The 114,711-nt window shown below is 45.0% G+C and overlaps 6 protein-coding genes across 13 annotated transcripts; 3 read left to right on the top strand and 3 right to left on the bottom strand.

Moving 5' to 3' along the window:
• Positions 1-8,670: 8,670 nt before the first annotated feature.
• CCDC17 (coiled-coil domain containing 17) lies at positions 8,671-13,451 on the top strand. Its single transcript, XM_084874758.1, is given in 14 exon segments — positions 8,671-9,149; positions 9,233-9,307; positions 9,411-9,618; positions 9,707-9,869; positions 10,095-10,184; positions 10,273-10,391; positions 10,671-10,787; positions 11,065-11,213; positions 11,314-11,411; positions 11,556-11,759; positions 11,902-12,122; positions 12,125-12,150; positions 12,154-12,291; positions 12,641-13,451. Coding segments are annotated over 14 exon segments (1,941 nt in total). The 5' UTR covers positions 8,671-8,975; the 3' UTR covers positions 12,800-13,451.
• Positions 13,452-14,769: 1,318 nt separating this feature from the next.
• NASP (nuclear autoantigenic sperm protein) lies at positions 14,770-42,403 on the bottom strand. Of its 2 annotated transcripts, XM_084874518.1 has the most exons (15): positions 42,199-42,403; positions 35,147-35,197; positions 33,780-33,890; positions 28,143-28,223; positions 27,029-27,138; positions 25,434-26,426; positions 21,262-21,341; positions 20,880-20,965; positions 20,693-20,766; positions 19,439-19,627; positions 19,166-19,332; positions 16,954-17,010; positions 16,767-16,844; positions 15,431-15,559; positions 14,770-14,956 (listed from the first exon to the last, which is right to left on the bottom strand). In XM_084874518.1, the coding sequence occupies exons 1-15, from the start codon at positions 42,255-42,257 to the stop codon at positions 14,876-14,878; spliced, it is 2,346 nt and encodes a 781-aa protein (XP_084730644.1). In that variant the 5' UTR covers positions 42,258-42,403; the 3' UTR covers positions 14,770-14,875. The 2 variants fall into 2 exon arrangements, with proteins under 2 accessions (XP_084730644.1, XP_084730645.1); XM_084874519.1 differs by lacking the exon at positions 25,434-26,426.
• A 6,571-nt stretch (positions 42,404-48,974) lies between these two features.
• On the bottom strand, positions 48,975-62,194 carry AKR1A1 (aldo-keto reductase family 1 member A1). 4 transcript variants are annotated; one of them, XM_084874694.1, is made up of 10 exons: positions 61,835-62,194; positions 59,196-59,267; positions 55,255-55,344; positions 52,472-52,591; positions 52,137-52,288; positions 51,082-51,277; positions 50,291-50,490; positions 49,961-50,033; positions 49,735-49,821; positions 48,975-49,119 (listed from the first exon to the last, which is right to left on the bottom strand). In XM_084874694.1, exons 3-10 carry the CDS (start codon positions 55,336-55,338, stop codon positions 49,054-49,056), a joined length of 978 nt encoding a protein of 325 aa, XP_084730820.1. In that variant the 5' UTR covers positions 55,339-55,344; positions 59,196-59,267; positions 61,835-62,194; the 3' UTR covers positions 48,975-49,053. The 4 variants fall into 4 exon arrangements, with proteins under 4 accessions (XP_084730820.1, XP_084730821.1, XP_084730822.1 ...); XM_084874695.1 differs by having other exon boundaries at positions 61,572-62,183; XM_084874696.1 differs by having other exon boundaries at positions 61,657-62,183.
• A 26,712-nt stretch (positions 62,195-88,906) lies between these two features.
• Positions 88,907-102,274, top strand: PRDX1 (peroxiredoxin 1). The gene is made up of 6 exons (XM_084874734.1): positions 88,907-89,207; positions 93,792-93,908; positions 97,440-97,593; positions 97,971-98,093; positions 99,073-99,203; positions 101,964-102,274. Exons 2-6 carry the CDS (start codon positions 93,803-93,805, stop codon positions 102,047-102,049), a joined length of 600 nt encoding a protein of 199 aa, XP_084730860.1. The 5' UTR covers positions 88,907-89,207; positions 93,792-93,802; the 3' UTR covers positions 102,050-102,274.
• A 1,419-nt stretch (positions 102,275-103,693) lies between these two features.
• MMACHC (metabolism of cobalamin associated C) lies at positions 103,694-109,220 on the bottom strand. Its single transcript, XM_084874715.1, has 4 exons — positions 109,074-109,220; positions 106,430-106,624; positions 105,209-105,361; positions 103,694-104,542 (listed from the first exon to the last, which is right to left on the bottom strand). Exons 1-4 carry the CDS (start codon positions 109,152-109,154, stop codon positions 104,126-104,128), a joined length of 846 nt encoding a protein of 281 aa, XP_084730841.1. The 5' UTR covers positions 109,155-109,220; the 3' UTR covers positions 103,694-104,125.
• Positions 109,221-109,405: 185 nt separating this feature from the next.
• CCDC163 (CCDC163 homolog) lies at positions 109,406-113,508 on the top strand. Of its 4 annotated transcripts, none has more exons than XM_084874680.1 (10): positions 109,406-109,929; positions 110,048-110,081; positions 110,324-110,511; positions 110,621-110,702; positions 110,882-111,068; positions 111,180-111,247; positions 111,705-111,772; positions 112,014-112,102; positions 112,845-112,972; positions 113,221-113,508. In XM_084874680.1, the coding sequence occupies exons 1-10, from the start codon at positions 109,858-109,860 to the stop codon at positions 113,337-113,339; spliced, it is 1,035 nt and encodes a 344-aa protein (XP_084730806.1). In that variant the 5' UTR covers positions 109,406-109,857; the 3' UTR covers positions 113,340-113,508. The 4 variants fall into 4 exon arrangements, with proteins under 4 accessions (XP_084730806.1, XP_084730805.1, XP_084730807.1 ...); XM_084874679.1 differs by having other exon boundaries at positions 109,407-109,929; positions 110,321-110,511; XM_084874681.1 differs by lacking the exon at positions 110,324-110,511 and having other exon boundaries at positions 109,407-109,929.
• Positions 113,509-114,711: the final 1,203 nt, after the last annotated feature.

Raw genomic sequence — 114,711 nt, 5'->3', positions numbered from 1 at the left:
CACGCTCTCTAAAAATCAATACAAGTATTTTTTAATTCAACCAGTGAATGCAGAAATAAGTAGAACAACAAATCAATGTTTCTCTCTACCTCCCTTTCAGTCAATAGAATATCCCTGGCTGGTGGTGTCAATGTGTCAGCCCACTCACTGACTCAATTCTGGTCAAGGGCACACATCTGGGTTAGATTCAATCCCTGCCCTGGTTGGGGCCCATATGGGAGGCAACCAATGCGTCTCTCACATTGGGGGTGTGTGTGTGTTGCTCCAATGCCTACCCTCCCACTCTAAAAACCAATGGAAAAAATATCCTCAATGAGGTTTAACAAAAGTAAATATATCTTCTTTTTCATGTGTGTATATACATATATATTTTTTTTTAATATATTTTATTGATTTTTTACAGAGAGGAGGAGAGAGGAATAGAGAGCCAGAAATGTCGATGAGAGAGAAACATCGACCAGCTGCCTCCTGCACACCCCCTACCGGGGATGTGCCAGCAACCAATGTACATGCCCCTGACCGGAATCGAACCCGGGACCCTTCAGTCCACAGACTGATGCTCTATCCACTGAGCCAAATCGGTTTCTGCTTTCATGTATATTTTTATTGCCCCAGCTGGTTTGGCTAAGTGGATAGAGCATCAGCCTGTGGACCAAAGGGTCACAGGTACCATTCTGGTCAAGGGCACGTACCTTGGTTGCAGGCTTCTCCCCTGCCCGGGGCATGGTCAGGGCTCACGCAGGAGGCAACCAATCAATGTATTTCTATCTTGTGGATATTTTTCTGTCTGTCCCACTCTCCCTAAAAGTCAATGGAAAAATATCATCGGGTGAGTATTAACAAAAAAAAAAGTAAATATTTTTTATTATATCATAGAGGAAAGGAGAGGGAGAGAATGGATGACAACAGAAGAGGAACAGGCCTGATTTCATGTTAGAAGGATGACTAACAAAGTGTGGGCTCCAGGTGGGGTTTAAGTTAGAGACAGATCAGAGTGACATTTGTTAGATTCTAAGGTTGGGAATGCAGAGACCATATCTGCCTTTCTGTACTTGTCTCTTCTGCTACTAGTATAAACAGTCCATGTGCAAGTTATGTAAATAGTGGCTGAGATAGAGCAGAAAGAATTATATTGTATTTCATGGAATCTATATTCTTTGAGTTTTTACAGAGAGGAATAGAAAACTAGAAACATCCATGAGAGAGAAACATTGATCCCTACTGGGGATGTGCCTCAACCAAGGTACATGACCTTGACCAGAATCGAACCCAGGACCTTTCAGTCCACAGGCTGATGCTCTATCCACTGAGCAAACTGGTTTCGGCTGATCCCAATGTTTAAAAATGTGCATCTTAGAATCAGTGAAATTCATTCATGCACCACAAATGATGTTCCTGTTAACAGAGCAAATATACAACAGTGGTTCCATCTATATATAAAAGGCTAAGTGTCCATCTGACCAGTAGCTATGATGTATAGTGACCACCAAGGGCAGACACTCAATGCAGGAGCTGCCATCATGCACACTGGCCATTGAAAAAAGACCATTGACCTGGTGCCGAGTAACCATCACTCACCCCCCAAGTGGAAGGCCCCACTACCCTGGAGCTACACCCCACTAAATCACAGCCAACACTGCCAAGACCCCGTGTCACAAAATGGGGTCCACAGCCCAGCCCAGAAACGGTCACTGTGGGCACCCGGTAATGATGTTATGTAACAACAGCCAGCTTCCTCTCCCCAGTAACTTACCCTTCTTGGAGTTTCTTCAGCCTAGGAACACAACTTGCTTTATAGCCAGGTGCAAACATTTTACAGTTTAACCAAATGTTTGTGAAGCTTTTCCCCATGCCTCATCTCATTTGATCCTCACAGAAGTCCTGGAGTAGGTAGATAGGAGACTTTCATTAACAGGAAAACAGATTTAGAAACTTATCCAAACTGGAAAGAACTGGTGGAACTTGAAAATGACTTCAGGTTTCTCACTGCACAGAATATAGTCAAACACTGCTGCAGTTAGTATTTTACCCTTTGCCGGTTTGGCTCAGTGGATAGAGCATCGGTCTGCAGACTGAAGGGTCCTTGGTTCGATTCCGGACAAGGGCATGTACCTTGGTTGCGGGCACATCCCCGGTAGGGGGTGTGCAAGAGGCAGCTAGTTGATGATTCTCTCTCATCGATGTTTCTAGCTCTCTATCTCTCTCCCTTCCTCTCTGTAAGAAAATAAAATATATTTTTTAAAAAAATAAAATATATTTTAAATTAAAAAATAAAAAGCTAAGTTGACTTGCACATTCGAGATACTTAAAAAGCTTTTGCTGGCGCCAATTATATACGTGTTTTGATCTGTCGTGGGTCATAAAGGGCAAATAACAATATTAAAATGTTTCTTACAATTTCCTGTTATCGGGAAGGTTAGGGAGAGGTGGGGGAGATAAGAGATCAACCGAAGGACTTATATGCCTGCATATAAGAATAACCAATGGGTCGAAACCAGTTTGGCTCAGTGGATAGAGTGTCAGTCTGCGGTCTGAAAGGTCCCAGGTTCGATTCTGGTCAAGGGCATGTACATTGGTTACGAGCACATCCCCAGTAGGGGGTGTGCAGAAGGCAGCTGGTTGATGATTCTCTCTCATCAATTTCTAGCTCTCTATCCTTTTCCCTTCCTCTCTGTGAAAAATCAACAAATTATATTAAAACAATTTATTTAAAAAAAAAAAAGAAAAACCAACGGATGCAAAACATTGGGGGTGAGGGCATGTCTGGGAGTAGGGTGGGGGAGCAATGGTAAGATATGTATACATATACCACCTTAATAAAAAAAACTAATTTCCTTTCAATGTGCACAAATCTGTGCACCAGGCAACTAGTAAAATTACAATAGAGCTAAAAAAAATCCTATCACCTAGTGACATAGCCATCATAAGCACAATGCATTACTTACAAGTTTGTGGTGGTGCTGGTGTAAACAAACCTGCCCTGCCACTTGTATAAAAGTATATTACATACCATTATACCCTACATAATGCTTGATAATACTTACTGGTTTATGTATTTATTTTTATTGTTTTAGAGTGTGCTCTTTCTACGTACAAGTTTGCTGTGTGCACTATGCTGTGTTATGCGGGCAGCAGCCTCATATATCTCATGCTTACTACATCTCTTGAATATTTTCTTGGCTTGATTTAATCTCATGTTTTGGACATACTGTGCAGTAGGGGTGGGGAACTTTTTTTTCTGCCAAGGGCCATTTGGATATTTATAACATCATTCACTTAATATAAATTTATGTCTCTATGAAAAAAGCTAGATTTTTAAAATTATCTCAATATCTCTCTCTCACATTAATGTTTCTCTGTCTCTCATCCCTTCCACTCTTTAAAAAAAATCAGTAAAGCCCAGCCAGCGAGCGTGGCTCAGTGATTGAGTGTAGACCTATGAACCAGGAGGGCATGGTTCAGTTCCCTGTTAGAGCACATGCCGGGTTTTCAGGCTCAATCCCCAGTGTGAGGCGTGCAGGAGGCAGCCAATTAATGATTCTCTCTCCCTTCCTCTCTGACATTAATTTTAAAATCTTTTTCAATCAATGGGAAAGTATCCTTGGGTGAGGATTAACAAAAAAGAACAAGCGAGCCAAGAACAGTTTGGCTCAGTGGATGGAGTCCAGGGTTCGATTCCTGTCAAGGGCATGTACCTTGGTTGCGAGCACATCCCTGGGGAGGTGTGCAGGAGGCGGCTGATCGATGTCTCTCTCTCATCGATGTTTCTAACTCTCTATCCCTCTACCTTCCTCTCTGTAAAAAATCAATTAAATATATTTTTTTTAAAAAAAAAAAAAGTGAGAGGATCCAAGATGGCTGCTCGGGTATACACCTAGCCGCAGCAGCTCACAACAATTTCAAAGGAATACAACTAAAATGTAGAGTGGACATTGCCCAGAGCTACAGGTAGTCGACTGACTGAAAACTCTACAATAGGAAGGAGGGAGAAAACCAGAAGGAAAATCAGAGGAGCTGAAAAAAAGCCTAAGGTACGGAGACATGCTGCGCGCTCGCACGCACGCGCGCGCGGAGAGGTCGCAGCCGGAGAGGAGGAGAGGGCTGGGTGCTGCCTGGCGTTCCCTAGCAGGAAGGAAATAGAACCCCCAGCCTGGGCTGAACTCCCGAACCGGCAGCGCTGAGCCCCAAGTTATGTGCCAGACCCTGGGGACCCAGGCTCCGGCAGGGGGAGACAATCCCGGGGGACGGCGAAATGCGGGGCCCCCGGAATCGCGCGCACATGGCGCAGAGGACTGAATGTTGACTCTGATGCTGGATTACCCTAGCCGGAAGAAACAAAGCCTCCAACGGCAGCTCTGAGCCTCAGTCCAGACCTCCCCGAACTCCAGGTCTGGGCCAGTCCCTGGGGACCCAGGCTCGGGCAGGGGGAGACGGGGCTGTGAGGTGGAGTCCTGGGAGCGCGGCGAAAGGCCGAGCCCCCGGAGTCGCGCACACTGTGCGCAGAGGACAGTCTGTTGACTCTGATCCTGGACTCCCCTAGTGGGAGGGAGAAAGAAAGCTCCAGACTGGAGGAACGCCACGAGGAGCAGGAGCCCCTGCCGGACACCGGCCAGCTGGGCGCCAGCAAGGAGCCGGGCGACGGGGCCCCCAGTGGGGGGGGTGCCCCTGAGCCTTCTACTGCTGAGCGCTGGCAACGGAGCCAAGGACGGGGGCTGCTTCCTGGGCGGCGCCAACCCCGGCAACAGGCTGGAGCAGCGCGGGAGCCCGCGGAGAACAAAGGGGTGCCACAGGCCAACCTGCTGAGCTCCCAGGACAAGGAGGAAGAAACCAAAGAAGTTCTCAATGTGAAGAAATCAAGTGAGAGCAAATGATAGTAAAATTACTTAAGAAAGAATACAAAGAAGATCTTGAAAAATCAAAGACTAAGTCAGAACTCAACGCACCAGCCAACATTGCAACATAAATGCGTTTTGTTGTTTTTTTTAAAAAAAGAAAAAAAAAAGAAGAGAAAAAAGGGACAGAATGTTGGAACAGCGGCGACCAGGCCTAGAGTGGCCAGGCACAAGGCAGTGGCAGCTGGGCCCGGAGCAGCAGTGGCCAGGCCCCAGAACAGCAGCAGCCAGAACAAGAGCATCAACGGCCAGCACTGGAGCAGCCAGACCTGGGGCAGTGGCAGCCAGGCCTGAGGCAGAGGCGGCCAAGCCCAGGGTGGCCAGTCCAGGAACACCCAGACACGGAGTGGCTGGGCCCGGAGAAGCCCGGCCCAGAGCAGCCGGGTTGGGAGCAGCCAGGCCCAGAACAGCAGTAGACAACCACGAAGAATCCAGGCTGGGAGCGGCCAGGCTCGGAGCAGCCGGGTCGGGTGCGGCCAGGCCCGGAGCAGCGGCGGCCAGGCTGGGAGCGGCCAGGCCCGGAGCAGCTGGGTCTGGTGTGGCCAGGCCTGGAGCAGCGGCTGCCAGGCTAGGAGCGGCCAGGCCCGGAGCAGCAGCTGCCAGGCTGGGAGCAGCCAGGTCCGGAGCAGCCGGGTCTGGTGTGGCCAGGCCCGGAGCAGCGGCTGCCAGGCTGGGAGCGGCCAGGCCCGGAGCAGCGGCTGCCAGGCTGGGAGCGGCCAGGCCCGGAGCAGCCGGGTCTGGTGCGGCCAGGCCCGGAGCAGCGGCTGCCAGGCTGGGAGCGGCCAGGCCCGGAGCAGCCGGGTCTGGTGCGGCCAGGCCCGGAGCAGCGGCTGCCAGGCTGGGAGCGGCCAGGCCCGGAGCAGCCGGGTCTGGTGCGGCCAGGCCCGGAGCAGCGGCTGCCAGGCTGGGAGCGGCCAGGCCCGGAGCAGCCGGGTCTGGTGCGGCCAGGCCCGGAGCAGCGGCTGCCAGGCTGGGAGCGGCCAGGCCCGGAGCAGCCGGGTCTGGTGCGGCCAGGCCCGGAGCAGCGGCTGCCAGGCTGGGAGTGGCCAGGCCCCTAGCAGCAGCTGCCAGGCTGGGAGCGTCCAGGCCCGGAGCAGCCGGGTCTGGTGCGGCCAGGCCCGGAGCAGCGACTGCCAGGCTGGGAGCGGCCAGGCCCAGAGCAGCCGGGTCTTGTGCGTCCAGGCCTGGAGCAGCGGCTGCCAGGCTGGGAGCGGCCAGGCCCGGAGCAGCCGGGTCTGGTGCGGCCAGGCCAGGAGCAGCGGCTGCCAGGCTGGGAGCGGCCAGGCCCGGAGCAGCCGGGTCTGGTGCGGCCAGGCCAGGAGCAGCGGCTGCCAGGCTGGGAGCGGCCAGGCCCGGAGCAGCCGGGTCTGGTGCAGCCAGGCCAGGAGCAGCGGCTGCCAGGCTGGGAGCGGCCAGGCCCGAAGCAGCCGGGTCTGGTGCGGCCAGGCCAGGAGCAATGGCTGCCAGGCTGGGAGCAGCCAGGCCTGGAGCAGCGGCTGTCAGGCTGGGAGCGGCCAGGCCCGGAGCGGCCGGGACCGGAGCAACCGGTCCCAGAGCAGCCGGGTCGGGTGCGGCCAGGCCTGTAGCAGCAACAGCCAAGTCCAGAGCAACTAGGTCGGGAGCGGCAGTGACCAGACCCGGAGCAGCTGGTTGTGGAACGAACCAGAGCAACAGAGGCCAGGCCCGGAGCGGCCAGGCCCGAAACAGCTCGCTCCTCGCCTGTACCTGCCCACGGCTGCCTCTCAGACATGGCTGGAAACTTTTGCGGGAACTTGAGGGTCTGCTGAATCAAGTGATGAAGGCTTAGATCTGGATGTGTTGAGTTAGTATAGCGCTGGGGTGTTGATCTGTAAGTGCCTTGGGTGGGGCCTGGATGAGGCTGGTTGACCTATTTGGAAATGTCTTTTGTGTGAAGTGTATCATTGGGCATGTGGAGGTATTATTGATATGAGATAATGCTAAGTAACAGATTTACTATCTGAAAAGGGATTTACTATCGGGGAAAGGGAGGGAGGAAGAGACTGAACATAAACTGTGCACCTATGGATGAGGACAATGGGGGATGGGGAGGGGGCGGAGGGTGGGGTGGGAACCTGGTGGAGGGGGGAAGAAATGAGGAACCTTTGTAATAATATGAACAATAAAGATTGATTTGGAAAAAAAAAAAAAATAAAAAAAAAAAAATAAAAAAATAAAAAAATAAAAAAAAAAAAGTGAGGCAGCTGTACCCTCTTCCAAGACATACAAAAGTCTATCCAAGATGAGTAGGGTAAAACTCAGGATGCCATAAATAAAACCCTTGTCATGAAGAACCTGAACCTGGCTCTTTTGTATCTACATACCCTATCAGCCAACAAAAACTCCCTTTCTTTGTTTAATGTCTTTTTTTTTTTTTTTTTTTTTTTTTTGAGGGAGAGGAAGAGAAGAGAGAAACATTGATGATAGAGAAACATTGGTTAGCTGCATCCTGCACACTTCCAAGGTGAAGCCCGGGCAGGTGTCCTGACCAGGAATCAACCAGCGACCTCTTGATGCATTGGAAGACACTCAATTCATTGAGCCATGCTGGCCAGGCAAGACTATTTCTTAACTTCCTGGAGAACCACTTCCAAATGAGATGAAATTCATCAAGATGGTTGACCACGTGACTAACAGGCCAACGGGGCTGGACAATATCTGTTTAAAGGCTTCACCCTCAAACATAACTAAAAGCCTTTGGAGACCAGAGACCTCTGAGGGGCCCCTCTGTGGCCCCTGGAATCAGGCTTCTCTGCCTGAGCCTCTCCCTGCAGCCACCCGGCAGCCTTCTAACCACCATGGTGCCCTCTCCAATGTCCTGAACCAAATGGAAACAACGCTTTTGGCAGAAGAAAAAAAGACATGGTTTCCTGGCAGAATGCTCATAAAGGCAGACTGCCTACTCTCCAAGAATGGAGAATGACACTAACTTGGGTTACATCCAGTTAGACAAACAAAAATGAATAAGATGCCGGGACCTGTTTGGCTCAGTGGATAGATCGTTGGCCTGCAGACTGAAAGGTCCCGGGTTCGATTCCGGTCAAGGACATGTACCTTGGTTGCGGGCACATCCCCTGTGGGGGGTGTGCAAGAGGCGGCTGGTCGATGTTTCTCTCTCATCGACGTTTCTAACTCTCTGTCCCTCTCAATTCCTCTCTGTGTAAAATCAATAAAATATATTTTTTTTAAATTTTTTTAAAAATGAATAAGATAACACTTCCCTGCCAGAGGTCATTAGATAACCAATGATGGAATGTGTTAAAAGGGCTCAGCAAGCCCTAGCCGCTTTGGCTCAGTGAATAGAGTGCTCCTGCAGACCAGTCAAGGGCCCATGCCCTGGTTGTGAGTGTGATCCCCAGTGGCGGGGTGGGCAGGATGCAGCCAATCAATGATTCTCATCATTGATGTTTTTATCTCCCTCTCTCTGAAATTATATATATATATATATATATTGCTCTAACTGGTTTGGCTCAATGGATAGAGCTTTGGACTGAAGGGTCCCAGGTTCGATTCCAAATAAGAGCATGTACCTTGGTGCAGACACATCCCCAGTAGTGAGTGTGCAGGAAGCAGCTGATCGATGTCTCTAACTATCCCTCTCCCTTCCTCTCTGTAAAAAATCAATAAAATATATATTTTATATATATATATATATATATATATATATATATATATATATATATATATATATAAATTTTTTTCCTTTTAAAAGGGCTCAGAGAGTCCAGGAGGCAGCTGTTCATGCCCCTTCATTAATATAGGCAGAAAAACCAAGGTGTAGTATTAGAGACTTGCTCGTCTCATCTCAGGCAATGAGGTGGAACAGACTTTGTGACATTTTTTCAAGCCAGGGCCTCCTCCCAAAGATGACCAAGCCTCCCACACCCATCCAGACCTGCCCAGGCCTGCCGCTGCTGCCCAGGGAGCTAAGGCTCCTCCCCAAACAAACGTGATCCTGTGGACCCAATAAACCTGGCTTTTCCTCTGTGCTCTCCTCCCTTCCCCCTGCTCTCTGTCCTGCCTTCTGCAGGTCTTGGCTTGGTATCAGGAAAGGGGTTCCATCCCATGGCCTCCCACTCTGGGGAGCCAGGGCTCCTGCCCTGTGGATCCTGTGACATGGTTTTCCGCTCCTGGGCCCTGCTGGCCACGCACACTCAGCGCTTCTGCATTGGCCGTTTGACACGGGACGTGACACTTGGAGCACGGCCCTCGAAAGCCTCGGAAGCACCAGGTCCCATGGTAAGGGCCTCCTCCATGGCCATGGCTGGGTACTCAAGCCACCCTGACCCTCAGGATTCCTCCTCCCCACATGCTGTATCCAGGTTGGGTCACAAGGACACCAGGACTTCCCAGAGCAGGAAGCCGGCAAATCAGCTTTAAGGAAGCTAACAGAAGAGGTGTCCTGGGCGCTGCCCGCCCGGCTCAAAACTCAGCACCCTCCCCAAACCCGTAGATCGAGGGTCAGATTGCATGGGGGTCGCGGGTTGCTGCTATCTCTAGGTGCAGGGCCTGCGGCCGTACTTGGAGGAAATGCAATCCTGGATGACAGCAATTCCCAGGCAGTCCGCGGAGAACGCCCCCACCCAGGGCCCCAGCTCCGCGGCTGCCGGGAGCCCCAGCGAGCGGCTGCGGGCCCTGCAACGGACTCACACGGTGCGCGTGGCAGAGACAGAGGCCCAGAGCCTGGCCCTGCAGCTCCGCGGGGAAGGTGAGGGGAAAGGGACTGCAGGGAGGGGGACCAAGGACTCGCCCCTCGGTCTGAGGTTGCTTGAGCCCATTCTCACTCGGTCCCTTAGAACTGAACCGGCGCCTCCAAGGTCTGGCCCGCAACCGGGGCGATAGATCGCGCCTGTTGGGCCTGGAGCGGGAGCTGGCAGAGCTGCGGGCGGAGGCCGGGAGAGCCAGGGGAGCTCTGCAGGTGCTGGGGACGCGCGTCCAGCAGCTGCAGACTGAGCCCGGGTGAGATGGGCCGCACGGGTCAGCTGCAGGCCGGGTTTGGGAAGTCGAGGGGAGGAGGAGAGGGAACAAGGGGAGAGAAGAGGGGAAGGGGGCACGCAGACAAGATGCAGGCTGGGAAGCAGGGGGAAGAAAGCCGGTGTGAGGTCGGGATGGGGCGATGGGGCGATGGGGCGATGGGCCGCAGGGGAGGGTCATTAACAAGGTCTCCCCGTGGGTCGCCCCCAGCTCCAGGACTGGGCCGAACTCCTTGCAAGGGGCAGAACTCTGCTGGCCGGTGCTACAGTCCACCCCAGGGACTCTGGCTGCTGAGATTGGGTGAGGGCCAGGCCGGGGGCCGGGCATTGGGCGAAGCCCTGGGAAGTCTGGAAAAGACGGTGTTGCCTTCTTGTCCCCTTTCCACTAGGGCCCTGCGTGAGGCCTATCTCCGAGCTGGGGGTCGGGACCCCGGCCTTCTGGGCCAGATATGGCAGCTGCAAGTGGAGACATATGCCCTGGAGCTTCGACGGTCTCGTCCCCACAGGGGTGAAGAGGAGGGGCCAGCCAGGAGGGTCTTCCGGAAGGGGAGGGGGTGTCTTAGTCTTGGAAGGGGAAAAGGGCGGTGAGGGCGGGAGGATGTGGCATGGGAACCCCCCAAGCAAAAGCTCTGAGATAGAAAACCTGCGTGGCCTTTGTGGCAGTGACTAGGATGTTAGGGAAGAAGTCTACCCTCTCCGGGGAGTCCTAAGGGCTGAGAGGTGCTCAGAACTGGATTAAGCTGGTCACCAGAGGTCAAAAGTGACAGGTCAGACTTGTTCATCACAGGAAGGCGGGCAGGTTCCACATCCGGGAAACTTCTAGCAGTGGAGACCGAAAACCGGCGTCTGGAGGCAGAAATTCTGGCTCTGCAGATGCAGAGGGGTGCAGGCCGGGCACCCTGGGGTCAGTGAGCACCCCAATCCCACGCCAGGCTTAGAGGAAGGCGTTAGGCTATGCATGGGGAATGCAGTGTGTCTGTGCTCCATCTGTCTGTGTCTGTGTGTGTGTCTGTGTGTGTGTGTGTGCCTGTGTGCGTGTGTGTGTCTGTGTGTGTGTGTGTGTGTGTGTGTCTGTGTGTGTCTGTGTGTGTGGGGGGGTGTTGGCTCTCAGGCAGGGGTGTCTCAGTCCAGTTACTTGTTGCTTCCTGCTCAGGAACTCCCTACTCTTCCTCTGCACGTAGGGTCCAGAGAACCACAGTTTGTGGCCAATCCCAGCACACGCCTGAGAAGGGAGGAGCCGCCATGCCTCCCACCCCCGGTGGCTCCCCCGCTGCCGCCACCGCTTCCACACTCCACAGGCGTCCTCTTCCTGGGAGGCACAGAAAAGACTGTGAGGACCCAGGGGCCGGGTGGGGGCAGCTCTGCTCCGTGTAGTTGGGGAAGCACAAGTACCCAGGAAGCTTCCTAGAGTGCTCGACTCCTCCCCACAGCCACAGCTTCCCGGAGCCACGACCAGGAACCTGGGCCTGGGCCCACACTTTGTCCTGTCCGCACCTGACGTTCTGGGCCCTGCGCCCTACGACCCTGGGTGAGGCCTGTCCCTTCCTCTGACATTCTGTGACTTGGTCACCACTGCTGGTTACGGTCCAGCTAGTGTTGGGGAACTGACGAGGGGGTGGCGGGGGGGTGGTGGAGGAGTGTGTGTGGAGGCTCACTGAGACCGTGTTCCCAGGGCTGGCCTGGTCATTTTCTATGACTTCCTGCGGGGCCTTGAGGCTTCTTGGACATGGGTGCAACTAATGACTGTCTTGGCCCGAGATGGACAGGATACAGGAGGGACCACAGCTTTGCCCCCAGCCCTTTGTTTGCCCCCTCCTCCAGCTCCTGGGCCCACGGGCAACTGTGCCATCCTGGCCAGCAGGCAGCCTGTACCCAGGTCAGTAGGTGGGAATTATGACTTTGGTGCTCCTTGCCATAATTTTTTTCATTTGTATACAGGGCTACTGGCTCTGAAGGCCAAGTTCTAGGGAGTAGAACTAGTTCTGGCTTCTGACACCTTTTTCATTTCATTGTTTTAGACTATTACCCTCACCATCACTATCCCTGCTCTGTGAGTTACAAGCCTGGCAGGGGCTGGCAGGGGCTAGGGCACCACGCCCAAAGGCCTGGGCCTCACTGGTGCTCTTTGACCGGGACCAGAGGGTACTGAGTGGCCGTTGGCGTCTCCCACTCCGGGTCCTTCCTCGGGATCCCAGCCTGAGCCTTGGGCAGCTGAATGGAATTCCCCAGGTGAGTGTGCAAATGGAGCCTGGGTCAGCTCGAAGGTATGAATACAGAATCATTTCACCTCTCCACAGGTAGGTCAGGCTGAGCTCTTTCTGCGGCTGGTGAATGCAAGAGATGCAGATGTCCAAACACTGGCCGAGATCAATCCAGCCAGTGCCCACGAGTACCAGTATCCACCCCTGGTGAGGGCTCCACTAGAGCGAGGGTCACCGTGGGTGTGGTTGGTGGGATAACAGCCAGTCTTTGTTAACCTCTATGTGCCAAATGCTTTCTGTAGCTTGTGACCCTCACACATCCAATAGGTAAGTAGTATAAAACAGGTAAGGAGCCAGGACCGGTTTGGCTCAGTGGATAAAGCGTTGGCCTGCGGACTGAAGGGTCCCAGGTACGATTCGGTCAAGGGCATGTACATTGGTTGCGGGCACATCCCCAGTGTTGGGTGTGCAAGAGGCAGCTGATTGATGTTCCAACTCCAGACCTGTACTAACTTCTACATAAACCGGCTAAAGATCTGTCTTCTCCATTCTACAGGTGCCCAGCTCAGCTTCATTGAAAGCCAACTCCCTTGCACCAACAACTGGCTTTGTTGACCCCCCTCCTCCTGCAGAAGAGCCCCTTGACAGCAGAGTCAAGAGTAGAGATGAAGGATTGGGCCCCACTGGCTTAGACGCATCCCCTCGGGCTTTCTGAGTCCAGAATGTGGGTATGAATAAGCTTAAAATGCACAGAAACAGGTCCTAATTGAGGCCTATTCCCAGGTCTGCAGCTTTACTGTTTTGAGGGTCTAGAAGCAAAATGCAGATGAGCACAAAATGAACGTCCAACCATAGCTTTACCACCTCAAAGATAAACTATTTGGCCTTTCTTTACCTGTTTTTCCCTTTGTAAAACAGATTGATGAGAGGATTAAATATTGTCAGATATTTGCAATATCATTTGGTATATGGAAGGAGACCACTTTAATCACAGCTATTTTGCTAAAAATCAGTTTTACCGGCACACTTCATTCAAATACAAGTTTTGCAGGACATCCCCCAGGAATGTTGCAGTCTCAACAGATCTTGTAGCCATATATATACTTACAGGGTCATGGGCATGGCCCAAACACAATATTCCTCCCAAGTAGGGTGTGTCAAGTAAGAAATCTAGCTGCAATTTGATAATAAACCTGGCCCAGACCTGTGTCCACCAGATAAAGACCTGGGAGTAAAGTACACCATGCCTGTGCCCCACACCCACAAAGCTTCAGGACTTGCAATAGAAAGGCATCTTCAGGATAGAGGTTCATGGCTGAATTCTCAGCCACAGGTTACTATAAACAGCCCAGAGAAACTCTCCAGCCATTTTATTACTTATTTAGAGAAAATAAAAACTGGGAGGGGAGGGCAATGTTAAAATATGTACACAGATAATAACTTAATAAAAAGAAAAAAGAAAAACTGGATTACTTGAGAGTCAGCAGAGCTCCCTCTGCCTCCAACATTAAGCAACCAAGTAGTCGGTTGTAATCTACTGTACCCAGTGCAAAATCTACTGTACCCCGTGCAAAGCAGGTTCTTAAACTAAGAGTCAAATGCAGCTCTGCCAGTCTCATACTAGCACTGTGCCTTGGGCAAAACTGAGGACCTTAGCTGGAACCGGTTTGGCTCAGTGGATAGAGCGTCGGCCTGCGGACCAAAAGGTCCAGGTTCGATTCAGGTCAAGGGCATGTACATTGGTTGCGGGCATATTCCCAGTGAGGGATGTGCAGGAGACAGCTGGTTGATGTGTCTCTCTCATCGATGTTTCTAGCTATCTCTCTCTCTCTCTCCCTTCCTCTCTGTGAAAAATCAATATATTAAAAAACAAAAAACTGAGGACCCTAAATGGGATGGCTTAGTACTAGATCCCCAAGCAGAGTTCCTGCCTTTCAACCATAATGCCACAGAAATGGTCCAGGAAGCCCAGGATCCCACTCCAAGATCTTAAAAAAATAAGTCCAGACCAGGAGTAATATCTTTTTCTATCATCTTTATTTTAAAAGTCAAAACTGAAGATGGGTAACAATTCCAAATGTTGATATAGTTCAAACTTTCTGTACAGAAAATAATATAACTCAACCAGCCAGCCTCCCCACATTCTTCCAACCACACCCAAAGTGTCCATCATGGTCAGTCCCTTAGCCATTTTCAGTTCAGAGAGCTCAGTTTTCTACAAGCAACATACCAGTTTTCCTCAATAGCATGCCCCCAAGTTTTCACCAAAGTTTTTCCCCCCAGGACAGGATTATGGCCCTCGGAGTAGGGGAATAAAAGACAGGTGCCAGGTACTATACAAGGCCTGGCATAGAGGCTGATATCAGCTCAGAGTTCATCACACAGTGTCAGCACCAAAGAGGAAGATTGTCACCAAGTTCTGTTTTTGTAGCCCCCATCCAGGGACAGCACCACCGAAAGTTTGCAGGACAGCTGCGTGCTGTCAAGTATTTAATATGGAAAAAATATAGCACCACTGGGCCAGCAGCCACACATGATTTGATCAAATTTACATTAAATAGATAGAAATTTGGATTAAAACATTCAACAGAAAGGGGGGGGAGTACTTTTAGTCACTATATAAAACCAATGTGCTTCAAGGCACAGATTCAGTTAAGTATGTAAGAAAAAAGCCATCAAAGCCTCAACCTTTGCATACAATCTTTATTGAAGTTATACAAAATCCCCCAAAAGTGAAAAAATACATTATATACAAAAACACTTTCCCTTGGGAGGAAGGCTCCTTTCCCTCTTAACATGCAGTGCTTTCAACTGTAGCTGCAGCCTCCACTGTCCCCTCCATTGCTGCCCGGCTGTCAGCCTGATTCTCAGCCTGCAAGATAAACAGGGAGCCTGGGCATAAGTGACCCTCGTTCAAGCCATTCCATCTTATACAACCGACTAGGCCTCAGTCAAAACAAGTCCCTAAACTCTACCTTACTCCCCCACTAAAAGGGCAATGAACAAATAATAAACCCAACTTCTTAAACTCTCTGTAACGGGGCTGACAGAGCCAATGTTCATACGTTACATGGAAAGAAGCAAGCAGAAATGACCGAGGTCTTGACAATTAAGCCTTCGCATACATTCATAGTGGTGTGTGTGTGTATAGGTTCCGTTGCCAGTGAGATGTCCTATAGTCCATACCAAACTGCTTCTGAATAACCTCATTGTTTTTATGGAGGTTACACTCAAGCAATCCAAACAGGCTCAAGGTGGGGAGCATGCACTGGGAGGACTGGTTTCCCCAGGCCCTGAGCACAAGGGGAAATGAGGCAAGAGTCCAAGCCCTTCTTTAACTGCCCACCTCCTCCTCCATGTCTTCAGAAACTTCATTTCCACTGGAGACTGCATCTCCACTGCCTCCATTCACCTCCGGCTCTTGCTTGGCTTTCTTTGAATCATCTTTCCGGGGACTCTCTTCCTCTGGTTTCCGCTAAAGATATAATTGTGAAGTCTTCAACAAACGTGTTTAATGTTTTTAAAAGGACATTTTTTTTTTTTTTAATACCCCCCTCCTTTCTGAGTGCAAAGATCCCAAACAGGAGTCATAGTTCTTAGGGTCTTTCTCAACCCACAGGAAGTAAAGCAGAATAAACTGGTCTGCCCCAACATACCACAGCCTCTCTAATGGAAGGGTTGGGCGGGTGTGAGTAGTAGATCTGAACAGTAACCAAACCACAAGTTTAATATACTAAATTTGAATCAGAAAATAAAGGCGTTAAGACTTTCTCACAAGAGAAAACTATTGCAACCAAAGGCAAAAGGCAGACTCACGAAGGTCTGCTACTAAATAACTTGAAAGAAAACCTGCTAGCTTCCTAACAGGAGCCAACCTGACCACTGCTCCTCAACAGCCTTCCTGCGGAGTCCGTGGGCAGGTGAGGTCTGCTCTAAGGGGTACACAAGGGAAAATAGCTCTTCAAATTTGACTTTATTTAGAGAGAAGGAAAGAGAGAAACATTGATTTGTATTGACCTATTTATCATTCTTTGGTTGATACTTGTAAGTGCCCTGACTGAGGACTGAATTACCCTGTTTCCCCGAAAATAAGACAGTGTCTTATATTAATTTTTGCTCCCAAAGATGTGCTAGGTCTTATTTTCAGGGGATGTCTTATTTTTCCATGAAGAATACAGTACACATTTATTGTTAAATGAAAATAAAGGAAATTTATTACCTGTATAGGGTACGGTTTTATGGTAGTTGTCAACACAAACCAGACAAACTGTGAATCCTACAGTATCAAGAATTTACTCATTTATTCGACAATCATGTCATCATCATCATAACAATCCAATTCCTGAATTTCCTGGTGAATTTCTTGTGACTCCATTTCTTTCAGAATCAGTGGACCAAATCTCTCATGTTTAGCCTAGGGGGGCCTTATTTTTCGGGGGGGTGCCTTATATTTCACTCAGAAGGAAACCTGAAGTAGGTCTTATTTTCGGGGAAACACGGTAGCAATCCTGGCACAGTGGGATGACACTTTAACCAACTGAGCTACGTGGATAGGGATGAAAACTATTTTTATTTGCAAATCCTTACCACCTTTGCAATATCTTTGCAGCAGGAAAGGTATTCCTTGTGTATTTGGGAGGGGAAAAAAAGAAAAAAAGAAAAATGATCACATGTAAATTTACCTTCTTTCTGACAAGATGGGAAATATCAGTCACACAATTTGACGAGGAAGCACCATCTGCTGACTTTCTACTGGCAATCTGACAAAAAGGAAGCCTTGGTTAGCAATGAATACCCACATGAGACAAAGAGTGAGGTCTAATATTAAAAAGACAAGCAAAACAAAAAACAACAAACCTGAATACTCACCATGGAGACTGAAGAGCCTCCTACACTAGGAGTGAAACCGGAAGTAGCGCTCTCTACCTGTGAAGATGACAAACTGCAGTGGGTCCCAGGATAGAAGCCATCGGGTCACCCACAGTCCTACAACAGGTTCCCACCATCAAAGCAACCGATTAAAACCTCAAATAATAGTGGCCTCCATATAGCAGCTACGTTGTCTACCCCCTCTACCTATGCCTGCCGGACCCAACCTGGGGTACACAGGCAGAGTGTTGAAATTAAACCAAGCCCTGGCAGGCTTGGCACACTGATTCCTTTTAACACACATTCTAACCATTAAAGCAAATGTCATGACTACATATGATGAGAAAAAGGACTCCCCCGTTTTCCTGTTGTCTACAAAATTCAAAGCCATCAAGATTACTAAGAAAATGTAAATATGTTACGACCCTGTCTTCAACAAATGTGTTCTTTTTAAACATATTTTTTATTGATTTTCTATAGAGAGGAAGGGAGAGAGAGATATAGAGCTAGAAATGCCGACGAGAGAGACATCGACCAGCCACCTCCCGCACACCCCCCGCTGGGGATGTGCCCGCAACCAATGTACATGCCCTTGACCGGAATCGAACCTGGGACCTTTCAGTCCACAGACTGACGCTCTACCACTGAGCCAAACCGGTTTCAGCGTGTTTAATGTTTTCAAAAAGACACTTCTTTAACACTCCTCTCATTGCCATGTGCAAAGATCACAAACAGAAGTCATAGGGTTTGATTCCCAGCCAAGGGTATATATCTGGGTTGCAGGGGAGTGGGCAAGAGGCAATAGATCAATGCATCTCTCTCACATCAATGTTTATCTCTCTCTAAAAATGAATGGGGAGCCAAAACCGGTTTGGCTCAGTGGATAGAACGTCAGTCTGCGGACTAAAAGGTCCCAGGTTCGATTCCAGTCAAGGGCATGTACCTTGGTTGCGGGCACATCCCCAGTGTGGGGTGTGCGGGAGGCAGCTGATGGATGTTTCTCTCTCATTGATGTTTCTAACTCTCTGTCCCTCTCCCTTCTTCTCTGTAAAAAAAAACAATAAAACATGAAAAAGAAAAAAAAATTAAACCAAATCCATATCCTATCATCATCCTGACACCCTAGCACTGAAAGGCAGAGCCAGGCAATCGGGTTAAAAGCCTTCAACACCTCACTAATCTATACATAGGAATTCTCAGAGATGGACACAATAGTTTACAGTTACTAAATAAATACTATTTGTCTTACACCATTAGAAATATTTTCACGGGCACTGTTTTCATCCCCATTTTACACATGAGACAACTAAGGCAAAGAAAAGTAAACACTCATGGTCATGTATAGTAAATGGCAAAGACAGGAGTCAAACGCAATCTGGCCCCACAGTGTACTGTCTTAAGCATTATACTATCTGATAGGAACATATAGACAAGTTCTCACGTTCCCTCCGACTTCCAGCTCCCTGGAAACCATGCTATACCCAAGATTCCTAGCCAACAGAGCTCCAGTACCACAATGTCTTCAACTATATTGAACGCTAGAGGCCCAATGTGCGAATTCGTGCGTGGGTGGGGTTTGGCCTGTTGGGAGGGGGAGTCAGCTGGAGGTTGGCCAGCCCACCCCATCAGAACTAGGCCAGCTTGGGTGATTGGCTGGCTGACCCTGCCCCTGATCAGGGTGGTGAGGGCCCTGAGGGGCTACAGGAGGTTGGTCGGCCAGCCCTGCCCTCTATTGGGATGGGGGGCCACCAGGAGTGGGCTGGTCGGGGGGAGGGGTAAAAGAGGGGTGGGAGAAAAGGCTGCAGGAGATTGGCCAGCTGGCCTCACCCTCTGATCCAGCCAGTTCAATGGCTGAAGTGGGTGTCATAGCGACTGGTAGTTCCGGTGTTCTGGTCGCTGGCTTTCTGTATATATAGATATTATCAAAACTTGAAAAGGAAACCAAACCGAGACCGGTTTGGCTCAATGGATAGAGCGTCGGCTTGGGGACTGAAGGGTCCCGGGTTCGATTCCGGTCAAGGGCATGTACCTTGGTTGCGGGCATATCCCCGGTGAGGGGTGTGCAGGAGGCAGCTGATCGATGACTCTCTCTCATCGATGTTTCTAGCTCTCTATCTCTCTCCCTTCCTCTCTGTACAAAATCAATAAAATATATATATTAAAAAAAAAAAAAAAGAAAAAAAAAAAAGAAAGAAAAGGAAACCAAACCAACCAGAGTTGCTTTCAAAGCCAATTCAGCTACATTCCCACTATGCTGGGACTCCTTTGCATCTTCTATCTTCTCTCTAATTTCAGGTAGCAGTTCCTTCAGCTCCTCAATTTCTTTCTCATATTCAGTCCGTGATCCTTCAGCCTCCTTCATCTTCTCATCTAGTACAGCTACAAAGGTTGAAGTGATCAGTAAATTACACAATAAGATTTCCTTTTACCTTGTCAATTACTGGATCCATCAAAATCATTGTGAAAACAGGTGATGCTCACTCACCCATTCTCTTCTCAATGACTTCAATAGATTTGCCGAACTGTGCCACTGCCTCGTCATACTGAGAGTTGTACCCATAGGCCAAGCCCAACTGGTAGTGGGTCTCTGCAAGGAGACGGTCATGGGCTTCCAGGTATTGCTCTTGAAGGTTTAGGCAAGCCTGGAATTCCTCCACAGCTTGGACATAATTCTCTAATGAAGAGAAAAACAACAGCAAGAAAATGAACAGTATTTAATACTATAGTACTTCTAAATTTTAGACCATTCTGAAAGAATGCCCCCCATCCCAATTTACATTTCATGACCCTTGAGTATAAAAAACATAAAAATGGCCAAAACCGGTTTGGCTCAGTGGATAGAGCGTCGGCCTGCGGACTGAAAGGTCCCGGGTTCGATTCTGGTCAAGGGCATGTACCTTGGTTGCGGGTACATCCCAGTAGGGGTTGTGCAAGAGGCAGCTGACCGATGATTCTCTCTCATCGATGTTTCTAACTCTCTATCCCTCTATCTTTCTCTCTGTAAAAAAAAAAAAAAAAAAAAAAAAAAAAAAAAAAAAAAAATCAATAAAATATATTTTAAAAAATACATAAAAAACAAAACAACAACAACAAAAAACCCCACATCAAAATGATTAAGACTTTCAGATAGTGACATTTAGGAAAGACTATTCACTGTTCTAGGGACTATAGGGAACCCAAACCTACTGTCCTTTTAAAACCAACTCCCAGCCAAAACCAGTTTGGCTCAGTGGTAGAGTGTCGATCTGCGGACTGAAAGGTCCCAGGTTCGATTCCAGTCAAGGGCATGTACACTGGTTGCAGGCACATCCCCAGTAGGGGGTGTGCAAGAGGCAACTGGTTGATGTTTCTATCTCTCTCCCTTCCTCTCTGTAAAAAAAATCAATAAAATATATTTTTTTTAAAAAAGCAACCTACAACCTACTGCCCATATATATATATTTTTAATATATTTTATTGATTTTGTACAGAGAGGAAGAGAGAGAGTGAGTTAGAGAGAGAGTCATCGGTCAGCTGCCTCTTGCACACCCCCTACTGGGGATATGCCTGCAACCAAGGTACATGCCCTTGACCGGAATCAAACCCGGGACCCTTCAGTCCCCAAGCCGACGCTCTATCCATTGAGCCAAACCAGTTTCGGCTACTGCCCATACTTTATGACCAAGCTCAATTTAAAGGAATTTGAAAAAAACTGGGTGGGAGTACATTAGGGAGAAGAGTAAAATGGAAGATGTATTACCAGATTCAACACTAACTTCTCCAAGTTTAAGATGTGCCTGTGCAGCATAAAGCTGAGCTTCTTTAGTTTCTTGCCTAAAAAAAGGAAATAGGATCAGAAACCGTAACAGCATTTGTCCAACCATAACTGGGTTCTATTTTCAATAAGTAACCTCCCAACCTGAGTCAAGAAGGACCACAAGTTTTACCTTTTAAAAATGATCTTTGCTAAATCCAGCATATCCCAGGCAAGCTCTAGGTTCCCAATCTCCTCCTCTTCATTTTCTTGAAGTGACTAAAGTATATCCAAATCATTGGTATTAGGCAGAAGCACAAAGATAAGTATCTTAGACTACAAACATACATATATATTTTAGTACAGCTTAATAAAACCTGACATAGGATTCGAAATTCAGACTTTTCCCTAAAAACCTACAATGTGGGCCTTAACAATGAGATACTGGGCCTGTCCTCATAGACAGGACCCCTTGGAATCAAAGGGATGTCTAGACATGAATACTCACACATATACTAACTAGTAAAACTACACCTCTACAGTAAGGAAGCAAAACATATCGAGCAAATGATTACCTTGTTTTCAAGAACGGAATCATTTGGTGTTTCTTCAGCCTTGTCATTTTCTTTATCCTCTTCTTCTGAGCCCTCAGTTTCTGCAAACAAAAACTCCTCAGTATTGAGAATACTACGTTATCTTTTGACTAGTCAGAGATTCCAATAAGCATCTGTGAAATAACCTATATTCTGGGATAGGACAGGCCAAATGCTAAGCCAAAGCAGCCAATGTTTGAACTGGCTGATTAAGTAAGGCCAATGGTTACAGTCTAATTCAAGTGTTATCTTATAGTCTCTACAGTTCAGACCTTCAACAATCAAATGCTAAGTGTTTATTTTCTAAAAGTGGATCTAGATCAGGGGTGAGGAAGGTCCGGCCTGTGGGACTGTATAAGGCCTCAGAAATCACTTGGTCTGGCCTTGCCACGGGAGCTGCAGGCAGGACTAGAAACTCAATAAATTAGTATTTTTTTTTATAGCAACATAAATTTATATTAAGCGAATTATATTAAGCAAATGATGTTAATAATGGCCCTTGGCAGAAAAAAAAGGTTCCCCACCCCTGATTTAGATAATCCAGAAGATGAAGACAGATTAGCTACTGCCTCTTGTTCAATAGCACAAGTCCCATCTACTCAGCCAGAAGCAGTTTGGAGGCATCTTCAGACAGTGCTCCTGGCATTTTTAAGCTCCTTTTGAGCTAATACTACTAAAAAGCTGAGAAAATACAAAAAGTTAAATTCTATAGTTCATTCAGAGTAAGAATACTGAACAGACTAGCTTTTCCACAATGGAGCTGTGGAGAGAAAAGCATAGCCTTTACCAACTCTCACCAATGAGCATGCCACAGACTCCAGCCAGCTTTAGCATGTACAGAATGAGTGAAAAGTACTACAACATTTATTTTACTCCAGGAACATGTTAAAATTTGCAGCCAAACTGACATATTTTACCTTATTGATATACACTCAAAGGTCAATAACCTATAAGGACTGCTAATAATTAGCTCTACACAGCATGTAAAGTTCACAATGCCATGTGATTAAAATGGGCTTTTTGGGGTAACAAACAATTCATAAATTATGTATAATGTGTTACCACCTCTTATATCTTTCACTAATAGTGTTAATACCAGTAAAGGAGCTCAAATATTGTCTCCTAGCAACCTACTGTGAGAATCTATACTAATAAAAAGATAGCATCTGTACAGGGCTGCGAGGGAAACCTGGGTTCTGGGTGCCAGAGGGAAGTTGGTATCCACACGGGGGAAGGAAGGCCTACTCTTGCATGAATTTGTGCACCAGGCCTCCAGTGTAAATATAGAAATGAATTGATTTTAGAGAGGAAAGGGAAACACTGATTTGTTGCTCCACTTATTTATCTATTCATTTGCTGCTTATGTACCCTAACCAGGAATTGAACCTGCAACCTCAGCATATCGGGATGATACTCTAACTGAGCTACCTGGTCAGGGCTAATTTGGTACTTCTGAAATTCAAATACCTATCATCATACAGCATATTTTTCCATACCAAATTTCCAAGTGGTTTGTGTACTTAGTTCCCTCATGTTAAACTAGATGAGTAATTTTATTGACTTGACAATGAAGTCTGTCTTCTAATAGATTATGTAATGACAGGTTATAAGTATCAATGTAGCCTCTTAAACAGCCTTTATCTTCTCAATTTGCAGGAAAAACTGACAAAACATTTGTTCTATCTGTCCTCAATAATCTGATATCTGGCCGAAATCAATTTGGCTCAGTGGATAGAGCGTCAGCCTGCAGACTAAAGGGTCCCAGGTCCGGTTTTGTCAAGGGCATGTACCTTGGTTGCGGGCACATCCCTGGTGGGGGGGGGGGGGGGGGGGGGTTGCAGGAGGCAGCTGATTTCTCATCATATTTCTGACTCTATCCCTCTCTCTTCCTCTCTGTAAAAAAAAAAATTTTTTTTAAATCAATAATATATTTAAAAAAATAATCTGGTATCTGTTTCTATTCATACCAGAATGTTAGAATAGAAGGTGACATCTAATTTGGTAGAATATATCTTATTTTTTTCCGAGTTATATATTAAATTTTAAAATTACAATTCTTACAACAGCGAGAAAAATATCGGTTTTTCCTCAAGGAATCATGGAATGATGGAGAGGAAGTTAGGTTAATAAGAAAGCCATTACTTTAAGGCACTTTCCAACCTGGTAACCAATACCCAGGTATTAATAGAAATGACCTGATGTTCATCAGAGAGCTGTTAACATATTTTCCAAGATTCTCTGAAAATGGAATCTTGTGGTATGGCTATCATCTTTCTGAGAAAAGGGAGACACTATTTTATACCATTTTTCTGCTCTTGTATCTAATGGCAAAGTAAAGGCAATCTGATTCTCTAGCTATTCTAGCATTCTCACAAGATAAAGTGAGATATCACTACAGGTTGACTAGTATAGTCCATCTGAGTGTGGCCAAGCTTCATGCCTCCTATATTAAAATTCTATTAACATAGTCCATCTGAGTGTGGCCAAGCTTCATGCCTCCTATATTAAAATTCTATTAACATACCAATCATATCTAGCATGACATTAGAAGTAACACCAGACCAATATTCTTTATGAGGGATATGCACAACTCAAGAGGTGGTAAGAAATGGAGTCTTAAGAGAAAACCACAAGATTTTTGCAATAGTGCTGTTACATAAATTTCTGATAAGAGGTGGTTAAGGGAGAAGATAAAAGTTACTTTCCTCAGAATGAGGCTGCTTGGGAAGAACAATACATACAAGTCAGATCTAGGGTTGGATTCCAGTACTATGACTTACATTGTTTGACCCTAATCAATTAATGTAACCCTAAGCCTCAATTTCCTCATCACTACAACTTAAGTAACACTTAATACATAGCATTATTTTAGAATAAGAGATATGTATGTATGGGAGAGCTCTTAACACGTTACTTATGATCCAACTGAATACTTTTTGAACAAACTGTGGAGAAATATGATATCTCTACTGTAGCTAATAACTCAAAGTCCAACTTTAAGAGCCAGCAGTGCTTTTTACTATTTTTGCTCACTACCATTAAAGATCAAGACATGGGAGTTTTTAAAAATTGAGAAATTCAGTTCTGTGCTTTTCCTTAAAGAACTTCTAAAGCCCATGAACAGTCCAATGGTGCTACCATTTAGAGCCAAATTCACTTCTGATTACCATGCTTGTGCTGGCTGAAGTGCAAGGACCTGCACATAGGTAGTTTATCAGAATGAGCTATAAATATTGTTAATGGGTCTTTAAAAATCTTAGCCTGTCAATTATATGATTAATTGGTATACATTTGTGGTTAATACCAATGTTAGATGAACCTGATAGATAGTAGAATCCTCAAATCATAGTACAACTTAATCCAGATGTGCCAATTATATAATTACTAATTAGAGGCTTATAGATGTTGGTTAAGTTGAATCAAAAGTAGACTAAATAATAGTATAAAGCACCCACTTAAATAATGTTTAAGTAACAAAAATTTCAGATGGGCACCAAAGCAAGCATGAAGGGAGAAAGTAGCAAGAAGGCCAATGAAGTTTTTGTTATCTTTTGGAAGAGTCTAATTTCGAACTAATGTGAATAGCCTTTAAGTAATTCTGAAGACTAAAATTAAATATGGTTACCAGAATTCCTTCACTCTGGTAATATAGCCTTCAAGAGTGAACTTGAATTTAAATGGCATGCCTGCTTAAGTGTACCAGTTCAGTGGATTCTACTGCTCTAATCCTGCTTCCTAAAGCAGAAAAAAGGAACCATGTAAACAGCAAGTAAAACAATTCAGAGGCATGCAAGTGAACATCCATTCAGCATTCTCTGCCAGCCTAGCCCACTATTTCCCTACTGACCCCACCCCATCCAGCTTTACTGGCTAGTATGGTACAAGTTACTTATAGCTAGCCAAGTCTCAGAAATCAAAGAAGGCCTATTTTGCAGTTAGTAAAAGCGTTAGTTTATAAGCCAGCTAAAGAAGACTTTTGATTTAACTTGCTCAACTTATCACAACCTTTATAAACTACCCCCATTTTCATTTAGCCCTTTCCTAATCCAAAGGCAGACGGAAAATCCTGAATGGAAGGCTGACTTTTACCCATGATTAGTGAGTCAAATCCAGAATGTACTCCACCCACTGCAGGTCTTGCATATCCCGGTTACCTTCACCCTCTTTCATCTGTTCTTCTCTCTCTTGTGTTTCTTCATTAGCAGTTATCTTAACTTTGTCTTCAGGGGATTTCTCAGTAGCCCCCTGGGCTACCTTGGTCTCAAACCCATTTCCAGCTGCCCCAAATTCTTCTGGAGACAGCTTAGTCTCCTCCTGGTTAGGAGCCAACTCTGCCCTGCCCTCTTCTAGTCCTGAGCCAGCTTTTATTTCTGTTAATCCTTCTGCATTAGTCTCTGATTCAGGAGTCTGATCTCCTGCAGCTGACAGTCCACTGACTGTACCATCCTTAGAGAGAACTTGGGCTTCCTGCCCAGGCTTCTCAGAGGCTTGTGACCCATCTTTTGCAGCCTCTGTTGTCAACTCTGCTGACTCTTCAGCAGGAGGCATTTCTTGCCCTACCAACTGCTCAGGAACAGCTTTACCTGGATCATTTTTAGAGGCAGCTACCTGCTCCTTTGGCTCATCCCCACCCACATCCACTGGCTTGACTGTTGAATCTATAGGCTCTGCTTCTACCTCCATTGCAGTGGCCTGATTTTCTACAGTCACAGTGGGCTGCTCTTCTGAAGCTTCTTTTGGCTTCTCCTCTAGGTTCACAATTACTTCTTCCTGTTTCTCCTCACCGCCTTTTTCTCTGTACTCTTCTTGGATTTCTGTTACAGAAACTGATTTTCCTTCCTCAACATCAGGTGTTTCGTTTTCTGGCTTCTCAGCAATGACCTTAGCTTCAATCAGTCCTTCTGATGCTGCTACTCCTTTTGCCTTTTCAGTGTTTTCAGTTAAGTGATCTGGAGTTGCTTCAACTTTTTCCTGTAGTAACTCTGCAGGCTCACTTACATCCATATCTTCTCTTTCACCCTTCTCCATCTCAGTCTCCTGTTCTTTATCAATTTCAGGCTTTACCAGAGACTTGTCTTCCTTTTTTTTTGCTTCTTTTTCTCCCATGGCGTCATAAACCTGTTCTCTCAACTCTTCCCTTGCTTCCTCTACATGGTTAAAGAACATGAAGCATAAACATGTCTTCGAGTTTAATGATAAAGGCATAAATGGAAACTAAAAACACATTCCCTTTAAACCCTTCAAACAGCCTGGCTTAAGTTTTAGCAGATGGCCTAACAAATTATCTGCCCCTTTAAGAAAAGCAAAGGTAAAGTCCCATCTAGCAGTGCGTCTAACAGTGCAACTTATTGCGAAAGAAACCCAAGCTCCCTAAATTAGCTTACTTGAGCATTCTGAATATCAATTAGGTAGAGATGCCAAGCTTTCCATTCTCCTCTAAACTTTATAGACCTCCATCTGATTGGCCAAACTCAGCATAGAAATTAACATTTAAATTTCTGATACACAAAAAAATGTAAAAGAGCTCTGAATACACTGCTATTAAAATAACTGAGTGGCACAGAGTTTTTAAAAAACAAGTTATCCTCTCAAGAAAACAAAACAAAAAACCAATAATCACTTTATATAATCAGCTACTTCCACTGAAGTCTCCACCCGATGCAGGGTATCTCCCCGCATCTTATAGATGACCCGGGACAGGGAGAGCCTATCTGTCACGTGTACAGAAACATGCTGCACCTCCACATACCGTCCACGTTATCATTATTTTCTACCAGAGATTCTTCTTCTGTTTTTTCTCCTTCCTCTTCTTCCACATGCACACCTTCCAGGGCATTTCCCAAAACACCATTCTCCATTCTAGGAGAAAATGAAAAAGTACTAAAGGTATGATGACTAGAACGTAACAATTTATGAAAGACCGAAATTGTAGTCCTATATTATAAAAGCAACAGAAGAATAAGCAAATGCAGAGAATATAAAGTAGGTGTTCCTACAAAACTTCTATACATTAAGGCTGGGAGAACAGTGAACCTTTATCCAGCTACCAAAAAGTACTGGTGACATATATTTCCCTTATATTAGGGCCACATTTCCCAAGCTTCATATCCACTGACATTTCCTTAAATGGGAAAAAACATTCTGGCAAAATGTTTATGACAAATCACCAGAATGTTCTACAAAACTAGAAAACTTACTAAAAGTGATATTCAATAGATCATAGATAATTTGCTAGTTTCATGTGCCCTCAATGTATATTATCCTGGTGAATAATTTCTAGTGGGAACTATACAACACCTTTATAACAATTAAGACTACTTTTAAGTTTTATTTGTTAGACATTCACTTGCTAGTGTTTTCTGACCCCAAAGGCAAATCTTAAGTATTAATTTTACTCTTTGCATGAAGTACCCTTCAAAACTTCCATCAATATTTCATGCGGCCCCTAATTTCTTATTTCTTAGTAAAATTAGTGTCACTTGGTTGATGTGAAATCTCAAGCTAGTAAACAATCTTAAGCAAACAAAGAAACTAAAGTGTTTAGCCGGGACTGGTTTGGCTCAGTGGATAGAGCATCGGCCTGTGGACTGAAAGGTCCTGGGTTCGATTCCGGGCAAGGGCATGTACCTTGGTTGCAGGCACATCCCCAGTAGGGGGTGTGCAAGAGGCAGCTGATCGATGATTCTCTCTCATCGATGTTTCTAACTCTCTATCTCTCTCTCTTCCTCTCTGTGAAAAATCAATAAAATATATTAAAAAAAAAAAAAAGAAAAAGAAAGAAAAAAAAAAAACTAAAGTGTTTAAATAGGCCATTGTGGTTATAAAAAACATTCTACTTATAAATTGTGGCTTCAAAGACATACCTTGCCAACTCCAGAAGAGATTTCCCATAGAAAAAGAAAGCTTCTCCACACTCATTAGCTGTCTCTCCATACTTTTTACCTCTATAAAGAGAATAAACATCAAAGATCTGAACTAACACCTACTCTGAAACATTTATTTCTAGTTCTTTAGCTATAACATTCTTCCAATAACACATTCTTACAGGAAACCAGTACTTCCCTCTCTTGCTTTCCAGTCAAGGTCAAAGAGACCTTGATCTAACAGTGCATAAAATTAATGTTGTTCGTTCTTCAGCTATATATATTATATATTCTAAATGACATCAATTTGCTACAGTTATCACATAAATTCTAAGAGCTAAACTACATTAATAGGGATTTCTTCTGCTATAAGAACGGTGTCAAAATGGACCAAAGTAGTTAGGACTAACTAGGTAGTAATCAGTGGGACCTATACGATGAGTAAAGCTCATGGAAAAGTATCAGAATATAGGTAAAAGCATTTAGAATGCCTGAGAAGTTAATCTCACAGTGCCATAGTTTTCTCAACTGTAAAATAGAAATGTTAAGAATGCTCAAAGAGCCGAAACCGGTTTGGCTCAGTGGATAGAGCATCGGTCTGCGGACTGAAAGGTCCCAGGTTTGATTCCAGTCAAGGGCATGTACATAGTTGTGGGCACATCCCGGGTAGGGGGTGTGCAGGAGGCAGCTGACAAATGTTTCTCTCTCATCGATGTTTCTAGCTCTCTATCTCTCTCCCTTCCTCTCTGTGGAAAATCAATAAAATAAAATAAAAAAGAATGCTCAAAGAGCTACTGCAGGAACTGAGTTAATGTATATAAAAGCATTTAAAATAAAGCTTAGAAATACAGATTTATAGATAAGTTTATATAAAAGCATTTAAAATAAGGCTTAGAAATACAGATTTATAGATAAGTTTTAACTATTATCTAGACAGGGAAGCAGGAAGGAGAAAAATCACTCAAGTATGACAAACAGGAAGGAGGAGGTACTTTATGTCAAGAAACCACTTTCATGTAGTAAAGGACTGGCAGAAGCCATGCAAAGTAAGGCCAACTATCAGTGTTGAGAGTCTAGTGAGAATAACTATAGAAACTAAGCAGGAAAAAAAGAAGAAAAAAGCCTAATTAGGAGGTATTGTGAAGAAAGTATAAGGTAGTCTCCTTCATGATAAGCATTCATTTTATAAGGAAGGTTTCTTCAACTCAACTGGATATAATCGATATATAAAAAAGGTTAATATGCTAAGTGTCCCTCCAACCATCTGACTGGTCACTATGACCCACACTGATTACCAGGGGGCAGACACTCAACACAGGGGCTGCCGTGAAGCACACAGGCCATTTAAAAAGAAATGGCACCGAACCTTGTGCCAACAACCAATACTTGGCTTCCCCCAACTGTGACATAGGCCCCTCCATTACCCCTGAGCAACACAACCACACCAAATTGCAGCCAATGTTGCCGAGACCTCATGGTGCAAAATGCGGCCCCCAGCCCAGAAACTGTAACTGTGGGTGCTAGGTAATGACATCATATAGCAATGTCCAGCTTCCTCTCCCTAGTGAGTAGCATCTTTGGAGTTTCTTCAGCTCAGGAACACAACTTGCTTTATAGCCAGGTGCAAATATTTCACACTTTAACCAAATATCTGAGAAGCATTTTCCCATGCCTCATCTCATTTGATCCTCACAAATGTCCTAGAGCAGGTAGATAGGAGACTCGGTAGAATCCTATTTTTTATTCATTAGTCAGAAAACAGAGATTTAGAAAGCTTAGAAACTTGACCCCACTAAAAAGAAGAAATGGTAGAACTTGAAAATAACTCCAGGTTTTCTCACTGCAGAATATAGTCCTACATTGCTGCAGTTAAATATTTTAACCCTTTGTTCTCCCTGCATGAACTACACAATAATCTGCTTTGTGTTGATATTTACTACTGTGTTGCTGACAATTACCTGAAAGAAAAGTTGGGGTGCTTCACTGGGCTGGAAAAAAGTTTAGCTACATCAGAAAGCAGGCCTAATTGAAGAAGAGAGTAGGAGAATGCTGCCCAGACATGCTCCCAGGAATAAGCTTGAATTACAACTGAAATGCAGAAAGGCTTCCTGAATAATCAATGGAAAACACACAGGAGAGAACCCTGATACCCAAGGACCAAAGGTAGAGAGAGAGACTGGTAGGAGGGGCGGCAGTCAAAAGGGCTGGCAAGGCACATAGAGTTGGCAACTGAAGTCCCAGAGAGATATCTCAGCTGTGCTTGGGGGGAGGGAGAAGGAGGTTGCCACCGAGGACTCTAATCCCTAAACTGGGCTCCCCAGCACAGAGCATCAAACTGAGGAAAGTACTCACTTAACATCAAGCTGTGATAAGCAGTAGGGTGCTATCTGCCAGGGAGTAGTGACTGAAAGTTTGGGCACCCTCTTAAAGGGTCAATGCACAGCCCTGACCAGTTTGGCTCAGTGGATAGAGCAACAGCCTGCGGACTCAGGGGTCCCATGTTCGATTGCAGTCAGGGGCATGTACCTTGGTTGCAGGCACATCCCCTGGGGCGGGGAGGCAGCTGATCCAATTAGTCAGAAACAGCCTTTAACAGTGTCCTGCACTAGAGATTGAGAGGTATAAAGGATCTACCTAAAATATAGTCACAAATTCAAACATGAGAAAACAAATGAGAAAATGAGAAAACAAATGAGAAATGAGAAAACAAATGAAAGGACCAGCGAATGAATCTCCAGAAGAGATTAATGAAACAGAGTTCAGAATAATGATGTTAAAAATGCTCAACAGCCAAAACTGGTTTGGCTCAGTGGTAGAGCATCGGTCTGCGGACTGAAAGGTCCCAGGTTCGATTCCGGTCAAGGGCATGTACATTGGTTGTGGGCACATCCCCGGAGGAGGGTGTGCAGGAGGCAGCTGGTCGATGTTTCTCTCTCATCGACATTTCGAGCTCTCTATCTCTCTCCCTTCCTCTCTGTAAAAAACTCAATTAAAAAAAAAAAAAAAGCTCAACAGTATGAAAAAAGGTATAGTAACTATGAAAAAAGAACAGTGTGAAATAAAGAATGACATAACACAAATAAAGAACACATGGGACCGGGACCAGTTTGATTCAGTGGATAGATCATCGGCCTGAGGACTGGAAGGTCCCAGATTTGGTTCCGATCAGGGGCATGTACCTTGGCTGCAGGCACATCCCCAGTAAGGGGTGCGCAGAAGGCAGCTGATGAATGTATCTCTCTCATCGATGTTTCTAGCTCTCTGTCTCCCTTCCTCTCTGTAAAAAAGTCAATAAAATATATTTTTAAAAAAGAACACATTGGAAGGAATACACAGCAGATTAGGGGAAGTTGAGGCTCAATCAGTGTATTAGAAGACAGTTGAAAATATCACTCAATTAGAGAACCAAAGAGAGAAAAAAAATTAAAAACAGGATGACAGCTTAAGGAAGCTGTTGGACAATGTGAAATGTACAATATTAAAACAGAAATGAATAGAGAAGTTTTGAAGAAATAATGGTAGAAAACTTCCCTAACCTAGTAAAGACAGTGACACAAGTCCAGAAGGAACAAGAACCCCAAACAAGAAGAACCCAAACAGACCCATGCCCAGGATGTGGAAAAGCAGAGGAGTTGTAAAAGCTTAAGAGTCCTGCCGAAGCCGGTTTGGCTCAGCGGTAGAGCGTCGGTCTGCGGACTGAAAGGTCCCAGGTTCGATTCCGGTCAAGGGCATGTACATTGGTTGCCGGCACATCCCCAGTAGGGGGTGTGCAAGAGGCAGCTGGTCAATGTTTCTCTCTCATCGACGTTTCTAGCTCTCTAGCTCTCTCCCTTCCTCTCTGTAAAAAATTAATAAAATATATTAAAAAAAACCACAAAAAAACAGAATGGAAGATCACAAGAATCAAGTCAAAGATTTGGGACATAAAGAGCCAGAAGACACTCCTCCGCAGAAGCAAGAAGACAAGAAAATCCAGAAAGTTGAAGATAATGTAAGAAACCTCTGGGACAACTTCAAGTGAATCAACAGCAGAATTATGGGGGTCCCAGAAGAAGAGAGAGGAAGATATCGAAAACATACTGAAAGAATAGTGACAGAAAACTTCCACCACCTGGTGAAAGAATTAGATTTACAAGTCCAGGAAGCGCACAGAACCCCAAACAAAAGGAATCCAAAAGACCACACCAAGACACATCATAATTAAAATTCCAAGAGCAAAAGACAAAGAGAGAAGATTAAAAGCAGTAAGAGAAAAGCAGATAGTTACCTATAAAGAAGCACCCATACAATTGTCAGTTGATTTCTCAACAGAAACCATGCAGGCCAGACAGGAATGGCAAGAAATATTCCAGGTTGCTGGGACTGGTTTGGCTCAATGGATAGAGCGTCGGCTTGGGGACTGAAGGGTCCCGGGTTTGATTCTGGTCAAGGGCATGTACCTTGGTTGCGGGCATATCCCCAGTAGGGGGTGTGCAAGAGGCAGCTGATCGATGACTCTCTCATCGATGACTCTCTCATCGATGTTTCTAACTCTCTATCTCTCTCCCTTCTTCTCTGTATAAAATCAATAAAATATATATTTAAAAAAAAAAAGAAAGAAAGAAAGAAATATTCCAGGTGATGAATAGTAAGAACCTACAGCCAAAGATAATCTATCCAGCAAAGCTATCACTCTGAATCGAAGGCCAGATAAAGAGCTTCACTAATAAAAAAAAGCTAAAGGAGTTCATCAACACCAAACCAGAATTATATGAATTGCTGAAGGGGGTTCTTTTGGAAGAGAAAGTAAATAAAGATAAAAACTATGAACAACAAATATGTAACTATCAACAAGTGAATCTAAAAACCAAGGAATTAAAAAAAATCTGATGAACAACATTAACTGGTGAATATTATAGAATCAGAGGTATGGAAGGGGCGTGAATTGACGATTCTCGGGGAAAAGGGGAGAGAGAGGTGTGGGAAGAGACTGAACATAAACTGTGCACCTATGGATGAGGACAATGGGGGTGGGAAAAGGGCAGAGGGTGGGGTGGGAACCTGGTGGAGGGGAGCAATAGAGGGGGAGAAAAAAATGAGGAACTTTTGTAATAATATGAACAATATATCAATAGATTAAAAAAAAAAAAAAGGTAAAAAAAAAAAAAAAAAAAAAAAGAGTAAGCCTGCCTCCCCCTGGCTTCCCTTCCACCTAGACTTCATCAGGAAGGATGTCTGGTCTAATTAGCATACTACCCTTTTATTATTATAGATATGATTACCTGGTGGTAATTACCAACTTCCTAACAAAATAATAAGAGTATGAAAAATCCTGTGCTAATGACAACATTAATGGTAGGGTGGCCAACCATCATGGTTTACTTGGGATTGAGGGATTGAGTTTCTCCAGATACAGAATTTCCAATGCTAAAAATGGAAAAGTCCTGGACAAGTTGGTCACCCTAATTAGCAGAAAACAGATTACTTTAGGAAAATCAAAGGCTACAATTGCTCAGTTATATGTAGGTTTTTTAGTTATAGAGCTTGTACATGAAAAATAATCTTTTTTAACTCTTACAATTAATTTTTCTCATTAAACAACTTATGACTCAAGTTTATTAGAAACATAGGATTACATTTTAGCAACACAGTACTTACAAAAGACTAGCTGCTTCCTGGAAAGCATTGACAGCTGCTGGAATATCCCCCATCACCAGATGCTTCTGTCCTAAGCCCAATAGCTTCTTAGCTTCACTATCCACATCCAAACTGCCAGAAAAATTTTTTTTCATGTGTTAAATACTTTTAAAGTCAATATTTCTTGAAAACCTGTGACATTTACACCATAATAATTCCTCTTAAAGGTTTATCTACTACTACCAACAAATAAACTTGGTTTCCATGATTGTAGAGGCATTGCAGGAGCTGCAGGAGACCCTGGAGTTGGCTTGGCTGCTGTGTTCCAGATAATGGTCCAAGTTTTGAACTAGCAGGCCCTGTCAAAGTGATTGAGGGACTCTCCACAGTGATATGGTATTGTCACAGCTACTGCAGCCACTGCCAGCATTGCTGGAGCCCCTATTCAGTAGCCACGGGTTGAGGGGACTATCCACACACTTGTGGGCTGGGCAACACCCCTCTCCAGGCATTATGGCTACTCTACCTGGTATGAGACCACCCATGGGCCCATCCATCAGGCTAGCCCCCTACTGGGGATATGCCTGCAACCAAGGCACACGCCCTCAACCAGAATGGACCCTGGGACCCTTCAGTCCACAGGCTGACACTCTATCCACTGAGCCAAACCGGTCAGGGCGGGGAAGCCCTTTTTAAACTCCTAGAAATTTTAGATGTCAAGAACATTCCCAGTGTACCTACTCAGTATTATATGGTTCATTAGTATATATTGTGGCTGGCCTTGGAAAGCCCTTGTTAACTAGAAGAATTAGAAGATGCACATATGGCCTTCGCTGGTTTGGTTCCGTGGATAGAGTGCATGCAGACTGGAAGATCCCGGGTTCAATTCCTGTCAAGGATACATGCCCCACCCAAAACAGGTTTGGCTCAGTGGAGAGAGCATCAGCCTGCGGACTGAAAGGTCCCAGGTTCGAATCCGGTCAAGGGCATGTACCTTGGTTGCGGGCACATTCCCAGTAGGGGGTGTGCAAGAGGCAGCTGATCGATGATTCTTTCTCATCGATGTTTCTAACTCTCTATCCCTCTCTCTTCCTCTCTGTAAAAAAATCAATAAAATATATATTTTTTAAAAATAGGATTTTACATGAGAATATCCACTTTAGATCCAGAAACAAATAGTAACAGCAGCAACTGAGCAGAACCTAGAGCATAAAAACCCAAGTACAACTCACTGACATCAGTGTGAACAAAGTTGAGATCAACTATGTAAAACATCATTCATACCATTATGAAAGCTTTCAAACCAGTAAAGTATGTGTAAGTTGCAAGAAAACCCACAATGAATCTAATTAGATATAAATCTAACTGTACCAGGTAAATAATCTTACCTCTCTACTTTATCTGCAGAAGTAGAAGGAGCAGGAGCATCATCTTCAATTCTGGAATGAAAAAATAAGGGAAGGGTGTTAAGATTAAATATGTAAGGCCCTAGCTGGTTTGGCTCAGTGAATAGAGCATCAGCCTGCAGACTGAGGGGTCCCAGGTTCGATTCCAGTCAAGGGCACATGCCTGGGTTTCAGGCTCAAACCCCAGTAGAAGGCATGCAGGAGGCAAACAATCAATGATTCTCTATCATCAACAATATTTCTATCTCTCCCTCCTTCTCTCTTCTTCTCTGAACACAATCCTATCAGCCCTGACCAGTTTGGCTCAGTGGACAGTGTCCGCCTGCAAACTGAATGGCCCCGGGGTTTGATTCCAGTGAAGGGCATGTACCTTGGTTGCAGGCACATCCCCAGTGGGGGGTGTACAAGAGGCAGCCGAAAGATGTTTCTAACTCTCTATCCCTCTCCCTTCCTCTCTGTAAAACAAAACAAAACAAAAAACAATAAAACATTTTTTTTTAAAAAGAAAGAAAAAAATCTTATCTAATAAAGAGGGGATATGCTAATTGACTGTCCCACCCTCACCCTCAATGACCCATGCACCAGGTTACTAGTACAGTAGTTTGATTCTTGGTCAGGGCTCATGCCTGAGGTTTGGGCTAGATACCCCCCACAGCAGGGGGACGTGCAGGAGACAGCCTAATTATGTTTTTCTCCTTCTTTCTCTAAAATAAATAAAAACATCATTTTAAAAGAAAAATCAACCAATGAATGCATAAATAGGTGGGCCAACAAATTGAAGTCTCTCTCTTTAAAGCACAGCATGATACAAAAATCTTTTTTATTTTAATATATTCTTATTGATTTTATATATATATATATATATTTTAAAGATTTCTTTTGTGTTGCTGAAGCAACATTTTAAAAAATATATATTTTATTGATTTTTTACAGATAGGAAGAGAGAGGGATAGAATTAGAAACATCAATGAGAGAGAATCATCGATCAGCTGCCTCCTGCACACCCCCTACTGGGGATGTGCCCGCAACCAAGGTACATGCCCTTGACCGGAATCGAACCCGGGATCCTTCAGTCCGCAGGCAGACGCTCTACCACTGAGCCAAACCGGTTTCAGCTATTTTTTTTTTTTAGTTCAGAGAGGGAGAGAGAGAGAGATAGAAACATCAACCATGAAAGAATTATTGATCTGCTGCCTCCTGCACACCCCACACTGGGTATTCAAGCTTGCAATCTGGGCATGTGCCCCAACTGGCAATTGAATGGTGACCTCCTGGTTCATATGTTGATGCTCAAGCACTGAGCCACCTCGGCCTATCAAATAACAAATTTAATTCTACTCATTCAAATCTCTTAAACATTTATTTGCTAGCTATGACGCATACTTTAAACAAGACAGTCACTTGGTAGCTTCGAGTTTACAATCAGATGAAAGAGAACGCAGCATTTCTGTTATAATGTGATATATGCATTCTTGGCAAACCTCACATTCTAAAAAACCGCTCACTAAAGATAATTTTTTTTTAAATAAAGGAAGAAGCAGTCTCCCAGAATATTCATTTGTTAAATATCTTAATATTATTTAATTCTTTTTTTTCTTTTTTGCAAGAGAGGGGAAAGGGGGAGAAGAAGAAGAGAAATATTTATCTGTTGCCTCCAGTACACACCCAGACACAGGATACCCACAATCTAGGCATGTATGCCCCTGACCATGAATCAAATCCACAACCTTTTAATGTAATGAACTATATACTCCAACTAACTGGGCCACCCAGCCAGACTTTCTGATTCAGCAGGTCTACTATGAGGCCCAGGATTTGGAAATTCCAACAACTTCCCAGATGATGCTATACTGCTTGGTTTTAGACCTACACTCTTAAGAATCACTGAATTAGAACAAAAATTATAAACTAAAGGCCCGGTGCATGAAATTCATGCATGGGTAGGGTCCTAGGCCTAGCTGGTGATCAGGGCTGCATCAGGGCTGGCTGGGGCCTTCCTTCATTCTATGCCACCCCCTGGTGGTCAGCACACATCATAGTGAGCAGTTGAACTCTGGAAGGGACACTTTGCATATTAGCCTTTTATTATGAAAGAAAGAGAGAGAGAGAGAGAGAGAGAGAGAGAGAAGAGAGAGAGAGAGAGAGCAAGACAGAGGGAGAGAGGGAGAGGGAAGGAAGGGAGAGAGAGAGATGTCCAATCCGGGTCAGAGACAGGTTATCCACTGTTACTTTTTATGTTTATCATAATAGTTCTATGTTTAAAACTATGAAGATATCACATAGAAATCTGATTTCTGATTCTCTTGAAAAATCATGTAAAATATAAATCCAAAAAAGTACGAGAGAAAATTATGGTTGAAATACCCTTTTAAAAAAATATATCTTTATTAATTTTTTTATAGAGGGAGAGGGATAGAGTCAGAAACATGGACCAGCTGGCCCCTGCACACCTCCCTCTGGGGATGTGCCTGCAACCAAGGTACATGCCCTTGGAATCGAACCCAGACCTTTCAGTCCGCAGGCCAACGCTCTATCCACTGAGCCAAACCAGTCAGGGAGGTTAAAACAATCTGGAGAAAGCCTTTTAAACTCAGAAACCATGAAAGATTAATTATATTCTACCGAGTTAATTTTACAAAAGATCAACTTAGCACAGCGTGGCTCAGTGGTTGAGCACCAACAGGCCACCAGTTCGATTCCTGGTCAGGGCACATGCCCTGGGTTTCTGGCTTGATCCGAATAGGCAGCTGACTGATCTCTCTCTCTCTCTCTCTCTCTCTCTCTCTCTCTCTCTCTCTCTCTCTCTCTCGGAAAAAAAAAAAGAAAAAAAATTTTTAAAAATAAAATCTATTATTTTTTAAAAATATGCTTTATTGATTTTTTTTTTTTTTTTTACAGAGAGGGAGTTAGAAACATCGATGAGAGAGAAACATTTATCAGCTACCTCCCACACAATCCCTACTAGGTATGTGCCCCCAACCAAGCAACCAAGGTGCATGCCCTTGACCAGAATAGAATCTGGGAGCCTTGAGTCCGTAGGCAGATCCTCTATCCACTGAGCCAAACCAGTTAGAGCTAAAAACTTTTTTTTTAAAAAGGTCAACTTAGCATCTATACACAGAATCTCAGCAATCAATATGGAAAAAAAGTCCAAGATTAAAGAATACAAGGCATTCACAGAAAACAGGAACAGCTCAAACATTTGAAAACATGTTTAGGCCCCTAAGAGAAACAAACAAAAGCCCAGACAATGTGGTTCAGAGGTTGACCATCAGCCTATGAACTGGGAGGTCATGGTTCAATTCCGGTTAGGGAACGTGCCTGGACTGCAGGCTCCATCCCAAGCCCCAGGTATGGCACATGTGCAACAGATGACTGTCTCTCTCACATGCTCATCTCTCTCTCCTCTCCCCGCTCCTTTCCTCTCTCTGAAAAAATCAATGGAAAAAATATCCTCAGGTGAGGATTAACAAAAAATACCCTGTAGCCGAAACCGGTTTGGCTCAGTGGTTTGGCTCAGTGGATAGAGCGTCGGTCTGCGGAACGAAAGGTCCCAGGTTTGATTCTGGTCAAGGGCATGTACATTGGTTGTGGGCACATCCCCAGTGGGGGGTGTGCAAGAGGCACCTGGTTGATGTTCCTCTCTCATCGATGTTTCTAGTTCTCTATCCCTCTCTCTTTCTCTCTGTAAAAAAATCAATAAAATATATTTTTTTAAAAATACCCTGTGGCAGGTAGCAATATTCCTATTTTACAGAGAAAGCACTTAACCAATTGACTTTGTAACCTACATCACCCTCCCTCATCACAATTCATACTGTATTCCAATTTCCTATTGACTTAGAATACAGAATTTGATTCCAAGAAAAGAAACCATGTGTATTTTATCCTAGCTGCAGCCTAGCACCAAGCACAAAGTCTGGCACTGAAATCAGTGATTTGTTAAAATAAGGAATGGTTCTGGATGGTGTGGCTAAGTTGCTTGAAGTTGATTCCTGGTAAAGCACATACCCAGGATGTAGGTTCCATGGATATTTCCTGCTCATTCTTCCCTTCTCCCCTACTCCTCACTAAAATCAATTTAAAAAATAAAGGAGCAATTGTGAATCCCTATTCTATGGTAGTACTATGGTAGGATTAGGACAAGTGATTTTTGCCAATTAGCATGTAAATGCCAGAAGTTTAGAGTTAAACTACCCCCCCGTTTTTTTTTGGGGGGGGGTGTGTCTTCTTCTAAAGCAATGGATAAGCAGCTCAGGAATTATGACTGGGAAGCCAAAATTCAATGCCCCCACATAAGACTTTTTTCTAAACTTTCTTATTTCTTCTCACCACTACTGTACAAACTCTTATATGCTTTATATTTTCTAACATTAAAGCTGTAAAAAACTAACTAAAAATATAACTATAATGAGGACTGATCTAGCATTTATACTATTACCATTAGCCATGTTGTTTAAATGGCAAGAGGAAGAAAAGCCAAATTGAAGTTCTTTACAGAAGACAAAACTGTGGCCCAACATCACTGCGTAGGCAATGAAGCTGGTATTCAAAAAATAAAATCAACCCGAATTGAGGTTTATTTCTCATTCCACCTTTCCTCTCTAGTGTTTCAGAAGTTATATTCTTATCCTTTCAATGGTTAGGCTGGAATTACAATGTGCATTCTTATTTAAGTCTAAACTCAGAAGGCATTTTCTTTACACTCCCCCTTAAGCGCCTTAGGGCTTGACCTCTGAATAGTCTCAACCAAGATTTAACTTCCGAACTCGGCCTTTTATTCTCTGATAGCTAATTAGTTTTCATGTAATTTCCTCTCAGATAAGCTTTTTTTTTAAAAAATAAATTTTTAAAAATATATATCTTATTGATTTTGTACAGAGAGGAAGGGAGATAGTTAGAAACATCAATGAGAGTCATCTATCAGCTGCCTCTTGCACACCCCCTACTGGGGATATGCCCACAACCAAGGTACATGCCCTTGACCGGAATCGAACCCGGGACCCTTCAATCCCTAAGCCAACGCTCTATCCATTGAGCCAAACCAGTCTCGGCTCAGATAAGCTTTTGATGTGGGTTTAAGGGATTCTTTTCCCCTCCCCATGTGGGAGTCTGTATTTGTTCTTCAATAAATCTCTACCTTTGCTATAAAACACACAAACACACACACACAAAACTTGGGTTTAATGCACACTCTACCATTTATTAATTTCTGCATTCTGATCTTGACTTTTCTCACCTACAGGAGAACTACTTCATAGTATACTTATGTGGACCAAATATAAATATTCAAAAAGTGATAGGTAGAGAGATAAATAAACCTCTGGTAACTGTAAGTGTACTAACACAATCAAAGTGTAAGGCTACAGAAGAAATTCATAACCTCACAGCAACCTCTCCCTGTACAGGGCACAAAGGAAAGCAAATACCATGTTTCCCCGAAAATAAGACATCCTCCGAAAATAAGACCTACTTACAGGTTTCCTTCTGAGTGAAATATAAGGCCCCCCCCCTAGGCTAAACATGAGAGATTTGGTCCACTGATTCTGAAAGAAATGGAGTCACAAGAAATTCATCAGGAAATTCAGGAATTGGATTGTTATGATGATGTTCCAGAAGATGATGACATGATTGTCATTGAATAAATGAGTAAATTCTTGATACTGTAGGATTCATAGTTTGTCTGGTTTGTGTTGACAACTACCATACCGTATACAGGTAATAAATTTCCTTTATTTTCATTTAACAATAAATGTGTACCGTATTCTTCTTCATGGAAAAATAAGACATCCCCTGAAAATAAGACCTAGCACATCTTGGGAGCAAAAATTAATATAAGACACTGTCTTATTTTCGGGGAAACAGGGTAAATAAAAAGTGCACAAAGAAAAAACAACAAAGCCCGAGATAAAGGAAAAGATTGCGAAGACGTACTAGATGGGACAGAGTACTTTTTTTCTTTAATTAAATGTTTTCACTATTGAGCGTTCTATTTCCCGACCATTGGTTCTCTCATCATTAATGTTTTTCTCTCTCTCTGAAATAAAAACCATTAAAAACTTTTTCTCACTATTCAAAAAATACCTCAGGTCTGAGTGGCACTGTGTCACTTTCGAAACAATCGTATCTCCTATCATTCCCTCGTCATTCTGTGCATGTTACTACTGCTCATTCACCCTACAACCAAACGAGCAAAGCTCCAGGCAGCTCTAGGTGAAGATGCTTCACATCCCCAAGAAGCCCCAGAAACAGCGTCCCTCGCTGAGCTGACACTCCCACAGTCCAGAGAACCACGATGCTCTCCACCACCGGCCCCAGAACCGGCTAGCTGAAGGTAGGAGGGCACGAGGTGAGCCAGGACACCGCGGGGGTCCAGCTTCGCCGTGCCCCACTGCGGAAATGCCAGGCTGCGGCCGCACAGCCCAAACAATGGGAGTTTTCCCGCCTCCTCGGGGCCCCGCCCCCCGCCCCGGCGCCGGCTGGCCAACGCGGGCGCGAGGTCCCGCCCCGAGGCCCCGCCCACCGGCCCCGCCGGTCCAGCCTCTCTGCAGGGCTTTTCTTTCTTTTTTTTTTTGGCGCCAAATCTCTATTGGTTATTTTCTCAGGTTGTTTTTGAGGATCGTCCTGGAGGCGCGCGCCAGGAGTGCGGGGGGCAGTAGGCTGTAGCTCCGATTAGGCACAAGGGTGCGCTGGGCCCCGCCTCCGCGCCGACAGCCCCGGGCCCGGGGAGGGAGGAGAGGGGCTGGCGGAGCAGACAGACGCCGCCGCCGCCGCCGCCGCCGCTGCCCCCGGCAAGATGGCGGCCGCGGAAAGCGGGGCAGGGGGCGCCAGCCAACCGGCGTAACTGCTAATGCGCGAGACTTTCTGCCAGAGGTGGACTTCTCCAGCGTCCAGGCCTCCTAAACAGCGATGGTTGCTCCCTGGGAGGCAAGCCCTCCAACCCACTGGTCTCCCCTCCCGGGGAGCCCCAGCCTGCCCGCCTCCCCCCCTCCGCGAACTGGCCAATGCCTCAAGCTTTCCGCGGTCCTGCTTACTTGTCGGCAGAAGCCAGCTCCGCAGAGATGGCGGCAGCGGCTGTGGACTCCGCGTCCATCGTTCCCCTGAGGTGGTGGTCCCGGCGGACGAAACACAGCCTGTGAGGAAACAGCGGATTTGGGACGCCGAAGACTCACACGGGCACAGAAAATGGCAGATTGGAGACCCCGCGCGGCTGGGCCCTCTCATATATCAGCGCCCTTCGCCCCGCCCATCCACTTCCGGGTCCTCCCCCTCTGGTTTAAAGGACCAGAACCCAGCCCCGCCTGGCCCAAGGACACCCCTACCTTCGCTTCTGGCTCTCGGAGTACCTTTCCTCCCCTGACCTGTTTTCGCCCCAAAAAGCTACTCCCAGCTTCTCTAGCAAATCGCATAAGAACTGGAATCTTAGTACTACAACTCCTGAGCGGGCGGCAGCCAGCGGCTTCCACGGAAAGGCAAGCTGGTGCTTCTCTGCAGGTTTGGAGCGGAGAGCGGAGGGTCTATTTCCGGCCCGGATAATGCGGAAGGGAGGTTGTCTGAGACTTTATCCTCGCACTCGTAACGGATAGGGCACGCAGGAGCCGAGCACGGGCGCAGGAGCAACGGCTAAAACTGATCTCGGCGTGAGACGCGTGGCTGTGAGCAACAACTGACCGAAGGAGATGCTGTTCTAGGATTGGCTGCCGCAGGAACTACCGCGCTCGATTCAAAGCTCTGTCCTGCCGTGGTGCTTGGCTGGCCCCGCCCCTCGTGCCCGCCCCCTCCGGCTGGACCAATAGGCTGACGCCGTCAGCTTAGGCCCGCCCCAGAATCCAAACCCACCTCGCTTAGTGGTCCCAGCTCTTTCCCCTCTGCTCCTCGCTAGGTTTTGTTTGTTTGCCTTACTACAAGCGAGGGAAATGTGTTTAGAGTCTAAACTTTAGACACTTAAAGCGATGATCAGTCATAGATACGTAATCTTAACAACACTACTCCTCAGATCGGTGTTATCCACTCCGTTTGGTAGAAATCGAAAATACGGTTCAGGAGGAAAGGTGGGACTTGCTCAGAAAGTTGCAAGCCAAGTCGGTCCTGGAAAGCAGTGCGCTTCATTTTCTGCAAACTGAGTGGAAAGATAACTGGCAAACTGAAATGGCTGCACTTACCCACGCCTGGAGCATCATGCACCTTAGCCTTGCCTACAGTGGTCAGAATGGGATATTATTTACGTCCAGGTTCAGGCACACTGGTAAAGATTCCTGGTGGGGCCGAAACAGGTTTGGCTCAGTGGTAGAGTGCCGGCCTGCGGACTGAAAGGTCCCAGGTTCCATTCCAGTCAAGGGCGTGTACTTTGGTTGTGGACACATCCCCAGTAGGGCGTGCGCAAGAGGCAGCTGGTCAATGTTTCTCTCTCATTGATGTTTCTAGCTCTCTATCCCTCTCCCTTTCTCTGTAAAAAATCAATAAAATATATATTTTTAAAAATTCCTGGTGGGTATTCTTATTTCAGTCTGCCATGGCTCAGGCAGATTGAAATCTTTTTGGGTGTAAAGCTGGATTAAAAATGTCAGTTCCTGTGGCAAAGAGACATGGGTTCTTCTGTTATTACCTGGGTGGACTGAGCCAAGTCATGTAACCTTTTAAGATTAAATGTAGTCTATGCCGGTGTGAGTCAGTTGGTTGGAACATCCATCAGGTACAGCAGAAGGTGGTGGGATCCATCCTGGTCAGGGTACATACCCGGGCTGAGGAGGGTCCAATCCCTGGCCAGGGCGTGTGCAGGGGGTCCATCCTTTCTCTCTCTCTCTCTCTCTCTCTCTCTCTCTCTCTCTCTCTCTCTCTCGGAGCATGTGCAGGGGCCAGCCAGCTGATGGTCCTCCATCCTTCTCTCTCTCTCTCTCTCTCTCTCTCTCTCTCTCTCTCTCTCTCTTTCTCTCTCTCTCCTCTCTCTTCCTCTCTCTAAAAGCCATTTTAAAAGAAAAAAATAGCCCTTCAAATAATAATTGGAAAAAAAACACGCACAAAAAGAAAAATTTTACAAAATTAGCCTTGGCCGGTGTGGTTGGTTGGATTTGGGCTAATCTTCCGAAAAGATTACCAGTTTACCAGTTCTATTCCAGATTAGGGCACATGCTCAGGTTGCAGGCTGGATCACAAGGTTGGAGTCATGTAGGAAGCAGCCCATGGATATTTTGGAAAGCAAAATATCCTTTCACATGAATACTCTTTGCCTCTCCCTTCCTCTCTCTCTAAAAATCAATAAAAAATATTTTTAAAAAGATAAAATGTGCCTGGCTGGCTGGTGTGGCTCAGTGGTTGAGTGTGGGCCTTTGAAGCAGGACATCAAGGTTCGATTCTCATCAGGGCACATGCCTGGCTACAAAAGTGGTCTTAGATTGCACTTGTGTATAAAGAATTTTGATGTAATGAACTGGAAAGTGGTGGTGCTAGCCTCTGGCTGGTGAGTACTCTCTTCATTCTGGAATGTGGTCTTATAAAGACAGGTCTCATTTTAAAATTCTGAGCCTGTGGTCTTTTATTCAAAAACAATAAAAATCCTTTTTTCAAAAATACTCTTAGTTTTCTCAAAGACCTTTCTTAATACTTGGATATTCCAAACACCTTCCTTTGAAGTCTAGCATTTTTCTCTTCCATTTTCTTAAGTTTAACTTTCAGATCCTCACTTTGCAATGGCTTTGGTGAAGTAAGTTCCCCAACATCACATTTTATTTTTTATTTTTATTTATTTTTTATTTTTTTTAAACTAAAAGTTTATTTTGGATAAAATAATGAAGACAGATTACAATGGTACATTGTACAAAAAAACTAGAAAATAATTTAGTGCTGGCATACAACAAACCCACAACCTGTATCTGCAAAGCAGGACTAACAGCCTTCTGCCCATAGCCACAAGTGGAGAGGTTTTCTTAGCAAGGAAGCACTATTTATATGCAAAGTTCCATCTTGCTGAAGAGAGTAAGACTTTTCTCCATCAAAAACAATAGTCACACCAACAAATCTTCCCAGTTCTGCAAATCTGATGCAATCAAAAGTCCATTAAAAGCAGAAACCAACCCTAGCCGGTTTTGCTCAGTGGATAGAATCTCAGCCTTCGGACTGAAGGGTCCCAGGTTCGATTCTGGTCAAGGGCACATGCCCAGGATGTGGGCTCCAAAACTTAGTAGGGGGCATGCAGGAGGCAGCTGATCAACAACATCACTTTTTTTTTTTTAAACAACATCACATTTTAATTGCTTCATAATTGCTTCTTTTTTTAAGATCTGCAATTTCACTTTGTAGTGAATGTGCACTGTACAGTCCAATGATTAGACAAAGATGTCTATAGAGCAATGCTGTTAATCAAGATGAGATATCTGAATCAAAAACCAATTTTAAGTAGTCAGTTTATTAGTGAATTTTTAAAAATCCTCATCTAAGGGTATTTTTTCATTTCTTTTTAGAAGGGAGGGAGGAAAGGAGACAAAGAAAAAACATCAATATGAGAGAGACACATCGGTCATATGCTGCACGTGCCCTGACCAGGACTGCAATTGAACTTGCAACTCGAAGTGCATGCTCTTTCCCAAAATGGAAATCTAAGATCCTTCAGTTAGATGGGTGAACAATCTAATCACTGAGCAGCACCAGCCAGGGAGAATGAATAATTTCCTATAACTTTATTAAAATATATCCTAATTGATTTTTAGAGAAAGGGAGAGGGATAGAGATAGAAACATCATTGAAAGAGAATCCTTGATCAACTGCCTCCTGCACGCCCCATACTAGTTAGTGATCAAGCCTGCAACCCAGGCATGTGCCCTGACCAGGAATCGAACTGGCGACCTCTTGGTTCCTGGGTTGACTCTCAACCACTGAGCCATACCAGTCTGGCATCATGTTATAATTTTTGCTTCCTTATATGAGCTGAATTTTCCTTCCCCTGTCAATTTATATGCTAGTCCTCAGAATGTGATTGTATTTGGAGTGGGCCCTATTCCAGTGTTCTTATCAGATGCATACACAGAGAAGACAATGTCAAGACAGGGAGAAGATGGCCATCTACAAGCGAAATAGAGAGAGGCCTAGAACATTTCCTTCCCTCATGTCCCTCAGAAGCAATCAAGTCAGCCAATAACTTATCTTCCACTTCTAGCTTCCAGAACTGTGTGAAAATAAATTTGTTGTTTAAGCCATTCTGTAGCACTGTTCCAGCAGCCCAACAAACTAACACATATCATAGTTTACCTCATAACCATGGACATGTGGATCATGAGAGTGTGAGGGAGCCATGGTGTCACACAGTAAGCTATCTGGGTAGGGTGAGGTCAGGAAAGATGTCCTAGAGAAGTGACAGCTAAACTGAACATTTAAGTAATAGGTGTTAGCCCATAGAATGGGCCAAGGAGTACAACATTGTAGATAGAAAGGTCCAGAGACAAAAGACTAACTTCTTTTTTTTTTTATTTTTTTTATTTTTTTATTTATTTTTTTTTCAAATCAATCTTTATTGTTCATATTATTACAAAGGTTCCTCATTTCTTCCCCCCTCCACCAGGTTCCCACCCCACCCTCCGCCCCCTCCCCATCCCCCATTGTCCTCATCCATAGGTGCACAGTTTATGTTCAGTCTCTTCCTCCCTCCCTTTCCCCGATAGTAAATCCCTTTTCAGATAGTAAATCTGTTACTTAGCATTATCTCATATCAATAATACCTCCACATGCCCAATGATACACTTCACACAAAAGACATTTCCAAATAGGTCAACCAGCCTCATCCAGGCCCCACCCAAGGCACTTACAGATCAACACCCCAGCGCTATACTAACTCAACACATCCAGATCTAAGCCTTCATCACTTGATTCAGCAGACCCTCAAGTTCCCGCAAAAGTTTCCAGCCATGTCTGAGAGGCAGCCGTGGGCAGGTACAGGCGAGGAGCGAGCTGTTTCGGGCCTGGCTGCTCCGGGCCTGGCCTCTGTTGCTCTGGTTCGTTCCACAACCAGCTGCTCCGGGCAAAAGACTAACTTCTAACGCATCTCCCTCCATTTCCTTATCCACTGCACCAGGGTTGTTTCTTTTTTTCTTTTTAAAATATATTTTATTGATTTTTTCACAGAGAGGAAGGGAGAGGGATAGAGAGCTAGAAACTGATGAGAGAGAAACATTGACCAGCTGCCTCCTACACACCCCTTACTGGGGACGTGCCCGCAACCAATGTAGGTGCCCTTGACCAGAATCGAACCTGGGACCTTTCAGTCCGCAGACCAACACTCTAGCCACTGAGCCAAACCGGTTTCAGCCCAAACACATCTTAACCCACTCTCCTATGACCTCAGTCACCAGCCTCTGCCTAATTCCAGCATTACTGTTGTGTCATTCTACCTTTGCTCACTTTCAGTTTCTTTCACACAAGCCTTCTTTAGGTTTTCCCACTTCTTCCAGTTTCAAGGCCTTTCCCTCAAGCTACCCAATTTGCACAGAACACTATTCCTACTCTCACCTCATTTAACTAATTAATCCCTATTCATCCTTCAGATCTCAGTTGATAGATAGGCTTCTCACTGTATTACTGTGCAGCACTTCTTCCAACTGTAATTAAACTAATTATGCAATTACTTTAAAGTCTTTTCTGAAGTAGACTACAGGGACCTATGTGTCTTGGTTATAGCTATATCCCTAGGGTCTAGCATTGTGCCTAAACCACATAAGTACCCAATAATTATTTATTCAGTGAAGAGCAGTGTTGTAAAAATGAGTTTTGTAAAAAGAAAAAGAAAAAAAAGAAAAACAAACAGAGTGTTGTGTGACGAGTTTATAGAGATTTTCTTTTCTTTTCTTTTTAATATATATATTTTAATTGATTTCAGAGAGGAAGGGAGAGGGAGAGAAACACCAATGATGAGAATCATTGATCAGCTGCTTCCTGCACAGCCCCTACTGGGGATCAAGTGCACAAACCAGGCATGTGCCCTTGACTGGAATCGAACCTGGGACTCTTCAGTCCACAGGCCAATGCTCTATCTACTAAGCAAAACCAGCTAGAACTTTAAATATATTTTTATTTATTTTAGAGAGGGGAAAGGAGAGGGATAGTCATAAAATCATTGATAAGAGAGAAACATCAATCATTTGCCTCCTGCATGCCCCAATTGCAGATCAAGTCTGCAACTAAGATACATGCCCTTGACTGGAATCGAACCTGGGACCCTTCAGTTCACAGGCCAAGGCTATATGCACTGAGCCAAACTAGCTAGGGCTACAGGGATTTTCACAAAAGCCTCCAAAAAATTTCAGTGCCCTTTAATGGGACTATTAAGTACGTACAATAGGACATTAGGTGCAGAGTGACAAGCTTTGGGGCTGACTCTGCCCCCTTTGATCGCCTATGCACACAGATTGTCCTGTGTGACAGAAAAAGCCCAAACCCCTTTCCATGATTTTGCAAGCTGTTAAGTTGGCTCTTCATATTCCTAAGCCTCGGCACTGGCCAAGTAGGGAATGAGGTGGGAACTCAAGACTCAGGCTCAGCAATGCACAGAACTCTCCCTGCCTTGTTACCAATACTGAGGTGATCAATTTTATGGATTCTCAGTAAGAAAGCTGGGGGCCGTGGGGTGGCAGCATGCGGTGCTCAGAGCTGCCAGTAGATGGCGGACCAGTTCAGAAAAGCACAAATTGAATTCAGCTCCATTTTGATTTCTCCAGAATGAAGAATGATAAGGAAATTTGGGCTCCGGGAAGGTAGTACCCAGTATCCCCAAGGGAAACGGTTCCATCCCAGGTCCTACCAGCCAAACAACACAATGAGCAGTGTAGATGTTTCAATGGGTTTATTAAATCTTCCTGGGGGTGGCAGTGCCTCACAGCTGGAGAGATGGAAAGGAAGCTGTGGTTTCAGTACGGGTCATTAAAGGGGTACAGAGGGTGTCCTGCGTCTCTTGGGACCTTCTTCCCATCCACCTGGAAAAGAGACAGACACATGACCTTATTAGAAGTTAATATTTCAACGACGCAGGGCATCATTTCCCAAAACTTCCTGGGCCTCACTTGTGTACAGCGTGATGCCAAATGGCAACAACAAGGCCCCAGCCTCATAGAATGCAACAGTGTCAACAGCATTCCCACTGAACCCATAGCCTGGAACATAGTCTGCCGTCTCAGCTGGGAAGGAACTACTTATTTCCTTATGTGCAGTAGGCTGTAACCCAACTTCAACCCCTCTGAGGAGGCTGAGAATGCCTTCTAGGCTCCCCTCATTTATATCGTTTACTAAGATTTTTCTATATGTCAGGATCTAGAATCATTTTAAAAATAGGAAGCTTAGGCTTGGAGAAGTTAAATAACATCTAGCTTACAAGATATAGGAAAGCAAGACTGGGACTTACTTGTTATACTTCTTATCCCTGATCCACTATTTCCTCCCTGAATAGAAAGAGCCCGTTGTGTCCAGGGCAGAAATCCTACCAACAACACCATTCTTCCTCTCTCTGATCAGCAATATGGAGGCCAGGCTTGGGTCAGAATCCTGCTCCAAAGCTAACATTCACCGACTCTGGGGGTGTGAAATATACTCACGGTAAGCATGGGCACGATGTATCGCCAATTTTTATTCAGGGAATCCAGCTGCTTCATCTCTTCTGGAGTAAAGGTGAAGTCAAAAACCTGGGGATGGGTAGGAGAGGTCAGGAAAGCCAGCTTTGTGAGTGAAAGTCGGGGTTCTAGGACACTGCCTTCTTAGCCTGGCAGAGTTGGGGCCAGAATGTGTCCCAATGGCCTAAAGACAGGACCCATCGCCAAGTACCTGGATGTTCTCAAGGATCCGGGAAGGCGTGACACTCTTAGGGATGCAGATCACTTTTCGTTGGACCTGCCACCTGCGGTGGGGGATTAAGGTAGATGAGAAAGAGGAGTCAGTACTCATAAGCATTGTCTTGTCTTCCATGCAGCCTTTTCTTTAAGCTCCTGAGCCCCCCCTGGAATGGGTAACATGATTCAGAGTGGCCTCTCCCAGATCACATGGCAAGAGTCTTAGCCTCATCCAGGCACTTGGATAAGGAACCCCTAAAACCTTACCTCCCAACCCAAGAGCCCTTTCTCTGATCTAGCCTTCTTTCCCCAATATTGCCCTCACCTGAGCAAGATCTGGGCTGGAGACCGGCCATACTTTTTAGCCAGTGCCAGGACCACTGGATCCTCAAGCAGGACAGGCTCCTTAGGATCACGCCACGCACGATCAGAGGAGCCCAGAGGGCTGTAAGCAGTCACCTCCAGGCCGCGTGCTTGGCAGTGAGCAATCAGCTCGTGCTGAGCCAGATATGGGTGGCATTCCACCTGAGCCAAGAAATAACCCATCACCATGGGGTGGCGACATCCAGCTTGCCTAGCTGTGCCATCCGGACCAACCTGCTGACCCCACCCTACTTCCCTTCAGAACTTTTCATTTTTCTTAATATACATATGTTTTTATTGATTTTAGAGAGGGGAAGGGGGGGGGAGAGAGAGAGAGAGAGAGAGAGAGAGAGAGAGAGAGAGAGAGAGAGAGAGAGAGAGAGAGAGAGAGAGAGAAACATTCATGATGAGAGTCATGGACCGGCTGCCTCCTGCATGCCCCACACTGAGAATGGAGCCCATAACCTGGGCATGTGCCTTGACCAGGAAGTGAACCATGACCTCCTGGTTCATAGGTCGATGCTCAATCACTGAGCCACGCACACCAGGCCCTTCAATCCTCTTATCACTGTTTCCCATGTCCATTTCATTCTTGCTCCACACTTCAATGTCCTTCTTTATGTGAAGGAAGTCTACACCAACATTTCTGACAACTTGCTAGCCATCTCCATGAAGTAGACCCATCATCTGCTCACTCATGCTCTTGCACATACACCTCACCCCCAAACAACTGACCTGCTATGCTGTGCTCACCTGCAGGACAGCTGGGCGCACAGAGGCCACACTGAGAAGATCATCAATCTGCCGACTGCTGAAGTTGGACAGGCCCAGCGCCCGCACCAGCCCCTTAGCCACCAGTGCCTCCAGAGCCTTCCAGGTCTCCTTGTAGTCAATGAAGTCATAGCGGACAGTGCCATCAGCATTCTTAGGGAAAGGGTCATCTCCCCGCCTGAATGAAAGACAGCCTCTCAAGAGTGGGCACAAATGCCAGGCTTCTGCCTTACCTGCCCACCCAGCCACTCTGTGTCCTATACTCCAAGGGGAAAGGTCCAAGACTGAGAAACAAGCATGGCTTTACACCCTTCCAGATCATGACCCAGATGTTTACTATATGGAATGGCCTTTTCCCCTCTTCTTCCCAGGGGCAGATTATTCCTCCTCTTCTCTGGGAAGGCTTCCTTCCTTATTGCCTTCCTCCTCAAGAGTTACATGCTCTTGCAGCCTTCTTCTGGCACAGGGCACAGAGCAGAAGGTAGGCTCCTCTCACACCCTCGGCTAGAACTTATTATTATTATTTTTAAAAAATATATATTTTATTGATTTTTTTTTACAGAGAGCTAGAAACATCGATGAGAGAGAAACATTTGTCAGCTGCCTCCTGCACACCCCCTACCGGGGATGTGCCCGCAACCAAGGTACATGCCCTTGACCGGAATCAAACCTGGGACCTTTCAGTCCGCAGGCAGAAGCCCTATCCATTGAGTCAAACTAGTTTTCGCTAGAACTTATTTACTTCAATCTGGGCCTGGTTCAGCAGAAGCTAGTAGCTTACCTGAACGAATACAGGAGCAGTAGAACCACTACGTGCATAACCTAAGATAGAACCCATGTGAAGCTGCACTTCTTTTTCTGTAGCTAAACTCCTGGCTGCTATAACAGAAAGGGCCGAGTTCCCATGCCAAGTTCCTCAGCTTGCCACACAGACAGTGTTCCTATCCTGCTCCGCTCCTGTGACTTACGGTAAGTTACTAACATGACTGACTCCCCCACCCTCTAATTCCCTGGATAAAGACACTGGCAAAGCTCACTCAAAGGCATAAGGCCAGTGTATCAGGTACAGGTCCAAATACTCCAGCTGGAGGTCGGCCAGTGTCTTCCGGAGGGCAGGCTCCACATCCTCGGGGTGGTGCTTAGTGTTCCACAGCTTGGAAGTCACAAACAGCTCCTCCCGGGACAGCGCCTGGTGCAGGGGGCAGGGCCCATAATGAGAAGAGCCAATGGGCACCCAGTCTTACCCCCCTCACCTCTGGGAGAGGAATTAGAAGGGAGCTGATGCCAGACCCCTCCAGCCAGGCCCCAATCCTCCCCCTACCCCCCACCTCTTGGATCTCTCACCCCATCCCTAGGCAGCCCCAGTCCTCACCTTGCCGGGTCCCACAGTCTCCTTCAAGGCTTCCCCGATTTCAGTCTCGTTGCCGTAGATGGCAGCACAATCAATGTGGCGGTAGCCCACACTCAGGGCATGCTTCACAGCTGCCTTTACCTGCCGGGTGACAGAGCAGAGGGATTCGGTTCTGTGGGTCTGGGCCAGAAGCTGCCCTGTGGAGGGTCACTGGTGGCGGGAGGGGGCAGGAGCATACCACTGCAGTCACCCATGCAGTGGGGGAGAGACGATGGAAGATGGTTCTAGTCTAGGGGAAGGGACCAGAAGCCACAATCCCTTTGTCCCCATCCCACTAACCTCCAAGGCTCCTTCCTACCCAACAATCTCAGCAGTGCCCAGGAGAAAACTAGCAACGTGTTCCCAGCTACATGCTCAGAAGACGAGTACATTGACTGAGGGCAGAAGTATGGAGCCAGGTTCCCTACCCTAAGGAGCTGGTTAGGAAACATGATACACAGGTAGATATGCCTTGGCCAAGGCCATTGTGAGAGAGACCCTCAGGGAGCCATATGACCAAGCACGCTCTGGGGGACCAGGCAAACAAAAGAGGTGAGGGGGCAGAAAATTAAGGAAATAGAGACGTGAGGTGGAAGCTAGGCCCAGAGCCTCCTTCCAGAAGAGAAAAAAGCAGGTATCAAGTAGGAGGCCAGGTCCAGTTAATTTGTTAAAAACTTGACTAGAGCCTAAACTGGTTTGGCTCAATGGATAGAGCGTCGGCTTGGGGCCTGAAAGGTCCCGGGTTCGATTCCGGTCAAGGGCATATACCTTGGTTGCGGGCATATCCCCAGTAGGGGGTGTGCAAGAGGCAGCTGATTGATGACTCTCTCTCATCGATGTTTCTAACTATCTCTCTCCCTTCCTCTCTGTATAAAATCAATAAAATATATTTAAAAATAAATAAATAAATAAATAAAAGTTTAAAAAAAAACTTGACTAGAAACATGGCATCAGAGGCAGAACCAGATGCCAGGCCCTTGGCATTCAGATCCCCATCTGGGTGCAGCTCTTACTACCCAGACATATTCCCCAGCCCCTGTCCCTACCCCTGCTGCTTCATTCTGCCCGCCTCCTTGTTGGCCCTGTCTCTGACCTCCACCCTTTGCCTTCATCTAGCTGCTGGACTTGTCCTGCCATGTCAGTGCCTGCCTGGAGCACAAAGACCCCAGCTCCGCAGTCCTAGGCAGCTGTAGGAAGGAAATCAAAGGGGAAAAAGGCAGAGTCATCCAACCACACTACAAACACTAGCCAAAATCCCACAGAGAAGAGGCTGTTCTCGCTGCCTGAGCCCCTCCCAAACTTAATCCACAAACTTCTCCAAACTCTGACTCAGATGCCCAAGGAACAATGGCATAGTGCTGGGGAGAAGCCCAACACTAGGTGGGTGCTGAATTTCTAGCCATCGATCCTAGGAAAGCGGGTCTCCATTCCCAGGACCCCCAGGCTGGAAGGGTTTACATCAGGGGTCAATAAACTCCAGCTCATAGCTGCCCTGAGCTATGAACTGTTTTTATATTTTTAAATGGTTACATAAGTACATAATCACCACCATTTTGCAATCTGTCCAGCAAAATCTAAATTGTTAACCATCTGCTTCATCAAGAAAAAGTTTGCCCTGATGGGGCAAGGGGAGGAGGGCTTCTTATACCGCTCAGCGAGACTCAGTGGTTGAGCATCAACCTATGAACCAGGAGGTGACAGTTCAATTCCTGGTCAGGGCACATGCCCAGGTTGCAGGCTCAGTCCCCAATGTGGGGCATGCAGGAGGCAGGTAATTGGTGATACAGTGATGTTTGTGTCTCTCTCTCCCTTTCCCTGACTCTCTGAAATCAGTAACAAATATATATATATATATATATATATATATATATATATATATATATATATATATATATTTTTTTTTTTTTTTAAAGAAAAAATTTGCACCCAGCCAGTTTAGCTCCCCAGCCTTGGTCGGGTTGCATGTAGGAGGAAACCAATTGATGTGTCTCTCTCACATTGATGTTTTTCTTTTTTCTCTACGTCTTCCCCTCCCACCTTCTCTCTAAAAATCAATGGAAAAATATCCCTAGCAGGTTTGTTTCAGTGGATAGAATGTCAGCCTGAAGACTGAAAGGTCCCAGGTTCAATTCTGGCCAAGAGCACATGCCCAGGTTGTGGGTTCAATCCCCAGTGTATGGGCATGCAGGAGGCAGCCGATTGGCAATTCTCTCTCATCATTGATGTTTCTAGCTCTCTCTCCCTCTCTGAAATCAATAAAAATATATTTTAAAAATATATATATCCTCAGGTGAGGATTAACAAAAAAAGTTTGTTAACCCTTGGTCTTGATCTAGTTATTCTTCAAACTCTGATACCTTCTGTGTGACTCTCTGGAATGAGACAGGCCCAACCCTCAACGAGCCCAGTGATGATCAGTTCACAGCACAGGGTGATGACATATTAGGGGTCAGCAATGGGTTAGATACAGAGGGATCCCACATCTGCCAAAGGATTCAGTGTTGATCCAGTTAGGTAAAGGGTTCTTTCCTATGACCTTTGCCCTGCTGACTTTCTCAGCCCCTCCTCTGAGTCAGCTGGGTAGGCTAAGGACATGTTACCAGGCCCTTTTTCCCTTGTTTTTTTCACTGCCCTCCAGCCTCATCCCACCGTAAGTGGAGTACAGGGATGGGGCTGCTAGGGAAAATGCAGGAACTCTCTCCCAAATACTGCCTTTTCCCTAGCAGCGGTATAAGAAGCCCTCCTCCCCTTGCCCCATCCCTCACCTGGCCAGGATTGCTCTTCCAGGTGCCCAGTCCAATGAGGGGCATCTTCTGCCCAGTGTGCAGGAGGAGACTGGAAGCTGCCATTGCCTCCTGAAACAGAAATGGGAAGAGAATGCTGTGGGGATCAGTGCTGCTTGGGCTTCAAGACTCCAGTCAATCATGGGTGACAAAGAAGGCACAGAGATGATGAGAACAAACTTGTAGTTGTGTGATATGCCCAGAAGCAACCAAAGTCAGTAGCTCCTGGACAAACATTAACCAGACCACCAGCCTGGCTGCCCTTCCTTTCCCCGGCTAAAGGTCTGTGTTAAAGAGCTCTAATACCTAAAAACAAAGGCAGGTGCCTCCCCAGAAGTGCCTAGTCTTGACTACATAAGGTCCCAAGCCAGTAAGACAGGCAAAGACCATTAGGAGTCAATGTGAGACAGGGCGACAGAATAGGCTCAGGAAAAGGTTACTTCTCTGAGGTTAAAATGAACATTCCCAGGAGTTTGTCAGAACTAGAGAGACTCTCTGAGTTCCTCTCAGAGGTCAGATACACTATGCTGCTAGGCCTGAGTGGGCACTCACAAGTATAATATTTTGTAGATGAAGAAACAGGCATAGAGAGATCAAGTTATTTGCCCCAAATCAACAGCTAAGCTGGCAGAGCCAAGGATCCAAGAACTAATGAAAAAAGACAGGTAAACACAGACCTATAAAATATATGTGTTGACAGTAGACAACATACGTACAATGTGCTGCAGAAAGCAAGTAACTCCTATAGAGCAAGAACCAGGGAATATTGACATTGGCTTTTAACAATGAGTTGGGATTTTCCCTGGAGTCAAGGGGAAGTCTTTCCAGTAAGGTGAATTACTGTGTAATTCAGTGTAGCCAACAGCAAGAAATTTCAAATGCAAGAAAATTTCCAGCCCTAACCCGAGGATAGAGCACTGGCCTGTGGACTGAAGGGTCCTGGGTTCGATTCCAGTCATGGAGACAGTGAGAGGTGTGCAGAGGGCAGTTGATCGATGTCTTTACCTCTCTATCCCTCTCCCTTCTTCTCTGTAAAAAGTTAATAAAATATATTTTCTTTAAAATTTCCAACTGAATAAAAGCAGGTGGGTGATTGGAGCAAACCCTTTTGAGAGCTATGAAAATTAGAAGTTTCCACATGGCTCTAGGATGAATACTCATTCAGTCAGCAAATGATGAATATTCTGGGCCTTGTGCTAGACTCAGATATTCAAATTAGAGTCCCTGCCCTCTAGCAGCTTATGGTCTGGTAGAGGGGGGAGGGCAGACGATATGGGTGCATTATATCCGAAATATGACCAAAATCTGCACAAGTACTATAAAAAAAAAAAAAGAGTACGCTGGCTAGGATGGCTTCTTGGAGGTGCTGAGTCAAGTCTTAATGAACAGGAGTTATCCAAGTGAAAGGGGAAGGAGAAAGAATGCTCACTCCCAAAGTAAGTAAGGTAGAAAGCTTCTCATTTGATCTCATCAGTACTACAAGTATCTCTCTCTCAGGATTGATTTCATTGTCAGCAATACCTTTTAAATATAACCTTCGTTTCCAAGTTCTGAAAGGACATCAAGAATGTTATCATTGCCCAGCTGGTGTGGCTTGGAGGTTAAGTGTTGACCATGAACCAAGAGTTCCCTAGTTCAATTTTTGTTCAGGGCACGTGCCCAGGTTGCAGGCTGGTAGGGGGCGTGCAGGAGGCAGCAAATCGATTATTCTCTCATCATTGATGTTTCTATCTCTCTCTCTTTCTCCCTTCCTCTCTGATATCAATAAAAATTTTAAAAAGCAAGAAAAAAAATTAAAATATAGGCACTTCTCTATAAGTGTAAAATTTTTTCTTTGTTTAAGCTTCTATCAGTTAACTTTTAAGATTCTTGTTTACAATATTTTAAATTGAAATGTGTCAACTTAAGTGGTCATTTTAAACTATATTTTTATTGATTTCAGAGAGGAAGGAAAAGGGGAGAGAGATAGAAACATCAATGAGAAAGAATCATTGAATGGCTGCCTCCTGCACATCCCCTACTGGGGATTGAGCCCACAACCCCGGCATGCACCCTTGACCAGAATCAAACCCTTTAGTCCACAGGCTGACGCTCTATCCACTGAGCCAAACCAGCAAGGGCAATGAAAACATTTGTTTTTAAAAAAGATTACGGTAAAGCAGGTAATAAGGGAAGTTGTGTGTACAACCTACACACCAAAATTGTCTTTCCTAATACTTCTGCCTCGGGAAGAATTTTACAGACCGTCTAGCACAACCAGTTTTGGAGACCACTATTTTTTTTAACAGCAATGAATAATTCCTTTTATAGGTTCATCAGTATACTCAACATAGTTGAATAAAGAATCAGGGAGTCTTAATAGAAAATGCCTTAAGATAAATAAATATATACTAAAAATTAAAAAAAAAAAACCTCCACTAAAGCCATATTAACATATCCATTATTGAAGGTATCTAATTATTCAAAAACATAAAAAAAATTTTCATCTTTTTTTTTTTTAATAAATATATTTCATTGATTTTGTACAGAGAGGAAGGGAGAGAAATGAGAGTTAGAAACATCAATCATTGATCAGCTGCCTCTTGCACACCCCCGACGCTCTATCCATTGAGCCAAACCGGTCTTGGCAAAAAATTTTCATCTTTCATTTAAGGCTCTATATAACTCAGAAATTGACACTAAAATCTGTTAACTTCAAACAGTAAATATCTTTCAGTGGAGAGTTTATCACACTCAAAGACAATTTTCAGTAAGAACAACACTAAGGTTCAAATTTTAAGTCAATGGGAATGAAGTCAGATTTAGACCACAGTCACTATGAAGACTTAGATAACTAATGTGTCACTATACATTAAAAAAATGATGACTGAGGATGGGGTCAAGTGGGGAGGCAGACAGTGGCGACCTCTGGAAGATGGAATCTCTTCTCTCTGCTGGCCCTGCCGCCACTGCTCCGAAAGGCCCCGAACGAGAGCCCGGCCGCTCCCAGCGCCCCCATTTGGCCCAGGCGACCGGGGAGCAGGACGCGGGCGGACAGAGCCATGACCGCTAACCCCGGGCTTCCGGACGGAGTTCACCCCAGCCGCTCCGGCCTCCCGCAGCTGCTGGACGGGGTCCGCCCCCACAGGGGTCCGCCCCCACAGGGCCCGGCGGGGGAGCAGCTCCCACCACCACCGGTTCCGGGGAGCAGTCTGGAGACCAGCACTTCTTTCTGCTAAAACAAAAACGGTCCATCTGGGAAGCAAACCAAAGATTGCTGAGAGCAATTCTCTGATACCAAACTTTCCAGGGATCAGGCAAGTACATGTCTGGAGTCCACAGGAGGAACTATCTTTCCATTTAACATCAGAGTCTGTGGCTGATTTCCTGGGCTTGATCCCCAAACAAATGACCTGGTGGCCTCGCTAAGATTTCCCAGCACACAGGGGAGGGCTCTGAAATTACAACTGGGCTGAGAGCTTGAACAAAATCCATGCATAAGGGTAAGAGGAAGAAGAAACTTGATGCTTGTTTCTCCCTTTCTTTTGTTGGTGAAACTGAAAACCAAAAGGCCTGAGGCTTGGGAGTGTAGTGGGGGGAGACTGTGGAGGTAGGAAGACCTAACAAAGATCTGCAAAGAACAAGAGCTACAAAGAAGTAAGCGGAGGGGCGCCAGCAGAAGGCAGATGTTCTTCTCTAGGACCAGATGTCATCCTCTTCCAGTTCTTGACTTCCTCATCTTCTGCCTGAGGCAATAGCTTTCCAGCCTAGCCCTGTATTAATAGGCTCTGAGCTTGTCAGGAATTGCCTCACTGGACCTGGCAGCACTCAGAAACCCTCCTGTTATATTGGGAGAGGTTCTAAATGTAAGAGAGAGAAGCTGTGAATGCATGAGGAGATGTGGAAGAGGGTAGCATCGGGAGTCAGGTTTCATTGGAACTTACGTTCTTTCACACTGGGGTTCAGCCTTCTCTTCTCAAAGGAGGGCTCTACAGTTGCTGGCTGGATGTGGGGACCTAGAAAACACAGGGAAAAGAGGAAGCAGCATTTGGATGAGCGTTCCATTTATGGGCCTTTCCTCAGCCTCCCATCAATGTTGGTGTACCTCGAGATTCTGTCCTCAATCTTCTTCTCATGTCTTCACCTATCACCTTAAGTACTCATTTTCCCCACCCCAGTTCTGTATATTCAATTCCCTCTGTTCATCGCCACAGGTGTGTCCTACAGGTATCTGAGACTCAACATGCCCAAACTGTACTTGTCACATCCAGCAGCAGAGCACAGAGGAAGCAATTCAAAGTCTGGGGTTTCACAGACCTGGGTTTGAATTTCAGCCCCATCTTGTGAAGAGATACTATATCTAAAGCACTTTACCTATGATCTTTCTGTGTATTTTTTTCTCAACAGGGACTCAGGGCCCTAGTGAGAAAACAAACCAGAAAACATGCTACTTTTGAGAAGCATGTCTACAATTTCATAGAAAGGCTAGATCTCCTGGAAAAAATCGTGTTAGTGAGCAAACAAAATGGAAGATGGCAACTAAAACTTACTGAGCATCTAATATGTACACCAAACTCTTTTTTTTTTAAATATATATTTTATTGATTTTTTTACAGAGAGGAAGGGAGAGGGATAGAGTAAGAAACATCGATGAGAGAGAAACATCGACCAGCGGCCTCCTGCACACCCCCACTGGGGATGTGCCCGCAACCAAGGCACATGCCCTTGACTGGAATCGAACCTGGGACCCTTGAATCCACAGGCTGATGCTCTATCCACTGAGCCAAACTGGTTAGGGCGTATACCAAACTCTTTAAAACCTTTATCTCATTTAATTCACTGGGTCTTTAAAAGCCATCTAAATAAAGTATTTCAGTTCATTTGAAGTATTTTTAGTATTACCAGATTGTGATTTTGATAGGTGACAGGGAAGAGAGTATATCATCTCCTGTACTTCTAAGAAGCAAGCATATAGATGTAATGGTGACCAAGATTTGGTCTATTTGGCTGGGTTAAAAAAACCCTATTAGTATTTGTATAGTATATAAAGAAAGATATTATTTGCTCTAAACTGTTATGTAAAACCAAAAACTACAACACTCCACATACTTCTTGATGTGGGAAAAAAAACAAACCTTTAAAAAATACATTTTTTAAATCTTTCTCCAGTCTATCCATAGTTACCACTACTGCCACTGCTCTAGTTCTGACCACCCCTACCTGAACCAGGGATCTCTCTGCTTCCATTGTGGTCCCTCTCCCCACAATCCACTCACTTCATCTGACCATGTGACTCCCGGGTTCAAACTCTCCCAGCAGCTCTCTCCTACCCAGGACAAAGTCCAGCCAGACTCCTTAGAATACCCTTCATAACCTGGCTCCCACAGCCCTCATCGTTCCTCCTCTTTTCGGACTCCCTGTTTCTGAGTTTGCAGAGTGAGCCACCAGTTACTTGATTCCAGGCCTCTGCACACTTCCCTTCCCCAAGGCCCAATCTTACCTGGCTAATTGCTGCTCATCCTGCGGCTAGCACTTTAAACTTCTGGCTCCTTCCATGTACTGACAGCTGGTGCACACAGCTGCAGTTGTCTGTTTATATAAGTTTCTTCCCACAAACCTGGGTACTCCTTGAGGTCAGAGCCTGTCATCTGTCTGATCCCCTCACTCCTAGACTGCCCGCCCCATACATACATATATATACACACACTAAACACATACACACAGAGGCAAAGGGGAGACAACTTGACAGCTGGGTATTTGAGAAAGTCACTGCCTTTTTCCTTTCCCTTCTTGGGTAACCTGGAAAGAATCATCTCTGGAAAATATCAAAGAACTTTACTATCTCTGCCCCTCACTTCCCAATAAAATCCCAAATGGCTCCAGAGAGAATGCTATTGAGATTACTCCTGTACCACACACACAAAAAACACACAAAACAAGCAAACAAACAAAACCACACACACACACACACACACACAAAACAAAAACAAAAACAAAAAAACTGAGACCTTGGGGAAAATAACAGGCGCCTGATCAGAACCATAAAGACTCAGCCTAGGTAGGTCCTGCAGCCCTGTGTCTGGTCAAACTGAAGGGAAGAGTTAATAACAGCCCCATCTGGTGAAGGTTCAGATTCTTCGAGGCCACCAAAAAGCATGCCCTGGCTTTCCCAAACTCCAAGCAGGTGCCAGCAAGCAAACTGTAACCGCTCCTGCTCCTTTTGAGAAGCATATCTACAATTCCATAGAAAGGCCAGATCTCCCGGGGGGGAAAATCGTGTTAGTAAGCAAACAGAATGGAAGATGGCAACTAAAACTTACTGAGCATCTACTATGTGCTGAACTCTTTAAAAAGCTTTATCTCATTTCATTCTCCCTACAGTTCTGATGTAGGAACTCATTTTACCGCTGTGGAAAATGGAGAGGTCCAGAGAAACAGAACTTATTCAGGATCACACAGCGAGCAAGAGGAAGAGTTCACCTCTGAAACCAAGGCTGGCCCCTCCAGAACCTCTCCACTCCGGAGTGAAGGGTCAAGGCCAACTCCTCCGTTAGAAAGATGGGGCCTCCGCAGGAGAACTCACCCTCGCACCAGCGCTGAGCGTGAAGAAGGCGGTAAATCGCGGCTCAGCCCTGGCACAGCCAGCGATCCCAGGAGCCTCGGCTTCCGGGATTGGCGGGCTGCAGGGGAAGTCCGCCTCAGGGGAAGGCAGGAGCCGGGTCCCAGTCCGACCCAGCTCCGCCCAGAAGGGGGCGAGGGCTGGGCGCTCGGCCTTTGGATCAGGGATGGGCCCCGCCCCAGCCCCCCGCGGGGGGCCTTGGGGGTGGAGCGCTGGGAGGCCGCACCATCGGCTCCTCCGGGTGCGGAGGGTCGGACGGGCCGAAGCTGGAACACAATTGGCCGCGCGGGTTTGGAGAAGGCGCCGCGGCGGAGGGAAGCCTGCGCGGTGGCCACGTGGGAGGCGGGGGCGGGGCCAGGCGCCTCTGCCGGCCCAGGATGCACCGCGCGCCGCGGCGACGCCCTCCCACTCCTGCCGGAGGAAGGAGTGTCCAGAGTGCCGCTTCCCTCTGGTGTCAGGTCACCTTCCCTGATTCATTAATCCAGCGCGCTCCATTCTCCATTGCAGTCTGGTTGGCCGGGTTCCCAGAATGTACTAAGCTGAGCCTGGTCCTTGGTCGGGCAAACTGAGACTCCAGGAGCTGGAGAGCCCGTGGTTCCTGCTGGCCTGGGCACCCCAACCACGCATTTATGTGCCATGCACTGTGCTAGACTTTATAAACGTGATTTTATCGAATCTTTATAACAACCCTGGAAGGCGAATGTTCTTAATTTTACTTTCTTAAAAATATATATTTTATTGATTTTTTTACAGAGAGGAAGGTAGAGGTACAGAGAGTTAGAAACATCAACCAGCTGCCTCCTGCTCACCCCCTACTGGGGATGTGCCTGCAACCAAGGTACATGCCCTTGATCGGAATCAAACCTGGGACCCTTCAGTCTGCAGGCCAACGCCCTAGCCACTGAGCCAAACTGGTTAGGGCTTAATTTTACTTCTTTTTTAAAATAATATATTTTATTGGTTTTTTACAGAGAGGAAGGGAGAGAGAGAGAGAAACATGGATCAGCTGCCTCCTGCACACCCCCTACTGGATACATGCCCTTGACCAGAATCAAACCTGGAGTGCTCTATCCACTGAGCCAAACCGGTTTCAGCTAATTTTACTTCTTGTCTTTATTGATGTATATGGTGTCGCATACATGCCAAAAAAAAGTACAAATCTTAAATTTGCAGCTCTAATTATTTTTTTAAAATATATGTTTATTGATTTTTTTACAGAGAGGAAGGGAGAGGGATAGAGAGTTAGAAACATCAATGAGAAAGAAATATCGACCAGCTGCCTCCAGCACACCTCCTACCAGGGATGCGCCCGCAACCAAGGTACATGCCTGCCCTTGACTGGAATCGAACCTGGGACCTCTCAGTCTGAAGGCTGATGCTCTATCCACTGAGCCAAACCGGTCCTGGCACAGCTCTAATTTTGGGGTGAATGTAATTATCCAGGTGAGGCTAACTGATATTACCAGAATACTTAAAGCCTTTGAGAAGAATTCGCTATTTAATAGATTGGACAGATTCAGCAAGAAAAAATAGCTTGCCCAAAGTCACACAGCTGTTAAGTTACAGATTTGAAATTTGAAATAGAGCCTGCTTTTTAGGTTGAGAGGTGTCTTACATTTATATGTGTCAATGTAAGAAACTTTCAAACCTGTAAAGATTTTTTTGTGAGTTATATGAGTCAACCTGTAGGAAGCATCACATTGAGATAAAACTCGCCGAGACCGGTTTGGCTCAATGGATAGAGCATGGGCTTGGGGACTGAAAGGTCCCGGGTTCGATTCCGGTCAAGGGCATGTACATTGGTTGCAGGCATATCCCCAGTAGGGGGTGTGCAAGAGACAGCTGATCGATGAATCTCTCATCGATGTTTCTCTCTATCTCTCTCCCTTCCTCTCTGTACAAAATCAATAAAATATATTTAAAAAAAAAAAAAAAAAAGCAAACTCGCTGAAACTGGTTTGGCCCAGTGGATAGAGCGTTGGTCTGCGGACTGAAAGGTTCCAGGTTCGATTCCGGTCAAGGGCATGTACATTGGTTGCAGGCACATCCCCAGTAGGGGGTGTGCAAGAGGCAGACGTTTCTAGTTCTCTATCTCTCTCCCTTCCTCTCTGTAAAAATCAATAAAATATATTAAAAAACAAAAAGAAAAAAAAAACAACTCAAGGGAATAGCAGTTTTGCACCTTGTTTTATACATTACAATCAAAAGAGAAGACATAACCCAGATGGCATGGCTTGTTGTATTGCAAATCAGTGAGCTGGACAAGACCCCTTAATCAACCAATTAGTTGATTAAATATATTTTATTGATTTTTTTACAGAGAGGAAGGGAGAAGGATAGAGAGTTAGAAACATCGATGAGAAACATCGACCAGCTGCCTCCTGCACAATCCCTACTTGGGGATGTGCCCACAACTATTGTACATGCCCTTGACCAGAATAAAACCTGGGACCTTTCAGTCTGCAGACTGACGCTATATCCACTGAACCAAATCAGTTTTGGCGACATCTTTTAAAAATATATATATTTTATTGATGAATCCTGATCTCAAGTATTTCATTTAATCCCCACAGTAGCCCAGTACATTGTTATTTTCATCCTTATTTTAAAGTGGGGTAAATTGAGTATCAAAGAGGTTTAGTGACTTCCTCAAAATGACATAGTGGTAATCCTAGGTAGTTAGTTCAGCAGATAGAGTGCCGGCCTGTGGACTGAAGGGTCCCAGGTTCGATTCCCTTCAAGGACACAAGCCTGGGGTGCAGGCTTGATGTCCAGTAGGGGGCATACATGAGGCAGCCTATTGGTGATTCTCTCTCATCGAAGTTTCTATCTCTCTCTTCCTCTCTGAAATCAATAAAAACATATATTTAAAAAAGAAAAGCTGCCACACTCCACTAAACGTAAGTCCAAAATAGCCCCTCCCAATTTCCTCTTTTCCTCTATAAAAGCAAACCCAGCTGGGATTTGGTTATGATTCCACCATAGTTTGCCTGCCCTCAGTTGAAATTCCTCTCTGTTTCAGAAAAAATACATTTTGCTGGTAAAATAACTGCCTCTTTGTCTTTTTTAAGGTCAACAGATTAAATGAAACAATGGATGTAAAGTGCCTGGCAGTACATAGTAGGACTTGGTGAATGGTAGTGATTATTATCTGTATTCAGAATAAACTGTTGCAAGCTCGGCTGGGGGAGGGAGAACTATCCCCTCCTCACCCAGTGAAGCTGCTGAAACTCTTCCCCAAATTGAGAAGAGATAGCTGGACTTCTGAATGGAGGAGGATTCTGCAGGATTGCCCTCTCTCTCCCCTTCTCTCTCACACTCCCACATGTGTTGCACACACATTTATGTAGCAGTCCAGGTGTTGGTATAAAAACTAATTATAATTAGGGCAGGAATCACAGTCACACAGAACAATACTGCAGTAAAGTGGAGGAAAGGAGGCTGCAGCCAAAGGAAACCATTAGTCTGGGGCTGGAAAGGGGAGGGGAAGAGGATGGAGTGCTATGGGCTGGGCGGGGCTGGCAAGACAAGGCAGAACCACAAGCAGGAAGCTGACAGATTAAGTCGGATGGCAGTGTGGATTTCTCCTGTGTACTTTACTTCCCAATTTTACATCCTTCCATTGCACATCACCCACAGAGGCCACTCTGTGCTAAAAGTGGGTAGAAGTGATTGATTGATTCATTTAATCAACGAACATTTAATCCTACCTACCATATGCCAGGAACTTTCTGGAAGGATGAACAGTTGGATTTATAGGTAGCTGGGAGGGGTAGTGTGGGCAGAGGAGCTAACATGTCCCAAGTGGTGGTGGAATGAAGCCGGCAGGATGTTACCTGGCAGGAACTATATGTGGCACAGCCTGCTCACTACTGTTCCCTGCCTGGATGGTGATGAACACACATATACGGCACTTGGGAGTCTTTGTGTGTGTGTGTGTGTGTGTGTGTGTGTGTGTGTGTGTGTGGTGGAATATGACTTGGGAGTCTTGAGGTAGCCATTCTCTAGGCAGGGACCCGAGAGCCATGATGCCTGGACTAGAAACAGTTAAGTTCTCCCTGCAGAGGTGTTCAGTTCCTGTCCTCTCTGGACCAGCGCCATCTTTACTGGAGCATGAGGACAAGGTTGCAGACCAGCTGGGGCAGCACGCATGGGGCAGTAACATGTCCAACAGCATGGCAGTGTGTCACTCGGCCTTATTGATTTGAGGGGGAGAGAGGGATCAATTCGTTGTTCCACTTATTTATGAGTTCATTAATTGATTCTTGTATGTTTCCTGTCTGAGGATCGAATCTGCAATCTTGGTGTATCGTGATGAGACTCTAACCAATTGAGCTACCTGGTCAGGATGAGAAAGCCTTTTTTAACTTTATAGCCAAAGTTAAAAGTTATAAAGGAAAATATTGACAGTTTTCACTATCTAAAAGTGAAAGTTGGTCAGCAAGTCAGCATAAGCAAGATTAAAAGACAAATGACAAAATAGGAAAAGACTGCAATATTTAATGGTTGAAAGGTTCAATTATTACTTTGTAAAGAACTGATAGAGTCCTAGCTAGTTTGGCTCCATGTATAGAGCATCAGCCTGTGGACTGAAGGGTCCCCAGGTTCAATTCAGGTAAAGGGCACATGCTCGGGTTGCAGGTTTGATCCCCAGTAGGGGGCGTGCAGGAGGCAGCCAATCAAAGATTCTCATCATTGATGTTTCTATCTCCCCCTTACTATCTGAAATCAATAAAAATAAAATAAAAAAGAACTGATATAAAATCAATAAGAAAAAGACAAATATTTTGGTAAAAAAGTAGTTTTTATCAGGTACTTCTCAAGAGAAGAAAATGTCTATAAATAGATTCTTGAAACACACTAATGATGAAAGAGTCATTACAAATCACTTTTTTCATTAGATTGATAAAATTAAAATATAAAACTGCAGTGTTTGGGACAGTATGATAAAAAGGATCTATATTATACACTGTGGATGGGAGTGCAAATAGTATATATTGTGTTGTGTGTGTGTTTTTTCTCAAACTATAAGATAAAGTTTATTTAGAAAGTCACAGATGTAGAAGAAATTTGGCTCAGGAAACAAGTTACAGAGGCAAAAGAAAGGCCATTGGAGCTTAGGAGAAAGAGAGAGGCAAGAAAAACATATCTGGGGGAAGGGAATAGGAAAAGGAGATAAGGGAAGGGAGTGCGGGAGGGGGTGGAGAAAAGCCAGGATGTGCTCCATAGAGAGAACTGCCTGTCCTATATAATAAAAGACTAATATGCTAATAGACCAAACAGTAGAACAACCAAACAACCGGTCTCTATGACACGTGCTAACCATCAGGGGGCATGCGCAGAACATGGCTGGCATTGGCAGCAGGTGGCAGAGTGCAGAATATGGCTGGCGTCAGCTGTGGTGAGATGATGGAGCAGGTGAGCAGGGGCACCAGACCAAGGTGGGGCGCCAGTTGCTGTCATTGGGGTAAGCCTCTGGTGGTTACTAAAAATTCTTTGTTCCCACACATCATGATCCCAGCCTGAACTCGCACCCACTGACAGCACCAGAGCCACCACTCACACCCACTGCCTTCGCCCAGCACCAGCTGTGATGGCTCGCCCCTGAGGGCTTCCCCACATCCCCCTGCTCCTGAGGAGCTATTGGGGCTGGCAGCTGCTACTTACATCTGCTGCTGGTGCTGGCCCCACTCATGCTTGCAGCTGGTGCTGGAGCTGCTGCTCATACCCACTGCTGGTGCCTGGCTCCAGTCCTGATTGCTTGGCAACGTTAGTGGGTACAAGCAGCTGCTGGCCTGATTGCCCCTGAGGGCTTCTCCACCTCCCCCTGTTCCTGAGGGGTGATCAGGGCAGCAGCCACCACTCGCACTGCTGACAGAGCTGGCCCTCTCCCACCTGCTGCTGGTGCCGGCCCCAATCGCTCCACACTGTCAGCAGGTGTGAGTGGGGCCAGTGCTATCAGCATGTGTGAGTGGTGGTGGCAAGAGTGAGGCTGCCAGCAGATAGGACTAGGGCCCACAGCGGGAGGGGCTGGGCGGGGGTGTAGAAGATGGGCCAAGACCTGCTCCTGTGCCACTGCACCCTCACGGCCCACCATTCCTTTCAAGGTGCACCAATTCATGCACTGGGCCCCAAGTAGGATATAATTTTTATATGGTAATTTGGTAATATATATTAAAATTTTAAGTGTATATTCCTTCTGATTCAGCAATTTTAAGGAATTTAGCCAAAGGAAATAATAAAAATGTAACAAAGATAGTTACTGTGTTGTTTAAAGGCAAGAAAAATTACCCAAATGCTCATAATAAATTAATTATTGTGCATCTGTAAAATAAAAACTATACAGTCACAAGATAAAGTAGATATGTAAGTGTTATAGTGGGAAAATGTCCATGATATGTTGTTAAATGGGAAAATTAAAAAAACAAACAAACAATAAAGGTTATAAAAGCAGGGTTGGTATTAGCTGTGTTCAGCTAATTCCATTTCAAAGACCAAAGTCCTAGGGCTTCACAAGGCCAGGGGGCCAGTTTCTGCCCCTGGCTCTAGGTTGTGCAATCTGAGGGAGGAGGCTGGCCATGAGCCCACAGTAGGGGTGGGGATTTCTTCTCCAACTTCTGCAATCATTACAGAGCCCAAGAGCCAGATCCCTGCAACTGGAGCCTGGATTTCCTTTTCTGGGCAGAATGTGGGTGAGGGTTAAAGTCCTGTGTAGGTATTGGTGCCCTTCCCATTTCATTACGGTAAGAAGGTGATGTCTCTGAGTTCTGCTAGTGTTGGGCTTTGGGAATCTGATTTCCTTTAACTAGGAAATCTAGCAGATAAGCCTTTGCCATAAAGCTGCTCTTTTAGTCATAGACCGACTATAGACAAGCGACTTATCTTGATCATGTTCTATTTGAGCCCATTTCTGAGAGGCAAGAGGATCATTTGATTGCAGTAGGCTCTTGATAAAGACTGATTAAGCTTCACATAAGCCTAGGCTTCCATGGAGATTCTAGGAAGCAAAATAGTTTCTTCATTTTATGAAATATTTAGAGATGTGAACATTAGAAAGACAAAGCTATTACTACTTAAATGGCCAATTAGTAGCAAATTAGAGCTCTGGGTCTCCCTGGCCAGGCCCTGTCTGGAAATATTCTTGGGACTGAGGTAGTAAATGCAGTTCATAACACTTTCTGATAAAAAACATCCTCCAGCCCTAGCTAGTTTGGCTCAGTGGATAGAACGTCAGCCTGTGGACTGAAGGGTCTCACTTTCAATTCTGGTAAAGGGCATGTACCATGGTTGCAGGCTCGATCCTCGGCCCTGGTCGGCCTTGGTAGAGGTAGTGTGGGGTAGGCAACCAATCGATGTGTCCCTCTCACATCAAAGTTTCTTTCTATGTCTCCCTCTCCCTTTCACTCTCTCTAAAAATCAATGGAAAAATATCCTTGGATGAGGATTAACAACAAAAAATACATTTTCCAGCTGGTTGGAGCAATATCCCTTACACCAAAGGTTGCAGGCTCAATTTACAGTCAGGGCACATATCTAGGTTTTGGGTTTAATCCTGGTGGGGCACATACTATGAGAGGCAACTGATTGATGTTTTTCTCTCACATCAATGATTCTCTCTCTTCCCTTCCTCTCTCTAAAAAAAAAATAATTAAAAAATAATAATGATTAAAAAATATTCTTGCCGAGACCGGTTTGGCTCAATGGATAGAGCATCGGCTTGGGGACTGAAGGGTCCCGGGTTCGATTCCAGTCAAGGGCATGTACCTTGGTTGTGGGCATATCCCCAGTAGGGGGTGTGCAAGAGGCAGCTGATCGATGACTCTCTCTCATTGATGTTTCTAACTCTCTATCTCTCTCCATTCCTCTCTGTAAAAAATCAATAAAATATATTAAAAAAAAAAAAAAAAGTTAAAAAAAAAAAATATTCTCCATTGAAAATCCCCATGCTGGCTTTTCCCAATCTAAGGTACGAATGGCCCAATTCTTAAATACTTAAATAATGCCTGCAGCACGGCTGGAGTGGCTCAGTTGGTTGGAGCGTCATTATTTGGCTCAGTGGATAGAGCGTTGGCCTGCGAACTGAAGATCCTAGGTTAGATTCCAGTCAAGGGCATGCCCTTTGGTTGTGGGCACATCCCTGTAGGAAGTGTGCAGGAGGCAGATGATCAGTGTTTCTGTAAATAGAGCAACATAGGCTGCCAGTTAGATTTCAGCTCAAAGCACATACCTGGATTGTGGATTTGATCCTTGCTTGGGGTGTGTTAAGGAAGACAACCAATCATTGTTTCTCTCTCTCTCTCTTTCTCTCCCTTCCTCTTTCTCTAAAAATCAATAAAACATATCTTCAGGTGAGGAATAAAAATATAATCACTAGAAGTGTGGCTAGTCCCCTGAGAGCAATGCCTGACGCATTCATGCATTTATTCCACATTCATTGAGCACCAACTGCCTGCAGGCCAAATGCTGGAGATGTGGAGGTGAAGATGTGGCCCTGTCCTCAAGGAATGTACAGTGTAATGCAATTGTTCTCAATCTTTTTTCTCTTCAATGCTATGAGGTACTTACTATCATCATAACTTGATCTATCAAGGAGACAGAAAAAGAATCAATGATTATAGAATGAAATGACAAATGCTATCGGTGATAGAAATAAGCATATGGTATAGAGGAAATACAGAGGAAGGACTACTACTAAAAGTCAGATTGGGAATGGGGAGATTATTAAGAAAGGTATTCCAGAATGGCGACAATTGAGCCCAGTTTTGAGAGACAAGCAAGAGTTAGGCAAAAAAAAGAGTAAGCAAATAGGATGTGGGAGATCAGTAGTATCATGATACACCAAGGGATAGTATGTAATGCTATATTATCAGAGCAACATAAGGTGTACGTGAAGGAAGAAAGACAAGGCATCACATAATGGAGGGCCTGTGTGTCAAGATAAGATCATGCTTAACATTATACTAAGCTAAATGCCATGTCAGCAAGGGGTTTGGAAATTATGTCACATAAGGAACAGTTGTGGAAATGGAGCTATACAAACAGTTGAAGAAGAGCCCTGGCTGGATAGCTCAGTTGGCTAGAGCAGTGGTCGGCAAATTAATTAGTCAACACAGCCAAATGTCAACAATACAACGATTGAAATTTCTTTTGAAAGCTGAAAACTGACTTCTGAGCATGGGTCACAAAGTTTCAATCGCACTGTACGTGCATGCCAGCACGTGGTATTTTGTGGAAGAGCCACACTCAAAGGGCCAAAGAGCCACATGTGGCTCGTGAAACACAGTTTGCCGACCACTGGGCTAGAGCATTGTCCTGTTACACCAAGGTTGCACGTTTGAACCCCAGTCAGGGCACATACAAGAATTAATCAATGACTGCATATATAATTGGAACAACAAATCAGTGTTTCTCTTTCTCTCCCTCCCTTTTTCTCTCCCCTCTCTCTTTAAAATCAATCAATAAATACAAATTTTAAAACTTTAAACAGTTGAAGAAAAGACTTCGAGGAGAAAAATCTTCTGGTTTATAACATTGCAGAGTTTGTGTGTGTGTGTGTTTTAATTTTGTGTTACTTCAGAATTAGAAAGGGTCAACTTTTATCGTAGCTTGACCAGTAGGTTAAGGACAGGTACCAGAATCTACTAACCTCTTTGATTGGGTGCCCAAACTGCAATCATATGGAATGGCTCTGGCTCCTATCCCACTCTGGTCAGAGTTTTCAAATTAGGGTCCACTTTTCAGCCCTGATGTTGCTCTGGAGAAGGTGAAAGGAGAGAATGGAGAAAAGCCTCTGGTTGCAGAACTGTGGCTTGCAGAGGGGCAAGGCAATATGACTAAGGCACCATTTACAGGCATGTTCCCAGCTTGTGGTGATAGGTGTGGTTGTGGCTAGGAATGAATCAGTGAAGCCTTTTTGCACAGAGGTAAAGCTCTCTTTTTCCATCTGTAAGCCTTCTCAGAGCCCTTTGTCCTTTGTCTCCCATTCTCTCCCATCTGTCAGTGTCAGAAGAACAAGCCAGGGTGTCATTACAATGGGTGTGATTCTTTCTAGTTCCAACATCATCACTCTCCTAATTGCCATGGTTCTGACAAGCAAAGCACTCTTTTCTGGAAGCTTTGGCCAAAATGTCTACAAATAAAGTATGAATTATGAGAGAATGAAAGGAATCACACCCTACTCCACCCCCACTTCCAGGCAGAGAAGACACTACCAGCCAGGACAAATGAAATGGCAAATGGGCCAAAACCGGTTTGGCTCAATGGATAGAGCGTCGGCTTGGGGACTGAAAGGTCCCGGGTTCGATTCCGGTCAAGGGCATGTACCTTGGTTGCGGGCACATCCCCAGTAGGGGGTGTGCAAGAGGCAGCTGATCGATGACTCTCTCTCATCGATGTTTCTAACTCTCTATCTCTCTCCCTTCCTCTCTGTACAAAATCAATAAAATATATTAAAAAAAAAAAAAAAAAAAAAAAGAAATGGCAAATGGGCCAGATGGTTAGACAGGCTACAAGTCCTTAAGTCATTTATTGGACTTTCTCTAACTCAGAGGTTCTCAATCTGGGGCAATTTTGTCCTCCCAGGGGACATTTGGCCCTATATGTGTGGGGTGCTACTGGCATCTAGAAGGTAGGATATTATTAAATGTCTTATTATGCACCATATAGCCCCCCTCCCCATACACACACACACACACACACACACACACACAGAATTATCAGGTTCAAGATGTTCATAGCAATGAGGTTGAGAAATAACTGATAAATCCTATGTTTATAAAGATTTGGTTATAGGAAGGGATATGAGCATTAGTCTTTGAGGCATCAGGTGGCTATAAGTAAAAACCAAGTTTAAATCTATAAACGTAGACTGCAAGTCCCCTGATAGTCTGGCTTATACCTATGCTATGATTAATCCAGTTTGGGCACTTCCCCTTTACTGCTCTGGTCTGGATTGTACATTTCTTTTTCTTATTGATTTGAGAGAAAGAGAAAGATTGAGAAACGTCAATTTATTGTCCATTTATTTATGCATTCACTGGTTGTTTCTTATATGCCTTGACCAGGGATTGAACCTACCATCAATTGAGCTACCTGACCAGGACCTAAATACATTTATTTTTTGATGGACTCAAATGATGGGGTGAAGTGCATTCATTCCAGCTCTCCTAAAATTGGAAAAGAAGATTACGTAAAAGAAGAGAAATCAACACTTTTATTATATTTCTAGTTAGGTGTGAGAGCATGTAAACTTGAGCCTAAAATCAAGAATTCAATGTCCTGAAAAAAGAATCCAAGATGGCTGCTCGGGTAGGCAACTAGCCGCAGCCGCACACAACAATTTTAATAAAATACAACTAAAATATAAAATGGACATTACCCAGAACTACAGGAAAGTCGACTGACTGGAAATCCTACAACAAGAAGCAAGGAGAAAACCAGAAGGAAGCACGGAGGAGCTGTAAAAGCCTAAGGTACGGAGACACGCGGCGCGTGCGCGGAGAGGACGGAGCCGGAGAGGAGGGAGGCCGAGTGCCTGGCGGGCGTTCCCAAGCGGGAAGGAGAGAAAACTCCGACTGTGCTGGGCCCCTGACTGCTCTGAACCCCAGTTCTGGGCCAGACCCCGGGGACTCAGGCTCAGCCATAGGGAGCTGGGCTGTAAGTCGGAACCCGGGGTAGCGGAGAAAGGAGGTCCCGGAGGCGCGCACACTGCCCCCAGAGAAGGGACGGTCCGCTGTGCCGCGGGATTGCCCTGGCGGGAAGGAGACTGGGGCTCCAGACTGCTGTGAACGCCACCTCCAACTCCACTTCCAACTGAACTGAACCCCAATACCGGGCTCATTGGGGGAGAGCATAGACTGATTGGCAGCAGGCGAAAATCGAGGGCACCTTTCTCTCAGAGGCGCCGGCAGCGAGCACTGAAGGACCCGCATAGGGCGGGGCTGACGGAAGCCAAAGCTGCAGGCTCCACCCTGAAACCCCGTCCCATCTGTAACTGCGAAATGCGACAACAAAATAGATCACAAACGAAAGAAATGGAGGACAAAAAGCGTCTGGATATAGAGTTCAAATCTACGCTTATAAGGTTTTTCAAGAATTTCCTAGAAAAGATGGATAAGGCCTATGAGGATATGAAAAGAGATCAACTAGAATTAATAAGGAGTCAACAAGAAATGATAAGGGATCAACAAGAAATAAAGAATACATTGTCTGAAATAAAAAATATTCTACAGAGTCCTAAAAACAGAAGGGAAGATTGCAAGAATCAAGTCAAAGATTTGGAACATAAAGAGCCAGAAGACACTCCTCCACAGAAGCTAGAAGGCAAGAGAATCCAGAAAATTGAAGATAATGTAAGAAACCTCTGGGACAACTTCAAGCGAACCAACATCAGAATTATGGGGGTTCCAGAAGATGAGAGAGAGCAAGATATCAAAAACATACTGAAAGAAATAGTGACAGAAAACTTCCCCCACCTGGTGAAAGAATTTGACTTACAAGTCCAGGAAGCGCACAGAACTCCAAACAAAAGGAATCCAAAGAGGACCACACCGAGACACATCATTATTAAAATTCCAAGAGCAAAAGATAAAGAGAGAATATTAAAAGAAGCAAGAGCAAAAAAGGTAGTAACTTATAAAGGAGCACCTATACGATTGTCAGCTGACTTCTCAACAGAAACCATGCAGGCCAGAAGGGAATGGCAAGAAATATTCAAGGTGATGAATAGCAAGAACCTACAGCCAAAAATAAGCTACCCAGCAAAGCTATCACTCAGAATCGAAGGCCAGATAAAGAGCTTCACTAATAAAAAAAGCTAAAGGAGTTCATCACCACCAAACCAGAATTATATGAATTGCTGAAAGGGGTTCTTTCAGAAGAGAAAGTAAACAAAGATAAAAATTATGAACAACAAATACGTAATTATCAACAAGTGAATCTAAAAACCAAGGAAATTAAAAAAATCTGATGAACAATATTAACTGTTGAATATAATAGAATCAGAGGTATGGAAGGGGAGTGAACTGACGATTCTTGGGGAAAAGGGGAGAGGGGGGCGTGGGAAGAGACTGAACATAAACTGTGCACCTATGGATGAGGACAATGGGGAGAGGGGAAAGGGCAGAGGGTGGGGTGGGAACCTGGTGGAGGAGAGCAATGGTGGGGGGGGGGGGGAAGGAACATTTGTAATAATATGAAAAATAAAAACTTATTAAAAAAAAAAAAAAAAAAAAGAATTCAATGTCCTAAATGTATGCCTCATTTAATTATGAACATCAGCTCAGTATAAAACAGGACAGCTCAGCTGGGTATGGCTTAGTGGTTGAACATCCACCCAGGAACCAAGAGGCCACCGGGTCAATTCTCAGTTGGGGCATATGTCTGGGTTGTGGGCTTGATCTCCAGTCTGGGCATGCAGGACACAGCCCATCAATGATTTTTTCTCATAATTGATGTTTCTATCTGTCTCTCCCTCATCCCCTCTGAAATGATTTTAAAAATATTAAAAATAAATAAATAAAACAGAATAATGACAGAAGATAACAGATACCGAATCATACTTGAATTTAAGGAAGAGGTCTGATTAAAAATGTAGAAATTTGGATGTTAGATTTGTAACAATACAAACCATAAATATGAATAGAAATAAGTTCAAATAATCCTATACAATAAAGAGCTAATATGCAAATGGTCATGATGCCCTCATGCCATAATGACCGATCAGCAGGAGGCTGTGTGCATGGCAGGCATGAGTGGATGGGGCTGTGTGCGCTGTTATTGTTTATTTATTAATAAATTTATTTTCATTTACATTTTACTAATTTTCTTTCTTTTTTTATCTTTTATTTATTTTATTTTATTTTATTTTATTTATTAATTTTCTTTCATCTATGACACTTCTATTATACAGAAAGGACAAATAAAAATATTAAAATATTTCCTCTAATGAATGCCCTTTTAATGTGCATGAGTTTCATGCACTGGGCCACTAGTGATTAAATAGAAAGCTATGTTAAGTACATTTCTTTTTCTTATTGATTTGAGAGGGAGAAAAAGATGGAGAAACATCAATTTATTGTCCATTTATTTATGCATTCACTGGTTGCTTCTTATATGTGAACCTACCATCAATTGAGCTACCTGACCAGGAACTAAATACATTTATTTTTTGATGGACTCAAATGATGGGGTGAAGTCAAACCAAAAACAACAAACACTTTTAAAATAATACTTTATTGATTTTTAGAGAGAGAGGAAGGAAGAGGGAGGGAGAAAGAAAAACCTCAATGCCAGAGCTGCATCCTCCCTAACCAGATTAGAGCATGCAACCCTGGCATCTGACCTTGACCAGGAATCAAACTGGCAACCTTTTGGTGCACGAGATGATCCCCAACCAACTGAGTCTCACCAGCAAGGACTCAAATCAACAAATTTTAACACAGATAATAATTATAAGGATGATGAAGGAAATGATCTTGTCTTAAGCACTTATACTGTGCCAAAGATAATTCGTACTGTTTTTAAAAAATATAATTAGTGTTATTTTTTTTCTTAATATTATTACTTTTAAAAAAAAGATATATATATATTTTATTTCAGAGAGGAAGGGAGGGGGGAGAGAGAGAGAAACATCAATAATGAGAGACAATCATTGATTGGCTGCCTCCTTCATGCCCCATACTGGGGATTGAGCCTGCAACCTGAGTCCGCAGACTGAAGTTCTATCCACTGAGCCAAACCAGCCAGGGTTGTCATACTGTTTTAATGAGAAAACTGAGGCTGAGGGGAATTACATGGGGTTTCAGTTATCCATGTTTGTGTAACAAATTACTTCAGAACTTGGTGGGCAGATCAAGGCAGGGAGATAGTTTCACTGTACTCTACATGGGTAATACCGAGATCCTTCTTTCCTTCTTTCCTTCCTTCCTTTCTTCCTTCCTTCCCTCTCTCTCTCTCTCTCTCATCTCTTTCTTTTCTTATTTATTATAAAGAGAGAGAGAAAAGGAGAGAGAAGTGTTGATATATTTTTTATCATTGGTTGATTCTGTATGTGCCCTGACTGGGAATCAAATTGTCAAACTGCAACCTTGGTGCATTAGGATGACACTTTAACCAGCTGAGCAACTTGCCAAGGGCTAATACTGTAATCTTAGATAACTGAATTGCTGCCCACTTTTATGAACACTTGGAGGAAGGTGATCCAGACAGAAAAGAGTTATCAGGGAAGTGTTCAAGCCAAGGCCCAGGGACGGTTAGGTCTATTAAAGAAGGGATTCTTGAAATGGGTAGAAGGTTGGATGTTAAGCTCTATGTTCAGTGGAAGGCACAAAGGGCAGGAGCTAGGATAGTACATGGTCCATAGTGGGAACTTAATTGTTAAATTAATTAACTGTGATTCCTTCTAACTCTGAGGGTCTAGGTCTTGATTTTATTTTATTTTATTAGGGCTTAATATTTTTTGAAGAGATAACAGTTCAATAAGAAAATATGTAATTGTTCAAGTAGCCAAGAGTTATATATCATTTTATGAAATGGCTAAAGACCAAAAACATCACTACAAATAGGGTTGCTGTTACCCAATTATAGGGGCACTATTCACATAGAATATAATGTGTATATAACCCCCTCAAGTTGTGTAACCCAAAGGAGGCCCTTATTATAAATACAAAGCAATCTTAATAAAACAAACTACCCTGTTTCCCCGAAAATAAGACAGTGTCTTATATTAATTTTTGCTCCCAAAGATGCGCTAGGTCTTATTTTCAGGGGATGTCTTATTTTTCCATGAAGAAGAATACGGTACACATTTATTGTTAAATGAAAATAAAGGAAATTTATTACCTGTATATGGTACAGTAGTACGGTAGTTGTCAACACCAACCAAACAAACTGTGAATCCTACAGCATCAAGAATTTACTCATTTATTCAATGACAATCATGTCATCATCTTCTGGAACATCATCATAACAATCCAATTCCTGAATTTCCTGGTGAATTTCTTGTGACTCTATTTCTTTCAGAATCAGTGGACCAAATCTCTCATGTTTAGCAATAGCACCATCTTTAAATGAGTACTTCTTGTCAAGGTAGCCTGCTCGCAGTGCATTTGCGACTGTCAGTGATTTTTTCCCATGAATTCTTCACCCAAGTCACAACTTCTTGCAGTTTAGGTTTCACAGAGTTTCTACACTGATTTCTCTCCATTCTATTTTCAACGTAGTCATTAATTTCCATGCGCAAATTGTCTTTGAATGGCTTGTTTATTGCAATATCAAGAGTCTGGAGATAGGCCGTCATTCCTGCAGGAATCATTATCTGATCTATTTTTCTTTCGTGAAGAAATGTCTTCATGTCTTTAGCGCGGTGAGTGCTGGCTGCATCCCAGAGTAGACCTATTTGGCTCCCTCGCATAACAAGCGGCAGCATTAAATCGACCCACTTCCTTATAACTGCTTGTGTGGCCCAGGCTTTTTCAGTTTCAAGAATAAAAACGCCCAAAACACGTTCAATCTTTTTCTTCTTGCCCTTAGAAATGATTAAAGGTGGGATTTTAGTGTCATCCAGACAAATTGCCAAAATACAGGAAACACATGCACTTTCGTAAGCAGTGGAGAGAATGTACACTAAGGAGGCACCCTGCTGTTCAATTGTTATTTGAGATGATTGGCCCATAGACACTGCAGTTTCATCCATAGCAATCATGTTGGAAAGATTGTATTTAGAGAAGTCAGCATCATCAATAAAGGACTTAAATGCAAGTGCTCGCTTAATAACTTGAGTATCTTCCAACCTAAACAATGTTTTAGATCTTCTTAAAGACAATTCACTTCGCTGAAGGAAATTATTCAGCCAGTGTTGTGATGCTTTGAAGTCTTCGGGGGCTATGTCAAACTGTGGTGCCATTGCAAGGGCAAATTCTTGAAGGAGCCCTATTCACAACCAAAGCCTTTGCTCTCCTGTCAACAACCCATTCACAGATCAGGTCTTCCAGCTCAGAAAATAATGGTTGCCAACCTGATCCACACTTGTGCTTTTTAGCATTTCCTTTGTCCACTTGTTCAATGAGGTTACCATACTCTGCTCACCATTTTCGGACCTATCAGATACTCAACATCTTCTCTTTGCAGAAAGCAGTAAGATTTTGGCCCCAAGAGTCTTCCACGATTCCTTTCTTGTACTCCATGGAGTAGCTTTTTCTTTTTGCGTCATTTCTAGGGGTAAAAAAAGGAATTTGGGGTATCAAGGTGGGGGGAAGGGGATCACTTAAAATGACACAGGGGGGATCTGAGGGGGGAATCAAAATGGCACAGGAGAATCAGAGGGGGGATTACCATTTTAGTAACCCCTTTTGATTCTCCTGTGTCATTTTGATTGCCCCCTCTGATCCTTCTGTGTCATTTTAAGTTATCCCCCTCCCCCCACCCCTGTGCCACTGAACACCTTCACCAGACATCCCCCCTACCCCTTTATCAGACATTTACCCGCTGGGGCCTGCCTTGGGACTGTCACTGGGCTTGCTAGGGCCTGGATCTGGGCTGGAGCAGGGTCTGCCACTGACTGAGAACCTTCAGTCATCATGAGGGTGGCCGAGAGCATCAGGTGGTGTCATCAGAGACAGACCAGCACTCACCACCTTCGGTGCATCCGGTCTGCTCTAATCCTCCTGTTCTTCTACACGCATCTACGAAAGTCTCCTCCTCTCTCCCATGCTCACTGCTCACTCCGACCTCCGCTCCACCTCCAAACAGCAGTGACATCAGGACTCCGCATAATGTCACTTGTTGTAGATGCCAGTCGAGGTGGCCCTAGCGGCCATTTTATGGTAAATTAATTTTCATTCTGAACAGAGCCTGGGGGGGCCTTATTTTTGGGGGGATGCCTTATATTTCATTCAGAAGGAAACCTGTAAGTAGGTCTTATTTTCGGAGGATGTTTTATTTTCGGGGAAATACAGTACCACCTAGAAAGTTTAGAAAAAACACACACAAAACCAGTGGTCTTTTAACATACTTTCATGCTCCCAATCAGAATCCTAAGTTTCTCCTTTCAAATTCTATCAAGGTTAATCACTCTACTTGCCTACCCAATATCCTTTACCATATTTTAACAAAATCTTAATTGTATCAGGAATGGAAGTATGCCCAACTAATATAAAAAATTTCCAGCTTTCTTTACAGCTAGAAGAAGCCATGTGACATGGTTCTGGCATATGATATGCAATCAAAAGGTTTCTGGGAATGCTTTGCTTCATCATTATAGTATCTAGTCACTTCTGGCTGCCTTTTCCTTTCTCCCTGCCTGGAATTAGGTATAAGATGGGGAGTAGAACAAACATTATATGACTATAAGTTAATTATAAGAATGAAAGTGCATATGCTAGGGTTTTGAGAACAGATGTCAAAAGAAGTCTGAATCACTGACAGCAGCATGGAATCCCCATACCAGCCTTGAACTGCCCACTTGTTAAATGGGAAAAATTAATCCCTTATTTGGTTAAGTTTGTTATTTGAGTTTAATCTGTTATTTGCAGCTGTATTAAACTAACAACCATATCATCCTTGATAACAGTATTTCTCAAAATGGTATCTGTTGTGTCCCAAAGGTAATTTTATAAATTAAATTCTTGTAAATGTAAGGACTCAAGTGTTCTTTGAGAACTGTTAAATATAATGTTTTCTTTCTGTAATAATTTTTAAGATTAGCTTGGTCAATGTGGCTCAGTGATTGAGCTCAAGCCATGCACCAAGAGGTCACAATCGCCCTAGCTGGTTTGGCACAGTGGATAGAGTGTCAGACTACTGACTGAAGAGTCTCGGGTTCAATTCCAATCAAGGGCACATGCCAGGGTTGCAGGATCGATTCTCAGCAGGAGACATGCAAGAGGCAACCAATTGATGTTGATGTTTCTCTCTCATCGATGTTTCTATCGCTCTCTCCCTTTCCCTTCTTTCTCTAAAAATCAATTAAAATATATTTTAAACATTTAACATAAACATATGAATCATCTGGATGTCCTCATAACTGTGTTCTGTCCTATAATTTTGTTGTTACAATTACAGGAAAGCATTTAGCTTTAATGGTTTATAGGTTTAACTTCAATGGTTTACAGGTTTAACTCTAATGGTTTATAAGTATACATAAGTTGTGGTTAGTAAGAACTAATGTCAAAGTGATTACTGTTTTAGGACTTCTGCTTTAAACTCATATTGAATTGCCTTACCTGTTGTATCTAGTTAGCTATCAAGAGGGGAAATGGCTGTTGATGAATCAAATTAACTATCTACCACAGCAACTCAGTGCAGTGATGTAATTACTGCTTTGTTAAGTGAAGGCCAGATGATGTCAAAGAACACTGTGTGAACAAAGGTTTCATGTAGCTTGAGCAGAGAAAAATGGTAGGAGAATTGTGTCACCATTCCAAGCCTGAGGCAGTCTAGGTATAAAGAACCCAGAAGAAGATGTACTATAGCATTAGAACTATATGTTCATGGAGGATATTGCTCACAGGAAATTCATCTTGTATATTTCACCTTACCATAAATAGTTCAGCAGCCGCAAGAGTATAGTAATTAACAAAGAAAACATTTTCATAAACAAATTTAGAGTATTATTATTATTATCAATGCTGCATCTCGGATAACCTATTAAAATATTAAATAATCTAAATAAAAAATTAAATACTGGAAACTTAAATTTAAATAATTAAAGTTAATAAAAAAACCAATTGGGGGTTTCTTAAGAATATTTTTCCTCTCACAAAGGACCTCAGGCTACTCTAAAGTTTGAGAATGTTACTTTAAGATAATAGAAGGAGGGAGCTAAATCCTCTGAAGAACTGGACAGCGCCTTACCCAGTAAAGAATCATATTTATTTGAGAAAAAAATTTAAGGACCTAACTTCTGAGAAATAGGGAAAAATATGATTCATGCAAGCATTTTCTCAGTAGCTTCTCTGACCCCAAGCAAGTCTTCTTAACAAAGTCCCAACATAAAACCCTCAGCAAGTAACTTTTTAAAAATTATTATTTAAAGGATTTTAGAGAAAATGTACTAAGTAAAAATTTCAGGGAATCTCCATGGCGGAGCAAACAGAAATGTCTGCCAGTCAGCCCTGCCCCAGGGAGGTCCCAGCATGGGAACAATGACTGCTGCGAGCACCTCTGTTTGGAAGAAAGCTGCCCCCGCGTTCCTGCCCTGATACCAGACAGTCCAGTTTCTCCCTATATGTGTCTGGGTCCCCTGAAGCCTCACCTGGCACTGAAGCTCAGAGCAAGCGGGAGCTTGTAAATTCAGTTTGCGGTGCCGGCCTTTTAAGAAGAGCAGTTGGGTCTCTAGCAGCCTGTGTGTCACTCAGTCCCAATTTGCACTGGTTTTTACAGTCCATAGTTCTTACGGCCTGTAGGGACTTCTTTCCCCAGCTCTGGGACCCTGGGATGAGGATCTGATGTGGGACTGGGACTCCTTGCTCCTCCAGGCAGCCTCCAAAGAGGTGATCTCCCTCCTGATTAAAAAAGCAGCACACCTGGGTGCCTGACCAGCCCGTTCTGTGCCCTCGCACCTTCTACCAGTCTCAATGAGCTTTCTTCACCTCTCTAGTTGTAGTACTTTCACTCAGCCAGCTTCCCGTGGTTCTGGATGATAGTGGTTCTGTATTTTAGTTGTAATTTTTATGTGGTTGTGGGAGGCAGCAAGTACAGGTGTTTACCTATGCCACCATCTTCACTAACTCCTAAATATATATATTTTGTTTCAGAGAGAAAGGGAGGGGAAGAGAGAGATAACGACATCAATGATGAGAAAGAATCATTGATCGGCTGCCTCCTGCACACCCTACACTGAGGGTTATGTCCATAACCTGGGCATGTGACCTTGACCAGAATCAAATCTGGGACTCAGTCTTTAGGCAGATTCTCTACCCACTAAGCAAAACCAGCTTGGGCTATTTTTATTTTTTGTTACCCTTTTCTAGGTACTACTAATAAACTTCAATATTGATGGTGGTGACCAAAGGAAATTATTCTTGATAGAAACAGTCCATCTTCATTAGTGACCCTTCACCCAGAAAATGCTGTTCTTTTTGAGTTGTCATTAATTGCTTTTATCTCCCCTCCTGCCCTCATAGAAATTCTCTGAGGTTCTGAGCTTAACTTATCTCTTTCCACTTTCTCAGGGATTTCATTTTTCTTGTTTCAAGTATCCTTGATATTATGAATGGTGTGAAAAAGATATAATTTATTAATTTATTTAACAAATATCTATTGTACCTATTATGTACAAGGAAACATGCTGTTAAGTGTTAGGGTTAGAATGTTACAGAAAGAGGATCTGGCCCTGAACAGGCCTGCCTAGGGCCAGCTGGTAGTGCGTGGGTTCTTGACTTCATGCAAGAAAAATTTCACAACAGGAGACCAGGTGAGTGTTAGAGGACATTTATTGAAGTTGGGGACAGTGAAACAAGAAAAGACTGGGGAAACGTGCCTAGGCTGTTCTGTTTTGGCTCACGAAGAAGTCAGAGAAAAGGGAGCCTTGAAGCCGAGCCAGTGTGTTGCTTAGTGGTTGAGTGTCGATCCATGAACCACGATGGCATGTTTTGATTCCAGGTCAGTGCACATGCTGGGGTTATGGGTTCCATCCCCAGTGGGGGGCATGTAGGAGGTAGTGGAATGATTTTCAATATTCATATTTCTACCTATTTCCTTTCTTCCTCCCTCTCTCTTCCTTTCTCTAAAATTAAAAAAAAAATTTAATATTATAAAAAACATATTTAAGAAAAGGGGGGCTTGGGGACAGGTTCAGGGGGGTTGCCTGGGACCATCTGCAGCTGTCCATTGCTGCCCTAGTTGCAAGCCTTATGGGGTCCCTTAGAGTTTAGGAGATGTATGCCTGTGAGGGAAGAAGGGAGTGGGGTGGGGGTGGTGGGAGAGAAGTAGGTGGGTCCTTTGTCTTGAGGCTTTTATCTCTCTCTTGCAGGCAGGCAGGAATCTTAGGGGAAGTCTCAGAGAAGGGTTTTAGCAGAATATTAATCAATTTTCTAAGTATGCTCCTTCAAGATTCTGGTCAGTGTCAGGGCAAGGGGTACTTAGTCATTTCAGTGGTCCTAGTGCTGCCCACCTGGTTTTGCTGCTTTTCTGGATCTGGAGCTGGAATACAACTGAGGCCTGGATGTTATTTCTAGGGAGGTGACCTTCTGTATCTGCTGTAAATTGCTCTGTCAGTTTGTTCAGTTATCTGTCTCAGTTTCTCTATTCCACTTGTCCTGGCTTTCTGGCCTGTCTCAATATCATGATGAACAAGGCAGATATCCCAAAGGCTTTCTCTCAAGTTTACACATTTCCAACTTCCTCTGAGCCATCTTCCCCTGAATCCCAAATTTGACATGCCTCAAAGCGGGCTCTTAATATATGTGCTCCAAAATCTGTTTTACTGTGTTTCTGTGAATTTCACCACTCTTCATCCAATTCACCCATTTAATGACTATTCAAAACACCTCAATAGATGTCTCATTTGTCTTGCATGTCTGGTACCTAGCAGAGTATAGACCTTCTATAAATGTAATTAATGCTGATTCTAAATCTACATCTCAAGTAGTGACCTCTGAACATCTCCAACTGGATATCTTGTGAGCATTTCAATGTTGTTTGCTTCAAACCAAACTGATTATCTTCTCCTTTAAAAGAGAATCCAATATAGGGTGGACTTCAGAGTTATACAACCTGGCCATAATACTGTAAGGTACAACTCCACTCTATGGGGCACCATTCATATTATCATATACTAGAGGCAAAGTGCACGAAATTCATGCATGGGAGCGGGTTCCCTTAGCCCAGCCTGCACCCTCTCCAACCCAGGACCCCTCAGGGGATGTTTGACTGCCAGTTTAGGCCCAATCCAAGGGATCTGGCCTAAATCGGCAGTCGGACATCCCTCTCACAATCCTGGACTGCTGGCTCCTAATTAATTGCTCACTTGCAGTCCTATCTGGTCACCCCTAACTGTTCTCACCTTCAGGCCTGATCGTCCCTAACTGCCCCCTCTGCCAGCCTGATTGCCCCTAACTGCCCCCTGCTGCCAGCCGGGTTGCCGTCAACTGCCCTTCCCGCCCCCCGCCAGCCTGGTTGTGCGCACACCCCCCCTCCCCCCACAGCCTGCTGTTCAGTCGTTTGTTCATCCTTTACTAACCCTCCTGCTGGCTTGGTTGCTCCACACAGCCTGCTGTTCAGTCATCCATCTGGTCATTGAGGTCAGGTCAGCCCTTAGCTTTTTTTTTTTTTTTTTTTAATTTATTTTATTGATTTTTTTACAGAGAGGAAGGGAGAGAGATAGAGAGCTAGAAACGTCGATGAGAGAGAAACATCGACCAGCTGCCTCTTGCACACCCCCCACCGGGGATATGCCCGCAACCAATGTACATGCCCCTGACCGGAATCGAACCTGGGACCTTTCAGTCCGCAGACCGACGCTCTACCACTGAGCCAAACCGGCTTCGGCAGCCCTTAGCTTTTTATATTAGGATAATAGAAGCCTAAGTGGAGTTGCACAAAGTTGTCACAAGATGGCCACTGTGATGTTGTCATAAGATGGCTGCCATAAGATGGCCACCACACCCTGGCCAGTTTGGATAGAGCGTCGGCCTGTGGAGTGAAGGGTCCCAGGTTCGATTCCGGACAAGGGCACATGCCTGGGTTGTGGGCTCAATCCCCAGGAGGGAGTGTGCAGGAGGCAGCTGATCAATGATTCTCTCTCATTATTGATGTTTCTCTCCCTTGCCCTCTTCCTTCCTCTCTGAAATCAATAAAGACATATATATTTAAAAAAAAAAGATGACAGGCAAGGGAGGGCAGTTAAGGGGGCGATCATGCCAGCAGGGGAAGGCAGCTGTGGTTGAACAGGCCTGCAGGGGGGCAGTTGGGGGCGACCAGGCTTGCAGAGAGGCAGTTTGGGGTGATCAAGCTGGCAGGGCAGGGCAGTTGGGGGGATTGAGCCAGTAGGGGAGCAGTTAGGCATCAATCAGGCCAGCAGGGGAATGGTTAGGGGGCGATAAGGCTGGCAGGCATAAGTGGTTAGGGCCAATCAGGCAGGCAGGCAGGCAGGCAGGCAGGCAGGCACGTGGTTAGGAGCTAGCAGTCCCAGATCGTGAGAGGATGTCTCAGATTAGAGAGGATACAGGCCGGGCTGAGGGACACTGCCCTTCCGTGCACAAATTTCATGCACTGGACCTCTAGTAGTCTCTATATCACATTAGCATATTGTGCAACATGATGGCTCTGCTGCCCTGGGTGACAAAAGGCTCCAACACCTATTAGCTCTGACCTGGGGCAATTTACTTAAATTCTTTAGTCATCAAATGCCTCAGCTATAAAATACATATTCAGCTATAAAATACGTATTCAACAAATGTTTATTATTAGCTTTAACCTCAAACCTGCTTCTCCAGTTTCCTATGCCTCTGGTTAGTGACATCACTCTGTCACCAAGAATAAAACACCAAGAAATTAGACTAAACTTCCTCTTTCTTCTTACCCTAAATCCAGTGAATTCCAAGGCCTATAGAAATATCTTTCTTTCCTTCTTCCCATCCTGCTGCCAATGTCATATGACAGTCCTGAGAATTCTCATGTCTGGACTGTTGAACTAGCCTTCCAGTTGTTTTCTTTAGGTTCTGGTACTATAAAGATAAATAAAAGAGGTGAAATCCTTCCTAGACTACTGCTGAACAAATGAGGACAAAACAATGGCATTTTTGTAAAAACGGAGCTAGAGGTTTATACCAAGCCCTACAGAAGAATAAAGGAAGAAACCCCTCATTTCTGAAATCGTTACTGCTTCCTGAGGAAAGACCCAACAATCATTTACTTATTTATTTTTTTATTTTATTTTATTTTTTTAATATATATATATATTTTATTGATTTTGTACAGAGAGGAAGGGAGAGAGATAGAGAGTTAGAAACATCGATAAGACAGAGTCATTGATCAGCTGCCTTTTGCACACCCCCTACTGGGGATATACCCGCAACCAAGGTACATGCCCTTGACCGGAATCGAACCCGGGACCCTTCAGTCCCCAAGCCGACGCTCTATCCATTGAGCCAAACCAGTCTTGGCGACCCAACAATCATTTAATTAAACAAAAAATATTTAACAGATTTCTTCTCTTTTTAAAACTCTGTTCTGCTATTTAATTTTTTAATATTCCCATGGGGATAGTTTGTTGCCATTTCCCTGGGCCATGGTAACTCTTTTGGTTCTTAAATGAAGCAAGCCCAAGTGCCCAGTCCAGGACCTGGCACAAGGGAGATACAATAAATGGTAATTTCCTTTTGGTTGAAGTAGGACAGTGTGTTGTCGGATTAATCTGCTCATACCATTAATAACCCACAGTTACACTCTGAAGTCTATGTCTCTCCTGCCTCCTCAAGAAGGAAATGAATAATGGCCAAATAACTGTTCAGCCTCAGGAAAAACAAATTTAAAAAAATCACTACTATTGCAAGGTAGGATGATAAATACTAAAAACGAATTGAGATGCTCAGTCAGCATGACAAAGCACTTCTCCATTTCCTATCTTCATATAAGGTCTAAAGGAATTGTGGAGGGTGGACAGAGCTGGGGACATAACACTATTTATTAAATGCTCCTATTTTAACATCAGGTGCTCTGTTGTCACGTGAGGGCATAGAGATGACAAAAAAATCAGCCTAGCAAGGAAAGGCAGATATGTAAACAGGTAAAATAGCTTAATTTTTTTTTTTTTTTTTTTTTTTTTTGGCTATACAGGCTATTGTTTGGAATCAAAGGCAAGAATGGCCATTACTGGGGATGAGCAAAACTCAGAACAACTTTAGAGGAATTCTGGGCACGAGCCAAGGCCAAGAATGGTTTCAAGTAAGCTTCAGCTGCATCTTTAAAGACTTTGGGCCAGCTAGGAGGGAACAGTTTCTGAGATAGCACAGGGACCTGGGCCAGGATCCCAAGGACACCAGGTAAGAAAACCACAGAGCTGACACTACTCCTCTCCCTGGCAAGGGGTCCCAAGGAGTCAAAAGGCCAGAAAAAACACACCTGGTAAGCCTACCATAAAAATGAAATCACTCCTCCTCTCCCTAGGAAAAAAGTCTTATCTTCCTTCTAAGAACTTGTTTCTCATACACTGACAAGCAAAATTCCACAAGCTGGGTCTCACCCCCCACCCTCCAAAAGCTGACCATTTCACACAAGTCTGCTCTGCCTCCAGTTTATAAAAACACCAAAACGGAGCCAGAGGACCTTCCTCTCCTCTATGCTGCCTTCCTTGTGCTCTAGCATAAGTTTAATAAAAATGTGTCCGGAAATTTCTCTGGGGGTTCCCCTTGATTTCTATCTTGGGGAACCCAAGAATCCCAACAGTGGTAATATTTCTTCATACTTGCTTGAACAAAAACTTGAAGGCTTGAAAGAGCCACACACTGTTCTGGGTGTTACAATCAAGACGCAAAAGTTATAGTAATAATGTGTAGTAAGAACTGAGTACTGTGCTCAATAAACTACATAAGTGATCTCCATTAAAAAATTAACAGCATTCCCATTTTACAAGTAAGAAAAGTGAAGCTAAAGGATTAAGACTCTTGCCTAAAGGCCACACATAATAAAATGGCAGTGAGACGCTTTACTTCAGGAAATTGCTCCAGTTTTTTTTTTTAAAACCACAAATCAGAGGAGTGACACGATCAGATTTCAAAAATATTCCCTGCAGATTTAGTGGGAGGTATGGATGGAGACGGGGAGCAGCAACCTTGTCATTAGAACAACGAAGGGGGCTGTCTAGGCACTGAGGAGGGTACTGAGGATCAACACTAAGGCAGAGGATGTGGGACCCAAGGGGAAGGAATATTTGGATAGCTCGCAGGGCTTGTTGTGCTTAAATGTGGTCCAGCAGCGAGACCCTCTATCCAGGTTTGGGTTTTGAGCGCAAGGCACGCTCCCCATTACCTCCCGTCCCCACCCCCCACCCCTGTTCCCGAAGAAATCCCGGATAACGGAGGCGTTTGGAGCCGATCCAGAGGGCGTGCCTCCCTCTGCGACCCCAGCCGCAGGCCGCAGGTACGGGGGGTTTGGTTGGTACTTCCGGCACCGGAGCCCGCCCCCAGGGCGGGAAAGCGCTGAGTCATTCCGGCTGGGAGCGTTGGATCGGGCTGGCTTCCGGCCAGGTCCCCCTCCTCGCTCCCCCTCCCGCACCGCGGACCCGCTCTCACTCTCGCGAGAACCACGCCGGCTATAAAGGCAGCGAGGCGAGCCCACGCGCGCGTTTCGGGACGCTTCTTCCTGTCTGACCGGGTTTGCCATTTCTGCCTCCGGCCCGGTGAGTGTGTGGGCCTCGCGGCCTCCGCAGGGGGAGCGCCCTGCATCCCGCTCGTCGCCTTTTCTTCCTCCTCCTCCCGGTACCCTCGCTTCCCAACTCCCGGGCTCACCTGGGGGTCCTGAGACTGTGGAGGCTCCCGGGAGCGGCCCGCCGCCCGGGAGCGGCCCGGCTGTTCGCGTTCCTTGCGGGGACACGCCTCTGGGTCCTGGGCCTTGGGTGAACCCCGAGGCTAGCGCAGGCTCGCGTCTCCTCCCTTCCACCGGTGCAGAGGGCACTGATTGACTCGCAGGAGCGGGCCGGTGGTGGTGTCCCCGCCATTAGGGCGGCTCGAGAACCTTCTGGAATGGACTCGGGAACTGACCCGAGGCCACCCCTCTCTCGTGTTTAAAAAAGCTGCCCCCCTGTCCCAGGCCGTTACTAGCTGCGAGACTTCGGGTGTCACGGTTCCCTTCCCCGCCTTTATTTTTCCACCTGCAGAATGGGGAGTGTGGTGATCCTAGATTCAGGCAATCTCTCGGTGAAGGCAATCTCTCAGGCAATCTCAAACGCCTCTTTGCTGCTGCTGCTGCTTTCCGAAGTGCTGGCGGGGAGTGATGATGGGGGAGGCATGAGGGTGCTTTATTAAATATATCTTATTGATTTTTTACAGAGAGGTATGGAGAGGGATAGAGAGTTAGAAACATCGATGAGAGAGAATCATCGATCAGCTGCCTCCTGCACACCTCCTACTGGGGATGTGCCCGCAACTCAGGTACATGCCCTTGACCGGAATCGAACCCGGGACCTTTCAGTCCGCAGGCCGACGCTATATCCACTGAGCCAAACCGGTTTCGGCGGGAGGGTGCTTTAAGTGGGGTTTGAGGGTGTGGTTTTTGGCTGGAAAGTTCTTGGGCAAAGTTCTGACGAGTCCCACTCGGTCTGGAAGTCCAAACGGGCTTTTCCCGACTGATTCGGCTTTAGTGGGGGCCGCCTGGAAAAGCAGGTTCAGACGAGGCCACTTATGTGAGGGTCACACTATATTTGGTCGTCAAGTTGCAACGTCCCTTAGTGTGTGTGTGTGTTGCAACGTCCCTTAGTGTGTGTGTGTGTGTGTTGTTGTTGTTGTTGTTGTTAAAGGTATTAAACAGTAAAAAGCTCACAACATTTGCTTTCGGTTGTGGTAGTATGACTCAAAACCGTTGGTACTAGAAAATTAGCTTCTTGAAGCTTTCAAATCGTTGGCTTACCTGCTTCTAATTCTTAACTCCCTGGAGTTGACCTGGGTGAATCCAGTGCAACATTCCTGTTTAGCAATAAATTGGCTCTTGTACTTAATTGCGCCAGGATCGTGACCCTGAGGTCAGGAACCCCCACCCCCCTTTTTTTTTTTTCTCCTTTTTTTCTTCAGAAACCCATTTTTGGAAGGACTTCTAGGGCTTAAACACAGATACCTAAAGTTATGAAATTGAGCAGATGCCAGAATTCTGGTCTTGCTTCTTAAAAGGTTGGACTAGCTTTAGGGTATGTGTTCTTGGCAAATCTACCAAGTGTGCTTGAATATGAAGTGTGCTTTCCACATCATGAATACAGTCGGAGGCGGAGCCCAGGGAAAGGGCAATATTACCGGCTTTTGGGAGTCAGGCACTCTGGCCTTATACATTTGGGTTCAGGTTTGAGAGTCTCCAACCCCCCCACTCCTCTCTGTTTCTGCATGATGAAATTATAGAGGAAAATGCCATTGCACAAATGATGGTTCAGAAAAAGTAATGGAGGTTACTTCAGTTATTAAAGAAATTGCTGTTTTTATTTTTTAAAAAATATATTTTATTGATTTTTCACAGAGAGGAAGAGAGAGGGATAGAGAGTTAGAAACATCGATGAGAGAATCATCGATCGGCTGCCTCTTGCACGCCCCCTACTGGGGATGTGCCCACAACCAAGGTACATGCCCTCAACGGGAATCGAACCCGGGACCTTTCAGTCCGCAGGCCGACGCTCTATCCATTGAGCCAAACCGGTCCCGGCAGAAATTGCAGTTTTTAAAGGAAAACAAAAGATATTCAAAGATGTATATCTGGTTTTCTTTCAAAAACTGGAAAGCTAAGCGAATGTTTCTTACTAATCTAAAAGTTAATGTAGGGAAGATTTAACTTCGAATGGTGGGCACACGGTGCAATATATAAAGATCTTGTAACAGAGACCCACACCTGAAACCTATGTGACTATGTGGACCAGTGTCACCCAGTGAAATTAATTTAAAGAAAAGTTAATGTAGCCCTAGCTGGTTTGGCTCAGTGGATAGATTATCAGCCTGTGGACTTAAGGGTCCCGGGTTCGATTCCCGCAAAGGGAACATGCCTGGGTTGCAGGCTCAATTCCCAGTAGGGGATGTGTAGGATGCAGCCGATCGATGATTCTCATAATTGATGTTTCTATTTCTCCCTCTCCCTTCCTCTCTGAAATCAGTAAATACAATAGATATTTTTTTTTTTTTTTACATTTTTATTTTTATTATTTTTTTTTTAATAAGTTTTTATTTTTCATATTATTACAAATGTTCCCTTCCCCCCCCCCACCATTGCTCTCCTCCACCAGGTTCCCACCCCACCCTCTGCCCTTTCCCCTCTCCCCATTGTCCTCATCCATAGGTGCACAGTTTATGTTCAGTCTCTTCCCACGCCCCCCTCTCCCCTTTTCCCCAAGAATCATCAGTTCACTCCCCTTCCATACCTCTGATTCTATTATATTCAACAGTTAATATTGTTCATCAGATTTTTTTAATTTCCTCGGTTTTTAGATTCACTTGTTGATAGTTATGTATTTGTTGTTCATAATTTTTATCTTTGTTTACTTTCTCTTCTGAAAGAACCCCCTTCAGCAATTCATATAATTCTGGTTTGGTGGTGATGAACTCCTTTAGCTTTTTTTTATTAGTGAAGCTCTTTATCTGGCCTTCGATTCTGAGTGATAGCTTTGCTGGGTAGCTTATTTTTGGCTGTAGGTTCTTGCTATTCATCACCTTGAATATTTCTTGCCATTCCCTTCTGGCCTGCATGGTTTCTGTTGAGAAGTCAGCTGACAATCGTATAGGTGCTCCTTTATAAGTTACTACCTTCTTTGCTCTTCTTTTAGTATTCTCTCTTTATCTTTTGCTCTTGGAATTTTAATAATGATGTGTCTCGGTGTGGTCCTCTTTGGATTCCTTTTGTTTGGAGTTCTGTGCGCTTCCTGGACTTGTAAGTCAAATTCTTTCACCAGGTGGGGGAAGTTTTCTGTCACTATTTCTTTCAGTATGTTTTCGATATCTTGCTCTCTCTCATATTCTGGAACCCCCATAATTCTGATGTTGGTTCGCTTGAAGTTGTCCCAGAGGTTTCTTACATTATCTTCAATTTTCTGGATTCTCTTGCCTTCTAGCTTCTGTGGAGGAGTGTCTTCTGGCTCTTTATGTTCCAAATCTTTGACTTGATTCTTGCGATCTTCCCTTCTGTTTTTAGGACTCTGTAGAATATTTTTTATTTCAGACAATGTATTCTTTATTTCTTGTTGATCCCTTATCATTTCTTGTTGACTCCTTATTAATTCTAGTTGATCTCTTTTCATATCCTCATAGGCCTTATCCATCTTTTCTAGGAAATTCTTGAAAAACCTTATAAGCGTAGATTTGAACTCTATATCCAGACGCTTTTTGTCCTCCATTTCTTTCGTTTGTGATCTATTTTGTTGTCGCATTTCGCACTTACAGATGGGACGGGGTTTCAGGGTGGAGCCTGCAGCTTTGGCTTCCGTCAGCCCCGCCCTATGCGGGTCCTTCAGTGCTCGCTGCCGGCGCCTCTGAGAGAAAGGTGCCCTCGATTTTCGCCTGCTGCCAAACAGTCTATGCTCTCCCACAATGAGCCCGGTATTGGGGTTCAGTTCAGTTGGAAGTGGAGTTGGAGGTGGCGTTCACAGCAGTCTGGAGCCCCAGTCTCCTTCCCGTCAGGGCAATCCCGCGGCACAGCGGACCGTCCCTTCTCTGGGGGCAGTGTGCGCGCCTCCGGGACCTCCTTTCTCCGCTACCCCGGGGTTCCGACTTACAGCCCAGCTCCCTATGGCTGAGCCTGATTCCCCCGGGGTCTGGCCCAGAACTGGGGTTCAAAGCAGTCAGGGGCCCAGCACAGTCGGAGTTTTATCTCCTTTCCGCTAGGGAACGCCCGCCAGGCACTCGGCCTCCCTCCTCTCCAGCTCAGTCCTCTCCGCGGGCGCCGCGTGTCTCCGTACCTTAGGCTTTTACAGCTCCTCCGTGCTTCCTTCTGGTTTTCTCCTTGCTTCTTGTTGTAGGATTTCCAGTCAGTCGACTTTCCTGTAGTTCTGGGTAATGTCCATTTTATATTTTAGTTGTATTTTATTAAAATTGTTGTGTGCGGCTGCGGCTAGTTGCCTACCCGAGCAGCCATCTTGGATTCTCTCTCCACAATAGATATATTTAATTTTAAAAAAAGTTAATTTATATATTCAGAGCCACCAGATAAATCCTTTATTGTTAAGTCTAAGTTGATGGAGGGTACTGGTTATCTAGAAAAAGAAGACTTGTTTTAAGTTAATTTCCTCTTTTATCCTTTCCAGCTGATAGCAAGATGTCTTCAGGAAATGCCAAAATCGGGCACCCTGCCCCCAACTTCAAAGCCACAGCTGTTTTGCCAGATGGTCAGTTCAAAGATATCAGCCTAGCTGACTACAAAGGTAAGTGTAATTACGTTAGGTCCATTGAAATGCAGTTATTTTGCTATCTGGAGATGGCTTGTTCAATTTTCGTATTTCTGTGTGTTTGATTATAATACTATAAAATGATTTATGTCTCCTAGGTCCAGGTGTTCAGGGTGGTAGGCTGTTGCCTTCAGGTTGAAGTGAAATGGTGATTATCAGTAGTTTTCACAGGGTGGTTATCCTAGTCCAGACTATTTTGGAGAAAGCACATGCTTCATTAAGCCTAAACTAATATATTAGCTCAGTTATCTTCTCACTACTCCTCAATTGTATTATTGGAGACAGTCTGATTATCTCAGTCTTACTATTTCATTATAAGAAGTCTTCAGCAGCCGAAGCTGGTTTGGCTCAGTGGTAGAGCGGTGGTCTGCGGACTGAAAGGTCCCAGGTTCGATTCCGGTCAAGGGCATGTACCTTGGTTGAGGGCACATCCCCGGTAGGGGGTGTGCAGGAGGCAGCTGGTCGATGTTTCTCTCTCATCGATGTTTCTAGCTCTCTATCTCTCTCCCTTTCTGTTAAAAATCAATAAAATATATTTAAAAAAAAAAAAGTCTTTAGCAATTTAAAATCTCAGAACTCATATGAGTTATGACACTGCTTGGAGCTATGACACTGCTTGTTCAGTTTATGAAATTGTGTCATAGCTACTGTACTGTTAGAGGGTTTAGGCACATTCACTTGACTGTTTTGCGCCCAGAGGAGAGTTGATGTCATTGTTGGAACAGCTCTCCTTTCTGTTAGAGATTCATGCAGACACTTGTCAAGTTCTAATAAGGTTCTCTTTTACCTCACAGTTGGGAGCAGCTGGGTCTTCTGGGACAATTGAACGCAAATCTCAAACTCCTGTGTCAAGTATAGATGTGGGTAGTGATTAGTTTCTGGAGTCAGCTTTTGGATAGAACATGTGACTAGGTTTCCTAACACTCTTGGTGGAATGAGAGCAGTTTAGTGGGATCCTATGGAGGGAAGCTTCTGGCAAAACATGGTAAGTATGACCATAGGGAGGTGACCCTGGCTCAAGGGTAAAGGCAGTATGTTCAGGAAGTGCTGCTTTCTGCCCACGAGGGCTTGACCTGCTGAGGCCTCAAAGAACTTGTTAGGCAAATCCCTGGAGAGAGGTTGTTTAGAGGAGTTTCTAGTGATTCTAATTTTCTTTTTCGTTTTTTTAAATATATTTTTATTGATTTTTTTTACGGAGAGGAAGAGAGAGGAATAGAGAGTTAGAAACATTGCCAAAACCGGTTTGGCTCAGTGGTAGAGCGGCAGTCTGCGGACTGAAAGGTCCCGGGTTCAATTCCAGTCAGGGGCATGTATGTTGGTTGCAGGCACATCCCCTGTAAGGAGTGTGCAAGAGGTAGCTTCGATGTTTCTCTCTCATTGATGTTTCTAGCTCTCTATCTCTCTCCCTTCCTCTCTGCAAAAAATCAATAAAATATATTTTAAAAAAAAGAAACATCGATGAGAGAGAATCATTGATCAGCTGCCTCTTGCAGAAACCCTACTGGGGATGTGCACGCAACCAAAGTACATGCCCGTGATCGGAATCGAACCCGGAACCTTTCAGTCCACAGGCCGATGCTCTATCCACTGAGCCAAACTGGTTTCGGCCTAGTGATTCTAATTTTCAAAGTGAATGTCAAAGGAGCAACTTGTTTTGACTCAAACATGGCTGCTGCCTGTTTCTATTCTAATTGAACTGTTCTAATGGTTCATTGCATTAGGTGTGAGAGGCTACCTGACCTTTGAAGATCTATTCAGTTGGTAATCTGAGTGACTTCAGTAAAAATCTAACTGGAAGCCCTGTTTACTACCAGGATTTTTGGAATGTTTAACACACAAAAATTTTTTTGTCAGGCTGGTTAGGAACATATTTGTGGTGATTCAGGTGATCACTTAAACCTTAACCATTCCATTACTGTGATTCATTGTGAAAGAAGTGCAAAGGCTCTGACTTTCTCTTGTTGGTTTCTTACTACTCTGCAACAGAGAATTCAGCTTTTGTCTTTTATTGGGCACTGATTATGAGCATTGGCATTGGGCTATCCAGTAGATAACTGCATTCTTGCTTTTGCTTTTCTTCATTGGAGAACTTGGTGTCTGCTAATTTTAACTACCCAGAGAAGATAAAAATTAGACTGAACAGCCTGGCGAGTATGGCTCAATGGTTGAGTGTCCACCTAAGGAAAGGTTCATCATACCCAGGTTGTGGACTTGATCCCCAGGAGAGGGCATGTGGGAGGGAACCAATGATTCTCTCTCTCTCCCCCTCTCCTTCCTCTCTGAAATCAGTAAAAATATATTTTTTAAAAATTTAGTTCTGCCCTAACCTGTATGGCTCAGTGAATATGGCCTCGGCCTGCAGACTCAAGGGTCCCAGGTTTGATTCTGATCAAGGGCATGTACCTTAGTTACGGGCACATCCCCAGAAGGGGGTGTGCAGGAGGCAGCTGATTGATGTTTCTCTCTCATCCATGTTTCTAACTCTCCCTCTCCCTTCCTCTGTAAAAAAAATCAATAAAATATATTTTAAAAAAATTTTAGTTCTGTATTTGGTAGCTAATATGGAGTCAGAAAAATAAAGCATGGACTAGAAGGAACATTTTTATTTTTTAAACACACTTAAAATATTTTTGTTGATTTCAGAGAGGAAGGGAGGAGAGAGAAATAGAAACATCAGTGATAAAAGAGAACCATTGCCAAAACTGGTTTGGCTCAGTGGATAGAGCGGTGGCCTGCGGACTGAAGGGTCCCGGGTTTGATTCCGGTCAAGGACATGTACCTTGGTTGGGGGCACAATCCCAGTGGGGGATGTGCAGGAGGCAGCTGATCGATGTTTCTAGCTCTCTATCCCTCTCTCTTCCTCTGTAAAATAATATCAATACAATGTATATATTTATATATATATATATTAAAAAAAGAGAGAATCATTGATCGGCTGCCTCCTGCACAACCCCTACTGGGGATCGAACCCACAACCAGGGTGTGTGTCTTTGACCAGAATCAAACCCAGGACCTCTCAGTCCGCAGGCCAACGCTTTATCCACTGAGCCAAACTGGCTAGAGCTGGAACTTCTTTCCATGTAGGTCCTCCTGCAAGAGGTTATGAAAGTAGCTGCCAGGAGACATCTATGTTTTTTGTTTGTTTTTAAAAAAATATATTTTATTAATTTTTTTTTTTTTACAGAGAGAAAGGGAGAGGATAGAGAGTTAAAAACATCCAATCAGCTGATTCCTGCACACTTCCCACTGGGGATGTGCCTGCAACCAAGGTACATGCCTTTGATTGGAATCGAACCTGGGACCTTTCAGTCCCCAGGCCGACGCTCTATCCACTGAGCCAAATCAGTTAGGGCAGAGACATCTATGTTGGAGCATCTTGACATCTAGAGGCATCAACTTAAAAAGGACTTTTTTCCCCCCCATAGGAATATATATTTTGTTGTCTATTCTCTGTAAAGCAAGGATGTCTGTTTCAAAGGCTAACTTGGGGTTCTTTTTTCCCCCCAGGAAAATATGTGGTGTTCTTCTTTTACCCTCTTGACTTTACCTTTGTGTGCCCCACGGAGATCATTGCTTTCAGTGATAGGGCAGAAGAATTTAAGAAACTCAACTGCCAAGTGATTGGTGCTTCTGTGGATTCTCACTTCTGTCACCTGGCATGGTAAGTCCGTTGGTCCATTTGGCATGGATTTTTTTAACTAAGCAGGAACTGGGATTTGGAGGTTTTGGCAGTAGACTTTCTCAAGTATTGGCTTCTAGCTCCTCATGGAAGGAGTGCAAAGGCTCTGGCTTCCTCTTGTTGCTTTCTTATTACTTGGCAGCAGAGGAGAAGCAGCTTGGGTTGCAGCTGAGTATACCCTGGTGACCTTAACTGTCCTTAGCCATTCATTTTACTGCTGGGAAAGTTTGAAATTTTGGGGAAGTAGGCTAGAAATGTTGGGGGAGCATGTGGTGATTCAGAGCATTTAGATACAGTTAATGTATTTGCTACACAGCAGTTTGTGTGGATGTGATTTATATTTGTGCCTTTTGCTGTAGGATCAACACACCCAGGAAGCAAGGAGGACTGGGACCCATGAACATTCCTTTGGTGTCAGATCCCAAGCGCACCATTGCTCAGGACTATGGGGTCTTAAAGGCTGATGAAGGCATCTCATTCAGGTATGAGATGGGTTAGGGAGTGGGGGCTGACATTTATTATGATAGATAAGATTGACTGAGGGCCTTTTATTTGGAGAAGGGTAGAGCCCTGATCTGTATAGACTCATTTCATTTTTTAATCAGTCTTATTAAGAAATAATTGATATAGCGTCCTAGCTGGTTTGGCTCAGTGGATAGAATGTTGGTCTGCAGACTGAAGGGTCTCGGGTTTGATTGCGGTCAAGGGTACCTATCTTGGTTGCAGTCTCAATCTCTGGCTCCGGTCGGGCATGTATGTTAGGCAACCAATCCATGTCACATTGATGTTTCTCGCTGTCTTTTACTCTCCTTTCCACACTCTAAAATCAGTGGAAAGAAATCCTCGGGTGAGGATTAACAAAAAAATAAAATGAAACAATTGATACACATCACTGTATTAAGTTTAAGATATACAGCATGATTGTTTCATTTAAAGTGTTTTTATTGATTTCAGAGAGAAAGGAAGAGGGAGAGAGAGATTGAAACATCAGTGATCCCACGGGGAATCAACCCCAAACCCGGGCATGTGCCCTGATTGGGAATTGAACAGTGACCTCCTGGTTCATAGTTCGACACTCAACCACTGAGTCACGCTGCTGGGGGTTGGTCTCATTCTTTATACAGGGGCATCCTCAAAAAAGGCAAGGGCTGTGCACGTCTGGGAGACCAGCCCATTTCCATTGCTTCTCTATTCTAATAAACCAGCTTTTAATTTTTAGAAATTTATTGATTAATTTTAGAGAGAAAGAGGGAAGGAGAGAGAAACATCAGTTTATTGTTCCACTTATTTATGCATTTATTGTTTGCTTCTTGTATGTGCCCTGACCAGGAATTGAACCCGTAACTTTGGTGTATTAGGACAACACTCTAACCAACTGAGCTACCCAGCCAGGGCTGCCTAACAAACCAGTTTTTAAACCTGTACTGCCTCTTTCTCAAACCTTCAATCTCTTCTTCCTAGGGGCCTCTTTATCATTGATGATAAAGGTATCCTTCGCCAGATCACTGTGAACGACCTTCCTGTTGGCCGCTCTGTGGATGAGACTCTGAGACTAGTTCAGGCTTTCCAGTTCACTGACAAACATGGGGAAGGTAATTCAGTCTGTTTGGTGACAAGACAACAGAATGGTGGGTGGATGGGGAAGATGTGGTAGGAACAAAGTCTACCAAACAAGGAGGGTGGTTATGTCTCTGAGAAATTGAAGTCTCTGGATTATAGTGGGTTGTGAAGGTGGGGTAATAGAAAAGCCTGGGGAGACTATAAAGATTATAAAGGCTTCTGCCCTGCTCAGTTAGCATTACTACTACAGAAGGAATGTAGAAGGATCTCATAGGTGGTGTATAAGGGTGAAATGAAAGGTTGAGAATCACATCAAAAGGTAAATATGCTGTTTATTGGGAGAAGAGTTAATCCCTGTAGTCCATATCTGTTGTTAATCCTCAACCAAGGATATTTTCCCACTGATTTTTAGAAAGTGGAAGTGAGTGTGGGAGAGTAACATTGATGTGAGAGACACAGCTATTGGTTGCCTCCACACGCACCTGAACCATGCTGGGGGTGAAGCCTGCAACCAAGATATGTGCCCTTGACCACATTGGAACCCAAGATCCTTTAGTCTGGGGGCTGATGCTCTATCCACTGAGCTAAACCAGCCAGGGCTTATTGTTACTATTTTAAAAATAAGTTTTTATTGATTTTAGAGAGGAAGGAAGAGCCTGCAACTTGGGCATGTGCCCTGACTGGGAACCAAATGAGCATACTCTTGTTGCATGGGACAATGCTCAACCAATTGAGCCACACCAGTTAGGACTGTTTTATTGGGGTTTTTAAACTAAAGATAATAGCCGAAGCCGGTTTGGCTCAGTGGTAGAGCGTCAGTCTGCGGACTGAAAGGTCCTAGGTTCGATTCTGGGCAAGGACATGTATATTTGTTGCGGGCACATCCCCTAAAAGGGGTGTGCAAGAGGCAGCTGTTGATGTTTCTCTCTCATCGATGTTTCTAGCTTTCTATCCCTCTCCCTCCCTCTCTGTAAAAAAACATTGACCAGCTGCCTCCTGAATATCCCCTACCGGGGATGTGCCTGCAGCCACTGTACATGCCCTTGACCAGAATTGACATTGGTTGATCCCCCCCCCCCCCATTTTTTTTTTTTAATATATTTTATTAATTTTACACAGAGAGGAATTGAGAGGGACAGAGAGTTAGAAACGTTGATGACGGAGAAACATTGACCAGCTGCCTCTTGCACACACCCCACTGGGGATGTGCTCGCAACCAAGGTACATGCCCTTGACTGGAATCGAACCTGGGACCTTTCAGTCCACAGGCTCTATCCACTGAGCCAAACCAGTTTTGGCTATTAATTCATTTTTAAAAAAATGATTTTTACATGTGGGGGGAGAGAGAAATGTTGATCTGTTGTCCCATTTGTTTATGAATTGATTGGTTGATTCTTTAAAAAAAATTTTTTTTTATATATATATTTAAAAATATTTTTAATTCAGAGAGGAGGAAGTAATGTTTTTATTGATTTCAAGAAAGGATGGATAGGAGAGAGATAGAAACATCAATGAGAATCATGTATTGGCTGCCTCCTGCACACCCCCTACTGGGGATAAAGCCCATAGCCCACACATGTACTCTGACTGGGAATAGAACTGTGACCTGGTTCGTAGGTTGACACTGAACCACTTAGCACACTGGCTGGGCCATTGATCCATTTTTGAGTTATTTTTTGTAAGTCAGGGGTCCAGTGTTATTCTTTTGCAAATCAACTGTCCCAGCACCTTTAAAAAAAAAAAAGTATATCTTTATTGATTTCAGAGAGGAAGGGAAAGGGAGAGAGAGAAACATCATTGATTGGCTGCCTCCTGCACGTCCCCTACTGGGGATCAAGCCCGCAACCCAGGCATGACCCTTGACGGAATCGAACTTGGGACCCTCAATCTGCAGGCTGACCCTCTATCCACTAAGCCAGACCAGCTAGGGTAGCACCATTTTTTTTTTTAAGAGCAGCATTTAAGCTTATTTTTAAAAGATGTATTGAAGCATACATGAAATTATAGAGAACATAAATACCCCTTTATCTACTGTTAGAATCTTGCCTTAGTGCTTTAGATTAGGGGTGTCGAACTCAATCAGAGAAGGGGCCAAAATCTAAAATCCAGCCTAAATCGCGGGCTGAATGGTTTACTGAACAGTCATAAACTGACAATGTCATAAACTGACAGCGGAGTGCAGTGATGACAGCGCGGTGCGGGCCACATTGCAAGGCCTGGCGAGCTGGATTTGGCCCGCGGGCCTTGTGTTTGACACATGTGCTTTAGATATATATTTTTTAAATATATTTTATTAATTTTCCACAGAGAGGAAGGGAGAGGGATAGAGAACTAGAAATGTCTAGGAGAGAGAAACATTGACCAGCTGCCTCTTGCACACCCCCTACTGGGGATGTGCCCGCAACTAAAGTACATGCCCTTGACCGGAATCGAACCTGGGACCTTTCAGTCCCCAGACCAATGCTCTATCCACTGAGCCAAACCGGTTTCGGCAGATGCCTTAGATATTTTTGAACAAAGCTTACTGTTGAAACGGTTGCTTTTTTAAAAATTCAGGTGCTGAATGAATAAATTACGTATAATAGTAATAGGGCTATTTTGAGGATTAAATTGCATGTGGTTAGCCTTGCACTTAAAGGCTTTGTTTTTATGATCTTAGACTGTAGGTTAGGCTTCCTGATGCTTGAGTATTACAGGCTCTTTAGGGCTCGGATTTAGTTTTGAGGAATCCATTTGTCCATGAGAGCTCACCACTGAGCAAATTAATAATTGGTGGCCACTTTCTCTTGCAGTGTGCCCAGCTGGCTGGAAACCTGGCAGTGACACCATCAAGCCTGATGTCCAGAAGAGCAAAGAATATTTCTCTAAGCAGAAGTGAGCACTGGGTCATTATAGGGTCATGTGGCAACGTACAGCCATGAGAACAGAACCTCTCTTCTATTGTCATGCTTAAAACAAGATCTTAGACTTAGCCCAGATGTGGCCTTTCCTGTAGGGCTTGGGGAGGGTCAGCCATACTTCTCTGGAGGAAATTATCTCATGTGAACAGTAGTGGGACATCACCTTTTGATCTTTTGTAGTTTCTATTAAACTTGAACTGAGACCTTGTTGTTTCTTCATTTTAGGGACATTAGTCTTTGATTTACTCTTTGCTTTCCTATGGTAAAATGAGAAATGAGAGCTGCTTCAGAAACACAAAAATTATAGAGGGGAAGTACAAGACACGGAATGGAATTGAACCAAGCTGTTAACTTCATTTAAAAAAAATGTTTTGAGCCAAGACTGGTTTGGCTCAGTGGATAGAGCATCGGCCTGCGGACCGAAAGGTCCCGGGTTCGATTCCGGTCAAGGGCATGTACCTTGGTTGCGGGCACATCCCCAATGGGGGGTGTGCAGGAAGCAGCTGATCGAAGATTCTCTCTCATCGATGTTTCTAACTCTCTATCCCTCTCTCTTCCTCTCTGTAAAAAATCAATAAAATATATATTTAAAAAAATGTTTTGATTTCAGAGGGTGGGATAGAAACATCAAAGATGAGAGAATCATTGATTGGCTGCCTCGTGCACGCCCCCTACTGGGGATTGATCTGGTAATGAGCTTGTGCCCATTGAGAATTGAACTGTGACCTGGTTGATGGGTTGATGCTCAACCACTGAGCCACACCCACACCACAACAGGTGGACAAGTGTTAACATTTTTTGTTATATCTGGGAAGAAGAGCAAGACTTGCTCTGGTGTTATCCAAGGTACTGTACTTAACATTTATATTATAGGCTGCATTGTAAGTTAAGGCACCAGTGATCCTGATTACTTGGGCATTTATCCTTACAGTATAGGGAGGGCTGCATGAGGACCTTAAGATGGCTTCCTTTTTTTGTAAGTGTTTTTGTTTTTAAATTCTTCGAGGATATGATTTTATTGGTTTTTAGAGGGGGAGGAATGGAGCGAGAGAATCATAAATATGAGAATCAGTTGTTTCCCACATATACCCTGAATGGGCATTGAACCTGTAATCTAGATGTGTGCCCTGACCGGGAATGAAACCTGCAACTTTTTGGTGTACAGGACAGCTTTTCAACAGCCACCCGGTCCAGGGAGATTTACCTCTGATGAAAATCTGCTACTGGTTTTGTAAAAGATTAGCATTAGAGGCTCTAATTTTATAACTGAAAGGGAGAAGATAAGCACAGTGTTGGTATTTGTAGGATAGAACCTTCCAAATCAAAAGCTTAAGGTTGAACACTTCTCACCTTCCCTGGGGTCTAGCCTTGATGTGAGGTAGTCCTTTTTTTGGCCCTCATTCATATCACTGTCCTGAAGGAGGTAGCTCTACGGGTTTGGGTTCCTCCTGGGCTTTTAAAGCTACAGCGGAGTCGGAACTGAGTATATATGGTGACCTTCCAGCCTATCAAACATCAAGACATGTGCAGCATTACAGAATTCCTAAGAACAGCCGATAATACTGCAGTAAGCTAGGCTGTTTCAGAAATGCTTTACATGTATTCAGTCCACACAATAACACTATGATACATTATTTATTTATACTATTATTTAGAGGATTGGTTGTCACTTATGCCCTACATCTAGCATCTTAGAGCATTGCAGATAAATGGTAACAAGCAATAAATACCCCTTTATCCTTGTAACATGCAGCACTCCAGACTAATGGTAACAGGCAATAATTCCATATGCCAAGGCAGGTGGGAATTCAGAATCTGCCTTTGTCTTTTATCCTATTGAAATGCTAATTAATATTGATTTATTACTCTTCAATTTCTTAGTGTCTCGACCAGACTTCTGAGCCTCATTATCTTCATTGAAGATCTCTACTATATAATTCTTTTATCAAAAGTAATCATCTTTTAGCTAAAATAAAACCTTTGCCTTGTCAAAGCCAGACAGGGCTTACCAAGTACCATTGGTATAAATAGGGATCCTACAGGTGAGGTGGGTATCAAGGGCCAGGGGATGCCGGTGGTGAGACCCTGGGGCTGAGCCACCCCCTGGCTCTGTTGAGATTCTGTGACTTGGGTATCAGTGTGGTAAAGAGAAGCTCGGGGGATGCAGAACTAGGCTCCCTTGAGGGTTGGGCCAAGCCCAACAAGGCCAAGCGCTGGGCAGGTGGTGTGGAAAAGTAGGCCTTCTGCTCTTCGGAGTAGCGCTCCTGGGGTGTCACAACATCCCTGTAAGTCCAGTCACGCCAATGAAAATTGAAGCTTTCAAGCAGGGCAATTCGCTCAGTTCTTGTTGGCACACAGTCGAGGGGTTTAGTGGGTGGCAAATCAGGCACTTGTATTCCTGGCAGCAGTAATACCCCACGGATGGCAAACCAGCCCCCAAATCGGGGATGTATGCACACACCTGCTATACGCTGGGGAGAGGGTAAAGAAAAGCAGGTCATGGACATCATCTTGGCACCAAGTTCAATTATCACTGCAACTAAGCTTTTTCACTTATTCACACAATGGACACCAATTTCACTGTGAGCCTCATCTACTCTTGTAGATGAGCTTACTCTGGCCATGAGGAAAGATTTTTTTTTTTCTTAAATTGATTTTTTTACAGAGGAAGGGAGAGGGGGAGACAAAGACATTGATCAGCTGCCTTCTGAACAAACCCCCCCCCCCCCCCCCCCCCGCCATGCTGGGGATGTGCCGCAACCAAGGTACATACCCTTGACCAGAATCAAACCTGGGACCGACCCCTCAGTCCGCAGGCTGATGCTCTATCCACTGAGCCAAACTGGTCAGGACAAGGAAGGGTTTCTAAAGCCGAGTCTCAATTTCAAAGTCTCACCACGGATCTAATCATTGCTCTGCCCTCTCCATTATGTAATAGTTTTATGAATAGACAGTTCCCTAACTTAATTAGGGACTCTAGAAAGCACACGGGGCTGGACTGCTGGGTAGGGAGTACCTTTATCCTGGATTGTATCTACAAACTCCTTTATCCCTGGGAGGTAGGAGAATGTGAGAACTGAATGTGATGGGCCTTCACTATTTTCTTAGTCTCTAGTCATTCATACTTGCCCTCTGACCTGGGTTCCCCAGGGGTCAGCCTCTACATCCTGTCGTTGGTAGTAGTAAGCAGCCCCTGCCACATGGGCTGCTGTCTGGGCCAGAATCTTGGGGCGCCGGTTGGGGTGTACCTCGTAGTCAGCGATAACTTCAATCTGCAGCTCTGGGAGGCTCTGGGATGGAGGACAAGGTGGAGGCATCTTTTAGCATGACAGGAATCATGACCTTGTCTTAGCCCTAATTTGTGTCAACAAGGTCCTCTCCTCAGAAGTTGTGTTTGAAAGGAAGACAACCTTAAAAGGGGTTGTGGGGAGGGGTGGGGTCCAGTGTGAAGAAAATGATACACGTTTAAAGGTCTTGCTCAGAAACCTCCATTATGAGAGGTAAGCTGGCTCTGCCCTCCAGAGTTCCAGTGTGGAGGAAGACATGGGAGACCTAGTGTATATAATAATTCTATAATATTAAAAGCATGATATGCAAATTGACCAAACCACCGAACAGCAGAACCGTCTGGATGACCACGCTATGACATGCACTGGTGCCAGGCCAGCCAAGGCGGGTGCTATGCGATTGGTGGTGGGGGTGGGGGACCACCATCACCCCATGATCACCCCACGGAGGGAGGCCCAAGCCACCTGCAGCGGGGCCATCAATTGGGGGCTCTGCAGAACCAGGGAACCAGAGGTGTGTGGCAGTGGACACGGGCAGCACCAGGCCAAGGTGGGTGTGGGCAGGTGGCAGGGCAGAGAAGCTGGCAGCCAGGGCTGCAAAGCCAGCAGCTGGGGGAAGGAAGGTCTACCCATGCAGGAATTTTGTGCATTGGGCCTCTAGTATGTAAATATGCACATGTGAGTGTGTGGCGGGGAAATATTGTTTTGTCCTTAAGTCCCCAAAGACAGCATAAAACTTCCAGGTCTAGAGCAAAGACAGGTGAGAGACACCTGGGAAACGTTGGATTATTCCTATTTCACTTGGAGGTCAAGGGAAATCTGGTCTGAGGTTCATTTAGTTGTCCATCAGCGTAGGGCGAGTGGGACTGATTTCAGACCTGGGGGGCTGCTAGGGGAAGGAGACTCAACTTGCATTGGGAATGCAGAATGGGGAGATCACAAAGTCAAGGCTGGATTTCATCCTATGGAATTGGCCCCTAACCTTAGATAGGTCTAGTTCAGCATTGAGCTTCGAGTAGCTAAAAGCAGTTGCAGGTTGAGAAGCTGGGGGAGGATATGAAAGCTGCTCACCTTTCTAACGCGGCCTAGGTGGTAGGCCACACATTGGTCCACAGGGTCAGTCAGTGGTTGGAGGTGGCCGCTCTGCAGGAAGGGCTTGAGGGCCCGGTCAAACATGGCAGGTGTGCTGAGTACCAGGAAGGCCAGGGTAGGTCCGGGCAGGGGCAGGTGGAAGGCTGAAGGCAGGACTGCATTGTACCATGCCACCTGGAACAGAAAATACATACCTTAACCTGGCATTCAAGGTCTCATATATTGTGTCCCAGCCTCCATCTCATTCATTCAATCATTGAATTTCTACTGATGCTCTGTGATGTGTGTTTAGGGGGCATTTGTCTGAATTTGACAGGAAGTTTAGACTAGAGAGGGGATTAATGAACAACTAAGAACAAAACAGTTGACTGGTACAACGACAGGGCCAGGTGACAGTCCTCTGAAATTAGAAAAGGCTTCTCGGAAGCTGAGTCTTTAAGGCTGGGAGGGAAGTGAACAGGCCGATGTGGGGAGGAAGACTGGTGTGTATTCTAAAAGATGACAGCATAAACAATGTCAGGCAAAAAGTACAGGGCGTATTTGGAGAATTGCAAATTTTGAAGGGTCTGTAGAGGGGAGCAAAGGGAGAGAAGGCTGGAGATAGTAGGAGTGAGATTATGACTGGCCTTGGATTCCAATTTAGGAATATGGGTCGAATTTGGTAATAATGCAGGCCATTAAAGATTTAAGGAGTAAATTGACATGATCAGTTTTTGGAAAGATTAATGTAGCTGCAGTGTGCAGGATGAGTTGGAGGCAAAATGACAGCAAGGTTATTGCAGTAAATTCAAATGTGAAATGATTTGGACTAGAGCCATGGTTGGCGATCTGCGGCTCACAAGCCACATGAGGCTCTTTGGCCCCTTGAGTGTGGCTCTCCCACAAAATACCACGGCCTGGGTGAGTCTATTTTGAAGAAGTGGTATTAGAAGTTTAAGTTAAAAAAATTTGGCTCTCAAAAGAAATTTCAATCGTACTGTTGATATTTGGCTCTGTTGACTAATGAGTTTTCCGACCACTGGACTAGAGCATATACTGAATGGAAGAGAATGGATTTGGGAGATTCAGGAGACAGATTTTTAAAGGTCCTGGTGGCTGATTAGATGTGTGGTGGGGAAGTGAGGGTAGGAGCCTAGAATGACTGGCAGGGCTTTAGTACAATAGCTCCAACTATCCAAGTCCACCTGACCCACCAGATAGGCATCCTTACTGTCCCCCCATATCTGCTACCCACCACCTCTTTTATTCAAGCTGCTCCTGATATTTGGGATGTACAGAACCCTCCTTCCTTCCAACCTATCTTTTATTTTAAAAATGTTTTTACTAACCTTTATAGAGAGAGAAACATCAATCAGCCGCCTTTGAGTTTGAGCCCGCTACCTGGGCATGTGCCCTGAATGGGAATTGAACTGGTGACTTTTTAAAAAAATATATATTTTATTGATTTTTTACAGAGAGAAAGAGAGAGGGATAGAGAGTCAGAAACATCGATGAGAGAGAAACATCGATCAGCTGCCTCCTGCACCCCCCCCTCTGGGGATGTGCCCGCAACCAAGGTACATGCCCTCGACCGGAATCGAACCCGGGACCTTTCAGTCTGCAGGCCGACACTCTATCCACTGAGCCAAACCGGTTTTGTCAAGCTGGTGACTTTTTGGTGCATGGAATGATAGAACCAAATGACCCACACTGGCTGGGACCAATTTATCTTTTCAAATAAAGCTCAACTCCAGCCCTAACTGGTTTGGCTCAGTGGATAGAGCGTCGGCCTGGGGACGCTCTATCCACTGAGCCAAACCGGTTTCGGCTGATCGATGTTTCTAACTCTCTATCTCACTCCCTTCCTCTCTGTAAAAAAACCACACACACACACACACACACACACACACACACATATATATATAATTTTTTAAAAAGCTCAACATTTTTTTTCTGGAAAGTCCTCTCTCTCAAACTAGACCCAACCTACCCCCTTCCTCTATAATCTCTCCTAGTACTGCTGTGGGCCACTCAGCTGAAGGGGTGAGAGTGGGCTGTCTCTTAAAGCAACAAACAAAGGGTTCAAGCTGAGCTGATTTAGCTTTCTGTCCACGTGTATAGCTCAATGGAGGTGGCAACTGATAAGGAGAAAATGAACTTACATAAGCAAGGGAAAGTGGTGGTGCAAGACTTGTGTGTCAGTAGGGCGCAGTTGCTATACCCAGCCCAGTGGCTGGTGACTGGCAACACTATTAATTATTCTTCTGTTGGAAGGAACAAACCAGCCAGTTGTTTGCTTGTTCAACAGCACGGAATGTCCTTTCCTTTTCAAATGACCTAAATCCTAGTCATGCAAACCTTCCAAGACTTGCCCTCTTCTAATTCCTTCAGGAAGCTCCCCAAGTGATTCTGGCTCTAAGGGTGCCTTTCTTCCCGTTGATTATGTTAAGTGACAGCCACAAGGTTACTGGGTTGTCCACAGCTCCTACCTACCCAAGCCCCCCATGACATTCTGTCCCAGGAGATCAGAGGTACACGGGACCAGAGGAGCTCCAGAAGGACCAGGAGGCTTACGGGCCTCACGCCGGTAGCTCCAAGGCCAATCATATACCTCACCCTAGCACCGCCGGAGAGAGAAACAAACCTGGAAGGGGTAAACCTCGAAGCCAAAAGGGCACAACGTGTCCTCAATCTTCTGCTTCAGCACAGCGACTTGCGGCTCCATGCTGCATGCTACGCGCTGAGCTTGCTGGGGAATGGAGTCTCAAGGATAACCGGGGCCGTTAATTTTCAGCACAGATTGGACTCCATTTCCCAAGAGCCTGTGCGACCCAAAGCGGGACACAGTTGACTGCGCGATGCATCTTGGGATACGTAGTTTATTTGTTCCTTGGAAACAACCACTACGGCATCAGAAAGACTCGGTTTCCCGACAAGCTTCACGGTGGGCGTGTATATGCACGTATTACCTCCAGGGAAACGTAGTTGGGTCGCCTCCATTGTGGGTTGTTTCAGCGAGGCGAGAACTCAGTTTCCCAAATGGCGCTGCGGCAGCCAGTCCAAAGTCAGACTTTCCTGGCCTACTGAGGTTTTGAACCCTGCGGCAGCAGTAGTAGCTGGCCTAGGTTCGCATGATGGCGCTAGTGTCCTGAGTCTGGGAAGGTCTGAAGCACGATTCGGCGCCTTAAACTCACTCCTAATATGTACAACTCAGGATATCCCGCTTTCCCGCTAGTTCCCCAAATACGCCTCTCCCCTGACTAGTCCCGGAGGCGTAGTTTTGGTCTGATATTGCATCCCTACCCCTAGTATTCCCTCTTTCAATTTGACGTTGTGGCCTTTCCTGGCTTGTGTGTCAGTTGTTCCCTGCTTGGAGAGCAAGGGCACAAGACGCCGGGGAGACAGACCCCTTGCCGTAGGCTGTGAGTATGAACCTGAGCTGGTCTGAGCAGCTGGATTCGCTTCTCAATGATACAGACGGAAATGTGGCCAGGACTAAGGTGAGGGGAAGTGAGGCCCCGGTTGTTTGGTTGCTTGTTCAACGGCTGGAATGCCCTTGGGAGTGTGGGTTAAAGGACTCGGACAAATCTCATGAGCATGCACGTGTTTCTTTTGTAGCAGCGGTTGTATCCCCGCGGCGTCTCTGCTGCAGGTAAGTATTGTCTCTTTTCTACCCCCTTTCAGGACCTCTTCTCCCTTGCAGGAAGATCTCTTTCAGGATCTTCTTTTTCCAGTGCCTGTACCATCCATTATTCCTTCTGCTGTCCATCTATTTTCTTGAACAAACATCTGTCCCCTCTTATCCCCCTCCACATCCATCTGTCCCCTCTTATCCCCCTCCACATCCACTCCCTGCTAAGTGGTGCATTTGTCCCTTTTTTATTTCCTCAGCAGGAGATCTGACTGGGACCTGGATTCCCCCTAATCACTTGCTTCCTCAACCAGGAGCCCCAGCTCAACAGCCTTGGGCTCTGGAGACCCCTATTGTTCCAGAGAGGCTAAATTGGGCTGAGGTGCATAAGACAACTTCTCTCTGGGATGAAGTTACTATTCTTAGATCGCAGCTTCGGTCCCAGGGTCAGGTGAGGCTTGGAATCCTAGGTGTGTACTAGTAAATGTGGTGTTCGTGTGAGACAAGGATACCGGAAGTTGGGGTATCACAGTAGCTCATGTGGTTTTCTGCCTGGGTAGGTGACTGAGGCACTAAGACAAACTGTGCAGGGCCTACTGAAAGAGCAAGAGCAGCAGAAGTACCAGATCTGTGCCCTGGAAGGTATCTCGCCAGTTCTTTTCTTCATACACAAAGCCTCATACATATGCAAACAATTTTGTGGCACACTTGTTTGTGTGCGCATTTGTATCTTGATTGACAGTAAAGTCTCAAGGCTCATGTGTGAAGTTCTTAGAGGGGTTGACCTCCCCACCCCCTTGTATAAACTTGTCCTATTATAGCATCACTAAAGTTGCTGCAGGGGGGCCCAGAGCGGAAGGCTATTCTCCTGGAGCAACGCCTGGACCGGCTGAGAAGGGAACTGAGGGGCCTTCGGAGCCAGGTGCAAGAGCAGGCCCAAGCCCAAATACAAGCAGGTCCACAAAAGTGCAGTGTTACCAGTGGCTTTCACCAAAAGCTGCAGAGTGAGTAAGTGATGGCAAGGCCTCTCCTTCAGGCCTTTGAACTCCAGGTCCTCTGGTAGCCTCCTCTGGGCTTCTTGATTGGCTTTTTAGAATAAGACTGCTTTCATCCCTATAGGAGGCAACTGCTGTGGGAGGAGTCAGAGGTTCTGAGGGAAGAACTGAAGTTGCTTCGGGACCAGCTGAGTGAGTAAAAGATGGGAGGGAGGTTCACTTGTCCTGTTTTCGGGAAAGCCTTCTTATTCTCCCAGTAAGTGGCCATAGCTCTAAATGCTTGAGCTACTCCGAAGTCTGGCCAAGTATTTGTCTTGCCTCCAAAGGTGTGATCCTACTCTCCCCAGTCAGCTTGGAAACTTCCTATCAGCTGGACCAGAATGCTTCTATCTCAGTTTTCAGCACCAGGCTGGGAACAAGGCAGGGAGGAAGAAGGAAAGAAGTTGGGGAATAGCCTTCTTCTTAAAAACAAAATCTTTATTGATTTCAGAGATGGAGGGAGAGGGAGAGAGAGAGAGAGAGAGAGAGAGAAATATCACTGATGAGAAAGAATTATTGATTGGCTGCCTTCTGCACGCCCCACACTGGGGATTGAGCCCGCAAGCTGGACATTAGAGAACAGCCTTCTTACATGTTCTCTCACCTGCAGCCCAGCATCAGGAGCTGATGCTGAAACAGATGGCTGAGGGGCGGCAAGTTCAGGCCCGCAGCTGGAAGGTAGGACCAGGATTGGACCTATCCCTTCATAACTCCCTGTTGTGGCCCCTCCCTTTCTCTGTCTGTCCTGTTCTGCAGGCAGGCCAGGATACTCTTTCCCTTCCCTATCTCTTCTTCTTCGCTGTGATGACTTCACTTCCCTTCAGAACTCTTCTTCCTAAGCCCTCTCCTCCAGTTATGGGGAGGGGGTTTCTCCTGGAGAGGGAGAGGTTTGGTTCTACCTGGGACCATAATCTGGCAGATGTTGGAGCAGCTGCAGACTGGCCAGGAGGGCAAGGAGGCTGCCAGGACAGAGGCCGAGGATGCCCGGCGGGAGCATGACCTCCTCAGGTCAGGGGGTGTGGGAACCTCTGTCAGTAGAAGGGATTTGTCTTTCGGAGGCCAGGAATTGGGGACCAAAGTTTAGCTATCCTATATTTGACACTAGAGGCCCAGTGCATGAAAATTCGTGCACTTGGGGGTGGTCACTCAGCCCGGCCTGCACCCTCTTGCAGTCTGGGAGTCCATGGGATGTCTGACAGTTTAAGTCCGCTCCCTGTGGGGAGTGGGCCTAAGCCGCAGTCTGGCCTCTCTCTGCGGGAGACAACCGATAGGCCCATTGGAAATGGCACAGGCCAGTAAGGGGCTGGTCTACTCCCCATTACTGCCACTGGTGGCATCCCTCTGCGGGAGGTGACCAGTGGGCTGATCTAGGGCTGGCAAATGGCCAAACCCCTCCCCCCCATCACCCCACTGCTGTCAGTCACCGCCACCCCTGATTGCCATCCACTAGCTCTGCTTTGGCTGGCCTGGCGCTGCCTGCTTGCTGGCCCCACCCCCCACTGACCGATGGTTCTGCCATTTGGTCGATTTGCATATTAGGCTTTTATTATAAAGGATGGGCCGATAGGGGCAGCACGAGTATCTAGGTTACAGCCCAAAAGGGCAGTAGTGGGTATTCTTTATTTGATATGGAGTCAGTGAGGTGTCTGTATTTGGAAGATAAAGTGTGAGTTCTGGCCTCAGGAAGGAGGACAGTTCCATGCTGGAAGGGCCCCTTTGACCCACCATCACCATTTCTTTCCCTTTCCAGGACCTCTGTTCATGTCCTTGAGTCGAAGCTACCCCTGGCTGCCACCTTTGCCATGTCTCTTTCTTCATCTAGCTCTGAAGTCAGTCATCAGGACAGTAACAGTAGCTGGGAGCTTTTTAAGAAGCGAGGTGAGGATAAGGGCATGGATCCCAGTTGTGGGGAAAGCTGAATCTAAAGGATGCTTAAATGCCACCTGCCTAATTGTTTGGCACTAGGTAATATACAGTCTCTGCCTTGTTCTTTGTAAATCCATTGACCTCTGTTGCTACTTTCTCCCAAGTCAGACCGATATGTACTTCCCCAACAGACAAGCCTAGTTCTGTGTATCACAGTGCTTGCTGATGGTTTGTTCTGTCTTTCCTTTCTCTCTTCTTAGATCCCCAGAAGAGTACCCTTTCTAACCTGGAACCCAGCAACTTTAAGCTCCAGGTCCAGAGCCTTGAGCAGGAGGACCTATCCTTTACTGGCTCCAAGATACTCCTGAGTGACCTGTAGGGATTTGTAAGAGTAGTAGGATAAAATCTTTGCTCACCTTCCCCTCAAGGCCCGGTTTCTGGGCTCCCTGCCCCTACCCTCTTGATCTAGCTGGTATCTGCCCTCCCTCCTGAGTCTTGTCACTGCCTGCCCACCTTCCCAACAACTGCAGTAAAATGGCTTAACCCTCTCTGATGTGTTTTCTGTGAATCAGCACCCACATGGGATAGACTCAGCTGTACCTTTTCTTCCTCCTGTAGCATGACTACTACCTACCATCTCTCGGAAATCCAAGTTCATAGACATTTAGATCTGCACCTTCTGAATTCAAACCCTGTGCTCAGTAGAACTTGGAAGGAGGTGGGAGCTCTCATTTTGGTGGGAGAGGTAGGACAGTGCTCTGGGGCAGTACTGCTGTGGGGAGGCGGAGGAGGACGAGACATTCTAGTGGGCCCGGGACCATAATAGGCAGCTTTCTCTCTTGTCTCCGCTTCTGCTCTTGAGCCTTACTCCAGCCCTTCCACACCTCTTCATCCTTAAGCAGTCCAGGCTACACTTCTGTAGCAGTCTATTTCCTGGTCTCCTTTCAATCTCTCTGCCTCTAATCCAGTGGGTTTACAATTTTTTGACTGTGACCTCCAGTAAGAAATAGGTTACATTATAGTTTAGTAAATATAAATGTATATATTTATTAACTGAAACAAATCTAATGATTCAGTACTTACTAGGAGTGATGCCCTCTGATATTTCCCATTGAACATTTTTTTGTGGCTTTTGGTTCTGATCCTTCCACCATTGGTTGCTCTCTGGAAAATATATTTTCCTAGGTAGATGACGGGTACATTACTTTTTCCTTACTTGGGCTTTGTATTTTAGACAATGCAGTTCAGGATTTCCTTAGTAGCAATAGCATCTCACTGAGGTCTCATGAGATCTCTTCCACTGCTAACTATAGCGAAACGATAATACCATCCATCCACCAAATGGATGTTTATTACATACCAGTTCTAGTATGTATTTACCCTGAGCTAAGATACGTAGTGGGCTCATGTAAAAGTCCTATTGCTTAGCTCAGTCCAGCTGGGAAGAGGAAGCAGTTATCTGAAATAAAAGCATCATAAAAGACTGATGGCAGAAACTACTTCCTTATTATGGGGTGAAATAAGTAGCAGACAGGTCATGAAGAGTGGCCTTTGATACCTAAGTAAGGCAATCCTTGGTTTTTACCCCACAGCATTAGGGAGATTGCTGAGAGTGGAATGGTAGAGATCAGGTCAAACAGAACCTATTTAAAAAAACAAACCAAAAAACTTTCCTACTGAACCAGGTATAAGGAACTCCTGTTTGATAAATCTTTTACTGGTCAGGTGATACATCTGGCATGGTGGCATTA

This window comes from Pipistrellus hanaki, assembly GCF_964339955.1.
Source record: "Pipistrellus hanaki genome assembly, chromosome: 2".
Classification (NCBI taxonomy): Eukaryota; Metazoa; Chordata; class Mammalia; order Chiroptera; family Vespertilionidae; genus Pipistrellus; species Pipistrellus hanaki.
This window is presented reverse-complemented; position numbering and strand designations above follow the sequence as displayed.

What these genes read in the sequence shown, in the direction of transcription:
- NASP (XM_084874518.1), bottom strand. Translation starts at nt 42,257, where the DNA reads ATGGACGCGGAGTCCACAGCCGCTGCCGCCATCTCTGCGGAGCTGGCT. An exon ending in GAGCTGGCTTCTGCCGACAA is followed by an intron (nt 35,198 to 42,198) that starts GTAAGCAGGACC and finishes TTTTCATTCCAG; the next exon opens with AATTGAAGATGATGCTCCTG. An exon ending in GCAAAGATCATTTTTAAAAG is followed by an intron (nt 20,767 to 20,879) that starts GTAAAACTTGTG and finishes TCCTTTTTTTAG; the next exon opens with GCAAGAAACTAAAGAAGCTC.
- AKR1A1 (XM_084874694.1), bottom strand. Translation starts at nt 55,338, where the DNA reads ATGGCAGCTTCCAGTCTCCTCCTGCACACTGGGCAGAAGATGCCCCTC. An exon ending in GGAAGAGCAATCCTGGCCAG is followed by an intron (nt 52,592 to 55,254) that starts GTGAGGGATGGG and finishes GTCACCCGGCAG; the next exon opens with GTAAAGGCAGCTGTGAAGCA. An exon ending in ACATCGTGCCCATGCTTACC is followed by an intron (nt 49,120 to 49,734) that starts GTGAGTATATTT and finishes TCTCTTTTCCAG; the next exon opens with GTGGATGGGAAGAAGGTCCC.
- PRDX1 (XM_084874734.1), top strand. Translation starts at nt 93,803, where the DNA reads ATGTCTTCAGGAAATGCCAAAATCGGGCACCCTGCCCCCAACTTCAAA. An exon ending in CAGCCTAGCTGACTACAAAG is followed by an intron (nt 93,909 to 97,439) that starts GTAAGTGTAATT and finishes TTTTCCCCCCAG; the next exon opens with GAAAATATGTGGTGTTCTTC. An exon ending in GATGAAGGCATCTCATTCAG is followed by an intron (nt 98,094 to 99,072) that starts GTATGAGATGGG and finishes TCTTCTTCCTAG; the next exon opens with GGGCCTCTTTATCATTGATG.
- MMACHC (XM_084874715.1), bottom strand. Translation starts at nt 109,154, where the DNA reads ATGGAGCCGCAAGTCGCTGTGCTGAAGCAGAAGATTGAGGACACGTTG. An exon ending in ACCTAGGCCGCGTTAGAAAG is followed by an intron (nt 105,362 to 106,429) that starts GTGAGCAGCTTT and finishes CCTCCATCCCAG; the next exon opens with AGCCTCCCAGAGCTGCAGAT. An exon ending in CTGACCCCTGGGGAACCCAG is followed by an intron (nt 104,543 to 105,208) that starts GTCAGAGGGCAA and finishes CCCTCTCCCCAG; the next exon opens with CGTATAGCAGGTGTGTGCAT.
- CCDC163 (XM_084874679.1), top strand. Translation starts at nt 109,858, where the DNA reads ATGAACCTGAGCTGGTCTGAGCAGCTGGATTCGCTTCTCAATGATACA. An exon ending in TTCAGGCCCGCAGCTGGAAG is followed by an intron (nt 111,773 to 112,013) that starts GTAGGACCAGGA and finishes ATAATCTGGCAG; the next exon opens with ATGTTGGAGCAGCTGCAGAC. An exon ending in GGAGCTTTTTAAGAAGCGAG is followed by an intron (nt 112,973 to 113,220) that starts GTGAGGATAAGG and finishes CTCTCTTCTTAG; the next exon opens with ATCCCCAGAAGAGTACCCTT.